This window comes from Sus scrofa, chromosome 7 (genome assembly GCF_054392235.1).
Source record: "Sus scrofa isolate SSC_HxYL_T2T_F1_AM1 chromosome 7, Sscrofa_HxYL_maternal_Yorkshire_Landrace_v2.0, whole genome shotgun sequence".
NCBI lineage: Eukaryota > Metazoa > Chordata > Mammalia > Artiodactyla > Suidae > Sus > Sus scrofa.
The window spans coordinates 58,708,264-58,852,442 of record NC_139389.1 but is presented as its reverse complement, the minus strand read 5'-3'; the positions used below and the strand labels follow the sequence as shown (position 1 = coordinate 58,852,442).

General features: G+C 44.4%; 1 protein-coding gene and 1 pseudogene across 2 annotated transcripts; both read left to right on the top strand.

Annotated features, from left to right (window-relative positions):
* Window positions 1–27,204: 27,204 nt before the first annotated feature.
* On the top strand, window positions 27,205–27,536 carry LOC100152420 (NADH dehydrogenase [ubiquinone] 1 alpha subcomplex subunit 3 pseudogene; annotated as a pseudogene).
* A 56,084-nt stretch (window positions 27,537–83,620) lies between these two features.
* TMC3 (transmembrane channel like 3) lies at window positions 83,621–143,443 on the top strand. Of its 2 annotated transcripts, none has more exons than XM_001928958.6 (23): window positions 83,621–83,884; window positions 85,295–85,441; window positions 92,466–92,541; window positions 97,394–97,475; window positions 101,080–101,186; window positions 102,290–102,388; window positions 102,492–102,634; window positions 104,640–104,787; window positions 105,751–105,794; window positions 112,888–113,035; window positions 115,452–115,561; window positions 118,621–118,699; window positions 120,279–120,515; window positions 121,550–121,678; window positions 121,975–122,042; window positions 124,392–124,520; window positions 127,229–127,339; window positions 128,951–129,076; window positions 129,728–129,806; window positions 132,177–132,219; window positions 134,734–134,983; window positions 138,638–139,270; window positions 142,793–143,443. In XM_001928958.6, exons 1-23 carry the CDS (start codon window positions 83,796–83,798, stop codon window positions 142,818–142,820), a joined length of 3,105 nt encoding a protein of 1,034 aa, XP_001928993.4. In that variant the 5' UTR covers window positions 83,621–83,795; the 3' UTR covers window positions 142,821–143,443. The 2 variants fall into 2 exon arrangements, with proteins under 2 accessions (XP_001928993.4, XP_084824525.1); XM_084968399.1 differs by having other exon boundaries at window positions 138,638–141,662; window positions 141,934–143,443.
* The last annotated feature ends 736 nt before the right edge of the window (window positions 143,444–144,179 follow it).

Here is a 144,179-nt window from a genome sequence, read left to right as displayed (position 1 = left end):
TTTGCCTTCTCTGATTTCCACATAATCCTGGGAGTCTTTTCATAAGATGTGTTATTCATTTCGTCTTCTATGTGATGATACCTGTTCAAGATTTTGCCTATTTTTCTATGAGCCATTCTCTTTTGCTAATTCATCAGTTAAAATTATTTATGTGTTCTTGGTATTATACATTGTCCTAGCCCTTTATTTATGGGCCTTTTGTTAAGCATAAATTCTTAATTTAAGGTAATGATATTTGTCAGTCTTGTTCTCGGGCGTATGCTTTAGGTGTCTCGCTTAAGAATGCCTCCAATGGAGTTCCCGTCGTGGCGCAGTGGTTAACGAATCCGACTAGGAACCATGAGGTTGCGGGTTCGGTCCCTGCCCTTGCTCAGTGGGTTAACGATCCGGCGTTGCCGTGAGCTGTGGTGTAGGTTGCAGATGCGGCTCGGATCCCGCGTTGCTGTGGCTCTGGCGTAGGCCAGTGGCTACAGCTCCGATTCAACCCCTAGCTTGGGAACCTCCATATGCCTCGGGAGTGGCCCAAGAAATAGCAACAACAACAACAACAACAAAAAAAAAAAGAATGCCTCCCATATGCCAAAGTCATAAGCATATTCTCCTACATTTTCCTCTAAAAGGTTTATAGCTTAGTCTTCTACATTTAAGACTTCATCTATTGAAGAACTTTTGATCTTGTTCATCCTCCCTGTTACTTTATTTCTACTTCATTAATCTCTCTTTCTCTCTGGTGTAAACATTAAGGATCCTAAACATATTAAAATACAAATGAACCTACACGTAGATAGAAATTTTTCAAGTTTTGTAGTAGTCGTTTGTTTAGAGGCTATAAAAGGGCTTTCTGAATATACATACATGTATAGATGATAATAATAGTTATCATGAAATCATTCAGACCTTGGAGAACTACCAGAATCTACCAAGGCTTTTAATGCCCAGAACTGCATGTTAAAAATATAACTCTGGACTTCCCGTCGTGGCTCAGCAGTTAGCGAACCTGACTAGCATCCATGAGGACATGGGTTCCATCCCTGGCCTTGCTCAGTGGGTTAAGGATCTGGTGTTGCCATGAGCTGTGGTATAGGTTGCAGGTGCAGCTCAGATCCCATGCGGCTGTGGCGTACACCAGCAGCTACAGCTGTGATTGGACCCCTGGCCTTGGAACCTCCATATGCAGTGGGTGCTGCCCTAAAAAGACTAAAAAATAAAGTTAAAAATATAACTCTGGCTGAAGTAAGTGAGATCATGGAATTCTGAACGATATCACTGACAATATTCAAGAAGAGGGTTCAGGACTTCCTGTTGTGGCTCAGCAGGTTCAGAACTCGACATAGTATCCATGAGGATGAAGGTTCCATCCCTGGGCTCGCTCAGTGGGTTAAGGATCCAGCATTGCTGGAAGCTGCAGCATAGGTCGAAGATGCAGCTCGGATCTGGTGTTGCTGAGGCTGTGGTATAGGCAGCAGCTGCAGCTCCAATGCAAGTCCTAGCCCGGCAACTTCTATATGCCCCAGATGCAGCCCTAAAAATAATAATAATAATAAAATAAAATAATAAGGAGTTTCCATTGTGGCTCAGAGGTAGCAAAACTGACTAGTATCCATGACAATGCAGGTTCAATCCCTGGCCTCGCTCAGTGGGTTAAGGATCTGGCGTCACTGTGAGCTACACTGTGGTGTAGGCTGGCAGTTGAACCTCTGATCTGACCCAAGCCTGGGAACTTCCATATGCCACAGGTGTGGCCATAAAAAGCAAAATAAATAAATAAATAAAAAAGAAGAGGGTTCAGCTAGGTTTTATTGGGTGTGAGGGATGCCAGGAAGTAGGTCAATATCAAACTTAGTAGAGTATATAATTAATGACAAGTCACTGAGACAGGGAGTGCAATAGACTGAAATTTGTGCCCCCCTTAAAATTCATGTTTTGCAAACTCAGAGCCAATGTGAAGGTATTTGGAGGTGGGGCCTTTGGGACATGATTAGGTCATAAAGGCCGGGTCCCCATGAAAAGGGTTAGTGCCCCATAAAAGAGATCCCAGAGAGCTCCCTTGCCCCTTCTGCAGAGTGAGGTCACAGTGAAAGACAGCCATCTACATCTCACCAGACACCAGATCTTCCAACACTCTGATCTTGAACGTCGCAGCCTCCAGAATGGGGAGAAATACATTTTTACTGTTTATAAACCACTCAGTATTTTTGCTAGAGCAGCGTGGAGGAACTAAGATGTGAATGTATGGGAATAAGAACAGGCTCAGAAACTGAGCACAGGGGTAGACCATTCAGATTCCCAGTAGGAAAAGGTGGCACACAAATTGGATACTTTGATGAATACAGGGAGAGTGGTATGGTGAGGGCTGACTGATAGGAGCTGCAAATTTCGTCTGTGATTTTGGCCAAGCCACTGGAACCCAACAGATGCAGCTAGGAAAATACATTTCCAACCTCTCTCTTCTCCCACCTTCCAATCTTTCACTAATGCTTCTCATTTGCCAAACCCAGTTGGAAGACAGAAGGATGCGAACCCCTAAACTAAGTTTCTTTGCACACAGAGCAAGGAGCTGAAAGATAAAGGATGCATTTGAAGGGACAAGTGGATGATATATAGCACAATAGGTGAAATGAAATAATCTTTCAGGTGTTCTTTAAAATCAGCGAAAAAAGGATAGATAGCTGAAACAATATTGGCAAACTGTTTAAGGCCATGGAATGAGTTCTTCTTGGGGGCTAGTTATTATACACACCTCTCTCTCTCTCTCTCCACTTTGCCTATTTTTAAAATTTTGAGGGAGTTCCCATTGTGGCTCAGCAGCAACGAAACTGACAAGTATCCATGAGGATGCAGGTTTGATCCCTGGCCTCGCTCAGTAAGTTACAGATCTGGTTGCTGCAAGCTGTAGTGTAGACTCCAAATGCAGCTCGGATCTGGCCTTGCTGTGGCTGTGGGGTAGACCAGCAGCTACAGCTCTGATTTGACCCCTAGCCTGAGCACATCCATATGCCACAGGTGTGGCCCTAAAGAAATAATAATAATAATAACTAAAATAAAATTTTGACAAGTAAAAGGGAGAAGCAAGAAGAGGAGAACAAGGAGAAGGAGGAGGAAGGGGAGAAGGAGGAAAAGGAGGAGCAGGAAGAGAAGGGAAGTGTAGTAATACTAGCGGTACCATTAACACTTAAGTCTGTACATACATTATACTCAATATGTGTTTTGCTTTCTCATTGTGGGAAGCTCCTGTTAGCGCATAATGAAAGCACTGTAATAGCCGTGAAGAGAATACAACCAGCCTCAGAAAAAGATGTGGGGAAGCAAAGGCGCCACACGAGCCTGAGCATTAGATTGTGGGTGAGTGGACAGGGGAAGAGATGGCTGAAAGGAAACAAGGAGGACAAAGAGCAGCCTTCTCGAGCATCACCCCACTCTCAGACCACATCAGCAGGAGGAAGAGCAACTGATAAAGCAGAGAGGCAGAGGAGAGACACACTGCCCTGCACTCCAAGGTAAGGGCTGCTCATCTTGGAAAGGAAGGTGGAGAGGAAAGAGCCAGTGGAGCTGGATAACAGCCCCTCCGGTAAGACTCACCAACATTTTCTACCTCAAAGCCCCCAAATGCCCACTCTCACAGGTGCAGTCTGGAGGATCCTGGACTATCTCATTCTTTGTGTTTGGCTTTGAACTTTCAAAAGCTTTGGTCACACTTCAGAAATAAGATGCAGAAACCAAGGCTGGTTTAACCTCAGTTAGAAGTCAGCTCTTATTAAGATGGATTTCTGAGCTATGTGGTATAGCCTACATACGTTCATTGAGATCCAGATCAGAATTACGAAATTTTCAGACTTCTTCTAAAATATATATATATACCTTGCTCATCCTGTACCTTAGCAGTTATGCACACAGAATTTGGTGTCAGAAAAAAACTGGGTTTAAGTTCTGAATACTAACTGTTGGCAAGTTATTTAATTGTATCAGAAAAGAAAGAGCATCCTAAATATGTAGAGGAAAAATGTCACCTGCCACATCAGGGAATAAAGGATGTTGCAGCCATCAAGCCAGCAGCCCCTGTTACCACCTCCCTTGGTGCAGCCCGAGGGAATCCAGGATGGAGAAAAGCAGGATTCTGGCCCTAGATAAACAAGGTGCATTTCAAAGGAGTGATTTCAATGAGCCTAGATGCTTGCATCTTCCCATACAGAGAAAAGTTTTCAATTCATTTACCTGAGATGTCTTGCTTTCTATAATTTACAGTAATTTTTGATGTTCTGACTACCTGGTGTTTGTTGCAAACCTCCTTTATATCCTGGCTCCTTCCTTACCTCTTCAGAGTGGTCCCTCAGAGCTACCTGAGAGGCTGTCTCTTTCCTGGGCTTAGTTCTCAGAAATCTGCTACATAAAACATAACTCTCAACTTTTAGATTGTGCAATTCTTTTGGCCAACAAAGGTATAGAGTTACTGGAGAGGTCAGAAAAATGTAGGAAATAGCCAGGATCTCAAGGAGTACTAGCTTTGATTAAATTTACCATTGTCTTTGAATGCCAAACACCAACCAAGTATTGAGCTAGGCATTTAACCTGCATTTTTTTCGGTCTTCACAATAACCATCGAATTGCACTAAATCACATTAACATTCAGTAAGCCCGGCTTAATTTGTTAAATAACTTCCTCAATTATTCAAGGGAAATTGAGGAGCATAGTTTCAATCTGGGTCTATTTGATTAAGAGATAACTGGGAATTGTCACTACATGAGGCTGAATTCTGTTTCAGGTGATCCAGCAAATTTATTTCAAAATGAAGCAATACCTAGATATGAATTAATTTATTAGCTACTAAGTTCATCTTCTCTCTGAATACTGTTTTCCACTTTGTTACTTTAATTAAGAAGGAAGTTTTTAACGTAAACATGGAACGTCTGGGGGCGAATGAGGTTGCGGGTTCAATCCCTGGCCTTGCTCAGTTGGTTAAGGATCTGGCATTGCCGTGAGCTGTGGTGTAGGTTGCAGATGCTGCTTGGACCTGATGTTGAGGTGGGTGTGGCATGGGCTGGCAGCTGTAACTCCTATTGGACCTCTAGCCTGGGAACCTCCATATGCCATATGCCGTGGGTGCAGCCCTAAAAAGCAAATAAACAAGTAAACAAACAAACAAACAAACAAACAAAAAACTGGGGGTGAAAGGTACAAACCTCATGAATCAATAAATAAGCCAAGTGAATCCAAACTTATTCTTTAAAGTATATTTTATTATAAAAGATTTCAAACATTCAAAAGATACAGAGGATTGCATTGTGAAATCTCGTACCTGTATCCAGATTTGACACATGTCAACAATTTTCCTTTTTTTTTTTTTTTTTTTTGTCTTTTTGCTATTTCTTGGGCTGCTTCCGTGGCATATGGAGATTCCCAGGCTAGGGGTCCAATCGGAGCTGTAGCCGCCGGCCTACGCCAGAGCCACAGCAATGCAGGATCCGAGCCGCGTCTGCAACCTACACCACAGCTCACAGCAATGCCGGATCATTAACCCACTGAGCAAGGGCAGGGACCGAACCCGCAACCTCATGGTTCCTAGTCGGATTCGTTAACCACTGCGCCACGACGGGAACTCCTCCATATTTTTTAAGAAGCAAAGCGCTACTGATAGAGTTGGAGCCCTGATCTTGTTATCCAGTCTACTTTCTTTCCCCAGTAACAATAACCCCATCTTGAAGCTGGTATATATCTTTGTTCAGCTTTTTCTTTGTAGAAATAAACAACATATTATATTGTTTCCTTGATTTTAGATTTCATATAAACTGTCGTATTATACATATTCTACAATTTCGGTTCATTTGCTCAATACATTTTGGAGTTAATATATGTTGTTTATACAATTCAAAGGTATTAATTTTTACTAAACTATTCATACCAAAATGTAGTATATTTATACATCATGCTACAAAGTAATTTTTCACTCTACTACAGTTGTGCATTGAGGTTGTTTCCAATTATTGCATCAAGAACAGTTAGAGGGTGAGGAGCTCCTGCTGTGGCACAGTGGGTTAAGAATCTGACAGCAGCAGCTCGGATCACTTTGGAGGCTCAGGTTTGATCCTTGGCCTGGGGCAGTGGGTTAAAGGATCTGGCATTGCTGCACTGTGGCATGGGTTGCAGCTGTGACTCGCAACAGTCCTTGGCCCCAGAACTTCCATGTGCCAGAGATGATGAAGCCATAAAAAATAAAACAAACAGTCAGAGTGTTCTTTGGTACTTTGGTTCATGTCTCCTTGAGTGCAGGTCTTAAATGTAGGATTCTGGAGTCCTAGAGTGCTTCCATCTTCAGGCTGAGTATTTCCTGGATATTGCAACTTTGTTCCTTTTTATCCTGATAAAGAGAATCAGGGGCATATATTTTTGTGCATTTTGTTCAAGGACTTTCTTAATATGTTTACTTCTTTTTTCCTCACCTCTTAACTCCTTCCCAACAATAGATCTGACTTATTCCTTTCATTAGCTAATAAGATCCCATGTCACAGCTGTACCACAATTTATTTGGCCATCCTCCTTTGGTTGGGCCATTAGGTTATTTCAATATTTTATTTGGCTGCTGCAATAGGCATTCTGGTTCAACAGGCATGCTCCTTCATATACCCTCATCAACTGATACTGTTGATCCCTCCAATTAGATTATCAGGTCAAAGATTAAATGCACTTTTACATTTTAATAAAATTAATTTGCAGGAAAGTGGTAGCAATTTTCTCGTTCCACTCGTTTGATACTATCTCTCTTTTTTTAATTTTTTGCTCTTTGATTTGGTAGCAACCTACTGGCAAGGTTGACAATCTGCCTTACTGACCATTAAAACTCTCTCTGATTGGAATCGCCTATTCATCTTCTTTACCCAGTTTTCCACTGGGCTTTTGAACCTACCAATTTGAGCTCTTTTTCATGCTAAGAATATTGACCCTCGATCTATTTCAGCAAACACTGTGGTTGTCCTACTTGATAGTTGTCCCCACCCTGCAAGTACCTCTCTTCCTTGATAACAGGACCCTGAAGTTCTTAGGTATCAGGTGATACATACACCTGGGCCCAGGTAAAGGTGTAATAGGGATCCATAACCCAGGATGGAAATCTCACTCCCATTTTCTAGGAACTGGAGTGGAAGTGGCCCTACAGCCCAATATGTCCCATAAGATATAAAAGAAAATTAATTTGAAGGGAAGCCTTCTGTAAAAGATATGCCACCTTCTAAAAAAAAAAAGGAAAAAAAAAAGCTGATAGAGATGGCATTAGGCCATTTCAGGGGTAGGAGAAGTATATTCCTTGCAGCTGAAATCATCCTAACAGATGCATCAATATACTTACTGCAGATATTTTCTTAGTAACCAATAAACTATCATTTTGTTCATATCTGCTGCAATGCAAAAAAAAATATGTTTTTAAATAGAGCTATTTTTTCTTTAAAGATGTTCAAGTTCCTGTACTAATTAAGTGACTTCTCAAATCCCTAGGTTGTAGAATGGTTAATGCCATTGTTTTACACTGAAGTGTTTTTATGATTTTGGGAGTTAATTTTTTATAAGATATGACATAAAGATATAATTCTTTTTTTTTCTGATGAGTAGCAAATTGCTCCATTATTGAATATTAAATAACCTATACTTTCCTACAGTATGCAAAATGAAGCCACTCCACTGAATTTTTTTTGCCATGCTACTTAATAAGAATGTAAATTTTGAGGTCTCCTATAGCCTAAAGAAGGGAAGATAGGAGTTCCCATCGTGGCTCAGTGGTTAACGAATCCAACTAGGAACCATGAGGTTGCAGGTTCGATTCCTGGCCTTGCTCAGTGGGTTAAGGATCCAGCATTGCCGTGAGCTGTGGTGTAGGTTGCCGCTTGCTCTTGCTCTGGCGTAGGCCAGCGGCTACATCTCCGATTGGACCCCTAGCCTGGGAATCTCCATATGCCCTGGGAGCCGCTCCGGAAAAGGCAAAAAAGACCCCAAAAAAAAAAATAATAATAAAAGGGAAGATGACACAACAGTGACCAGGACATCCAGAGCCCTTTAAGAGAGGCTCTCTGAGCTCTACATGGGAAAGAAAGACTCCATCTTCCTCCTGAATATGTCCCGTGCTGTGTCTTTCCTGGGAAAACTAGTCAATCTGGAAAGCTTTTTTTTTTTTCAAGCATTATTGAGGTATAGTTTATCTACAATGTTGTGATAATTTCTGCTGTAAAAACAAAGTGATTCAGTTATACATGTACACACATCCATACTTTTTTTTTTTTTTTTTTTTTTTTTGTCTTTTCTAGGGCCGCTCCTTCGGCATATGGAGGTTCCCAGGCTAGGGGTCCAATCGGAGCTGTAGCCACCGGCCTACGCCAGATCCATAGCAACTCATGATCCAAGCCACGTCTGCAACCTACACCACAGCTCACGACTATGCCAGATCCTTAACCCACTGAGCAAGGCCAGGGATCAAACCCGAAACCTCATGGTTCCTAGTCGCATTCGTTAACCACTGAGCTATGACAGGAACTCCCACATCCATTCTTTTTCAGATTCGTTTCCCATGTAGATGATCACAGAATATTGGGTAGAATTCCCTGTGCTATTCAGCAGGTCCCTGTTGGCCAATCATTCCCTGTTACCTCAGTGTGCATACGGCAATCCCAAACCCCCAGTCCATCCCTCCCCCTCCACCTGCCCCCTAAGGTGACCAAAAGTTTTTCAAAGTCTGTGAGTCCATTTCTGTTCTGCACATAAGTTCATTTGTATCCTTTCTTACAGTCCACATGTAAGTGATATCATATGATGTTTGTCTTTCACTAACTGCACTTAGTATGATAGTTTCTAAGCCCATCCAAGTTGCTGCAAATGACATTATTTCATCCTTTTCATGGCTTAGTAATATTCCACTGTATATATGTACCACATCTTCTTTATTTTTTCTTTTTTATTACAGTAGATTTACAATGTTCTGCCAATTTCTGCTGTACAGCAAAGTGACTCAGTCTGGTAGACTTTAGAAACATCACCGTGTTTCATTCCACCAACATCATGAGTCTTCAGAAAGTCACATGAAATTTCATCTGGGGGAGAATAAAAAGCTCTCCAAAGCATTTTCTCTCTGGTGTGTAAGGAAATTGGAATGTGTCCTGTGCACACTTATTTTCCTGAGACTTCACCTTCTGTGTGTTGCTGAACATAACCGAAGAGGAGAAACTGGAGCAAAGTTACATGGCTTTTCCCCAAAGTGAATTCTTCCATCACTCTCGATCTGACAGCTCTATTCCAGCCCTGTTAAATCTTCTAGTTTTTCCTGGAGCCAGCCAAGCTTTTATCCTGTTAATATGTACTTTCAACTTTATTAACAAGGGTGTCTTACCAAACAAGGCTTTTCAAAAGCAGCAAAATCAATGGCTTTCCTTTGCTCTGACTCCTGGAGGCTGACAAAAATGGACCGTGATTAATTATGTCCCTACCACATGTATTTCTTGGAAACTTAGGCAGGGGCGTGTCAGATTTATAATGGCTATTAAGAAACACTAGTGCACATTTTCATCTGCATACATAATTTATGCTAATAGCATACATTTTCCATGGGTACATACAAAAAAACTAGCAGGTTGACTTGTGTTAGGGGAATGGATATAATCAGGACATCACGTATGGGGCATTTTTCTCTCCTGCAATTTGAAGTTCGTCATCTAAAACACAGAACTATTTAACAATGACTATAAATGCGTGCTACCTCGCAGAGATAATTGCTTTTACATTTTGCCAGCATAAACTTCTTTATATGTAGACTTCTTCTGAAATACTTCCAAATGAGCATTTAGAGTCACCATTTGCAGTTAACTATGAGCTCCCATTTTGCTGCACTCAGAAGCTATTAGAAGATTTTCTGTGCTAGGGTTTCTCAAACTCTGGGTTGCAGGGGAAATAAGTTTTCCCACTCAGTGTATCACTGACCCATATAACCAAAGTGAATTGTTAGAAATATGGAATTTAAAAGGTACAAGATATAATCCTCAGGGATTTGTTTTAATGTCTAGATGAAATAGCATAAAATCCCTCACTCTGTCCCATCGCTATAAAAGTTCTAACATTTACTCTCAATTCCTATATTTAGCTCATCACAGACCAGTGACAAATAGTTCAGGAGGGGTCCTCTTCACAAACCCTATTTTGAGAAGCACTGCCCTAGATAACGGTTGGTAAAGGGACATGTGCCACTTTCAAGGTCTACTCTGCTGGGAAATGCTTAGAAAGTTAATCAAAGTGTCCCCATCTTTGTCTAACTGCATGGGTTTATGGGAGCTGATAATGTGCCCTAAACTGTATTTCAGAAGAGCTAGCTGAGTGAGATCAGAGAGCCCCTGGATTCAGGATTTTCTTCCAAATCATGTTTGGATAACCTCATGAAGATGTGAATAAATCTTTGAGAGACCCTGGTGAAGAACCAGAGTTGAGGGAAAAGCATCCTGAGAATGAGAATTCTCAGAGTGCCAGACAAACCTCTGCTGCCCACTCAGCTCCTCCCCACATGGTCTAAAGCAGCCCCAATTTGCTCTCCTCCAAACAGCTGCAAAATGTACCTGCAGTTCCACTCTGGTCCCCTCCCAAACCTGCCCTTGCTCAAGTCCCTCCTGTGGCCTCCCATCTTCCTCAAGATGATCTCAAGCTGGTTGACCATGACATAAATAAGTTTGTCTTTGTCTGACTCCAGGACATCTTCTCTGTCACTCTCTCAACACACCCAGAAGACAAGATCAGGTCAGAAAAACTCTCAGGCGACCTTGAAGTGGCTCTTGCCAGAGAGGGATGGGGAAATTCATGCAACAAAAGGAGAAATAACTGCAGTAGATCAAGCATGCCGAATTATTTAAATCCGTGTGTTCATAATAATACTTGAAAAACACGTTGATCATCTTTGAAAGATGCTAGGGAACTAACTCATTATTCTGAAAACAGATGAATAAAAGAAAGACACAAGCATTTATCCTGCCTTTGTTATACAAACCATAGCTCAGGATGGTCAAATAACTGATGAGGGAAAGTTTTTCTTTATAGAATTATTCCAAATACTAAGGGAAGAAAATATCAGCATTTTGCAGCCCCTAATGGAAGAATAGATGTAGGTGATGATCAGCAATGAGAGTATTCTTGCTAAAAACAAATTTTAACCTGCAGCCAATCAAGCCTTGATATTTAGCTACAAATTTCAGGAAACACAGGAGATAGTTAAATATACTACACATACCTTACGGATGCAACAAAGAAAATCCAGGGGATGGGAATCTTTTTTTTTTTTTTTTTTTTTTTTTTTTTTTGCCATTTCTTGGGCCACTCCTACGACATATGGAGAGTCCCAGGGCTAGGGGTCGAATCAGAGCTGTAGTCGCCGGCCTGTACCACAGCCACAGCAACTCGGAATCCGCATCTGCAACCCACACCATAGCTCACTGCAATGCCAGATCCTCAACCCACTGAGCAAGGCCAGGGACCGAACCCGCAACCCATGGTTCCTAATCAGATTCGTTAACCACTGAGCCATGACGGGAACTCCCAGAGGACAGGAATCTTACAGGATGAACATCACAGCTTCTCCAGTAAATAAATGGCAAGGGAAAAATAGAGACAGGGAGTTGGAAATTTATAGATTAAAATACACTTATACAACACATCGGCCATATGTCATTTTAGACTTTGCATTTTGATGTGAATAAACCAAATGATATATATTATTATGTATCATTATATGTATTTATCTTATATATTAATATTTTATATATAAATATATTAATGAATGAAGTGAGAAAATCTGAAGCATTAGTACTGAGACTGAGAAGTACTGACAGTTATATAAGTTTGATGGTGGTAGTGGGGCAAGTTTTTTAAGACCCCTTTATGTTTTAGATATGCATCCCAAAATGCTACAAGTGAAATTACACAGTGCCTAGGTTTGCTTCAAAGTAAACCAGTTGGATAGGTGGAAGGCTTAATATGGACATAGAAATGAAACTCAACTGACCAAGAGTTAATCACTGAAACTAGGTGTTGAGTCCATTGGGGTTCATTACTCAATTCTTTGTAATATTATGTTCGAATTCACATAATGCAATATTTTTTCATTAAATCGCCTATAATTTCAGGCTCCAAAATAATCACTACTTGGAACTTTTTAGCCAGCATTTTTCTATGCATATATATGAATATATGCATATATTACTTATATATCATTCATATCTAATTCTATTTTTAAAAGAGGCAATTTCCTCATTCAGCCATTCACATACAACAATACATCATAAGCATTTGGCATATCATTCAATTTCTACAATATTATTTTAAAAACTCCAAAGGGCTCTATTAGATATATTTTTTTTACTATGTTTATAATTTCTTTTTTTTTTTTTTTGGTCTTTTGTATTATTTCTACTATGTTACCGTTCTAAATAATGCTGCACTGAACTTGCTTGTATGTTACTCTTTTTTCAAGCTCTTTTTTCAAATGATTGTTTTCTTAGGAAGTATTTCAGACATACTGAAATAAAAGACACAAAAGTTTTAAGACTCTGCACATTTATTGTCATATCGCCTTTGTGACAAGTGTGCACATTGTAACACTCCTCCAGTAGTAGATACTATTAACTTTTAAAAAATGGATTAAAGGAGTTCCCACTGTGGTGCAACAGGATCAGCAGCCTCTTGGGAGCGCTGGGATGCAGGTTCTATCTCTCCCTCCCCCCGCACAGTGGGTTAAGGATCTGGCATTGCCCTGAGCTGCGGTGTAGGTTGCAGACTCAGCTCGGATCTGGCGTTGTTGTGGCTGTGGTTTAGGCCGGCAGCTACAGCTCAGATTGGACCCCTAGCCTGGGAACCTCCATAAGCCTCAGGTGTGGCCCTAAAAGAAAAAAAAAAAAAATGTAAGAATGGAATCTCTGCCTTCAGGAAGGCTGAGGCATAAATCTTTGTAACTAACGACAACACGCTACTTTCCAGTTCGATCAGAGGTACCTAGGAGATATTTTAGGAGCAGAGAGATTAGCACAATTCCTATTTTTCTGGGGAGATTGGAAAGCATGTGAAGACAAGGCATGCCACCTGCCCTTGAAGAGGGCGCCTGTCTCTCCAGGCAGAGGGAGGCAGGTGCACACAAGCCTCTGATCCCAGCTCCCGGAGTCGCTTCCCTTCATGAGCGTGGGCCTCAATGAGCTGGGATATGGAAGATTACATTTCAATCTTGGCTCCAAAAATCAGAGAAACAGGTTTTTAAAATGCTTCTGAGGAATTTCAAGACTACAATGGATTGCCTCTGATGCTGGGGTGGGAGAATCTAACATCAGTGGAAGAGGTTGAAAGAAAAAATGGTTAGCCAGACCTGCCCTTGGAGGAAAAAAAAAATGTCTCCTTGAGATGACTAGGAATCAGACCCTTGAAATTCAAAAGAAATGATTTTTTTTTTCCTCATTGTTCTGTACATTTAAAGTGATGCCTTTCTTTTTCTTCTGGCATTTGGGGGAAAGTCCTTGGAAAGGCAAATGAGAGGATAAAAGGATTCTGCCTCTCAGCCTCTCTCCCTTCTCTCTCAGAGTGGAATTTGCCTAAGTTAAGTACTCAAATAATGGGACTCCATTCTCATCTTTTGTAGACCATCAAGCAAGTAATTTAAAACATTTATAGAATTTAAAGCAAGTAGTCACTAGAGAAGACAAAAACAAATACCATGAACCAAAAGACAAACCAAAGGAAACCATGAAACACATTGTCGTACAAAGTTATGTAAAAGGAATACAACAGATGCAAGTATATGAACATATTTAAATATTATTATATTTGGTATGTTTTCAAAAGTATAAACAGAAAATCCAGAAGCGTATATACCGAATTGTTAACAGTGCTTACATATGGACGAGAAACAGAAAAATAAAAGAACCTTCACTTTTAACTGTATATTATAATGTCTGAGTTCAAAATCAGTGTTTACATCTTCAAGTTAAAATTTTTTTTTTTTTAATTTTTAAGGCCGCACTTGCAGCATATGGAAGTTCCAAGGCTAGGGGTTAAAAGGGAGCTGCAGCTGTAGGCCTACATCAGCATGGGATCCTTAACCCACTGAGCAAGGCCAGGGATCAAACCCACATCCTCCTGGATACTAGTCAGGTTCATTTCCACTGAGCCACAGTGGAAACTCTGAAATAATTACTTAAAATATGAACATTTAGTTTAAATTTTTAATCTCATTTTATATTGGTTTTGAGAGTATCTTTGTCCTTTTTTTTAAGAAATACTGCTTTATTTGAGAGACTTACTTCCAAATTGCTTTTTATATGTTTTAAAAATCCCAAAGAGCATCTGAGAAGAATGCTCCCTCCCCCACATTCATATAACAGGATGAGAAGAGAATCTGAAAGATTAAACATTTAACCAAAAGAAATGGGAAAATACATTAAATTTTATTAAATTCCTTGCATGCCCCCAGCTATTCAGTGAAAGTGAGGGAACCAGAAAAACTAGGTAAAAACTAAAGAAACATTTTTTTCGCTGCAAATCTGAGTATAACTGAGTAATTTTGAGACCTAAGGTACATACATACCTACCCAGGCAAAGCTGTCAAAAAAAAAAAAAAAAATCAGAATAACAAATGTAAATAAATTAAAACATTTATGTAAAAGATACAACTTCAGAGACTGGGTCAAAAATATAAACCTAAGCTTATGCTATTTAAAAAGGAATATTTAAGAGCAAGAAAAACAGGAGTTCCCTGGTGGCTCAGCAGGTTAAGGATTGGCCATTGTCATGGCTGTGGATCAGGTTCGATCTGTCGCATGGGAACCTCCACATGCCACAGGTGCAGCCAAAAAAAAAAAAAATCACGTAAAACAAATAAAGATATGTTAGACAATGTGTATTACATTTAAAAATAGATGTGAAAAACATTAAATGATATAAAATGAAGTCACATATTGGAAAGAGATCAATTGAAATGAAGAACTGTTGTCAGAAAACTCTATGCAATGAATGATACATCCTCAAAATAAATAAAGGAATTTTTTTGAATTTTATGAAAAATTCACAGCAAAATGTCATGTCTTGATATTTCTTTTCTTCCTGGGGAGCGGGGGGGTGGAATTCTCTAAGTATGTTTGTTTCTTAACAGTTGCATGCTGTTGGTATGTTTATACCCTGAATGCTTTTGTCATTTCCACATTCAGTCCTTAAATGTATTTAGCCTTAGATCCTGCCCCTACATTTTCTTCAGACTCAGGTGAATGGATTCTCGTTGGGTCACTTAAGCACCACTGGGGATCTCCCCTTAGATCCCCAGGCCCCATGCCATTTCACCAGCCCAAGGGAAAAGATGGACCTGGGACCCATGGAGACTCCCGAAATAGCCCTTCCTTTGGGCAGTTTCCCCCAGCCTTTGGCATGTGTTTTGCACTATACCCCATACAGTGGGACCTCCTTCCTGGTACAGGCATCATCCCAGTTTATCTTGGAGCTGTTTCACAAGCAGTCAAATTTTACAACAGAGGAAGAGTCTCTTTGAAAGCCCTTCTCCAGAATCATTGCTGTGTCTTTGGCTAGTCCTGTGAGAGTCTAGCAGTCAGGGGCCTCAGACTCAGCTCATAATAATAAATGTAAATGGATCAAAATAAAAGACAAAAGTTCACGGAATTTAAAAATCAGACAAGACTTAGGAGGGAGACTTTTTTTAAGTCTTTTGCTGGAGGACATGAACAATACAAAGGAAAAAAAGGGAAGATTTTTATATAGATATGGAAAGACATACCATATTCCTATGTGGGGAATCCTATTCTTAGTGATTCCTTAATCAATTCCTGCTTTTAAAAAATATATTAGTTTAAGGCAACTCTGGTCATATTCCAAGGTATTATTGGGGAGGGGGGTGGGGATGGAGGAGAGAATGTAGGAAGGTCGGATACAAAAGTTTTTTAAAAAGCAAAAGAACTATAGCATTTTAAAAAAGCAACAAAAAAGTACAGAAATTTGAAATTAAAGGAATTGGGAAAGACTTTCCAAGCAAATATAAGTAAAAATATAAAATTAAATTAATCCTTTATTTTTAAAGTATAAGGTCAAAACAAGTAAAAAATTTTGAAAAGACAAAGTGGAGTTCCCTTTGTGGCTCAGGTGTAACAAACATGACTAGTATCCTTAAGGATGTGGGTTCAATCCCTAGCCTCCCTCAGTGGGTTAAGGATCAAGCATTGCCTTGAGTTGTGATACAGGTCGCAGTTGAGGCTCAGGTCTGGTGTTGCTGTAGCTGTGGTGTGTAGGTTGGCAGCTACAGTTCCAATTCAACCCCTAGCCTGGGAACTTCCACTTGCAGTGAGTGCAGTTCTAAAAAGACCAAAAAGAAAAAAAGAAACAGAGAGAGGAAAAAGGCACTGAATGGAAAAAAAAAGTTGATTTAAATTTTCTGAGATAAACTTGGAAATAAAGATGTGCTATTTATGAATTTTTGAATTAAATAAAATCACTTTCAAGTCGACTCTCCTTAAGAGTACTCTCCAGTCATCTTGACTGGAGTAGTGGATGTCCCTCAAATTTCAATCACAGGATCACAGGTAATCTTTTGATTTGATCCCTCAGATGACTAATTTTAACCAGTGTGTGTATGTGTTGCTCTTAGCAATTTATATCCAAGTGTTGGAGAGGATCCTTATTTCCTCCTCCATATACAGACAACAGATGTCAAAGTATATGGGGATTTGGGGGGGGGGGGGGCGGGAGGGATGAATTTCCCTAGGTGGAATCAAGCAATCAATCTTTGAGTAGTGTACAATCAAGCTTCATGGATTCTATATTATTTTTCTGAATAGGAAGAAAGGAGGAAATGAGGAAGAATTGTTGGGTCTGCAATTCACTTCAGCAGCAATGAAGTGACACAGGTCAGAACACCACTGAGATGAGTCAGAAGGAGCCAAAGAAAGAAAGATACATTTATCTCGGATTCATTGGAGGGAATGCAGGCAGCTGGATCATCTGTGTAGAGGACATACACTGCCCTCAGTGATAGCCATAAACAGAGTCCTTTTTTACATTATTAAAACATGTTCAGACATTTGTTATTGCTGAAGCCTTTACAAAAAGAGGAGAAATTGCTCCAGGAAATATAACCTTGAAAAGAGAATTTTAAAAGCCATATCTAGGTTAGGTGATCATTTAGTTTTCAGCACAAGAAAAAAAATCCAGAACAGTGAAAGAAGCATGCTGGTCTTTTCATCTTTATTCTCTTGTGTTGATTCAAGCATCTCTAAGAGTTACTTCAAGAACAGTTTTCACACATTCACTGACTTTGTTTCTTTTTTTAAGCTTTCTGGAAGCAAAACCCAAGCTGTCAGTTGCAGCCATGGAGATAAACAGAGATCTGAAAGCCATCATTTTGAAGCCTTCTCCTCTTTTAACTATTCTTAACAGGATGAAGCTACCCTGACTACATGATAGGTCACCCGGGGAGCTTTTCAAAAACCCCACATGCTCAGGACACATTCAAGGCCAATTAAATCTGAACCTTGTGAGGTGTGCACCAGGCATGGTGGAAGTAGATGCCTCCTGGCAGCAATATTGTCTCAGGACCCAGATTCATGGACATTTTCTAGGGCATCATAATAAGTCCTTATGTTAGAATGGCTTCTCTCACAAATCCTCACCACAAACTGTGTGGTGGGTCATCACTCTCCAAGCTTTATTAATGAGGAAACTAAGGCTCAAATGAACTTGTAAACATCAGATCCATGTGTGTAACCCAGTGACCGAAATCCAAGGAAAAACTAAATCTTCCTGAGCTAGACCCTTTACCAGTTCCCCCAGTGACTTAACTCTCATTACCAAATTTCCACAGAAGAGAACCTCTGGGTCCATATTACCAAAATTTGGGGACTCTGCTGAAGGCTCCCCTTGGCTTCCATATTATTGCTCTTTTAATGAGAGTTCTCTGGCTTGGAGTGAGCATTGAAATATTAGCTAGAATTATTCATACACTCATACAATCCTGAGAAATCAATAGAAAATTTATTTTTGGATATTGGTTTCTGCTCCTGATTCCAGACACAGGGCTCCTAAAATACTTATAACTTCCTAGGTGATAGTAATAGCTTTGGTTCTAGTGAGGTGACTATAGGTGGGCTCCTGGAAGGCTACTGGATGAGGGATAATCGCTGGAAAGACCAAGCTATGATTAGAAGCTTAGAAGAAATTTTTTTTGGTCTTTTGTCTTTTTAGAGCCACACCCACAGCATACGGAGGTTCCCAGACTAGGGGTCTAATCAGAGCTGTTGCTGCCAGCCTACGCCACAGCTCATGGCAACACCGGATCCTTAATCCACTGTGCAACGCCAGGGATTGAACCCGCAACCTCATGGTTCCTAGCTGGATTTGTTTCTGCTTCACCATGACAGGAACTCCAAAGCTTAGACTTTTAATGATTAATCATAACTGCATGATGAAGTCTCCATCCCCAAAGTGTGAGGTTTAGAGAGCTTCCAGGTTGGTGAGCACCTGCTGGGAGAGTGGTGTGCCCAGAGAGAGCATAGGAGCACCACGTCCCTTCCCACGTACCTTGCCCTATGCATCTCTAGTTGTTTATCTGTATCCTTTATCATATCCTTTTACAAACTGGCAAAAGTGTTTCTCTGAGTTCTGTGAGCCACCTGTGAGTGAAAAAGGTCTCCTGCCATATCAGTGAACAAAGGATGTTGCAGCCATCAAGCCAGCAGCCCCTGCTAGCACCTCCCAAGGTGCAGTCTGAGGGGATTCAATGTGGAGAAAAGCAGGATACTGGCCCTAGATAGTCAAGGTACATTTTAAAGGAATGATTTCCATGAGCCTAGATGCTTGCATCTTCCCAGACAGAGAAAAGCCCTAAATTCATTTACTTGAGATGCTGTTTTCTATAATTTAATGTAATCTTTTGATGTTCAGACTACCTGGGTTTTGTCATAAACCTCCTACGTGACCTGGTTCTTCACATACCTCTTGGGAGCCATCCCTCAGAGGTCTCCAAGGGGCTGTTTTCTGGGCTTAAGTTCTCAGAAAATTGGCCATATAAAATATAATTCACAACTTTTAGGAAGTGAACTTTTTTTTCAGTAGATACACTCTAGCAAATTAATCAAACCTGGGATGGGATGGGGGTTGTGGAAACCTCCAATCTATAGCTGGCTGGTCAGAAAGAAACAGACAAAAACCTGGGCTTGCAACTGGCATCTAAAGTATGGGTGGGTGGGATGGGGGCAATCTTGTGGAACTGAACCCTTAGGCTGTGTGATCTGATGCCATCTCCAGGCAGCTAGTATCCAAATTGAGTTAAGTTGTGGGAGAGCCAGCTAGCTAGTGTTGCTGAGAATTATTTGATGGGTGGGGGTGGACCTCCACACATTTGGTGACCAGAAGGGTTGGAAATGAAGTCTTTATGTAAAAAGAGACACACAGGAGAGAAACACGTAGTAAAACTGAATAGTTTTTTTTTTTTTTAACAAATTCATAATTTGGAAAAAAAAAAAAAAAAACTGAAATGCCCTCCTCTTAGACAAAGCTATAGGCACCTGATAGTGTCTGGACTGTTTTTAGTAGCTATGAAACATAATTTGTTTTATTATGATTATAGGTGCAGAAACTGTCTAGATAGGACATCCACCCAATTGGCCAGACTGATGAAACTTTTCTTCATAATCAAATGCTTAGTTGCAAGATTTAAAAAGCGCCTCCTGGCTAGAGGAGGAGGGTTCATTGGACCAGAATGTTAATACAGATGAGTCTTAAAATTCTAATATTAAGACATGAATGAGAATGTTGCACTCTAGTAAACACCTCTGAAAACCTTCTCCATAAAAGCAATGACAGTGTAGCAAAAATTAACAAATGTAACTTTTTCAAAATTCTAGAAAGTAACAAAAGGCTTGCCACAAAGTAAACATTTATTCCAAAAAAAGAAAAGGAGGGGAATCTTGATAAAAATAATGAGTTTTGTGACATTTTAATTCTCCTTATTACCATTAGCTTCTCCTCAAGTCATGATGCATTTGAAAGCCAACAGCCCACAGTGAAACTAGGATCCTATCAGCCACTCAAGGGGCCAGACAGGGTTGAAGCCCTTTCAAAATCCCATTCTCAGAGAACTATCGCTATTGGACCTGTCTGGCAGTTCCCTGGAAAAGAACATACACAAGGATTGTCTTTATGTGACTTGACTCAGAGGTCGCCCCATGCTAATAGCTTTTTGCCCGTTGTCAATTATTTTTTTTAAAAAAAGCAATTATTTTCTTTAATTGCTTTCTTTAAATTATCTAAAAAAAACCAGCAATTGTATATTAAAAAAACAACAACAACAACAATTAGTCAACATTGCAGCTACTTGAAATGGTAATAAAAATTAAAGCAAACAACAACTTGACCAAAAGCTTGAGAGACAAAGATAGGGAGAGACATTTCCACAGGATAGGGTTGTGCACGGGCCCCAAGTATGCACAAGCTCAGGAAAGATCTAAGAAAGCGTAAGTCCTCACATCTGACTGACCTTGAAACTCTGTGCCAATAGAGAGAGAAGGTGAAGGCAGAATGTAAGTTGGGTGGCTGAGTGTTGAAAGCTTGCCCCAACATTTATAGAATTCTCAGCAAAGACAGGGAGATTTAATGATTCTGTGAATTCAAAGACATCTGTGTCCAATCACTAGCTGACCTCTAAACTAACCATGCAAATATATCAGTGGTTGCTCATGACAAAGCATGTAGAATTTATAGAATTAGTTCGGGAAAGAGATTTAAAACATTAAAACAGGCGTTCCCGTCATGGCGCAGTGGTTAACGAATCCGACTAGGAACCATGAGGTTGCGGGTTCGATCCCTGGCCTTGCTCAGTGGGTTAACGATCTGGTGTTGCCGTGAGCTGTGGTGTAGGTTGCAGACGCGACTCCGATCCCGCGTTGTTGTGGCTCTGGCTTAGGCTGGCGGCTGCAGCTCCAATTAAACCCCTAGCCTGGGAACCTCCATATGCCCAGGGTGCGGTCCTAGGAAAGGCAAAAAAAAGAAAAAGAAAAGAAAACGTTAAAACAGCTGCAGCAACAACAAACAGCAATAATAATAAACCGTAGAGACAGAGAGAATCTGATTTCAAGAGTTGCCACATTATATCATTTAAAATGTTCAGTTTTTGGAGTTCCCATCGTGACACAAGTGAAATGAATCCAACTAGGAACATGAGGTTGGGAGTTTGATCCCCAGCCTTGCTCAGTGGTTTAAGGATCTGGTGTTCTTGTGAGCTATGCTGTAGGTTGCAGACACAGCTCAGATCCCGAGTTGCTGTGGCTGTGGTGTAGGCCGGCAGCTGCAGCTCTGATTCAACCCCTAGTCTGGGAACCTCCATATGCCACAGGTGTGCTCCTAAAAGGAAAAAAAAATTAAAATTAAAAAATTAAATGTTCAAAGAAATAAGACAGCAGGATCTATACTAGGGAAACAATCAGTCAATAGATGTTGTTCCTGAGGAAATCCATATGTTGAATTTGCTAAACAAAGACTTTGAATTCATAATTTAAATATGCTCCAAAAAACTAGAGGAACCAAAAGTATGATTCATGAAAGGAAAAATTGAGAAGTTTAACATCATAAAATTTAAAAACTTCTCCTGCTTGCAATATACTATGGAGAGAATGAAAAGTCACAGGCTGGGGGGAAATATTTGCAAAATACATTATCTGAGAAAAGAGTGGTATCCAAATATAAAATACTTACTAAAACTCAACAAGAATGTATGTGTGACTGGGTCACCTTGCTGTACAGCAGAAAATTGATAGAACACTGTAAACCAGCTATAATGGAAAAAATAAAAATTATTATAAAATTAAAATTTTTAAAAATTAAAAGAAAAAATAATTAAAAAAAATAAAAACTCAACCAGAAAACAACCCAGTTAAAACATAGGCAAAAATCTGAACAGAACCCTACCAAAGAAAAGCAAGATGGCAAATAAGCATATAATAAGGTACTCGGAGTTCCCGTAGTGGCGCAGTGGTTAACGAATCCGACTAGGAACCATGAGGTTGTGGGTTCAGTCCCTGCCCTTGCTCAGTGGGTTAAGGATCCGGTGTTGCCATGAGCTGTGGTGTAGATTGCAGACGCAGCTCAGATCCCGCGTTGCTGTGACTCTGGCGTAGGCTGGTGGCTATGGCTCCGATTGAACCCCTAGCCTGGGAATCTCCATGTGCCGTGGAAGCAGCCCGAGAAATAGCAAAAAGACACACACACACACACACACACACACAAAGGTACTCAAACAGAAAGTCATCAGGGAAATGAGAATTCAGACAAGGAGATATCATTACACATCTATCAGAATGGCAATAAACCAAAACACTGACAGTATTGTCAACACCAAAAACTGGAAAAAATGTATAGCAGCAGAAACTCTGGTTGTTCGTAGAAATACAATATGCTACCCTTGGAGTTCCTATTGTGGCTCAGCAGGTTAAGAATGAAACGTAGTATCTGTGAAGATGGGGGTTCAAACCCTGGCCTCACTCAATGGGTTAAGGATCTGGCATCACCATAAGCTGCAGCAGAGGTCACAGACCTGGCTCAGATCCAGTGTTGCTGTAGCTGTGGCACAGACCTCAGCTGCTGCTCAAACTTGACCCCTAGCCCAGGAACTTCCATATGCCACAGGTTCGGTGGTAAAAAGAAAAGAAGCAAACAAAGGTACAGTCATTTTGGCAGTTTCTTACAAATCTAAACATATTCTTGCCATATGATCCAGCAATAATGCTCTTTTGGTATTTACTCAAGCTGAAAAATCTAAGTTCACCCAAAAAAGCTGCGCATCAATTTTTTTTCTTTTTTTCTTTTTTCTTTTTTTGGCAAACATTTTTATTGATGTTTTTTATAATGGTCAAAACCTGGAAGCAATTGACTTAAACAAACCGTGGTATATCCATGCAGTGAAACACTATTCAACAATAAAAAGAAATGAGTGGGAGTTCCTGTTGTGGCTCAGCAGTAACAAACCTGACTAGTATCCATGAGCATATGGGTTTGATCTCTGGCCTCACTCAGTGGGTTAAGGATTTGGCATTGCCCTGAGCTGTGGTGTAGGTTGAAGATGCTGCTTGGATCCCAAGTTGCTGTGGCTGGTAGTGTAGGCCAGCAAATGTAGCTCCATTATGACCCCTAGCCTGGGAACTTCCTTATGCTGTGAGTGTGGTCCTAAAAAGCAAGAGAAAGAGAAAGAGGAAAGGAAAGGAAAGGAAAGGAAAGGAAAGGAAAGGAAAGGAAAGGAAAGGAAAGGAAAGGAAAGGAAAGGAAAGGAAAGGGAAGGAAAGGAAAGGAAAGGAAAGGAAAGGAAAGGAAAGGAAAGGAAAGGAAAGAGCTATAAAGTCATAAAAAGACATGGAGGACATTTAAATGCATACCACTAAGAGGAAGAAAAGGCTACATACTGCATGATTCTTATTCTATGGCAATCTGGAAAACCAAAACTGTGGATTCAGTAAAAAGATCAGGAGTTTCCAGGAGTTCAGGGTGAAAAAAATAGACAAAAGACAGTAGACATTTCTCCAAGGAAGATGTACAAATGGCCAAAAAGTACATGAAAAGATGCTCAGCATTATGAAAATGCAAATCACATACCACAATGAGATGCCACTTCACAGACACCAAGATGGTTATAATCAAAAAGATGGACATAACTGGTATTGGCAAGAAATTGGAGAAATTGGAAGCACCCTGCATGGCTCATGGGAATGTGGTGTGGTGAAGCTGCTTTGAAAAACAGTTTAGGAAGTTCCTCAAATGGTTAAATACAGAGTTCCATATGATCCAACCATCTCACACTTTGGTATATCCCTGAGAGACATGTAAACATATATGTACACAAAAACTTGCACACTGATGTTTATAAGAGCCTTATATCCAACAGCCCAAATGTGAAAACAACCCAAATGCCCATCACCTCATGAATGAAGAAGTAAAATGGTAAAATGTGGTATATCCTTACCTCAGAATGTTACTCTGTCATGTAAAGAAATAAAGTTCCAATACGTGCTAAAATGTGGATTACCTTAAAAACAGGATGCTAAGTGAAAGAAGCCAGACATAAAACCCACATACTCTATGATAGCTTTCGTATCCAGATATATCCAGACTAGGCAAATCCACAGACAAAAATAGCTTAATAATTGCTGAGGGCTTGGGGGCAGGGGAAGAAACAGGAAGAGCCTGCTAATGGGTATAGGGTTTCTTTGGGGGATAATAAAAAATATTCTGGAATTAGAGATGATGGCTGCACAACTTTGTAATGATACTAAAAACCATTGAATTGTACACTTTAAATGGGTGCATTTTATGGCATCGGTACTATTCCTCAATTCTTTTTAAAAAAGGAAAAAAGGTGTTGAGCAGAAGTAGCCAAACAAATAAGCAAACAAAAATTCCCATTAAAATAAATTTCCAAAGAAAAAGCTAAATGATAGTTTTGAGGAGTACATACTTAGGTGGTAAAACTATAACCAAAAACAATTTTAAGTGATTATCATAAAATTCAGAATAACGATTATTTTAGGAGTTTAGAGGGCTTTGGTTTGGAGGCAACATGTGAAGAGAACCAGGGTGCTGGTAGTGCTTCATTTTTTTTGGTGTGAGAGGTGGTTATTTGGCTGTTCTTTTTTTTATAATTCAGTAAATTGCACATTTATGTAGCGTGCACTTTCCTATTATGTGCTATATTTCACAATAAATGTTCTTCTTAATTTGTAGGGGAAAAAAAACCATGAATTAGATGCACTACAATTTACTTAATCATTCCCATATTGTTGACATTTCGATTGCTTCCAATTCTTCATTATTCTTAACGACACTGCAATTAACATTTTTGTGCAAAAATCTCTTCCCATATTTTTTATTATTAACTGGGGATAGATTTACATGTGTGGGTCTACAGAGTCAAAGGATTCAAATATTTTTGCAATTGAGACTCTGCGCCTTCAAACGCAGCTTTCCCATGTGGTTTATTTCAACCCAATATTTCAGTTTTCCAAGGCCTTTCTGAATTCTGATTCTGCCCTTGGATGTGTGAGTTATCCCCTCTCCCCCCAAGGCACTGCCATCTTCCTGGTCTTCCTCAAAAGCAGGTTCAGGATCTCTCACAGCGAGCCCAGATGATGCCGTGATCTTGGGTCTGCCCCCTCCTGGTTACCTGCATCAATGTTCTGGACCATATCCTGAGCACTCATGATTAGCAAGGAGCTCCTGCATCTGAGATTTGCAGCCTGTGGCCTCCAGGCAACCTCTGTTGTGCAATGCACTCTTAAAACCACAATGTAGCACCACCTCCAATGTCAAATGACAGTCTCATGACTTTCATACAAATATAGAACAAACATGTGCCAAATATTTTTTTCGACTCAATGAGAGACCAGTAGGATGGTAAAGCTAGTTTAGGAAACAATTCAAGAAATGAAGATTGATAGAATTAGTTCAAGAAAGACTGAAATGAATTTGCCAATCGATATGGAACTATGTAGTCTCGAAGTGTGACTAAACAAAAGTAATCTTAAGAATCACCTTTTAAAAGAGACATAGAAATACGCTGGTGAGCATGTAAATTTACAGTGTGTGGATTCTAATCAAGGGGTAGCAAATTAAAATTTAGGTGTGTTCATTTAGATGACAAATAACCTTTAGGAGAAGGATTGTGAAATAGTGCCCCAGTCTGACATTTAAAGGATATGCAGTCATCCTTCAGCTTTATTTCCAAGTGTTAGATATTTTTCTAATCATGCTTTTCAGCAACTCTGAAAAAAAATCACTGAGCCTGTCTTTTTGCTGTTTCGAAAATGCTAACAAGACTTCGGTAGATGGTGTCGTAAAATCTAAGTCACTGCGTGGGAACTGTTTTCTTTTTTTTCTTTCCTATGGCTAACTCAGTTCTATTTTGCATTATCAGAAAGCTCACAAAAAGTCAGTTCTCTTTTGCTGAAGCCACTGATGCTCTGCAAAATGTGCAAAATCTCCCATCTTCAACTGTCCATGGGGAGAGCACACACCCATGTGTCTCCTAAAATGGTGTTCAGATGAGTGGTATAGGTGCATGTGTGCATTTTACTTAGAAAGGAAACAAATTTCCATGACCACAGAGGGTTAAACACTGTCAAGTGAGTTTTCTGCCGCTAGTTTCTCTATGGATTAGCCACCACATCACAGAAGGCGTTTGCCCTTTCTTCATGCATGTTCAACTGCCTTCTTTAGAATCACTGGTTATAATCCCTGCTTTTAGTCTCCTCCCTCCCATCCACCAGCCTGTGAGCAGCTGTATCCTTCCTATAGGGAAAAAAGATACCCACAATGCTCCACAGCACCAACACGGCCATGCACAGAGTAACACTGCCAGAAAGGTAGAGGCACACAGAAGTGCCATATTCTTGGATGTTTGCAAAACAAACAAACAAAAAAGTCCTGCTGTTAATGAGGCATTGCTTATTTGCTACTGTAATTCCTTCTGCTCTAAATTTTATTTGCAGCCTGTCTTTGTTAAGAATTCAAACACACTTTAACATATCATTTGCATTATGTGAATATATATTTAGCATAAAGCTATTTCAAGATCCCAAGAGTAATTGAGGGTAAGGTTAGATTTCCTCTGTAAGCTATGAAATAAAAGTCCAAAATCCATCTCAAGGCAGGAATAATCCATCAGTGTGTCGCAGGTGCAATAAGCCATCTTGTCCTTTGGTCATTCCAAAACAAATGCCTTGAGCAAAGCCATTAATGTCCTCTTTCAACTCACAAATTTTATTTTAATTAGAGACTAGGGTTCCTGGTTGCTGAATGAATTGTGCCTATTATAAGCTCTATATTTAAATACATTCTGAGATCATATTTTTACCAGAATTTGTTTTGTATTTAAATAAGAGGGACAGCGGAACATGATGGAGGAGAATGTGAAAAAAGAACGTATATAAATGTATAGCTGGGTCACCTTGCTGTACAGCAGAAATTGACAGAACATTGTAAATCAACTATAATAAAATATTTTAATAGAAAGAAATAAGAAGGACAGCATTGCAGAGGCCAAAAAAAAGATAGGGATAGAAAAGATAAAAGCAACAAAAAGCAAGATTTCAATCTCTCTCCAAGGTTGGATAAATAGCCCTTCACAGTGTGACAATAATAAACAGCAGTTGGCCACCACCACTGACGCAGAGACCAAGATGGCAGCGAGATTTGCTGCCTTCCTGAAGAATGCCTGGGCCAAGGAGCTGGTGCTGGTGGCACTCTTCACCATCCAGAGCCTCGCTGTAATTCTGCCCGCACTCAGCCCCTACACCAACTACACCCTCAGGATCAACCGAGCCACACCCTACAAGTACCCAGCGCCTCTCCAAGACAATGGGAACATGCCCAATATGCCCAGCCGCCCACAGGACCCCCAAAGCCCCAGCCTGGAGCGGCTTTAAAAACTGAGAGCATCTCCACTGATGGGGAGAGCGGCCACCTCCCCAGTGGACCCCAATACAAATGTGAAAACCAAAAAAATAAATAAATAAAAATTAACAGCAGGTGCCATTTACTGAACACTTAATATGTGGCAATCATTGCGCTATATACCTTACGGATTTGGTCATTCACGTAATTAACAAAGATCAATTAAAAGCTTATTATGAATCAAGCACTAAGTGCCCTAGCCCATAACATGTAAAGTTTCTACCTTCAGAGTATTTATTCGCTAAAGAGAGGAGAAATCGGAGTTCCCATCGTGGCTCAGTGGTTAGCGAATCCAACTAGGAACCATGAGGTTGCGGGTTCGTATCCCTGGCCTTACTCAGTGGGTTAAGGATCAGGCGTTGCCGTGAGCTGCAGTGTAGGTCGCAGACGTGGCTCGGATCCCGCGTTGCTGTGGCTCTGGCATAGCCAGTGGCTGCAGCTCCGACTGGACCCCTCGCCTGGGAAAACCTCCGTATGCCATGGGAGGGGCCCTAGAAAAGACCAAAAAAAGAGAGAGAGAGGAGAGATCATTAACACAGACAGAAATACAAAAACACACATCTTTTTAAACCACTTTACTGAGGTACGATTGACATACAGGATGCTCTGCCTATTTAGTATATACAATGTGACAAATCTGGAGATAAGCATGAAACCATCGCTACCATCTATTTCATAAACACATCCATCACCTTTGAAAGTTTCCTCCTGTCTTTATGATGAGGAAGATGTGTGATAAGTACACTTCACATAAGATCTACCTTCTTAATACCTTTTTCAGGAAATACTACCATATTATTAATTACAGGCACTATACTGCACAATAAATTTCTAGGATTTATTCATCTTACATACCTGGGTGTTTGTACCTTTTTTTGCATTTTTTTTTAGGCCTGCTCCTGTGGCACATGGAGGTTCCCAGCCCAGGGTTCTCTAATCAGAGCTACAGCTGCTGACCTATGTCACAGCCACAGCAATGCCAGATCTGAGCTGTGTCTGTGACCTACACCACAGTTCAGGGCAATGCCGGACCTTTAACCCACTGATCGAGGCCAGGGATCGAACCAGCAACCTCATGGTTTCTATTCGGATTTGTTTCCGCTATGGCGCGATGAGAACTCCTGTACCTTTTGACTAATACCTTCCAAATTCCCCTCTTCCCAGCCCAGCATTCTATTGTCTGCTTCTGTGAGTTTGACTATTGCAGATTCCTTCTATAAGTGAGATCATGTAATTGTTCTTCAGTATCTAGCTTGTTTCACTTAGCATAATACCCTCAAGGTCCACCTGTGTTGTTACAAAAGGCAAAATCTCCTCTTTTTAAAGGCTAGATAATATGCTATTGTATGTACAGACCACATTTCCTTTATCATTTTGTTCATTGATTAACGTTTAGGTAGTTTCTGTGTGTTTGCTCTTGTGGAAAATGTTGCAATGACCATGGCAGTGCAGATATCTCTTTAAGATCCTGATTTCAATTCCTTTATATATATGTACCCAGAAGTGGAATAGCTGGATCCTATAGCAGGTTATTTTCTTTTTGAGGGATCTCCATACTATTTTCCGTGATAGTAGCACCAATTTACTCTTCTACTAACAATGTACAAGCATTCCCTTTTCTCCACATACTTTCCAACACATGTTATCATTCAGTTTTCTGCTAATTGTCATCCTAAAAAATATGAAGTGATGTTTGATTATGGTTTTGCCTTGCATTTCCCTGGTGATGAGTGATTTTGATCATTTTTTGATATATCTGTTGGCCATTTGCATGCCTTCTTTGGAGAAATGTCTATTTTATTTCTTTTTCCATTTTTAATCATGTGATTTGTTTTTTGCTATTGAGTTGTAGTAGTTCCCTATATATTTTGAATTATCAACCCTTTGTCAGATACGGTTTACAAATATTTTCTCCCATCCCCAAATTTGTCTTTTAGTTTTGTCGATTGTCTACTTTGCTGTGCAGAAGCTTTTTTGTTTATTGTAGTCCCACTTGTCTATTTTTGATTTCATTGTCTGTTCTTTGAGTGTCATAGCCAAGAAATCACTGCCAAGACCAGTGTCAAGAAATGCTTCCCCTTTATTTTCTTCTAGAAATTTATGGTTCTAGAGCTTATGTTCACTAGTCCATTCTGAGTTAACTTTTATGCGTGGTATAAGACAGGGGTCCAACTTCATTTTTTGCATGTGAATATTTGGTTTTCTCAATGCCACTTATGGAAGAGGCTGTCCTTTCCCCGGTGTGTATTCTTGGTACCCTTGAATAGTGGCTTCCCCCTTGTCAACATACACATTTATGTATATAATTTTGGAACCTGAAACATGCCTTTAAAAAATAGACTAAGAGAATACAAAGGCAACCAGAGTGGGCTGAAGGAGGACTATTCTGGCTGGATGGTCAAAGGCCCTCGGAGGAGAGTCCACGAGATGACCTGGGAAAGAGCTTTCTCAGCAAAGGAGCCAGAACATGCTACAGCTCTGAAACTGCACCGTTTGGCATATCTGAGAGACTCAGAAAGAGGTCACAGCCATATTGGATGAAAAGGAAATGAGTGATGAAGAGGCCATTTGAGAATTTAAGTAGGAGAAACATGTCTCTGATTCATTTCTCAAAGATCCCTCCCATCGCTCTGTGCGGAATGCGTGATAAAGGAATAAGAATGGAAGCAGGGTTCAGAAGTAGCTGTGTTGTACAAATGAAAGCTGATGGTGGTTGTGACAATTGCATGGCAAGCAATGGCAGGTTCTGCAGTTCCCTGATGTCTCAGCAGGTTGAGGATCTGGCACTGTCACTGCTGTGGCTCAGCGCATTGCTGTGGCACAGGTACCTATTCCTGGCCCAGGAACTTCCTCATGCCATGGGCATGGCCAAAAGAGAAAAAAAAAAATGTCAGACTCTGTTTACATTTTTGAGGTGGAGTGCTTAGGATTTGATGATGGCTTAAATATAGGAATTGAAGACAGGGGGGAATCAGACATGAATACTGCGGCAAAATACAACCTCTGCTCTACTCACCTCCACTCTGCTCACCTCCTTTCCCATAAAAGAAAAACTGATACCAGAGATCAAAAATTCACCATAGCATCCAAACAAGGTCCCAGTTCACGCAAAATATATTTGACTCCATAAATAATCAAATAAGTGAAAATTTATAAACAAAAACCGTAATTTTGGTTTGTCTGATTATCAAAAATTTTGACATTCAGACAAATTTACATTCCAATAGTAAAATGTGAATGAATCCAGTTGCTCTAAAGGGAGATTTGAATTTTATTTTCAAGGGAACCCTCCTGCACTGCTGGTGGGAATGTAAACTGGTACAGCCACTATGGAGAACAGTTTGGAGGTACCTTAGAAATCTATACATAGAACTTCCATATGACCCAGCAATCCCACTCTTGGGCATCTATCCAGACAAAACTCTACTTAAAAGAGACACGTGCACCCGCATGTTCATTGCAGCACTGTTCACAATAGCCAGGACATGGAAACAACCCAAATGTCCATCGACAGATGATTGGATTCGGAAGATGTGGTATATATGCACAGTGGAATACTACTCAGCCATAAAAAAGAATGACATAATGCCATTTGCAGCAACATGGATGGAACTAGAGAATCTCATACTGAGTGAAACGAGCCAGAAAGACAAAGACAAATACCATATGATATCACTTATAACTGGAATCTAATATCCAGCACAAATGAACATCTCCTCGGAAAAGAAAATCACGGACTTGGAGAAGAGACTTGTGGCTGCCTGATGGGAGGGGGAGGGAGTGGGAGGGATCGGGAGCTTGGGCTTATCAGACACAACCTAGAATAGATTTACAAGGAGATCCTGCTGAATAGCATTGAGAACTTTGTCTAGATACTCATGCTGCAACAGAAGAAAGGGTGGGGGAAAAATGTAATTGTAATGTATACATGTAAGGATAACCTGACCCCCTTGCTGTACAGTGGGAAAAGAAAAAAAAAAGAAAGAAAGAAAAAAAAAAAAAGAAATTTATTTTCAGTCACCTTCATAGCACACACCCTTCAGCAATTCTACCTCTTGGATGATGAGGTCAAAAATCATTAATTGAGGGGTTCCCATCGTGGCGCAGTGGTTAAGGAATCCGACTAGGAACCATGAGGTTGCGGGTTCGCTCCCTGCCCTTGCTTAGTGGGTTAACGATCCTGCGTTGCTGTGAGCTGTGGTGTAGGTTGCAGACGCAGCTCGGATCTCACGTTGCTGTGGCTCTGGCGTAGGCCAATGGCTACAGCTCCAATTAGACCCTAGCCTGGGAACCTCCATATGCCGCGGGAGCGGCCCAAGAAATGGCAAAAAAAAAAAAAAAAAATCATTAATTGCAATAGTTATAAAGGAAAAAAAAATATAAATAGCTAATGATAACAAAATGGTTAAAATATTATAGTACAAACATTCATACTGTTATTAAAACCACTTTATACTATTTTTGTGATTATGAAATGACAGTGATGTAAATAATATTGAGTTCAAAAAGCATGATAAAAAAACTTCACATCCATAAATATGCATATGTATGGAAATAACAGGAAAGAGAATGCTGAAAGTTTAATAATAGTTTTCTCAGAGAGGTCAAATGACAGCTAATTATTTTCAAAATATCTAGAATGAATGTGTATTACTTTTCTTTCCCAGCTTTATTGAGGTGTGATTGACAAATAATAATTAGATGTATTTAAGGTGTACATTTGATGTTTTGATATACATATACATTTTGAAATGATGGAACTTCTATAATTAAGAATTGCAAAAACCAGGAGTTCATGGCTCCGTGGTTAACAAACCTGACTAGGCATGTCAGATCCCTGGTCCCACTCAGTGGGTTAAGGATTGGGCGTTGCTGTGAACTGTGGTATAAGTTGTAGATGTGGCTGGGATCCCATGTTGCTGTGGTTGTAGCATAAGCCAGCAGCTGCAGCTCCGACTGGACCCCTAGCCAGGGAACTTCCATGTGCTGCAGGTGTAGCCCTTAAAAAAAAGGAAAAGAAGAAGAATTGCAAAAACCCCAAGAAATCCAGGGAAAGTTCTAGGCTGCAAATTTGTGACCCCATGGCAACATATAACCATTGCTTTCAAACCAAACCTGGCAACTTCCATAGAACTGCAGCCTGAGTCCCTCCCTATAAGCTTGGAGATGTTTGCAGTGTTCTCCTGGGAACCTCTCATATCCACTCTTTTGTTGGATTTTCATTCTCACGTATGTTGATCTTTGTATTGATTTGACTTGTCCCTTCATCTGACCTTGGCTGCAGAAATCGTGCTGAAATGTCTTGAAGTTGGAGTCAGGCTTCCCTGAGACTGGTGCTGGTAAACTATTGCCCTCTGCTCATATTCTTTTCATGATGTGAGTGGGAATGCGTGAGAGTGGAGGCAATTCGCTGAGCCCAGGTCACGTTTGCACATGGGACTCTAGAAGCCAGGCATTCCCATGTCCCCTTTCTGGTTCCCTCATATACCAGCAGTGGGGGAACAGGGGCAAAACAGCCGAATGTCATTTTAGGGGCATCCAGTACCCTTTTTTTTGGCTACCCTCCTTATGTTATCTCACCCAATCAGCACCCCCTTTCTTCTTTTTTTCTCTTTTTCTCTTTTTCTTTTTTTTTTTTTTTTTTTTTTTTTTTTTGCTTTTTAGGGCAACACCTGTGGCATATGGAGGTTCCCAGGCTAGGGGTTGAATCGGAGCTGCAGCTGCCAGCCTCCTACACCACAGCCACAGCAATGTGGGATCTGAGCTGTGTCTGCGATCTACACCACAGCTTCATGGCAACACCAGATCCTTAACCCACTGATCGAGGCCAGGGATCGAACCTGTATTCTCACAGACATTTGTTGGGTTTGTTTCTGCTGAGGCACAATGGGAACTCCCCCCTTTTTTCTGATATGTGTTTTTGAGAAACCAGTGAAACCAAAGCCACACTAACAAATATCTTTTTGCCACTGTGGCCAAATCTAGCCATATACACATATGACAAAGTGGCATCCGAATACAAAACAGACACCAAATGTTCGGTCTGTGTTGGATGCAGAGTCTGACCTAAAAGATTGTGAATGTAAATGAGCAAGTTTGCCCAAGATTATCGCATCCAATGACTCCAGTGTTCATTGTATCAATTCTCAAATTGTGTTTAATTTCATTAAAGTCTTTTATGAAAAATTTCCTTGCCCAATTATTACATCTCTTGTGGCTTGGGGAGGAGAAGTGATACCATGAAAAGGTGGTTGCTGACGGGTAATTTAATTAGCATTCTCATAAATTACACATGTTTTCTGTCTGATTTGCATAGAGGGAAAAGTCTCCGGGCAGAAAGAGTGTCTTCCATATTTTAATTTGATCTACAGGCCTAATTACATTTGCTGAAATTTACCACACTTGTGATTCTACAAAGAGGACAATACTGTGCGGTGGTATTTCAGCTTTTTTAAAACTTCTGAAGTTGGTTTCCTCTCCTGGAAATTGAACTCCACTGTAATCTGAAGAGAGAAGCATTGAAGGGAACTTACCTTTATCACAAATGGAAGGAAAGATTTAATGTAAAGCTGCTAAATTGACAATAACCTCTTTGCAAAAAATGACAACAGAAGATAGAGCTAGAATTATCTAATAAGGGCAACAGGATAAAAACTTGCCAAATGTGTAGTTCTTTCAGGTACACAAGCTTTATACCTTCTCCTGAAATGCACCGCTTATGTCACAAAAGGTTTGTGAATCCTGTCAATTTCTTTGCACAGTTTTTCATTCCTTTTCATTACCAAATTCCATTTTTTGTAAATCAATAACTATATTTTAATAATTGTTTTTAATTTTTAAAAAGACAAAAGAAGATGTGGTACCTAAATACACAATGGAATACTACTCAGCCATAAAAAATGATGAAATAATGCCATTTACAGCAACATGGAGGGACTTTGAGATTACCATACTAAGTGATGTCAACTAAAAAAATACAACCTGAAAGTTGAGAGTTAAGTTTTATTTGCAGGTGAAATTAGGACTTCAGCCCAGGAGACGGCATCTCAGCCCTGGGAAACCTCTCCGAGGTGAGCGGGGAAGCTAGGATATATGAGTTTTTGCAGTGAAGAGAAGGTAGTGGGAACAAAAGATTTACAGATAACCAGATTTATAGAAAAAGATTTACAGAAAACCAGTTTCTATGGGAAGATGTAAAGGTCTGGGCTTCCTGGAGTCGCTCCTTTGATGTGCACCTCAGCTGTGGGCCAGTCTTCTCTGTTTCTTTCCTGAGTTCCCTCAAGGCCCACGGGAGCACCCTTGGGAGTTACTCTTCTCACAGATGACTGTAACATCTTTTGTTTTGACCATGTAATTGCAGCCCAGGAGGCAGTATTTCAGAGGGGGAATATCAAGATATAAGTCATCCTGTTGTGTAGCACTGGGAACTATGTCTATTCCCTTATGATGGGGCAGGATGGAGGATACCGTGAGAAAAAGAATGTACATATGTATGTGTGACTGGGTCATCTTGCTGAACAGCAGAAAATTGACAGAACACTGTAAATCAGCTACACTGGAAAGAATAAAAAAAACTTTTTTTCTTTGTATTTTTGCCTTTTCTAGGGCCGCTCCCACAGCATATGGAGGTTCCCAGGCTAGGGGTCAAATCGGAGCTGCAGCCACCGGCCTACGCCAGAGCCACAGCAACGGGGGATCCAAGCCGCATCTGCAACCTACATCACAGCTCACGGCAACGCTGGATCCTCAACCCACTGAGCAAGGCCAGGGATCGAACCAAACCCGCAAACCTATGGCTCCTAGAGGGATTCACCAACCACTGCACCACGACGGGAACTCCTTAAAATTATTTTTTTTAAAAAAGATATAAAGTAAAAAGGTGAAGGGGGAGGTGCCTGCAGCCAGGCACACATTTATAGGAGTTTGCTGCTGGTCTCGTGAAAGTGACTACCAGTCACAGACATCAGTCTTCATTGAAGGATTTTAGCGTTTTTCTAGATTTGAAAAAATGCAAGAACCGGGCTCATACGATCATCTCCTGAAAATATCTAACTCTCTGAACTCTGTTCTTCCAGTTTTCCCAGAGCACAGAGCGCCTCACTCCTGGTCTCCACCCTGAGCTCTGCTCAGGGGGTGCTGCATGTTGGCAGCTGCTGTGGCTCTTGTTTTACTCCATGCAGAGGCTGATGGAAAGTGCCATACTTCAGTTCACAGGGCTCCCCCATGGTCATAAGTTTGACCATAGTTTGGGGAGGCATTTCATCCCATGGTGCTAGGAATGCTCATTCCCAGGTCTGGAGAAGATTTTGGTGGGAGGTCACTCAATGTGCTATTACTGGACTGGTCTTATTATTTATTTATTTATTTATTCATTTATTCATTTATTTATTTATTTTGTTGCTTTTTAGGACCTCAGGTTCCCAGGCTAGGGGTCAAATCAGAGCTGCAGCTGCTGGCCTCCACCACAGCCCCAGCAACCCGGGATCTGGGCCACCTCTACAACCTACACCGCAGCTCACGGTAATGCCAGATCCCCCACTCACTGAGCGAGGCCAGGGATCAAACCCTCATCCTCATGAATACTAGTCAGATTCGTTTCCATGGCACCACTTTGGGAACTCCTCAGACTAGCCTGATTAACAGTAGCTAAAAGTCTCTGGACCACCCGTCTTACTAGTTTCTTATGGTCCAGGAAAAGATTCCCTCTTGTGGCATCTTCCCATATCCAGAGTTACACTATTACAACCATTGCTCTGGTAAAGAACTATATATTTGATCAACTGCTTCAAGTCTCCTAGTTATCATTACTTCCTTGGAGGCTCGGTTACACATTTGATAATACAAGAAACAAAGGTCTTATAAAACAGGGAAAATGTAAACAATACAGCAGTTACAGCAAGAGCTTCTTACACCAAACCAGTTTTGAGGATGCCATCAAGACGAGGAAGTGGGTCACTTAAAGCAGCGGAGGACCTCAGAATTTAGTAGGCGAATAGTCTGGCTACTGTCATTTAAAATCTGTTGAGTGAATTTCTTTAAGATTTTGCAATGGCTGAGTATACGTTCCAATCCTATTGAAGGTATAGAAATAGCTGCTAAATTATCATACTAGCTGAATATAAATCTCTTGACCCACTGGGCTCATGCCAATGCTAGATTGGTTGGGGTCATTTTTAGATGGTCATGTATGTGGCTTTGCGTTCAGAGGAATCCTAGAGTACATCTTCCTATCCATCCTGGTGGAAGCCAAGGCCATAAATTAGTTCTACGGATTAACCGAGTTCCCTTAGGTGCAACCCAGGGAATCTCCGGTCCTCTGACCCAATCTGTTCCATACCAGCCACTATCCTGAAAGGTAATAATTTCTAGACGTTATTTATTAAACACCCAACCTAATTTTCCAATGTCACTAGGCTGATCATCCTTAGTATGACTCATTGTTCTCAACATGGAGGAGCCACAGCCTGGTGCTAACCACATAAATCCATCCCACAAGGGTGGGAGACTCCCTTCTAAAAACAGGAGGTTACAATTTTGATGGAGACTTAGCTCCTTGTTCTGACTGGGTTTGAGTGACCCTAAAGGAAATTTCATCTTTATGGTCAGAGGCAGAGCAGGTATCATGAATTGGCCAAGTGAGGAAAATCTCATCGGGTTCATTACCAAATTCTAGATCAATTGAACCTAAAGTATTTTTTTACAAGCCTGAAATATTACAGTATCTTTTATTTCCTTTCCTTCTAATCTCTCACCTACTGATCTATTCAGCACATAATTCTCATTTTTATTATTTAAATTACCTAATTAAAATACCCATAATTATTTCCTCAATCAAATTCAAAGTCTATAGACTGAGAGGAAAGTAAAAATAAAATAACAGGAGTTCCCGTCGCGGTGCAGTGGTTAACGAATCCGACTAGGAACCATGAGGTTGCGGGTTCGGTCCCTGCCCTTGCTCAGTGGGTTAACGATCCGGCGTTGCCGTAAGCTGTGGTGTAGGTTGCAGACGCGGCTCGGATCCCGCGTTGCTGTGGCTCTGGTGTAGGCCGGTGGCTACAGCCTCCAATTCGACCCCTAGCCTGGGAACTTCCATATGCTGCGGGAGCAGCCCAAGAAATAGCAAAAAGACAAAAATAAAATAAAATAAAATAAAAAATAAAAATAAAATAAAATAACAGTAATGAGGAGCTCCCGCCGTGGCTCAGTGGTAAGAAACACAACTGGTATCCATGAGGACTTGGGTTCGATCCTTGGCCTCGCTCAGGGGGTTAAGGATCCAGCATTGCCATGAGCTGTGGTGTAGGTCACAGAGTGGCTTGGATCCTGCGTTACTATGGCTGTGGTATAGGCCAGCAGCTGTAGCTCCGATTTGACCCCTAGCCTGGAAAGTTCCATATGTCTCAGGCGTAGCCCTAAAAAGACCAAAGGGAAAAAATAAAATAAAATAAAATAATGGTAATTATATTAATTGTGGTTAATTTTCACTATTTTTGCCTTTTTTTTTTTTTTTTTTTTAAGGGCCGCACCTGTGGCATATGGAGGTTCCCAGGCTAGGGGTCGAATCAGGCCTCTGGCCTATACTACAGCCACAGCAATGCCAGGTCCGAGCCGCATCTTCAACCCACACCAGAGCTCACAGCAACACCAAAATCCGTAACCCACTGAGCAAGGCCAGGGATGGAACCTGAAACCTCATGGTTCCTAGTTGGATTCATTTCTACTGCACCACCACAGGAACTCCAATTTTCACTATCTTTGATCCATACACTTTCCTACGTTTTGCATGAATGTAATTCATTATTTCTCACAATAACCCCTACGAGGTAGGTGAGATTATGTACCAATTTGCCAGACGGGGAGGTAGAAGGCAAGCTTGAGGTGACTCTAATTTCAGACACGGCAAAGGAAAAGTGCCTGAGCCTGGGCTGAAGCTAGGGGAGGGAGAGGCCAGGGTACCAGTGGAGTGTGAGTCTGCTGGGAGACCACAGAAACCCTTAAGAAGGACTCATGATAAAAGAAGCCCTTGTGGTTCAGCGGGTTAAGAACCCAACATGGTATCCACGTTGGATCCTTGGCCTCGCTCAGTGCATTAAGATTCCAGGATCGCCACAAGCTGTGGTGTAGGTCGCAGGTGAACCTCCCGTCCACCATTGCTATGGCTGTGGCCTCAGCTGCAGCTCCAAATCGACCCCTAGCCCAGGTACTTCCATATGTCACGAGTGCAACCTTAAAAAGAAAAAGAAACGAGAGAGAGAAGCCCTTTAGTGTCCTCAGGGTACTACTGTCTAAGCAAAATGACATCCCTGGAACTACTGAAGCCAATTAAAACTGTAAGGGAAACTAGCTTTTTGATGAAGCTGATGCTAAGGATGGCAGAGCAGAGAGATGGAAGACACCCAGGTCTATGAGACTGTCTTTCAAGCCCTGAATGTACTGTGCCTTCTTCTTTCTCCTCTGAACTTTCAGTTATATGAAATAATAAATGTACATAAGACAGTTTGAGCCTGGATTTTCTGTTTGACATGGAACAACCCTTGACGTATAGAAGGTGCTCTGTTAATACCAGCAGAACAATGGAATTGATAGTTCACCACATCATTGCCTAAAGAGTTCAGATCCAACTACCATAAAGGAAGAGAAATTATCAGAGAATAGTATTTTTGAGTAGCTGCCATGGAAACTGACACTGGATTTTTAAATGTTTAACAAGAAAATGAGGGAGTTCCCGTGGTGGCGCAGTGGTTAACGAATCCGACTAGGAACCATGAGGTTTCGGGTTCGATCCCTGGCCTTGCTCAGTGGGTTAACGATCTGGCGTTGCCATGAGCTGTGGTGTTGGTGGCAGACGCGGCTCGGATCCCACGTTGCTGTGGCTCTGGCGTAGGCCGGTGGCTACAGCTCCGGTTCAACCCCTAGCCTGGGAACCTCCATATGCCGTGGGAGCGGCCCAAGAAATAGCAACAATAACAACAACCAGACAAAAGACAAAAAAAAAAAAAAAAAAGAAAATGAGACTAGTACCAAAAACGTTTTGTGCAAAGATGTAATATGGCGACATATCACGATTTTATATATTTTGGTGACACAATGGGGTTTTATACTTTGTGGTTGTGACTGTTGATTACTACCAAAATTCAACATACACCAGCTACTATGTTTTTAAAGCAAAAGACTAATTTAAACTATAGATCATGGTAGTGGATTTTTAGTAACTGCCACAATGCTACATTTCCATTTCCAAAACTCTATTACATAAACCAGTTTATTTGTTGATTATTTCATAGTCCCATGTCCAGAGCAGTTCATTGTAACAATTAGGAATTCAATGCGTCATTTATGAAAGAATAAGAGGACGAGAGTATTGATCTGTTAGTTATTTTGTGATTTAAAATGTCTTTGTTTAACACATTTATCTATCAAAAATAGGTCATACTTTTTTTTCGTCTTTTTAGGGCCACAGCCATGGCATATTGAGGTTCCCAGGCTAGCGGTCAAATTGGAGTTGTAGCTGCCGGCCTACACCACAGCCACAGCAACGCCAGAACCAAGCCGCATCTTCTACCTACACCACAACTCATGGCAATGCCGGATCCTTAACCCACTGAGTGAGGCCAGGGATCGAACCCGCAATCTTATGGTTCCTAGTCGGATTCATTCCCACTGTGCCACAATGGGAACTCCAGGTCATAACATTTTAATGAATGTCTGTGAAGACTGATCCCAAGTTTGGAAGACTTTTTTTTTTTTTTTTTTTTTTTTTTTTTTTTTGTCTTTTTGCCATTTCTTGGGCCGCTCCCACGGCATATGGAGGTTCCCAGGCTAGGGGTCCAATCGGAGCTGCGGCCACCAGCCTATACCACAGCCACAGCAACGTAGGATCCAAGCCGCGTCTGCAACCTACACCACAGCTCATGGCAATGCTGGATCGTTAACCCACTGAGCAAGGCCAGGGATCGAACCCGCAACCTCATGGTTCCTAGTCGGATTCGTTAACCACTGCGCCACGACGGGAACTCCTGGAAGATATTTTTAAGGATATGAGTCAATTTTTCCATTTTAGCTCTCTAGCATAAACTAGAATAATTAGCATAAACTAATTATTCCCCAACTAAAACTTACAATTTAGAGACAGAGATAGAAATTGAAGAATTCACAGTACTTCCTTTAGTTTTTCATAACCGTAATTCCAGCAAAGGGACATAAATTCTGTTTAACCTGGCTTCACAAGAGATCTATCATGGCTTAGTGCTAACATGTCAGATCTACTGTTGAGAAATTAATGTTATGGGTGATGGAGCAGTTGCAAAAAAACAGACTTTGGAATTCCCTGGCAGCCTAGTGGCTAAGGATTCAGCCTTGTCACTGTCATGGCGCAGGTACGATCCCTGGCCCAGGAACTTCTGCATGCCAGGGGCTTGGCCAAAAGAAAAAGAAAGAAATGAAAACAGACATGGTCTCAATTTGCTGTGACCAGACTGCCCTGTCTGAACTCTGAGCTGCATGGCATCGGGAACCAGTGTTTTATTTTCTTGGTTTTGGTCAAGTTCGGAAACATGAAAGTGAACACCAGGAACTGCCCTGCTGAGATCATTCTGAGAGTCAAAAGAGTAAGGAAAGGAGTTCCCATCGTGGGGCAGCGGGAACGAATCTGACTAGGAACCATGAGGTTGCAGGTTCCATCCATGGCCTCGATCAGCAGGCTAAGAATCCGGCGTTGCTGTGAGCTGTGGTGTAGGTCACAGACTCAGCTTGTATCCTGAGTTGCTGTGGCTGTGATGCAGACCAACAGCTGCAGCTCTGACTACACCCCTAGCCTGGGAACCTCCATATGCCGTGGGTACAGGCCCTAAAAAGCAAAAAAAAAAAAAAAAAAAAAAGAGTAAGGAGAGGTCAAGTGACTCAGCAATTTCAGAGTCTCAGGTTACAGTTTAAAGCCAAGGGCTGAGCAGAAAAAGGCAGATGAGCAAAGAAAGACCTTTTCTTGAGTCTCCCAGGTTCTGCCCAGCCGGGAAGGTGACACTATTTTTTAAATCACATTCAAGGACATAAAGATTAAAGGGGATCCATCGAAGTACTTGCTGGTGCCCTCTTCTTTCTTAGAAGTGGGCTTAAAAATATTTAATTCTTCAACGAGGTGACATGCGGACACCACCTGGAGAGCGAGGACTTGCGCTGTTACCTCCTAAGGGTCTTAGTCAGCTGGAGCCGCCCTGACCAAACACCACACACTGGTTGGCTTAAAAAGCAGAGACATCGTTGCTCAGAGATCTGGAGGCTGTGAGTCATAGCAGCCTGTCAGCAGTTTGGTTTCCTCTGAGGCTTCTCATCTTGGTTTGCAGAATGCCACCTTCACATACTTGGTGTCTGTGTGTGTGTGTGGCACGTGTGTGTGTGCATGCGTGCATGTGTGTTCGCTCGCTTGTCCTCATCTTTTCTTTTTAACGAGGATGCTAGTCAGCTTAGGTTAGGCTCCATACTCATGGCCTCGTTCTCATTTCACTTTAAGTGCCTCTTTAAAGGCCTTATCTCCAAATATCGTCACATTTTAAGGTCTTGGGGGTTAGGACTTTGAATCGGAGGAAGAGATACAATTCATGCCATAACATAAGATGATGATATTAGAGATGCTGTAATAAAATAAAAATCAGTCCAGGATGAGCATCAATTCATGATAAAATAGACTCAGCTGGAACACTCAAGACGTTAAGAATGCCCGTAAGAGTTGTCTAAACTGCCCCAAATCTGTTTTTCTTTTCTTCCTAATCTCATAGGCTAACGAATCAAAACATCATCTTGCTTTTATTAGCATTTAATGCTTTTATTAGCATTCAATACTAATGTGTTTATAGAGTTCCATCTGGGGGTATTTGATTCATGAGTTTTTAAACACCTAAAAACAGAGTGCATTGTTCATTATCATTGTGTTGCTGCTTTGGGGTTTAATTGCACTATGGTGAGACAATGTGTCATGTGTGACAATAATTATTTATTTTAAATATGTTGAAGTTTTCTTTATGGCTTTGGACTTATCCAAATCTTATCATTGTTCCATGTGTATTTGAGAAAAATTGCATTCTCTATTTATGTCCATGAAAATCCACCTTATTAATCTTGTTATCAAGTGGTGTGATGTGTGTATGTGTGTTTGCATGTGTCCAGCCTAAAATTACTGATGTAGGTGGTGAAATTTCCTAATCCAATGAGGAATTGATCACTTTTTCCTTGTAATTCGTTTTATATATTTTGATGCAATTTTAGGTGATTATGTTGAAATTAAAATCTCTCCCTTTCATCATTATTTAATAACGTTCTACACCCATTGTTGTTTTTGTCTCAAAAACTACTTTGTGTAATATTAATAGACAACAGCCTCCTTTTGGGTCACATCTGTCTAGTGAATCTCTTTTCACCTTTTACTTTTGATGTTTCTGTCCAGTCAAAGTCTTTTATGGTATTTTAGTCTCTTGCAGTCAGCAGAGAACTAAATTTGTTGTTTTTTGTTTGTTTGTTTGTTTGTTTTTTGCCTTTTCTAGGGCCGTTCCTGCGGCATATGGAGGTTCCCAGACTAGGGGTCTAATTGGAGCCGTTGCCGCCGGCCTACACCACAGCCACAGCAACACCAGATCCGAGCCGCGTCTGCAACCTACACCACAGCTCACGGCAACACCAGGTCCTTAACCCACTGAGCAAGGCCAGGGATTGAACCCGCAACCTCATGGTTCCTAGTCGGATTTGTTAACCACTGCGCCACGACGGGAACTCCAATTTGTTGTTTTTTTAATCTTATAACCCAATTTGTGCTTCTTCACTGATGTGTTTAGACCCTTCACCTTTTTGTGTTATCAATTATTTAGTTGTATTTACATCTAAAATTATTTTATCTCACTTTCTGATTTTTTTTTATTAATTGCACACATAGACATTTATTCTATCATCTTTTGTCTATTATTGGAAGATAGACAACACTATTTTTATTCTTTTAGGAGGTCTGCCAATCCCCAAATTCACAGCAGTTAGTTTAGACCTTTTTTTTTTTGTTTTTTTGTTTTTTTGTCTTTTTAGGGCTGCACACACAGCATGTGGAGGTTCCCAGGCTAGGGGTTGAATTGGAGTTGTAGCTGCCATCCTACACCACAGCCACAGCAATGCAGGATCCAAGACACATCTGTGACCTACACCATAGCTCACGGCGACGCCAGGTCCTTAACCCACTGAGTGAGGCCAGGGATCAAACCCGCAACCTCATGGTTCCTAGTCGGGTTCCTTTTCACTGCACCACAACGGTAACTCCAGTTTGGACATTTTTTGATAATGAGTTCGTATTTGGCTGAGTTTACTCTATGGGAACCTGGAGGGCTCTGGGTGGAAGACTGTTTTCCCCAGAGAGGGTTTTGAGCCAAGAACACTACCAACCTGGTACCATTTTCATGTCATGTGTTTAGCTGGGGATGGTCATGGCTCTGCAGACGGCAACCATTCGCATCCCAGGCTCAAACGAGGTCTAGAGTTGGTTTACCAAGGTTCAGGGTGAAAAAAGTTTTGTGTTGTTTTGGTTTGCTTTTTTGATTTCTTATCTGTCTGTTCTCCTCAATCTGGAACCTTGTGGAGATGGGCAGGTTTCCTTGCTGACGTCCTGCAGCAGGTATAAATGTTTTAAGCCCCTTTTGGAGGGAATGTCAAATGTCCTGGCTTGATGGGGTGTCCCAGGCTCAGCTCCCCTCCTCCTCATGCAGAGCCCTAATCTCTTGTTCTCGTCTTTGCTGTCTTCCGGGAAGCTCAAGGAAGCTGTGCATTTTCCTACCTTGGCTTCAGTCCCCACTCGGCTAGTGTAGTCCTTTACTTTCTGGAAAGTTCAGCAATGCTTTACAATATGCTCATTCTAATTTACCCAGCTACTAGTTATTTTGCATATGGCAGAAGTTCTCAGAATCCTTAGACCCCCATCCCGATGGAGGCGGAAGTCTAAGGACAAGACCAAGGACAAGGCGTCAAGTTGAACATTAAATTTGATCAAATGTATTTTTATCCTCTGTTGAGAGATGTTTTCTCCCCTTCTACTTACTATCTAATTACATAGAGAATTTACAACATGCAAGGCAATGTGCTCTGTATGTGGTTTATGTGTTTTATCCTATCTATTCCTCAAATCCTCAAAACCTTGTGAGGGTGTCACAAACTATTACTCTTTAGAGATGGGGTGTGCTTCTAGGCATTTCTTTATCACGATCTCCTTTTCCCACAATAATCCACACATCTCAGTGAAATAGCATTCAAAATAGGCAACTTGTCATAGATGTTATTGTTCAATTGTTGTTTAATTATACTGCTTAATCTTTTCAGGTCTCAGTTTTTCGTCTATACAAAGAGGGTAAAACTGACATTTAACAGATAGAGCAGTATGAGATGAAATGGGAAAAATAAAATGGGTAAGAATGTAGAGCAAGGGAGTTCCCATTGTGGCTCAGCAGTAACGAGCCTGACTAGTATCCATGAAGATGCAGGTTCAGTCCCTGGCCTCGCTCCGTGGGTTAAGGATCCAGCGTTGATGTAAGCTGGGGTGTGAGCCTCAGACGCTGCTCATATCCCACGTTGCTGTAGCTGTGGCATAGGCCAGCAGCTGTAGCTTGGGCATACTAAATACTCAATTTATCTAGTCATTCATTCAACCAATATTTAATTGATCACTTTTGATTTGCTAGGCATTGGGCTATGGGCTGGGAATATAGGATTGAACAGGAACAGACATAGGCCCTGCCTCCAAGGGGTTTATACTCTAAGAGAGGCAAAAGAGGCGAGACAAAAAATTCTGCAGCTTCCATCTTACAATCGTGACTGCCTGTGAAGGAGAAATACAGAGTGAGCAAACTGTTACATTTAGAAGGGATAAGCTATGAGGTCCTGCTGTACAGCACAGGGAACTCTATCTAGTCTCTTGAGACCGACCATGATGGAAGATAATATAAGAAAAAGAATGTATATGAGTGTCTATACACCATATAGATATATATAGATATAGATATAGATATAGATATATAATCTCCACCCTTGCTCGGTGGGTTAAGGATCCAGCATTGCCATGAGCCATGGTGTAGGTCACAGATGCAGCTCAGATCCCACATTGCTGTGGCTGTGGGGTAGGCTGGCAGCTGCAGCTCCTATTCACCCCCTAGCCTGGGAACCTCCATATGCCCTGGTGCGACCCTAAAAAAAAAAGAAGAAAAGAGAGGAAGGAAGAAAGGAAGGAAAAGGGAGATTGAGAGAGTGACTGGAAATCATTTTAGAGAGAAAGACCAGGGGAGGTCTCTCCAATGAGATGACGTGCTAACAGAGATGAGACAAAGCCAGGAAGTGAGTTCAGGGAAGAGCCTCTCATATGTCCCCTTGTCCCCTTGCCCACCGGGCTCTGGTTGTGGCATGTGTCTGGGTGTTACTGAATTCAACCACGAGTGTTAAGACCAAAGGTGCTGAGGCTGCTTGCTGGTGGGGGACTCAGCCACAACCTACGCTGAAGGCTAGAGGTGCAGTATAGCAGGGGTGGGGTGGCAGGTGGGGCTTCTCTTTGCTTTCTTTGGGTAGAACCTGTGTCTGTAGGACCAGCTAACACCGGATTTAAGAAGGTAAATTGGGTAGCAACCATTGGTTAGAACTGGCAGTTCCCCTGCCAGTGAGCCAGGTCTTTTCATTCATTCATTCATCTAGGGGACAAAGTGTGTGCAGGTCTCCAACTGCAGATCCAAACAATCGAATTCACCCTATAGTTTGCCAATCACCTCCCAGACTTTTTGAAAACAGTTGGACTGCTCCCTTTGGTGTTCTTTTTTTTTTATGATTCAAGTGTAGTTGATTTGCAATATTGTGCCAATTTCTGCTGTACAGCAAAGGGACCCTATCATACATGTATATACCTTCCCTGCCTTCAGTTTTCAATCTGGCCTTTTTTTATCATTTGGTGAGAGACCGTAATAGGACTTCCTATCTTAAAAGAGGATCAACTACCAAGTCTAAGGTCATGTAGATGTTTTACGTGCTGGCTTTTCTGGCACATATTTATATATGATATGTCCTATGTATATCTGATGACATTGCAACAAGAACTTTTCACAAACAAGTTCTGTAATGACACATCTTTGAGCACTTCCCTGAATGCATTCCAGAGAAAGCCAAGAGAACCTACCTATAGGGGTCCTGCAAGGATCCAAAGCCTGGGGAGTTTCTGTTGTGGCTCAGTGGTAATGAACCTGACTAGTGTCCATGAGGATGAGGGTTCAATCCCTGGCCTCACTCAGTGGGTTAAGGATCCAGCATTGCCGTGAGCTGTGGTGTAGGTCACAGATGCAGCTCAGATCCCACATTGCTGTGGCTGTGGTGTAGGTCGGCAGCTGCAGCTCCAATTCAACCCCTAGCCTGGGAACTTCCAAAGGCCACGGGTGCACCCCTAAAAAGAAAAAATAATAAAAAAGAATACAAAGATGATTTTGGCATCGGAGAGTTCTAGTCGTGAATCTATAACACCAACGGGCATTAGCCAAGAGCTGGGGCACCTCCCTTTCTAGGGGGTGTCAAAGATGATGATTTAGTGACAAACAGGGTGGTTTCTGTAGCCTGCCTGTCTCCTGTAAACACAAAGGCTCTTTAGAAATGGACATTCTGGTTTTCTGGTTCTCTGGTTCCATCTGGTGGTCTGATGCTAAATTCACATCCCCCTCCAATCATTTATTTCTGCCAAACAGGTCCCCATGTGTGGCAATGAGGAGTACATAATTCATAAATTAAGACTCTGTTGCATCCTTAAAGGTGAAGTGAAGCACTGTACTAATGAAATTAACTAGATCCTTCTGTCGACTTCCTATCCTTCATAATGTAAAATCAAATAGCAGGGTTTATGGTTTGCTTTAAAGAGTGAGAAAGAATGAGTTATGCAGATGGACAGTCTACACTGACAGGACTCATTAGGCAACCACTCAGCATTCGTGTACCTCCAGCTTACACTGCATTAGCCCAAGTTCAAGTGTTAGGAGGACAGTAGGAACATTTTTATTTATTTATTTATTTTTTTTTTTTTTGAGTGCAAGTTCTGAAGACAGTGTGCACTGGTTCAAATGCCACCACCATCACTTTGGAACTGTGGGATCATGATCTTAAACAAGTTATTTTCTCCAAATTGAGTTTAATAGTCTGTGCCCTATAAGGTCATTGTGGGAATTAAATGGCATAATGCGTGTAAAGTGCTTACCACAGAGCCTGTAGTAAGACTTATTAGGTGGCACCAGACTCTTCCATATCCTTTACCCAATGGCCCCTGAAGAATGAAGCTTTCTAGTATAGCCGGTAGGACCAGGCTCCGTGCCAGTGGAGATAGTGACACCTGGGTAGTGAGTACTTCCTGAAAGGGGTAAGTGTTCAGCTGACCACACTGACCACGTGTGGGGTATCATCAAGGCGTAAGTTCAGGCTGGACACAGGCAGATGGCATTGTTTCTGAAAACAGATCACTGAACCTCCTATTTGCAATTGGGAATCACATCCAGTGCGATTCTAGTAAAGTCAACCCATGGAACTTCATGTGTTGGATGCTGAATGGTGAACAAAATCTGATCCCTCCCCAGGAAAAGTATTTTCATGCTTCGCAATCTGGCTGGGGACATTAACACACACAGGCAGGATTCAGTTTTAGTAAGAAGAATTCCATCATAGATGTACAAGAAGAAAATTCTAGATGCACAGAGAAGGGGGCCAAAGCCCCCAGATATGGGTGGAATGGAAGAAAGGACCACAGGCTCCGGTGTGCTGCCCGTTGAGGAGGCAACAAGATGGGGTGTGATTTAAAAACATGCATTTAAAAAAACAGAAAAAAAAAAGGAGTTCCTGTCATGGCGCAGTGGTTAATGAATCCGACTAGGAACCATGAGGTTGCGGGTTCCATCCCTGGCTTGCTCAGTGGGTTAAGGATCTGGCATAGCCGTGAGCTGTGGTGTAGGTTGCAGACGTGGCTCGGATCCCACGTTGCTGTTGCTCTGGCGTAGGCCGGTGGCTACAGCTCCAATTCAACCCCCTAGCCTAGGAACCTCCATATGCCACGGGAGCAGCCCAAGAAATGGCAAAAAGACAAAAAAAATAAAATAAATAAAATAAAAACACACATTTTTTAGGAGTTCCCATCATGGCTCAGCAGTGACAAACTCAACTAGCATCCGTGAGAATGCAGATTTGATCCCTGGCCTCACTCAGTGGGTTAAGGATCCGTCATTGCTGTGAGCTGTGGTATAAGTCACAGATGTGGTTCGGATCCTGCATTGCTCTGCCTGTGGTGTAGGCTGGCAGCTGCAGCTCTGATTAGACCTCTGGCCTGGGAGTCTCCATGTGTCATGGGTGTGGCCCTAAAAAGAAAAAAAAAGAAAAAAAAAATTTTTTTTAAATATGTTTTTTTTCTTTTTCTTAAATTCACATTAACATAACACACAAGTTAACTTCTGAAACAAGGAAACATTCTTATTATATTAGTGATTGTTATTCTTGTAATATCAGTCTTCCCCTCTAACAATCGTGTCGCCTTTGTCATTTGCAAAGAATTTTCAAAAGTAAGATCAGAAAGTTTTTTAATACATACCGAGTTAGTAAACGCAAAGCACCTCAGACTGTACTTGGCACATTGGCAGTGCCAAGTGTGTTGTTGTTCCTTTTGTTGGTGTTATCATTGGAGGCAAATGGTTTCTAGTTACACTTGAATCTAAAAAGAATTTCTTCATAGTGTGTTGCCGCAGGTAGATGGGATTTTAAAATATATCCATGGAGTTCCCATCATGGCTCAGTGGTAAGCGAACCAGACTAACATCCATGAGGACACAGGTTCAATCCCTGGCCTGGATCAGTGGGTTAAGGATCCGGCATTGCCGTGAGCTATGTGGTGTAGGTCTCAGACATGGCTCGGATCCTGCATTGCTGTGGCTGTGGTGTAGGCCAGCAGCTACAGATCCAATTTGACCCCTGGCCTGGGAACTTCCAAATGTCGTGGGTGCGGCCCTAAAAAGACAAAAAGACCAAAAATAAAATAAAATAAAATATATCTAATATGAGTCTTTCTTCAAAAAGTAAATTATTGATTTGAAAAAAATTAAGCTCTTTAAGATAAAGTTCTTTGTCTTATCATTGAAACTGATCATCTCTGATACCAGATTCTCAACACTAAAAATTGTCATTTTTGGTCCTCGGATGATAAATTCAAGCTTCTTATGATACTGATCATTCAATGAGTGCAAGTAAATGTATTGAACAGTCTGAACTAAATAAGCACAGCATGAAATGATTTTGCTTTCAGACTCAATAGGTTGCATCTCTCCTGGCCAACATTTAAAGATGCCCTGGGCAACACTGTAAATCAACCATAAAAAAGAAAAAAAAATTTTAAAAGATGCCCTGGACAAACCTCATAGCTTTTCAGTCACTTTCCAGGGCTAACACGATATTTAACAGCCCACTCTAGCCCAGCTCATTTTGAACATCAATCACTTACTCAATCTCACGTGACTTGCCTCGCTCCCCAGGACCCTGCCAGGCATCAGACCAGAGGCTTACGCATGAGATGATACACATTATCCCCATTTCCTCCCACCTTAGGGCAGAGGAGGATGAATCAGAGAAAAGGTGCAAAGATGCTTTTTACTTCATCGGTGTTATTGTCATCCTGGCAGCAAATGTGCTCTGTGTGGGAGGCCGTTTTGTGAGGCGTGAGTGTGTTTCTTTGCGGACTCCATAGGTGGCTTCCTCATGCTCTTTTTCTTTTATGACTTGGGAGAGTCACTCCAGCTAAATCTCTCCATAACCCCCTCCCCAGCTCCTGCCCCCAGAGAGATGCTCTCATCCCTGTGTTCTGTGATGCACCTACAGCTGCTCCTGCCTGATCGACGGCCCACTTGGGTGAGGTGCCATCAAAGTGATGCAAGCCTGACATCCTCCCACGTATCCACTTGAAAAGCAGGAAACATGCCCAGTGTACCACACCAGCTATGGGTACAGAGGTGGTGGGTGCTCGCTGTAGTCCCTCTCCCTGCCATCTATCTCCTCTTTTCCTCTACTTGAATAGGTGCAATTCACTGCCTACACAGATGTCTGGCCAGGGATTGAGAAGCCCACTACCCCCTACTCACACAGACATTATTGAGCAACAAAATCTCTGTGATTCTCGGAGCACTTCTAATTTTGCCTAGAGGAAGAGAGTGAAAAGCCCCAGCCGTTGGCTATGACTCTGCAGCGTTGAGTCTCCTCTTGAGCCCTGATCTCACATACACTGAAGGATGGAGGGATGTGGTGGACAGATGGTACCCAGGCCAGTTTTCCACCTCTCAGCCATTCGTGGGCAGCCCCTTTGCATTCTGATTTCCTAACCTCTGATTTCCTTCACTAGAGATGAGTTTTATTTATCTATTTATTTATTTATTTACTTGTTTATTTATTTATTTATTTATTTATTGTCTTTTTTGTCTTTTCCAGGGCTGCAACCATGGCATCTGGAGGGTCCCAGCCTAGGGGTCTAATTGGAGCTGTAGCTGCCGGCCTACACCACAGCCACAGCAACATGGGATCCGAGCCTTGTCTGCAACCTAGACCACAGCTCACGGCAACACCAGATCCTTAACCCACTGAGAGAGGCCAGGGATCAAACCTGTAACCTCGTGGTTCCTAGTCGGATTCATTAACCACTGAGCCATGAAGGGAACTCCGAGATTAGTTTTAATGCAGTAATATAAGAATACAAATGGACTAACAACCTATCAAACAGAAATAAGATAGAGAAATACAGGGCTATTCGTTGAATTGAAGTTGAGACTAACTCATCCATGCATTTCTTTTTTCTTTTCTTTTTTTTTTTTTTTTTTGCATTTTTAGGGCCACGTCTGTGGCATGTGGAAGTTCCAGGGTAGGAGTCTTCCATATGAGCTGTAGCTTCCACCCTACACCACAACTACTGCAACGCAGGATCCAAGCCACATCTTTGAGCTACACCACCGCTCATGGCAATGCCAGATCCTTAACCCACTGAACGAGGCCGGGGATCAAACCCGAATCCTCACAGAGACTAGTCGGATTCATTTTGGCTGCACCACAACGGGAACTCCATCCATGTACTTCTTGGAGCACTCAAACAACCTTTCAAATAGAATAATTAGGAATGCAACACAATTTTAAAATTTATAAAAATATAAAAATATAGTATCACATTTTTTATTTATAAAACATGCGAATAGAATTGCTCCATCATTTTCTCTCTAAAACTGCCAAACTACAGAAGGACCCTTTGATTCACTGAGAGAAGTATGCAGATCACCATTTGAGAAGCATAACTTGAGGAAGCTCTTAGCTTTTTGAAAGTCAGTGACATACACTCCTCTAGCTAAACAAATGATAGCTGTAGGAAATGAATATTTATGTCTCCCACCCTGAATTTGTACCTTGAGACTCTAATCCCCAGTGTAATGGTCTCTGGAGAGGAGGACTTTAGACTGGTGGGATACATCATTTGCTAAAATTAGCATCTGGGGAGTTCCTGTCATGACTCAGAGGTTAACGACTCTGACTAGCATCCATGAGGATGCAGGTTCAATCTCCAGCCTTGCTCAGTGAGTTAAGGATCCAGCATTGCCATGAGCTGTGGTGTAGGTCACAGACACAACTTGGATCCCATGTTGCTGTGGCTGTGGTGTAGGCCAGCCGCTACAGCTCTAATTCATCTCCTAGCCTAGGAACCTCCATAGGCCGCGGGTGCAGCCCTAAAAAGAAAAAAAAAAAAAAAAAATTAAATAAAAAAATAAAATAAGGAGTTCAGCAGAAACAAATCCGACTAGGAACCATGAGGTTGCGGGTTCGATCCCTGGCCTTGCTTAGGGGGTTAAGGATCCAGCGTTGCCATGAGCTGTGGTGTAGATCGCAGACAAGGCTTGGATCTGGCTCCAATAGACCCCTAGCCCGGGAACCTCCATATGCCATGGGTGGGGCCCTAAAAAAGACAAAAATAAATAAATTAATTAATTTAATTTAATTAGCATCTGAAATTATCAGGGATGTGAACCAAGACCTAATGTGTCATCTCAGCGGAATCCAGGACCAGGGGTGGGATTAGGACCAGCAGACACAAGGCCGGCTGGAACTAAAAGCAACATAGAAAAGAGTGAAGGTAAGCTGTGGACAGCCCTGCTCTTCAACGCAAGGGGGAGCGCAGCCAGGAAGGCAATGCACAGGTCCCAGGGCCACCACCCTCTCAGTTCCACCCAAACTGCCAGCCTCTGCCTGGAGCGGTGGGAATGGGACATCCCAGAGCCTGAGGGCAGGGTGGCTCAGAGCCTCAGGAACATGACTTATCCAGGCAGAGCTTCAAACACGTCTCCCTCGGGGAATGGGTGTGTCTGTCCTCCATCTGGGCCATCTTTGCGTTTCCAAAGCATGGAACTTGTCTGCTTTCACTGCTGGAAGGAGATTTTTGCCTCTCTCCAAGTCTCACTGACGTCATTAACATTTTGATGAGATTTTGGACCTCAGACTCCATGATGCAGTTAAGACGTTGGGGGCTGCTCAGATAGAACGTATTTTGAGGTTAGAAGGACAGAAATTTGGTGCAGGGGCTGGGGGGCAGGGTGACACAGGAGGACAATGCTATCAACGTGATGTATTTCCCCCAAATTCGTGTTGAAGCCAAATCCCCAATGTGATGGTACTTGGGAGAACTTGAGGTGGTAATTAGGTTGAGCCGAGGTCGTGAGGGTAGAACCCTCGCTATAATCTTAGTGCTTTTATAAGAAGAGGAGAACAGCTCGTCCGCTCGCTCTCTCTTTCTCTCTCTCTCTCTCTCTTTCTCTCTCTCTTTCTCTCTCTCTTCTCTCTCTCTCTCTCTCTGCCACAGCAAGATGATGGCTGTCTGCAAGTCAGGACAGGAATCTTCCTCAGACACAGAATCTACTGGCACCTTGATATCAGACCTCCCAGCCTCTAGAAATATGAGAAATAAACTTCTGTTGTTTCAGCCATCCACTGTATGCTATTTTTTTTTCTTTGTCTTTTTGCCTTTTCTTGAGCCTCTCCTGTGTCATATGGAGGTTCCCAGGCTAGGGGTCGAATCAGAGCTGTAGCTACCGGCCTACGCCAGAGCCACAGTCACGTGGGATCCGAGCCTCGTCTGCAACCTACACCAACTTTATCCATAAGGACATTCTCAGTAGAATTTTTATAATAGCCAGAAACTTAAATGGCAGAAATAATACATGGGTGAAAAATTTCTGCTCCATCCACACCGTATCTTATTTAAGTCGTTTTTGCAAATGGCAAGACAGCATCATTTACCTCACTGTCCTTTTCCACAGATCTGTTTTACATTAGCCCTCATATCTTCGTCCTCCAACTTTTATCTTCTAGCCAATAACTTAATAAAATCCAGTATTTATATCTCCTAAGAAAGGCTAAAACCCACTGGCTCAGCCCTTTCCACCAGGCCTGCCACATTTTAGCGCTTTCTTCAGATGCTTTTTCTTGTCTTCCATCACCAGCTTTCATGATTTGCCTTCTTTCCAAGACCATAGATCACAAAGAACGTGATTTATCACTTCATGAGCGGTACGCTCCTGCCTGCTGGAAGTAAACAGCCATCCTGAAACGCAGTGGTCTGGGCTGTGCTGGCCTCACTCACGAGGTATGAAATGGGTTTCCTACATTAATGGTGCACACATAGCGTTGTACTATGCCCTTCGTCCTATGGACTAAATGCCACCTTTTCTGGTCTTGTCCACAACTCCTGTGTGCTTTTGTTTATATACATTTGCCCATCTTTTCCTTTCCACATGTCCCTTTAGGGATGCCTCCTGGAAACGGAAGAGAGCCAGGTTTTGCTTACGATCCAACAAAGTATTTTTCCCTTTGCAGGGGAGTTAAAACCCACTGGCAGCTCTTCATCCAACATACTTTGTCTTGATGCTGACCTATTAGTTTATGTTATAGTTCCTGTTTTATCATTTCAAAAGGCTTATGCTATGCGGCGCGAGTGTGTTTGGCTTTCTGATTCAGATAGATCCCTCTTCCTGAAAGTTTGCTCTACGCAGCTTGGCTTTAATAAAAGACCTTGCATGAGTACCTGTTTTTGCTGATGGAAAGAAATTCGAAGAGGATTTTTACTTTCACCAAGAAAGCCATTGCCATGTGAATGTATGTCTTTCCTAAAAGCTTATTGGCCTAAAGTGAACTTCCGGAAACAGGGGACCCTTGTCACTTTATACCACTTCAGCTTAAGAAAAGTTTCATAGAAAAGCTCTACTTGGGAGTTCCTGTCGTGGCGTAGGAACCATGAGGTTGTGGGTTTGGTCCCTGGCCTTGCTCAGTGGGTCAAGAATCCGGCGTTGCCGTGAGCTGTGGTGTAGGCCGGTGGCTACAGCCCCGATTAGACCCCTAGCCTGGGAACCTCCATATGCCGCAGGAGCGGCCCAGAGAAATAGCAAAAAGACAAAAAAAAAAAAAAAAAAGCTCTACCTAGTATTTTCAGATAGCGGGGGTGTGGGGGGTGGGGAGGGGAGACACACACCTGTATTTCTTTTCTTTTCTTTTTTTTAGGGCCACACCCACAGCACATGGAGGTTCCCAGACTAGGGGTCGAATCAGAGCTACATCTGCTGGGCTCTGCCACAGCCATGGCAACTCGGGATCCGAGCCACAGTTGCAGCCTACACCACAGCTCGTGGCAACTGAGTGAGGCCAGGGGTCAAACCCAAGTCTTCTTGGATACTAGTCATTGGATACTAGTCGAGTTCATTCAAAGCCATGATGGGTATTCCGAAAACCTATATTTCTAAAGGTGTGTATGTGAGCTCTAGTGGTTACCTACATGGCATCATTTAATACCATTGTCTCTTTATTTCTTTAGATACAACGGAAAAATGGTGATATATAAGCAAATTTCTTTTTCCTTGCCCCTTCTCCATTTCTTGCAACATCATATTACTTTATAAAATTATCTCTCTCCCTATTGCTTTTTGACTCTTAGATAATGTGATTATTTGACTTCGATGAAGCCTTAAATTAATTGCTTTGGCTCCTAATTCTTGCAGACTAGGTCATGAGTATATTTGTTTTATCTCCGCAACTTGACTCGACTCCTGGCATCCATGTCTGCTCCTTCTATCAAATATTATACATCAGCAAATACAATATGTCTATTCTGCTCCAAACCCTTACTTCTGCATCATGGTAGTCCTAGTTCTACAAGTAAATGTATTTCTTACTCTTCATGGGTTCTTCTGCCATAGGATCCTCTGTCACTTCTTATTTTCAATGAGGTCATTTATTTTTTCACGTCCTTTAGTAGTTTCCTCAAAAGAATCTGAGCTCTTGATTATTCAAAAGAATATATGAAGGCATTATACTTGCAGGAAAATTCACGTGGAAATAAAATCCTTGCATTTTTCTTTCTCATGTTGAACCTCTCCAAGTGTCTATCTTCTGGCTTTGAAGGTGGCTATGGAGAAATCCAAAGTCAGTTTGAATTTTTTTTTTCCACCTCTAAATCAATTAGTTTTTTGCTTGGACACTTGAAAGGGTCTTTCTTTATCTATAAGGGGAAGTCATTTTATTCAGACACATCCTTGTGGTATTGGCTGTAGGTCATTTTTCCCTGATACAAGATGTGTTTTTACAATGTGTACATTCAGGAATGCTTTCTTGGATTAAAGCTTTAAATATCAATTCTGTTCCACTGATTTGGTTTTTCTCATTGGAGAGATGCTGGGGTCTCTTCTCCTTCTCTCCTATTTCTCATTTTCTCGCCAATCCTTTCATGTTTACTTCTTTGTGTTCACTGTTTGCATTTCTGTCTTGTGTTTTCATTGTGTTTTTCACAATGCCGTTTTTTCCTGTGCCCCTTCCAATTTTATACACTTACCTGTGACTTTTGTCCCTCATGCTCTCTTTCCTATTGTCTCTCCATCTCTCCCCTGTGTTTCCGCATTTACGTACCTGAGTCATTTTTCATGCTCATGAAGGCTTAAAAAAAAAAATCCTTGGCAAATTCCTCCGTCACTGCTTTTATCTCTCTGAGTCAACATTTTTACAGTGCGCCCTTCATCTCTCAACAGTCTTACTTCTGTTTTCTTCCGCATTTTTCCTTAAAAAAAATCTTTTTTGGTTGTTTTTCCTTCATCATAAAATCATTTGTTTTTAAGATCAGCTCTTTTATTTATTTATTAACGACTTACTCTTTTTCTCACCTTCTCTGCTACTCGAGAAATGGGCTGCATCCTGTGTGTATGGTTCTCCTGTTTAATTCCTTGAAATTCTTCTTCCCTCTGCTTCTCCAAACCAAATCATCCCTGGAGGCGGGGGCAGGGGTGGGGGTGGGAGAGGGAATGTTCGCTCACTGTGGTCCTTGCACCTGTTGTTGCAAACAAGGTGTGTACTGTGTCCTCCGGGGCACAGGACTGACTTCCAGGAAAGAGGTCTCACTCCTTTCCGAGGTCTGCTGGCACAGGGCTGTCATTTTACTGTCTATCCTATTTCCTTAGTAAGGGTGGCTTCTATCCAGTCTCAACTGCTTTCTAGATTCACTAAAAATGGAGAGGGTAAATCTCTCCTCCTCTTCCTTATGTCATGGGGGCTTAGGGAGGGAAATTCAATTTTTTAAAGAAATTGCTAGTTAAGAGTTCCCATCTTGGCTCAGTGATTAATTAATCCAACTAGGAACCATGGGGTTGCAGGTTCAATCCCTGGCCTCACTCAGTGGGTTGAGGATCCGGCGTTGTGAGCTGTGGTGTAGAGCACCGATGCGGCTTGGATCCTGAGTTGCTGTGGCTGTGGCTGTGGTATAGGCCAGCGGCTACAGCTCTGATTCGACCCCTAGCCTGGGAACCTCCATATGCTGTGGGTGCGGCCCTAGGAAAGACAAAAAAAAAAAAAAATTGCTAGTTTGTCCAAAACAGCATTTCTTTTTTTTTTTTTTTTGTCTTTTTGTCTTTTGTCTTTTTTGTTGTTGTTGTTGTTGTTGTTGTCGCTATTTCTTGGGCCGCTCCCGCGGCATATGGAGGTTCCCAGGCTAGGGGTCTAATCGGAGCTGTAGCCACCGGCCTACACCAGAGCCACAGCAACACGGGATCCGAGCCGCATCTGCAACCTACACCACAGCTCACGGCAACGCCGGATCGTTAACCCACTGAGCAAGGGCAGGGACCGAACCCGCAACCTCATGGTTCCTAGTCGGATTCATTAACCACTGCGCCACTACGGGAACTCCCAAAACAGCATTTCTAATAGTGTATTCTAGAGATCACTGCTTTGTGGGGAAAAGGGTTATGCAAAATAATGGGTCAGAAACACTTGGAAAATATTGGATTAAACTAGTGTCAAGACTACTATTTGACTGGCTCAGATCCCCTTGCATGCTACTGGATTTGACAGTCTCCAAAACGTGCTGTAATATTTCCCCTTACCCCTCACCTCCCTCAATAAACTGTAGAGTGCTATTTAGGAAGCCCTGATTTAACACACTTATTTTGGAGTTCCTGCGGTGGGTTAAGAATCCGACTGAAGCCTCTTGGGTCTTTGTAGAGGCATGGGTTGGATGTCTGGCCCCCCACAGTGGGTTAAAGGATCCAGCATTGCCACAGCGGCAGCACAGGTCACGGCTGCAGCTAAGATTCAATCCCTGGCCCAGGAACTTCCCTATGGCATGAGTGCAGCCATTTAAAAACAAAAATTAAAAAAATAAATCACTTCTCCAGTCAGGTATCACTTGAGCCGTGTGCCCTTGACATTGATGCTGAGGATATCTGGTGGGAGAGGAGCCCACGGTGCCTGACAGCAGCTTCCTCCCCCAAGGGCACAGAAACCCCAGAGGAGTTTCTTGGGCTGCAGCCCACCCCTATCCCATCGTGGGCAGAGATTCGGGGACAAGGCTTCTCTTTAGGAGAAAGAAGCATGTGCCTAGGAGGGGAGCAGGCACAGGAGGTCTTGATGGAGATGTGATATCGCACATGGGAGGCAAGGGCTGTTTCACAGGGAACAAAGCAGGAGCTCAGTCCTTTGAATCTAACTTCGAGGCCAAAGAGTAACCAGGCTGACTCCATGATCCAGCTAAGTGTCCTAGGTCCTCACATTTCCAGATGAGACCACAGCTTCAGCTGACACTGGATTTCAGCTTTGCGATGCCCTGAGCAAGACACTCAGTTGAGCTCAGAAAGCCCAGGTGAACTGTGCCTGGACTTCTGACCCACAGAAACTGTGAAATAATAAACGCTGTTGCTTCAATCCACCAAATGTGTGGTCATTGACCACACAGAATAGGAAACGAATGCCACTTTGATACCCAGTTTAGCAGCTCAGATGCTGCCAGCCTCCACAGGAACCACCCAGCCATTGTCCTGACTTTTCACTCAGCCCACCTCAACTTCCCTAACCTTTTAAAATCTTTATTCTACTTTAGCTGCCACAATCATAATAGCACCTAGGTCTTTGTCATATCCTAGCTCTAATCCACCTCTGCCCTCTTCTCTCCATCCCTCCTGCCACTGTCTTGTTGGCACTGTTAACTTTTCACCTGCCCTCCCAATCAATTTCATAGGACACCAGAGTGTCCTTCCTAAACTCATATGACTTACATGTTGACCTCAGGACCAAATCTAAGCTCTGGATAGGAATTTCCACTGTGGTCTAAGATTGTGTTCCGTGTGTGTGTGTGTGTGTGTGTGTGTGTGTGTGTGTCTTTTGTCTTTTCAGGGCTGCACCCGTGGAATGTGAAAGTTCCCAGGCTAGGGGTCCAGTTGGAGCTATAACCGCTGGCCTACACCACAGCCACAGCAACACAGGATCCGAGTCACCTCTGTGACCTACACCACAGCTCATGGCAACGCCAGATCTTTAAACCACTGAGCGAGGCCGGGGATCGAACCCGCAACCTCATGGTTCCTAGTCGGATTCATTAACCACTAAGCCACAACAGGAACTCCTGTATTCCTTTTTAAAATTCTACCCACACTCTGGACTTGACGTCGTAGCTCAGAGAACACAACTAGTATCCATGCAGGCATGGGTTCAATCCCTGGCCTCGCTCAGCAAGTTAAGGATCTGGCGTTGCCGTGAGTGGTGGTGTAGGTCCCAGACTCAGCTTGGATTCTGCTTTTCTGTGGCTGTGGTATAGGTTAACAGCTGTAGTTCCAATTCAACCCCCAGCCTGGGAACTTCCATATGCCACAACTTGGGCCCCAAAAAGACAAAAATTAAATTAAATTAAATTAAATTAAATTAAATTAAATTAAATTAAAGAATTAGGGAGTTCCCATCGTGGCGCAGTGGTTAATGAATCCGACTAGGAACCATGAGGTTGCGGGTTCGATCCCTGCCCTTGCTCAGTGGGTTAACGATCCGGCGTTGCCGTGAGCTGTGGTGTAGGTTGCAGACGCGGCTCGGATCCCGCGTTGCTGTGGCTCTGGCGTAGGCCAGTGGCTACAGCTCCGATTCGACCCCTAGCCTGGGAACCTCCACATGCCGCGGGAGTGGCCCAAAGAAATAGCAAAAAGACAAAAAAAAAAAAAAAAAAGAATTAAATTCTACCCATTTCATCTCCTATGTAATAATCAGCCGCTCTCTCTCCTCTTCCCTAATGCACCTCCCCTTGCCATCCCCAAGTTAACTCCCACACCTCCCTCAAGTGTCAGCTCAGATGCCTCCTGTCTAGAATACCCACTGGAGGCCCCAGCTCACCCTACCTGCATAGCCTCTAACATCGCAAACTTCCCCAGGTGTTTACCTGCCCCACCAAACTGTGAACTCATTGGAGGCTGGGTCCGGTCCATGATCATCAGTGTGTCATCGCATATAGTGACCCCTCTCTTGAGTAAAAGAATGAATAGCTGTCTTTGCACAGATCACTGTACAAGTTGCAATCCTCTTCCAAGTGGCTGAAGGAAACCTTCCCTGCTGGATGAATGCTGACAAGCTGCGTTTATGTTTCTCGTGGACGACATTGACCGCTAGCTGCTCCTCCAAGTTGACTTTGAGATGGCTTGATGTTCACAGCACTCTCAAGAATGAGCGCAGAGCTAAGTTTAGCCACGAGATGGAGACTTTATCCTGGCTCTGGAAAGCATCCCAGCTCCTGGAATTTCTGTGCTTGGGATTTCAGGAGGAAATCCCTTCATTAATTTCTAGTCCAGCCTCTGGCCCCATCATAGAAGGGGGGGGGGGGCGGTCACAGAGAGGTCACAGCGTCAGTTTTCAGGGGACAGATATTCTCCTGCTGATCTGGGGGGGAAAAACAGCAGCGATGTGAACCGCCTTAGAAGAGGGCCACAGAGCAGGGGACCAGGGAGGACTGGACTTATTCAGGAGTTTATATCAGATTTGGAGGAATTCATATTGAGTAGTTTCTTTCTTTAAAATTTTTTTTTTTTTTTTTTGCTATTTTTGGCCGTACCCGTGGCATATGGAGGTTCCCAGGCTAGGGATCCAGTTGGAGTTGTAGCTGTTGGCTACACCACAGCCATAGCAATGTCAGATTCCAGCTGTGTCTACAACCTACTCCACAGCTCACGGTAACACCGGATCCCTAACCCACCGAGCGAGGCCAGGGATCGAACCTGCATCCTTATGGATGCTAGTCAGATTCATTTCTGCTGAGCCACAACAGGAACTCCAAAAAAATTTTTTTATTAAAGTATAGTTGATTTATGGTATTGTGTCAATTTCTGCTGTACAGAATACATATATATACATTCTTTTTCTCATATTATCTTCCATCATATTCTATCACAAGAGATTTGATAGAGTTCCCTGTGCTGTGCAGTAGAACAAATTGAGTACTTTCTTATGGGATGAAGGTCAGAGTACCATTCAGTCTCTTTACCAAGGTAAGTCTGCACATCCTAGACACCCCACTGAGTGGAATGGAGTAAAGGACTGAGCAGCAGCGCCAGCACAAAGGAAGCGTGGGGAGCATCCCTTTTCTTTCTGGCCTTGAAGATCATGTCCTCAGGATTGGATCCTTTAAAAACTTCAGGTATCCCTTCTACCCACACTCACTGAGTAGGACAAGGTCTGCCGTCAACTGATTATCACAGGGAAGGATCTTTCTCCAGCAGGAATTGTAAATGTGAAGCGGGAAAGTCTAGTGTCAGTATTCAGACATATGTCTCTACAGGTCCAAGGTGTCAGGAGTTGTCTTCTCAGTGTGGCCTTATCATCATTGGGCTTCAGCGTCTGGAAAGGAAAATGAGTCCATGTGCACCCCATGGGCATGCGCGCACGCACACACGCATGCACGCATGCACGCACGCACATGCGCACACACGTACGCACACATTGTGATCTCCTAATTTCATCACTTAGGCTGGAGTTTATTTCACCTTCCTGCACTTCCCTCCCCCGCCCCCCAAAGGCCAGACAATGAGACATCAGTTCTTCACAACAGAACCAGAAGACAAGGGTTGCTCGTCTGTTACATACTTGACTGTTAAATTCTTTTTTGGGCCATGCCCGTGGCATGTGGAAGTTCCCAGGCCAGGGACTGAACCTGCTCCACAGCAGCAACCCAGGCCACAGCAATGACAATGCCAGATCCTTAACCCATGCACCACAGGGGAGCTCCTGATGATTACATTCAAACGCTTACTGGCATCAAGACAGGAAACTTGTCTAAGTACATGAGAGAAAGTGTGGATGTTTCCTGCCTTTTTAGATACCAGGAGCTGGGAGCGCCAGAGAAGGCAGGGACAAGGTAGAAAAGACAGAATAAGACCCAAAGATCTTCAGCAGTGGAAGGAGTGAGCATCACACGTCCCGATCATCTCAGAGCCCAGTTGTCTTTCTTTTAGTCAACAAGGAAAGACCAGAAATAAAGAGCAGCAGCCACTGCTTTCAGTTTTCCAGGGAGAAGGACGTCTCTCTGTGTTGTAGGAACACAGCCTTCATCCAGCCCACGCCATGTGGAAAACCTGCTTTCTGTGGTACAGAGCACACTTCAGCTGTACCCCATACACAGAAAGAGGTCCTGGACTCCTGCAGAATGGTGGAGTCAAAATGGGTCATCTTCCTGGCACATCAATGTGTGACATTATGAAGAAATTAGGAAAGCTTATCTCAGCTTCAGTATCCAGAGTTTTTATTGGAGTTTCATTATGCAGGCATAATTGATTGAATCACTGGCCACATGGGTAAACTCAATCTCCAACCCTGCTGCCCTCCCCGGAGATTGGTCTGGTATCACCTGCCTCAAAGCCTCAACTCCTTAATCACATAATTGATCTTTCTGACCAGTCCAGCCCATCCTGAGTCATCTCCTTACCATAAACTATGGTATGGTCTCAGATGCCCATGAGTCACAAAAACTCCTCTATCATGCAAGAAATTCTAAAAGTTTAAAGGCTGGGATGGGGGACAAGGATCAGCCATGCTCTTTATTAGACACCGATTAAAATAATAAGGATGGTGACAAGAAGTGGTTGTGGGAGGGGTCCATTTCAAGGTCAGATCCTGGGTACAAGGAAAGTGAGGATGGCAAAGTCAGAGCGTGTGAGCATCAAAAGACACAGAGGGTGGGGTTAGGAAACAGGGGGTGATGCAGAACAAGGTCTCGGAGTATGAGGGAGCAATGGGGAGAATGCTGCTCTCTGGTTTATGGGATGGGGAACGTTGGACCCTTTCAAAGGCTGTCATCTTCCAATGTTCCTGTGGGCTCTTCTGGCATTGCTGTCTCAATAATGGTTCCCAGATTTTCTTGGAGAACCTCAGTCTTCAAATATTGATCCTGCTGTCCAAATGCACATTAAAACACTTCTTGCGTCTACATAGCCTAGGGAAATTTCCCTTGCTCCTTCCTACTGCATCAGTGCTGAAGACACTGGGCGAGAATCCTAGCATCTTATCATGGTCGGGGTCAAAGAAAGCCATCACTTTTATTCTCATAGTATCAAACAAAAACCATAAGGAAGGACAAAGGGGTTGGTTCACTCCCTCTTTATTTCCACTCTTCCCTGGAGTGAAGTTCATTTTTACAGCCCGTAAACTTAAAGAGTAGCTTGGAGGTCTCCTTCTGAAGGACCAGCACTCTGTTCCAAACCAATGAATCATTCCGTTTCTCGTGTAGATCAATCTCTGACTGGTCCACTATGCCAGGTGATGACTCTGCTATATGAAGGGACCTGGCCCCAGGCTGGAGACGAGGTCTCTGGTGACACAGAGACAAGGGAGGTCATAATCAAAAGTTGGCCATGGCCTGAAGAGTCAAAGATGATTCACTGGGAAGTCCGAATTCGAATGCGAATTTATAGAGGCTCTATTCCGAAAGGAGCTTTGCTTGTGGTGACTTGTTATGTTCATTTGAAATGCCTTTCTCCTGATCCCTGTTCTCCAGGAGTTAATGATATCATTGGAACAAGGCAGTGCTGCAAATAATAGCCTACTTCTTTCTGTTCTGAGTAACAGACACCGAGGGCTGCTTTGGGAAGACACTTGGCTAGACTCCCACCTATTTATCTGCATCAGGGCTGGCAGACACTGTAATTACATTTGCTTCATTTCCTATACAATTTATAGGAAGATCATCGAGCCAAGGAAAGAACGGAGGTCAGAATATGTGAGAATGATACTGAAAGGTGGCCACTGAGATTAGAAAGAACCAGAACGGTTTGCCTCAAGGACTTACAAAAAATGCAGGACATGAGGCTATAATGCTCTCAGGGATTGTCATTCCTTGAGCCAATATTCTTCAGGAGATTTTTATTACAAAATGATAGACCATCAATCTTACAATAAAGAGTATATAATTGCATTGTGATTCCATAAGAGATACTATTTATTGAATCTCGGGTCTTTGAGGGTCATCATGAAAGAGGTTATGTTCAACACAATCAAAATTAGTATCAGGTGGGAGTTCCCGTTGTGGCTCAGTGGCTAATGAATCCGACTAGGAACCATTAGGTTGCGGGTTCAGTCCCTGCCCTTGCTCAGTGGGTTAAGGATCCGGCGTTGCTGTGAGCTATGGTGTAGGTGGCAGACGCGGCTCAGATCCTGCATTGCTATGGCTCTGGCGTAGGCCGGCGGCTACAGCTCCAACTCAACCCCTAGCCTGGGAACCTCCATATGCTGTGCGTGTGGCCCAAGAAAATAGCAAAAATAAAAAAAAAAATTAGTATCTGCCTCCTGTCGAGACTGATGTGGTTCCAGTGATGCTCCAGAGAAGTTCTTCTCCATGTGGTGACTCAGAGCTCCAGCTCACTCCCACCTGTGGCTCTGCTGTCGCAGCCCATAACAACCACAGTCACCGCCAAAGGGGCTAAGTCATGTGGATGGGTTATGGCAGCTCTTAAAGTCTTGGTCTGTATATAACATGTTTTACTTTGCTCCACATGTCATTAAACCATACATAAGGTCCTGGACTAATTACTAACGTGCTGGGAAGTATAGTCACCCCCGTGTCCATGAAGGACAGAAGAAAAACAGATGTGAGGGAGTCCTTGTTGTTCCTCTCGCCTCATAAACTGTCCCTATTTTCAGGGTTATATTAGAGGTACTCTATTATAGTTAACAGATGGTAAGAGCACACAGGAGGTACCTAGTAAATGCTAGCTTTTGTTATTATTTATTATTTCATGTCATTTGAGTAAATGTGTAGTTTTCACAAAAGAAATGTAAAAATAAAAGGAGGATATGATATTTGGAAAGGCAGCTTATGGCTTTTTTCGGTAATGGATGCTACTTTTTTTTTTTTTTTTTTTTTTGGCTTTTTAGGGCCACACCCACAGCATATGAAAGTTCCCAGGCTAGGGGCTAAACCAGAGCTACAGCTGCTGGCCACAGCAATGCAGGATCCAAGCTGCATCTGCAACCTATACCACAGCTCATGGCAGTATCCCCAACACACCAAGAGATGCCAAGGATCAAACCTGCATCCTCATGGATCCTTGTCAGGTTCGTTAACTTCTGAGCCATGTGAAGGGAACTCCCTTTTTTTCCCATATTTTTAAATAAGCTTTAACTTTGTAATAGTTACATACTTAAAGAAAAATTGTAAAGATACTACAGAGTGTTCCTGTATAGCCCACAGCCGGTTTCCCCTGTTATAAATATCTTACATTAGGATGGTACATTTTTCACAATTAATAAACCAGTGATGATGCCTTATCATTAATTACAGTCCATATTTTATTAAGATTGTCTTAGCTATCACCCAGTGACATTTTTATGTTCAAGGATCCCATCCAGGATCCCATGTTACATTTCTTTTTAGACTCCTCCTGGCTACCATAACCTCCACTTTAGATTCTGGATTCTGGTTCCTCAGATCTGTGCCTGGTGTCTAAATGGCCACACCCCATGACCCCTGCCTTTTTTTTGGGGGGGGGTGTTTTTAGGGCTGCATCTGCGGCATATAGAAGTTCCCAGGCTAGCAGTTACATCAGAGCTGCAGTTGCTGGCCTACGCCACAGCCACAGCAACACCAGATCCAAGCCACATCTGCAACTTACTCTGTAGCTTGTGGCAATGCTGGATCTTTAACCCACTGAGCGAGGCCAGGGATCAAACCCACAGCTTCATGGATACTAGGTGGGTCATTAAGCCGTTGAGCCACAATGGGAACTCCCTGGCATATATTTTGTAACTCCCTCCTTTGTAGCCTGCAGGTGAGTGTGAAAGATCAGTGAATAGAATGTCAAAGCTATGATTCAAAGTCTGCGTGATTGGAGGAGGTGTGGCAGTGCCCATGTGTCCCCATAGGCCATTATAGCTTTTAGTCTTGAATGGCCTACCCAGTGCCCCTCACCAGGCCTCCATGGTCCTTTCAGAATAATAAATAAAATTATAATAATAAAATTATTATATAAAATAATAAAAATATTATAATAATAAAATTAATAATAAATAAATCTTTCAAGGCTCAGATTAAATGATACTCCCTACTTCTCTTTGACCCTCTGTAGCTCCAAGCAACCATCTACTGAGGGGTTCAAAACATGTCACCCCAAAATATGTCACTTCAGCATATTGATTTTTTTTTTTGTCTTTTTAGGGCCACACCCATGGCATTTGGAGGTTCCCAGGCTAGGGGTCCAATCACAGCTGCAGCTGCTGGCCTACACCACAGCCACAGCAACACAGGATCCAAGACACATCTGCGACCTACACCACAGCTCACAGCAATGCCAGATCCTTAACCCACTGAGTGAGGCCAGGGATGGAACCTGCGTCCTTATGGATACTTGTCGGATTCATTAACCTCTGAGCCACGACAGGAACTCCGAACATTGATTATTTTGAATTACTTAAGAAACAGCCATGCAAGGAGTTCCCGTCGTGGCGCAGTGGTTAATGAATCCAACTAGGAACCACGAGGTTGCGGGTTCAATCCCTGGCCTTGCTCAATGGGTTAAGGATCCAGTGTTGCCATGAGCTGTGGTGTAGGTTGCAGATGAGGCTCGGATCCTGCATTGCTGTGGCTCTGGCATGGGCTGGTGGCTACAGCTCCGATTCGACCCCTAGCCTGGGAACCTCCATATGCCAAGGGAGCAGCCCTGGAAAAGGCAAAAAGATAAAAAAAAAAAAAAGAAAAGAAACAGCCATGCAAGAAGGACACTGACCCTCCTTCATCCCTCTGAAAACAGGACACCTCCCCTGTGAAAGTTACCCTCCCTGTACTGGGACGATAGAAGGCATTCTTGTCACCAAAGAGGGAACTTAGGCCCAAGAATGCTGTATTAACAAACTTTGTTGGAGTTTCCTGGTGGCCTAGGGGTTAAGGACTCTGTTGTCACTGCTGTGGCTCGGATTTGATCCTTGGCCGGGGAATGTCCTCATGCTGCAAGGGTCAGCCAAGAAAACAAACAAACAAACAAACAAAAACAACAACAAAACTTGTTACTTCTTCACCATTTACTACCCTTAGTCCAAATCCCTTTGTCTTATCAATTCTTCACAAATGTATTGTTTCTTTGTTTACAAAGTGCAAACACTTCCTCTTCTGGTCCCTTGTCCAGGTCTTCATTCTCTTGTGAAGGCTTCCATGTATATGCAAACACTCAACAAAACTTGGGAGTTCCCTGTGGCTCAGCAGAAATACATCTGACTAGTATCCATGAGAACGCAGGTTCTATCCCTGGCCTCACTCAGTGGGTTAAGGCCCCAGTGTTGCCGTGAGCTGTGGTGTAGGTTGCAGATGCGGCTTGGATCCTGTGTTGCTGTGGCTGCGGTGTAGGCCGGCAGCTGCAGCTGTGATTGGACCCCCTTAGCCTGGGAACCTCCATGTGCCGCGGGTACTGCACTAAAAATAAAAAAGACCAAAAAAAGACAGAAAAACAAAAAAATCCAACATAATTTGAATGCTTTAGTCCTGTTAATCTGTTCCTATCAGTGCAATTCTTAAGCCCAGCCAGAGACTCAAATCAGAGAATTTTTCTTCCCTTACATCACACAGCAGCTACCTGCGTGTGTGCTGAGTCTTGCTTTGTGTGTCTATCAGCCCACGAAGCATCCAGTGGCCTTAAGAAGAAGAGCATCGGAGTTCCCGTCGTGGCTCATTGGTTAACGAATCCGACAAAGAACCATGAGGTTGTGGGTTCGATCCCTGGCCCTGCTCAGTGGGTTGGGGATCCAGTGTTGCCGTGAACTGTGGTGTAGGTTGCAGACGTGGCTAGGATCCCGCGTTGCTGTGGCTCTGGCGTAGGCCGGTGGCTGCAGCTCCAATTAGACCCCTAACCTGGGAACCTCTATATGCCGCAGGAGCAGCCCATGAAATGGCAAAAAGACAAAAAAAAAAAAAAGAAGAGGAGCATCACGTATTGTTTCCCATTTCTTCCCTGAGGAAGTGCACTGAACCAGGCCCAAACCAGTCATTCAATGCCTGACGAGCCAACACAGGAACTTCGTGCTCTTTTACTTCTTACTCTCCCAGCTCATCCTTCCCCGGCCATGTCATCTCATTCAAGAACTGGCCAAGCCTGAGAATTCTCCCTTGGCCTTGACGTTAGGATGGACTGTCGGGGGGACAGAACTGAAAGGCTATGGACAGTAGGAGGGGAGCAGACATTTTTAAAATGAGAATGCTAAAAGATTTCTGGTGGAAGAGAGAAAGGACAGGAAAGGGTCAACCAGATTTCAGGATACACCAAGTCTGTATTTTAGCAAACGAAACTTTATTTTTTTTTTCCCTCCTGCGTGTCTGTTGACTGCCCTCTCTATTTTATGGTCATTTGGAGATCATTTGAGGTCCATTCCATAATCGTTTTCTTGCTAAGCTTCCTTTATGCAGAAAAATGATAATAAAGTTAGGATGCTTTCAAAAGTCCCAGGGGAAATTAATTTGTTTACAGGATTGTATATCCTATGGTGAAACCAACAAGGAAGAACAGAAGGCTCGCTTTCTCAGCTGAGTGAAACCACTGCCCAGGGAGGTCACTGGCAGGCAATGCTCAGGGGGAGACAGCGAGCTCAACACGGGCTCATTCCACACATTTGCAAGTGTGACCATCATGGCGCCATCCTTTCCAGGGTCCATCCTGAATCATCCTGACCATTGTGCTGCACTCAGTCACACTGGCTCAGCTCTTTGCTCTGGGATCTTAGTAGTCATCCTGGGACTGATATATGCAGCATGCATTAACACCTGTCTGGGAGTTCCCGTTATGGCTCAGCAGAAATGAACCTGACTAGTATCCATGAGGATGCGGGTTCCATCCCTGGCCTTGCTCAGTGGGTTAGAGATCTGGTATTGCCGTGAGCTGGGGCGTAGGTTGCAGACGCAGCTCAGATCCTGCATTGCTGTGGCTGTGGTGTAGACTAGCAGCTGTAGCTCCAAATGGACCTCTAGCCTGGGAAATTCCACATGCCACGGGTGTGGCCCTAAAAGGGAAGAAACAAAACAAAACTCTCCTGCGTCTACCCCTGCTGCTTCCTTACCTGTGACTCTTCTCTCCATTTTGCAATCACTCACATGCTTTCCTGGCCCTGGGGCCTTATTCCCACATTCTGAGCGTTACGGCTGGAAGGGAATTGAGACAACATTCACACAGATGGCACACAGGGGTCAAAAATAAGTATGCAAAGTTGAGATACAATCAACTTAAACAAGGAGTTCCCATCGTAGTGCAGTGGTTAACGAATCCAACTAGGAACCATGAGGTTGTAGGTTCGATCCCTGCGCTTGCTCAGTGGGTTAACGATCTGGCGTTGCCGTGAGCTGTGGTGTAGGTCGCAGACGTGGCTCGGATTCCACGTTGCTGTGGCTCTGGCATAGGCCGGCGGCTACAGCTCCGATGAGACCCCTAGCCTGGGAACCTCCATATGCCGCGGGAGAGGCCCAAGAAATGGCAAAAAAAGCCAAAAAAAAAAAAAAAAAATCAACTTAAATAAATGATTGTCCAGTGTCATCTAGCAGTGCACGGTTAAGAGAAAATTTCCATGTGACAGCATTGAATCATTCATCTTTATCCTCTGTCTCATATGCCAAGTCTGCATTATCACAGTTTCCAAATCTGCAGAAATTTAATAAGACCCTATCATAATCAGGGCTAGTTCGTCTTCCTTTTTGCATCTCACGAAAGATACCACTTAACAGATTTCATCCTTCCCACAACTGGGCTGGGACCACATGTTCCATTCCATAGTACGTTCCCTCTCAGCCATCAGCCTGCTTCCCTGGAGGCTCTGGGAATTAATCCCTACGTTTCTGGGCCTTGGCAGGTGGCCATCATCTGTGGCCGACTGCAGTAAACGCAAACAACCAGAGTTATAGTCTACACTGGTAATTGGCTACTGTTTGAGCTTGTTTATTAGATTTGCAGGCTTTCCGCAGGGGAAAGGCATTTTCAAAATTTTATGTGTATTTGTAGCTGACTTAAAGAAGGCACACTGTGTATCTGTCTTGGGGTTAATAAACAGATTTGAGATAGACTTTCTTTGCAGACTCTCTACAGGAATCAGTTCGGTTCTCAAGACATCAACAATTTCAAAAAGATTCTTATCAAGCTTTAGGTTGAAGTTAAAATAATGTTAGAAACGGTGACGATAATGGTCAGAAGAGTAGTTCGTATATAATTGCTGAACTCGAAACCCTCCTAGCCACACTTTCATGGTGAGGTTTAAATAACAGTACCATTGCAGACGCAACAATAAAGTATCATTGCCAGTTTTTAGGCTTCCACTCTTCTCCAGACACTGGGCTGGGCTGAACATACACACTATCACTAATTCTTACAACAACCATGCACAGTGATTTCTATTCTACAGGTAAGAAAAGAAAGGCTCGGGGATAGTCAATGACTGCTAGTATTGAGAACTCTCTTGTAAGGCTCTAATATTTGGGGGAAAAAAAAAAAAAAAGCTCGAAGGAGGAAAGGTAGCAGGCCAAAGAATGTGTGTGGAAAGAGCTTTCCCACCAGGGTGGAAGACGTGCAAAGGTCCTGAGGTCCCAGAGTTGGTGTGTTTGGACACAGCAAGGAGCCAGTGTGACCACAGCAGAGGGACAAGAGAGTCAAATTATAGGCGACGAGCTCAGAGAGGTGTCAAAAGCTCTCACTGAGCCTGACAGGTCTTGGTAAGGATTTGACTTTGACTGAGAGGAGACGCTAGAGGTTATTAAAAGAGAAAGGACATTTTTCCCAAGGACTCTCTGGCTCCTGTGAGGGGAATGAGGTATAGTTGGGAGGGAAATAGACTTTGGAGGAAGTCAAGAGAAATAGGACAACTGACAATTAGGAGGTTATTGCAATAATTGATAATCCAGGCAAGACAGGATGGTGACTGGGGTTGGGGTGCTCGTAGCAGGGAGGGATGAAACACGCAGGCTCTGGAAAAGCTCTGAAGACTGAATTATTTTTATGAAATATTACATTTCATGAACATCTCAATCATTGATCTTTACCATGATGAAAAATTACATGGCCCAACGTTTTGAATAAATTAATGACAATCGTGTCTCACATGCATGAACCCTCACTATACCAAAAGCACTCTCATGAGATTTTTTGCAGATATTCAATCATTTTATCATCACCAAAAAAACTTGGACGTGGAAACAATTATTTATCTCATTTTAGACCTAAAGTGACTACATTCCTTTCTTAGGGCTGCTGGGACACACACAAGCCTAAGCCTGGTGGTTGAAAACACAGTGGTGGAGACCAGCATTCTGAAAGCGGTGTCACTGGGCCACAGCGTCAACAGGTCCAGTCCCTCCAGAGGCTCCAGGGGAGAATCTGTTCACTCTTCCAGCTTCCAGGGGCACAGGCAAGCCTTGGCTTCTGGTCACATGACTCCAAGACTTGGCTTCCGGTCACATGACTCCAAGCCTTGGCTTCCATGACATGATTCCAACTGGCAAGACCTGCAACTCTGAATCTACCTCCACTCTGTCTTCACAGCATCTTCTCCTCTGTGTGAAGTACGCTCTTTCTCTCCCTCCCTCTTATAAACGTACGTACGTGTAATTGCATGCAGGGCTCCCCCAGATCGTCCAGGAAAACCTTCCCATCTTAAGATCCTTAACTTAACCATACCAGCAAGGACCCCTTACCATTTTTACTTTTATTTCTTTCTCTATGAGATAACATTCCCAGCATCGAGGAATTAGGGTGTGAATCTCTTTGGGGTAGGGGCATTTCCAGCCTGCCTCAATGACACTGAGAGTGATGCAGGCACCTCATACTCCTGAGAGAAAAATTATCTTCCTTATCTTTTTGAAGTGAGTACTTTGAAATTGAACAGCTTAGAGTCCTTCCTTGTCCTTCTGCCTGATTTCGTTACATCCTAAACACCATCACCCGTAAGCTAAAGATAGGCCCCCTGAGCCCAGTTTCCTGGGGGTTAAAGATTATCAGCACATGATGTTTTTCAGGAACTTCCCTAGTTTGTTCTAATCTCTGATCAATATGCCCTTCAAGGCAAGTACTGTTATTCTAGGCAACAACCCAGAAGACCACTCTCAGGATCAGGCCGAGATCTCCCAACTCCAGCTTCGATGGCTCAGATTCCCCCAAAGAAAGAGGAATGTATGTTTGTCCCAATCCTGATTCCTATCCGAAAACCTGTTTTTCTTCTTTTTGCTATAAAACTCCATGCAATTCTTTCAAAGTGGGGGCACAGTCTTTAAGGCATTAGCCTGCTGTGGCCCTCCTTTGCCTGGCAAAGCAATAAAGCTATTTTTTTCTCCTTTCCCCAAAACTCTGTCTCTGCATCTCAATTCGGCACTGGCAGGCAGAGAGTGCATTCCGGCAACAGGAGCATAATCTGAGGCTAAACATCACCAGAGCTTTGTTTATATTGATTGTGTGCTGCGCTTGGGTAGATTCTACTAAAAGTGAATCTCCAGGTCAGACCCATCTTCTCTAAACAGTAAGTTCAAGTAAGTTCTTCCTGGGCCCCCAGGGACTTGCCTAGAATCTTCCCAACATTCACAACCCTCGTCTTAGGAGGCTATTGCGACACAGGTGTTTAGTGAGTGTTCGCCAAATAAATGAACGAAAGAATGAATGCAGAGGCCCGTTTTTATTTTTCGGGTTTTTTTTTTTTTCAAATTAGAAGGAAACCTGGGGTTTCCGTCGTGGCTCAGTGGTTAAGAAATCCGACTAGGAACCATGAGGTTGTGGGTTCGATCCCTGGCCTCACTCAGTGGGTTAAGGATCTGGCATTGCTGTGGCTGTGGTGTAGGCCGGTGGCTGTAGCTCCAATTAGACCCCTAGCCTGGGAACCTCCGTATGCTGTGGGTGCAGCCCTAGAAAGGACAAAAAAAAAAAAAAAAAAAAAAAGAAGAAGAAGAAGGAAACCTGCAGTAGCACCGGAAACTGGGAGACAGCCTTCAACATCCTAAATGCTTCAAGCAGTTTCTAGAAGACATAAAATGGAAGAGGACTAAAGAAAGCTCTGTTGACCACCTTAGAGCTCCTGTGCATAGGAAAGCGGAGGTGCATTTAACAGGAAGTTTCTAGAGCCCCAGCAAGAACACCATTGTGAAAGGGCGGGGCTAGATGTGAGGACAGGCAGTGGAAAGGATGCCTCTCCACTTATTCTTGTTCTGCCCCTTTCCTTGTTGTAGCTTAAAAACTTTCCAAATGATAAACAAAATGTGGTAAACATACAGTGGGGGAGGAGTCAGCCTGAAAAAGGAAGGAAATTCTGACACATGCCACAACATCCATAAACTCTGGGGTCATTATGCTAAGTGAAATAAACCAGTCACAAAAAGACAAATACTCCAGGGTTCCAATTCTATGAGGTACCCAAAGGTGTCAAAGGCATAGTGACAGAAAGCAGAACGATGGTTGCCAGAGGCTGGGGTGGTGGAGAGAGGGGAGTGGGGAGTTAGCGTTTAATGGATACAGAGTTGCAGTTTTGCACAATGAAGAAAGTTCTGGAGATAGAAGGTGGTGATGATTGCACAGCAACGTGAATATTCTTAATACCGCTGACCTGTATGCTTAAAAATGGTTAAAATGACAAATACTATGAATATTCAGAATTAGATTGTAGAGATAGAGGTGATCAAAATAAGATCGGGCATTCAAGGGAGTTCCCGTAGTGAACTGAGTAGTATTCATGCGGATGCTGGTTCAACCTCCGGCCTTGCTCAGTGGGTTAAGGATCCTGTGTTACCATGAGCTGCCAGGTAGGTTAAAGATGCGGCTTGGATCTAGCATTACTATGGCTGTGGTGTAGACCGGCAGCTGCAGCTCTGATTCAACCCTTAGCCTGGGAACTTCCATACGCTGCAGGTTCAGCCCTAAAAAGGAAAGAAATAAAGGCAGGGGGTGGGGGGAGAGGAAGGAAGAAAGAAAGAAAGAGAGAGAGAGAGAGGGAGAGAGGGAGGGAGGGAGGAAGGGAGAGAGGGAGGGAGGGAGGGAGGGAGGAAGCAAGGAGGAAAGAAGGGAGGGAGGGAGAGAAAGAGATAAAGAAAGAGAAGAAAGAGTGGCCATTCAAGCAGGAAGTTTCCAGCATGGGTATTTTCTGCAGGTTCTTTCTCCCATATGGTGAGATCCTCCTGCTGTAGAAAAGTCCCTAAGAGGAAGGATTAGGGCACAGAAGGATCTGAGGAAGAGGCCACGCTGAAGAAAAGAATAGAAAGAGAGAACTGCCCTCTGGTGCAAGAAGGGAGGAGTAAACAGAACAAAGACCCAATTCCCCTTTTCAGGATGCTGCCAGCCTCGCCACCCCCTCTACCACCTCACCCCACAAAGTCATCTCCCCCGTCTCCACCAGCGCCTGTCAAGCTGAGAGATGGAAGCTAACAGCATCCCTGAAACAGTGAGGAAAACCAAAGAACATTAGGGAGGAGCAAATACCGAACTGGAATAAACCACTACTTACTCAAAAAGCATGAACAGGAAAAGGATTCCCATGGAGCCTAACTAAAAATTCTGCAACATAGAAAAATGGAAACAAACGTAGAGTATGCCAGAGGTAAAGAGAATGCCTCTTTCAAACAAAGATTTGCTACAGAAAATAAAATGTAGATCTTAGACCGTATTTACTTTCCTCTGTGAAATAAAATCTAATGCTTCTTTCTGAAAAAGGATGCAAATGGAGGTAGTAAGAAAAGATAGTGAGTTACAAAGGAAACCAGAAGACTTAAGAAAATGTGAGTGGAGAAGTTCCCATTGTGGCGTAGCAGAAACGAATCCGACTAGGAACCCTGAGGTTGTGGGTTCAATCCCTGGCCTCACTCAGTGGGTTAAGGATCTGGTGTTGCCATGAGCTGTGGTGTAGGTCACAGACACAGCTTGGATCCCACATGGCTATGGCTGTAGCTGTGGTGTAGGCTGGCAGCTGTAGCTCCAATTAGACTCCTAGCCTGGGAACCTCCATATGCCGCAGGTGTGGCCCTAAAAAGACAAAAGACCCAAAAAAAAAAGGAAGAAAGAAAGAAAATGTGAGTGGAAATTGCTATGGCAAAATGAAAACTGGATTAGCAGAATCCCACTAAATAGGATAAGGGTAATCCAAGCCCCTCAGTAGCCTTGCAGGAAGGGCTAAGGTCATGGATTATAAAGATAAGGGAGGAGTTTCCGTTGCAAAAATGAATCCGACTAGTATCCATAAGGATGCAGGTTTGATTCCTGGCCTTGCTCAGTGGGTGGGGGATCCCGTGGTGCCATGAGCTGTAGTGCAGGTTGCAGACACAGCTCAGATCCCTTGTTGGGAGCAGCCCTACAAAAAAATAAAAAATAATACTTTTAAACATGGTGAAAGGAAGGATATCAGTCATATCACACATATTGCAATGAGCTTTTTAAAGGTACCACATAGAGGTGCCCAATGTGGTTCAGTGGATTAAGAACCTGACTACTGTCCATGAGGCTGTAGGTTGGATCCCTGGCCCTTCTCGATGGGTTAATAAGGATCCAGAGTTGCCACAAGCTTCGGCATAGGTCACGGACATAGCTCGGATCCCACACTGCTGTGGCTGTGGTGCAGGCCAGCAGCTGCAGCTCTAATTCAACCCCTAGCTTGGGAACTTCCATATGCTGCAGGTGTGGCCCTAAAAAGAAAAAAAAAAAAAAAAAAGATAGAACATAGAGAGACCAAACTATTAAGCCACAGTAGATAATCAAGGGTCTAATCACAATTTCCAGTTGGTTCTTTGCCCTTTATGATGAAGGATTTGGGGAGGAAGAAAGTTGAACAGTCCTGGCATAGCAGTACAACCATCTCTTTTTTTTTGTTTGTTTGTTTTTGGTCTCTTGTCTTTTTAGGGCCGCACCCGCAGCTTATGGAGGTTCCCAGGCTAGGGGTCTAATCGAAGCTACAGCTGCCAGCCTACACCAGAGACACAGCAACGCAGGATCTGAGCCGCGTCTGCGACCTACACCACAGCTCACGGCAACGCTGGATCCTCAACCCACTGAGCGAGGCCGGGGATCAAACCCAAAACCTCATGGCTCCTAATCGGATTCACCAACCACTGAGCCAAGACAGGAACTCCAACCATCTCTTAATTTAAGGGAAAAATCCAGAGGCAAGGGTAGCCAGGAAAGCTTTTCCAGCCAGGGTTCACACCTAGAATTTTCAGCAGGGATTAGAAACCCCCTAGTCACAGCAGCTGGTAAAGTCGATGGAAAGGTATGGGTTTTGCCTCTGCTCTTGGGCCGAAGTTGCTAGGTCCTAGGTCAGGACTGGGAGTCAGGACGGAGAGCTGGGTGAGAAATGGAGGAGGGTGAGGGCAAAAGGGGTTCCTCCCTTCCCCAGAATGACTGGCGCCCACACGGGCAAACTAGAACCCACTTGTGTATCCCATCAACTCCCACCTCAGCAATGCAGGTGACTTACAGGAGGGGTTGGTGCCTTCACACAGAGCTGCACACCACGTGGCCCAGGGCTCAGAGAGCTGAAAGAGGAGATCCAAGAGGAGCCCAAGGAGTTGAGGGCTGAGGAAAAAAGCCCATGCCAGCAGGGCAAGCTGGCAGTTCAGAGACAATGTGTGTGAACTGCCCCAGCACCTGCCGCCCTTCACCATCTCTCTTTGTTTATTCATTTTTGGCCACACCCAGAGCATGTGGAAGTTCCCCAGGCCAGGGATAGCACCTGCGCCACAGCAGCCACTGGAGCCACTGTGGTGACAACCCTGACCCTTAATCCACTGTGCCACCAGGGAACTCCCCACCAACCTTTAGAGCACAGAAAAGGGCAGCTCCTCCTCTTCTACCTTACAAGTGGTACACATATTTCTTGTAACCAATCACAACCCAGAACCACGTAGAAAGGGGGGACATTGGGAGACACTGTTCCAGCTTAGCTGTGTTCAAAGCCCCCTTGAGAAAGAGGAAGACCCGATATTTGGAATCTCTCTCTCTCTCTTTTTTTTTTTTTTTTGTCTTTTCTAGGGCTGCACCCATGGCATATGGAGGTTCCCAGGCTAGGGGTCCAATCGGAGCTGTAGCCACTGGCCTACATCACAGCCACAGCAACGCCAGATCCGAGCCACATCTGTGACCTACCCCACAGCTCACAGCAACACCAGATCCTTAACCCACTGAGTGAGGCCAGGAATCAAACCCACAACCTCATGGTTCCTAATCAGATTCATTACCCACTGAGCCACAATAGGAACCCCTGGAATCTCTTTTCTCACAACAGATCCACAGCACTCTTCTGTGTCTGCCCACGAGATTCAAGGCAATGTTTCCTTAGCTAATACCAAAGGATGCTGCTCGTTGGCCTTCTTGTCACTTCTACAAGGTTCCTCCTCTGCCAAGAAGCCCTCCATCTACGCCTTGGTGGAACATTGGGACTCCCCACCCCACCCCAGAAATAGAAGGAGGGGAGTTCCCGTCGTGGCGCAGTGGTTAACGAATCCGACTAGGAACCATGAGGTTGCGGGTTCGGCCCCTGCCCTTGCTCAGTGGGTTAACGATCCGGCGTTGCCGTGAGCTGTGGTGTAGGTTGCAGACGAGGCTCGGATCCCGCGTTGCTGTGGCTCTGGCGTAGGCCGGTGGCTACAGCTCCGATTCGACCCCTAGCCTGGGAACCTCCATATGCCGCGGGAGCGGCCCAAGAAATAGCAACAACAACAACAACAAAAGACAAAAAAAAAAAAAAAAAGAAACAGCAGGAGGTATCAGCAGAAAGGCAGTCAGTCAGCCACCAACACACTGCAGAGGCTGCTGGAATGAAAGTGAGGTTGGGAACAAATGGTGATGATGGATTTGGCCAAAGAAAAAGAAACACCCTAAGAAATTTTACTTTTGCCTGCTTTCCCTCCAGTTCCAGTTACCCCTGCCCTGGGCTAGCAAGTCTCTAAGCAAGTAATATAAAAATTGCGGATCTGTAAGGAAGATCCTCCTGGCAGTCATGCTTAAGATGAGAATTCGATTTGTACATGCACTATTTCTGGGCATACATCAGCCGAAATAGACCTCTCCTCATTTGAAAATCAGCAAATATGAGCAGACCTATGAAAATACACTTTAACCTAAAAGAAGGAGTTCGAGTTCCGAAAGAAAAATAAAAGAGAAGAGCATTTAACTTTTTAAAAGTCTTGCTTGGGAAAAGTAAAGTCAATTTTAGGGGAAAAAAATTGCTTTGCATTTTAAAAGAAAGGATTTTGAAAGGTCATTGTAAAGCAAGAAGTGAAAATGATATGTCAAAAACAAGATGAGTTCCCGTTGTGGTGCAGGGGAACACGAGGATGGAGGTTCGATCCCTGGCCTCACGCAGTGGGTGGGGGATCCAGAGTTGCCGTGAGCTGTGGTGTAGGTGACAGACGCGGCTCAGATCTGGCATTGTTGTGGCTGTGGGGTAGGCCAGCAGCTAAAGCTCCGATTCGACTTCTAGCCTGGGAACCTCCATATGCCGTGGATGCGGCCCTAATAAGACAAAAGAAAAAGAAAAATCACAGCCAACTACTAAACAGTTACTTGACAAAGAAGTCAACTGTTTTTTGCTTTACCCCCATTTTTTGACAATGTTCTATATTTTTCTGTTTCCTAGTGCGGTTTGTGTGTTTAGATACAGCCACCTATAAAAAAGAATTTCTTTTTGAAGGAGCACTACTGCAGAAAGGAAAGTGCTATAACATGCAGCCCAGTTGCAACTCATCTGACAACCAGTTCCTCCTTCTAAAGGATTCTGTGGGGTTGGTGACAGTCTGAATTTACTAAGGGCAGGGGCAATCGTAAGCCAAGGACAACTCCCCCACCCCGGCCTCCAGCCCTGCTGTCAATCTCACAACTGTCTCAATGAGCAACAGAGTATTGCAATTTCCCTGATGGGACCCTTAGAGTGTCTGCTCTGTTTCAAACTTACTTGCAGTCGGTGATTTCAGGAGGAATTCAACAACAATAAAATTTGCTCTCAGGTCACAATTCCGTTGTGATTTAGAAAACTGGAAACCATTCTTGAACACCTTCCCGAGATAACATTTTCTGGACCCACACTGTAGTTCTAAACTTCAAAGCTTTTAGAATCACGAAAACAATGTTAACAGGCACGTAAATATATCTTGGAAATGGAACCATCTCTCTTGTAAAACCCAGAGCTAAAACTTTGATAGCGCAGAAAAGGGCGCTTTGGCATTGCGGATGGGATCAAACAGCACGCTCGCCGCTCGCTGGGCTATAAATGTCTTAGAATAGGATTCATTTGGTGGCCGCAAGGGGAAGGGGAAGATGTTATTGTTCCTGTAAACTAAGCCATCTGATGATTTCTGTGAAAGCTTCCTGGGATTTACAACACAACTTTATTCTTTATTTTTTTTTCCTACTGAAAGGAATTCGTGTGTTATGCGAATAGACCTTCCCTTGTGCCTCTCCTTTTTCCCTCATTATCCTCTTCTCCCACCAGCCAGAACCCATAAGTGGTTGGTCTAGGAAATAATCATTTTAGCCCATTTTGACATTGGATCCTTTCTGATTTTTTAAAGTGATTCTGTTGTTAGCATTTGATGGCTTTTTAGTCGTTTTTATCTATATACACAGGCTGGCTTAATTTAAAAACCATCCAGCACATCTAAAGCCTCTAATCAAATTGTCTGAGGAAGTCAGATATGCCCAGTAATTTTTCCTTTGCCTTCAGAAAGCAAAGCGACATCTCCATCCTGTATGTGCCTTTTCTTTGTGGCCCTTGGGAGCCCAGAGGAGCAGAAGCCCAGAGGAGCAGGAGCCCAGAGGAGCAGGGGCCCGGGGGGAACCGGGGAGGTGCCTCGAGCTGGGAGTAAGGAGCAGCAATGACAGCTTCACCTTGAACTCATCACCAAGACCAATGCCAGGTGGATTTCAAAAAGGACTTTTAAAAATTAAACTGAGGGAGTTCCCGTCGTGGCGCAGTGGTTAACGAATCCGACTAGGAACCATGAGGTTTCGGGTTCGATCCCTGCCCTTGCTCAGTGGGTTGACAATCCGGCGTTGCCGTGAGCTGTGGTGTAGGTTGCAGACGCGGCTCGGATCCCGCGTTGCTGTGGCTCTGGCGAAGGCCGGTGGCTACAGCTCTGGTTGGACCCCTGGCCTGGGAACCTCCATGTGCCGAGGGAGCGGCCCAAGAAGAGGCAAAAAGACAAAAAAATAAATAAATAAATAAAATAAAAATAAAAAATAAAATAAAATAAATAAAATAAAAATAAAACTGAGGACACCATAAAAAGACCACAGGCAAATTTTAGCACATTAAAACTCATTTTACCAATGTTCACAAAAACACATCAGGAGTTCCCTTGTGGCTCAGTGGGCTAAGAACCTGACTAGTCTCTGGGGATGCAGGTTCAATTCCTGGCCTCGTTCAGTGGGTTAAGGATCCAGGTCGTAAATGCAGCTTGAATCTGGTGTTGTTGTAGGTGTGGTGTAGGCCAGAAGCTGTAGCTCCAATTTGATGACTAGCACAGGAACTTCCATATGACACAGGTACAGCTGTAAAAAGAAAAAAAATAATAATAAAATACAAAAACCCATCATATCATAATTTTTTTTTTATTTATTGTTGATTTTTTGCTTTTTAGGGCCATACCTGCGGCATATGGAAGTTCCCAGGCTAGGGGTCGAATAAGAGCTGCAGCTGCTGGCCTATGCCACAGCCACAGCAATGCCAGATCCGAGCTGGGTCTGTGAACTACACTACAGCTTATGGCAATGCCGGACCCTTAACCCACTGAGTGAGGCCAGGGAGCAAACGAACATCCTCATGGATCCTAGTCAGGTTCATAACCTGCTGAGCCACAGCAGGAACTCCCCATAATTTTCTTTTAATAAATCCCTATAGTACGCTTTAAAATTTGCTATTATCTCTTGCAATACACAAGTGTGTGTATATATATATATATATATATATATATATGCGTGTGTCTGTGTGTGTATATATGTATATATATACATACACAGTTTACATATATTTGCAAAGAAGCATCAAAAATGCTCAAAATAGTTGATTGCATAAAATTAATCTAAAATATTTCATTCTTTGAATAAATATTTCAAAATAAGGTAAAGTGGCCTTTAGAGAAAGTAAAATGAAAAAGAATTTTTGAAATGCCCAGATATAGTCCATGTAAGTAAAGATCTCTAAAAGAATGCCAAAAAAACCCAAAACCCTCAGGAGGCTAGAAATAACTCTATTATATATGCCATTTTGTCCACTTGATAAGCGCAAATTTTATCCAACATTACTAGATAGACTGTCAAGCTGAATGGCCTCGGGCAAATTGGCAGACAGATGACCTTGTCTCACAGGCTCCCACATCCATCTCTGAGCAAAGGCCAGCTCTGTCACCTGAGTTTCTGCTTCCTTCCCACGCCCTGAACCCAAGGTCAGAACACCTGTCTGTTAGGTTCAGCTCAGGGTCCCAGCCCAGGGCTCCAGCCCAGGGCTCGGGTTTCCTTTGTTAGCAGGGTTCATTGCAGAAGCAAGAGGGATCTAATGTTTTGCTAATGAACTAACTAACGGAGGAAGGAATGAGTGAGTGAATGAAGCTCCTCTCCTCCTCCCCACACCTGGGGCTGCTGATAGATTTCCTTCCTGTCCCGTGGTCGGGTGCCGCCCTTTCACTGACACAATCCTTTGTGGGGTCTCTAGTGTACTGGCTAGAAGTCTTCACCAGAAAGGCCTTTTCTATCTCAGTTCTGCACCTGCTAATTCTGTTAGTGTACAATCAACCTTATTGCAAGCAAACTGTTTCTTGTGTTAATTGGAAAGTGGAGGTTTATGTGGGGAAACTACGGGAAAGTCTTGGACTTAGGGATGAATTCTTTGACAGGCAATCCTAGTGAATGGTGCTTGTGAATGGAGAAAAGTGGGAACCGGTAGGTAACAAGAGACCTGGGTACCATTCTGCCAATGGCTGAGGCAGGGGCCAGGGAACTGGCCATGTTTACCCAGCAATTAGGATGGGCTAGGCTTCCCATTTGACAGCAGATTTCTTTTTGAATATCTATGTGATCAAGTAATCTCTCTCAAATTCTGACTTTTCTTATGAAACTCTAGGAAATCATTTAATTTCTCTTAGCCCCACACTCCTTGATGGGACCACACTTAAGTGAACATAAAATATAATAAAATGTTAATTTGATTATTATTGATACCATGTTGAAGTATGCAGAGGTGATGGGTTATTCTTCCTGAAACCTACTTTTCAATGGTGTAGGGACAACATGTGTAAATTAAAATAAAGCAAAAGTGGCGAAATGTTAACCATTGGTGATTCTAGGTTAGGCGTATACGATATTCATGGTGCGGTTCTCTCAACATTTCTGTAGGTTTGACTTTTTTCAAAGTAGAAAAAAATGGGGGGAATTGATAAATAAAAACAAATAAAATGTTACGATGGTGCTTTTCCTGAACCCTGCTATGGGAATGTTACCAGATGCAAATTCCTGTGCCTGACGCACAGTGAGGCCAAAGAATAAGTAGTGAAATGTTTGGAGCAAAGTTTATTGCAGGGCCATGCCCCCCCAAACTCAGGACTCCCAGAAGAGTTTCAGCAAAGCATTTTTTTTTTTTTTTTTTTTTTTGCCAAGCCCGCAGCATGCAGAAGTTCTGAGCTCAGGCATCAAACCTGCACCACAGACATAACCAGAGCCACAACAGTGACAATGCCAGAACTTTAACCTGCTGAGCCACCAGGGAACTCCAGCAAAGCGTTTTTTAAGGCAAGGGTGTGGTTGATTATTGCAACTCCTGGGTGCAGAAATCTGTTGTCTATGTAGGTCAGGTCACAATGTCCCTGTAAATCTCCACCAAGATAAATGTTATTCTCTGTTCTGCAACTTTTTATCTCTGTATGAATGGAAATGTGTCATACCTTTAAAGGTCAGAGCCTTGAAAATGGGCTATCCCGTATATTTCAGGCTATAGGCAACTTTCTTAAAGCAAAAGCAATAGAATATAACAAATAAAGTAAAAGAAACAAATCTAATGCCCTCCCCAAGCTTCTTTTTTGATAGGTTTTTTGTTTGTTTTGTTTTGTTTGTTTGTTTGTTTTGTTTTGCTTTTTAAGTATGCCTTGCATCCCCCTAAATATTTTGTGAACAACAGTTGTGGTAACAGATGAAAAGTGCTTTGCAAATTATGGTGCTCTTTCTAGGCTCGAGGGGTCACAGATGTGATTATTTGGGCAGCACCAAGTGATCTTAGATCACCTGGCCAAGCCTCTTGCCTTTGGCTGTCTTGCCTCCAGCCAATCTCTGCTGCCACAGCCACCTTAACATACATATGCATGACTGACTTCCTGGCTTCTCCCCTGCTCCAAGCATCGGCTACAGACGTGCAGTCCTGCTTCTGAGAACTGGAAGGCAGAGCAACTCGCAGATCCTGTTCAGAAACCTCAGTGGAAGCAGACCCCTTGCCTGCCAGCTCCCCAGCACACTGCCCATCCCTCCTGCTCACGGGCAGCGGGTCAACCCCCATGAAACCATCAAAGGCATCCCAGCGTTATAGAAGCATCGGAAGAAATGCCAGCCAGCACTACTTCTACCAAGAGTCGCTGCTGCTCAGGTGAGCCGGTCCCACCCGTCCACTGGGCAGTGAAGGCAAGGTTGGTGAGGAGGGAAAGCCTGGGTGCCCCTTGCTTGCCTCTGACCGGAGGACCAAGTTCCCACCCTGCCCCACTCCCCTTCAGAATGAATTCAGAAACTCCTTTCTCCAGGTCCGTGAACTACTGGGGCGGCAACCTCAGCGATGCTCACGGAGGGCAAAGGCTCTACCCGCTTCTGATCAGAATCCTTTTAAAAGCCTGTGCCCCGACCTGGCTTTATTGCTGGCCACATCCACAGACTTGCTTTCTGTTTTCTCTCTGTTTCCTCAATCAGCGATGTCACGAGAGAGCAGACAATACATCTGTCATAATAAATGAGGTTTCTGTTGGGAAAGGCTGGTTGGAAGTGGGGGAGGACTATTCAAATTTGTTCAGTATTCATAAAGGTATATTCAGACCTCCATTAATTTGGAGAAACTGGAGAAAATTCTCCTTTGTGTAGGTAAAACCAATCTGAATTAGAGAAAGGCAAGGGAATTATTTTCTCTTACTCTTAAGTGCATCGTATATCAAATAGCCAGAGCAGAATATTCTTATCTCCTTCTGAAACCTTGCCTTGGGATTAGTGTATTCATTTTCACTGAGAATGGATGTTGCTACATGTTGAAAAGTTGTTGTCTGAGAGAGTAATTATTCCCCTGAAATATTTGCCCGTGCAAATTTGCTTAGCTAATTTCTTGTTCATAGAAACCACTGCCTGTTTGCCTCTGTTATCTCAGATTTCAAATGAAGCAAAGCAGGAGTATAGGGGAGTTCCCTGGTGGCTCAGCGGGTTAAGGACCTGGTGTTTTCACTGCTCTGGATCTGGGTACAGCTGTGGCGTGGGTTCAGTCCCTGACCTGGAAACTTCCACATGCCACGGGTGCAGCCAAAATTTTAAAGTAAAACAAAACATCCCCACAACAACAACAACAAAAAAACAGGCGTACAGGGATGAGAGAGTTTGGTTTTTATTTATTTTACATCCAGCAATAGGTGACAGGAGGAGTCTTTTCTCTAAAATTAACTGATCATTCCAATGAGCCTGAAAAAGGAATTGTTTTGCCATCAACGATACTGCTATTCGGGAATCCTACATAAGCACATTCTTGGTTCCTTTTAGGACGTCTTCTGATAATATTTTTTATCCTGAGAAGATATCCTCTTTCACTGACCCACCAAAATAGTAGAATCACAGCAAACGTGTTCCAGTAGCTGCTAACGCTGCTGCGGAACTCCCTCTCTGCCTCCCTGGATCCGTCCCCTTCTACACACGCTCACTTCATACAGATGACCCCAGGCAGCAAGATGCTGAACTTGCCCAGGGCAAGATCTTGGCTGGAAGCAATTCTGCTAATCAGATTTCCTCCTTAATGCCCTGATCCCTGCAGCAACTTGGATGACAGCTTTACTGCTGATGAAACAGGGGACAGCAGCGATCCAGAACAAATCTTCCAGAATATACAGTTCCAGAAAGATCTCATGGCCAACATTCGCTGCCGACCCTGGACCATGGGACAGAAGCTGCGGGCACTGAGGTAAGGGCCCCAACTACAATGGGTGGTTATTGCAAGGACGCTTCCCCCTAAACCACCCTACCCCGCCCTGGGAAACGAGCATCACCACCCATCAGAGTGTGTGTCTGCGTACCCGTGTCTGGGTTGGGTGTGGATGTTGGTAGGGAGTTGGGGAGTTTCTACCTTCTTTTCCAATGCTAGATTCTAGCCCTCTGCCTAGAGGTGAACAAAATAGCTAAACTCACTAGAGGTGGGTGTACACTCCAGAATGAATACCCGTGTTCATTTTACCTGCTCGGCTGTCACCTCCTTCTAGAGAAACCGAGATTAGTGGGACACATGGAGTCATAGTGCAAAGTCAATTTCGATAATAATGAAATGCTGAAGACTGGGACACAGATTGCCTAGCCATGTGATCTCAGGCTCTTTTCATAACTCCAAAAATCCCTTCCTTGCTCCTTTAAGTTGAAGTGCTGGGGAAGGGCAGCACCGACTTCCTGAAGCAGTGTTTCCCAGTGTTCACCATTTAGCAGTCTGGGTGCTTGCTGCTAAAGACAAAAACCCCTGATTGTCCTTTATTATTTTTTTCAATTTATTTTTTATTGGGGTAACATTGATTTATAAGCTTCACGTGTACCACATTCTGTCTCTGCCCCTGTGTACCTACAGCATTGCTCACCCCAAAAAATTTAGCTGCCATCCATCCCCATCCCCGTTTTACTGTCCCCCACACTCCCGTTCTGGTAACCACTGCTCTGTTCTTTGGAGTTTTTAAATATAATTTTTACTTTTTCCATTATAGTTGGTTTACAGTGTTCTATCAACTTTCTACTGTACAGCAAACTGACCCAGTCACATGTACATATATAGATTCTTTTTTTCACATTATCCTCCATCAGGCTCCATCATAAGTGACTAGATAGAGTTCCCAGTGCCACACAGCAGGATCCCATTGCTTATCCATTCCAAAGGCAATAGTTTGCATCTATTAGCCCCAGATTCCCAGTCCATCCCATTCCCTCCCCTTCCCCCTTGGCACCCACAAGTCTGTTCTCCAAGTCCTGGTTGCCCTTTAACTTAGTTGGTCAGAAATGATGGCAGAAGGTGCTAGCATTTTTAATATGCATTCAGGTTGATTCTTAAAGCAAACTCGAGTTTGAGATCCTGTTGCCGAAATATCAGCTGCCTCTGTACGGAGATGCCAGCTAGAAACATGAAGACTTGGAGTTCCTGTCGTGGCTCATTGCTTATCCACTCCAAATGCAATAAGCGGAAACAAATCTGACTAGCATCCATGAGGACATAGGTTCGATCCCTGGCCTCACTCAGTGGGTTAAGGATCCGGCATTGCCGTGAGCTGTGGTATAGGTCGCAGACACGGCTCGGATCTGGCGTTGCTGTGGCTGTGGTGTCAGCCGGCAGCTACAGCTCCAATTAGACCCCTAGCCTGAGAACCTCCATATGCCGCGGGTACAGCCCTAAAAAGACAAAAGACAAAAAAGAAAGAAAGAAAGAAACGTGAGACAGAGTTGGAAGAAACAGAAAAAGTAGCTTTAATTGCCAGGCAAAGAGGGAACACAGCAGGCTAGTGTCTCCAGGACTGCCCCCCACCCCCACCCCCGGCGCCACCTTGGAGGGAGTAGTGAGGAGCCTTATAATGTTTGAGGAGCAGGGTGGGATCAGCTCGTGGACATTTCCTGACTGGTGGGTGCTGAGATGATTGGGAGTCAGTAACATCAGCCTTCCGGTTCCCACCAGTGCTTGTGGGCAGCACAAAGTTGACTTCTTCCACCTGGTGGGGGCTTCAGCACCTGCATAACAGCACCGAGGACATGGCTCAGAGGATTCTCTGCAGTCCTTAAGGAAGAGCTAAAGGTCCTTGACGTTGCTGAGTGGCTAAGCTATGATTATTCTGTCTTGTTGACTGTTTTCCTGTTTCTTTGTATTGTCTCAACTTCTCAGATTAAATTGATTCTTTGACTAAAGTTTTTCTATAGATAAAAAGGCAGGGGAGTTCCCGTCGTGGCGCAGTGGTTAACGAATCCGACTAGGAACCATGAGGTTGCGGGTTCGGTCCCCGCCCTTGCTCAGTGGGTTAACGATCCGGCGTTGCCGTAAGCTGTGGTGTAGGTCGCAGACGCGGCTCAGATCCTGCGTTGCTGTGCCTCTGGCGTAGGCCAGTGGCTACAGCTCCGATTCGACCCCTAGCCTGGGAACCTCCATATGCCGCGGGAGCGGCCCAAGAAATAACTAAAAAAAAGACAAAAAAAAAAAAAAAAAAAAAAGGCAGGTGGTGGAGTTCCTGTCATGGCTTAGCAGTTAGCGAACCCAACTAGTATCCATGAGGACTCGGGTTCGATCCCTGGCCTCGATCAGTGGGTTAAGGATCCGGTGTTGTCCTTGAGCTGTGGTGTAGGTCACAGACGTGGCTCGGATCCCGCGTTGCTGTGACTGTGGCATAGGCTGGCGGCTACAGTTCCCATTGGACCTCTAGCCTGGGAACCTCCATGTGCCGCAGGTGCAGCCCTAAAAAAAGATCCCCCCCCAAAAAAAAGGCAGGTGGAGGCGGTGAGTGGGGGTCCACTCTGGGAAGGCCTCACAGGGTCCCGCTCTTACAATCCCTTGATAGGTGTTCAAGGATTCAATGAGATGATGAACTTTGTGACGTGAAGCTCTTGCATCTGGGCTCTAGGAGTCACTCCCTAGTGGTTGATATTTCCGATGTCTGGGGTCACAGTAAAGGGCATGTGTAGAATGATCTTAATGACCAGGCCCATTGAGCTCCTCTGACCCATGAAGTGGACTTTCCTGGAGAAACAGACACAACCCCTGCTCCTCAGCCACCCCCTGTGTGGGCAGGATTGGAAGCGCCGCCACATCTTACTATTTAGCGCCCCTCTCCAGATGCCAAGCAGATTGCCTTTTCTCTCCAATCTGCCGTTTGGTTTGCATTTCTTTCCCATCAAATCGTGCCTTCATTAGATTTCCACTCCAGGCACTGTTCTTCCAATCTGGCCAAAGATCCAGCCTCTCCCCCAGGTGGCTGAGGTGGGCAGCTAAGGTCATCCATAGTTTCCATCCCCAGAAGTTTCTTAATTCTCCATGTCCATTATCCGCTCTAATCACCTGAATTCCTTTGAGTAAGGAGGGCATTTTTTTTTTTCAGATGAGAAAAATCAATACTCAGAGATGTTAAGGGGCTTCCCCCAGGACATACAGCTTCTGAGTGCTGGAATTGAATTTTATCTTTTATTTATTTTGTCTTTTTAGGGCCTCACCCATGGCCTATGGAAGTTCTCAGGCCAGGGGTTGAATCAGAGCTGCAGCTGGCAGCCTACACCACAGCCACAGCACCACAGGATCCGAGCCAACCTGTGTCTGTGACCTACACCACAGCTCACAGCAATGCCAGATCCTTAACCCACTGAGTGAAGCCAGGGATCGAACCCACATCCTTATGGATACTAGTTGGGTTCATTACCGCTGAGCCACAACGGGAACTCCCTGGAATTGAATTTTAATCTTGGCTTCTGGAACCCCAACTCCAATATTCTGTTCTATTCTACCAATCTATGCTTAAAAAAAAAAAAAAAAAAGTCATGCATGTTGTCAGAATTTTGATGATTTAATGATTATCTGAACTGCAGGAGTCTGAGTCTTTTTATTTTTTATTTTTTTTTTGTCTTTTCTAGGGCCGTACCCACAGCATATGGAGGTTCCCAGGCTAGGGGTCGAATCAGAGCTGTAGCCGCTGGCCTACACCAGAGCCACAGCAATGTGGGATCCAAGCTTTGTCTGCAACCTACACCACAGCTCATGGCAACGCCGGATCCTTAACCCACTGAGCGAGGTCAGGGATTGAACCTGCAACCTCACGGTTCCTAGTTGGATTTGTTAACCACTGAGCCACGACGAGAACTCTGAGTCTGAGTCTTTTTGACCCGTGGGCAGAGCCAAGCAAATGATAACTTTTCTGTCAGAATCAAGAGAACAACCCCGACCTTCCGCCTTCTGCCATGGGCGCGACCAGGGCCCTCAGCCAGGGCTCTGAGACGGCCGACACCTGCCAGGCCTTGGCCTGTGGTCAAGGTCCCAGAGAGCAGCTTGCCCTCTGAGACCTGTATCTGTCACCCCCTTGTCACCCATCTCCTCCCCGTCACCTTGAGAAGCTACTGGAGCAAGGCTTCCCTAATTGGAGCTGCCAGCATGCATCAGGTCTGTAGGATACGCAGAGAGCGCTGGACCCTGACTGCCTGGGGCTCAAGGGAGCGTTGGCAGCACAGGTGAAAGGAGGCAGCACTGGCTCTGGGTGTGGACCAGCAGCCACCTGTCTGGGAGGAGAGAGCACACATTCTTTTCTCCTGTAGCAAGACAAGGGCTTAGCACTGGTGGAGTCAGTGTTGGTCTATAAGGGTGCCTGGGTGAGATGCGATCAGGTCCTCCCTGCTGCCTCAGCCCTCCATGGTAGCACTCGCCCCCATCCTCTCGTGTTGTCACTCCAGGTCTCTCTCATCCCTATTCGCTAGAGGCTCCTCTATGGCAGCAACTCTATTTTAAGGATCTCTCTATTCCACGCTACTTGACCATTGAGGGTGCTGAAAAGGTTTGTAAGCAAAAACATATAAATAACGAAGTGAAGTGAATTATCATTTCACTTTTACAGGCCCCTGTCTTTTTCTTTTTTTTTTTTTTTTTTTTTTTTTGGCTTTTTTTGTCTTTTTGCCTTTTTCTAGGGCAGCTCCCGCGGCATATGGAGGTTCCCAGGCCAGGGGTCCAATCGGAGCTGTAGCCGCCAGCCTACACCAAAGCCACAGCAACACGGGATCCGAGCCGTGTCTATGACCTACACCACAGCTCATGGCAATGCCAGATCCTTAACCCACTGAGCAAGGGCAGGGATTGAACCCGCAACCTCATGATTCTTAGTCGGATTCGTTAACCACTGAGCCATGACGGGAACTCCTCCGTCTTTTAGATGCTGTATAAGGAAAACATTGACCTTCCCTCTGGCTTGCATTTCTGGGTCTGACCACAATGAAACCAGTGCACTGGCAGGGCCAGAAAGGGAGAAAGGGAGAAAGGGAGAAAGGGAGAAAGGGAGAAAGGGAGAAAGATCCAAAGCTTGGCCCTCTGGCGAGATCACGGTCTCAAGAAATGATGCTGTTGGTGGGAAAAGGGGGTCCAGCTAGTTCCTTGTGTTTCTCAGGGAAGCACCAGACACCAGTGGGTGTGGCTAGGACACTGCTCGGGATCTACACGCCTGAACTCCCTAACATGTAAACGGGTCAAAAGAATAAATTGAATGATCCCAAAGCAAGTGGTCAACCATGAATCACGAAGATCTCATCCGTGTAGTGACAGATGAGGCCACCTTGACAGGTGACATTCATCTCTAAGAGTCTTTGACTTCATCTGTCCCCTGGCACTAACCTTTGTTTTCTAATCCCACAAGGAAGTGTGGATTTAACCATCTATTCTAATAAATTCAGTCCATTTTTCAAGGCTAAATCATTTAGGCGAGACATCAGGCCAACTCACCAAAGTGGTCAGCTAGTGGGTCAGTAGTTGGTTTAGGCTACATCAGGTTGTGCATAGCTGCGTAGACACAACTTTCTTTTTCACATTAAATGACACCACCCTTTCCTCAAAGCTGATTCTCAGGGCTAGGTCTGACATTCACTTCCAAAGAATCAAGTGCAGGGGGAAGGGTGCTGAGATAAAGTGGAGGAGCTGAGATGCTGTAAAATCTCCAAAGCCCAGGATGCCCAGCCAACAGCCAGCATCAGGGAAGGGCATTTAGAAATTCAGTTGCAGGAGTTCCCATCGTGGCACAGTGGAAATGAATCTGACTAGGAACCATGAGGTTGCAGATTCAATCCCTGGCCTCACTCAGTGGGTTGAGGATCCTGCATTGCTATGGCTGTGGTGTAGGCTGGCAGCTATAGCTCTGATTTGACCCCTAGCCTGGGAACCTCCATATGCTGCATGTGAGGCCATAAAAAGACACATAAAAATTCACTTGCAGAGTTCTCATTGTGGCTCAGCAGTTAAGAACCCGACATAGTATCTGTGAGGATACAGGTTTGATCCCTGGCCACCCTCAGTGGGTTAAAGATCTGGTGTTGCCACAAAAGCTGCTGTTTAGGTCACAAATGCAGCTCGCATCCAATGTTGCCATGTCTGTGGCATAGGCTGGCAGCTGCAGCTCCAGTTGGACCCCTAATCTGGGAACTTCTGTAATGAGCAAGGGTGACTGTAAAAAGAAAAAAAAAGAAAAAAGAAATTCAGCTGCAATTGATTTTGGTAGTCTTTCATCATTTCTTAAGAATTCATGTATGTAAATGCTATAGAAACTATTTCAAAGGAGAAAGTTCCCTGGTGGCCTACTGGTAAGGATCCAGCATTGTCACTGCTGTGATACAGGTTCAATTCCTGGCCTGGGAACTTCTGCATGCCAAGGGCACAGTCAAAAAAAAAGAAAGAAAAAGAGAGAGAGAGGAAAGAAAGAAAGAAAGGACGGATGGAAGGAAGGAAAAAAGGAAAGAAAGAAAAATAAATTAAGAGTTCCTGGAAACTTGTGGCACAGAGGAAACAATTCCGACTAAGAACCGTGAGGTTTCAGGTTTGATCCCTGGCCTGGATCAGTGGGTTAAGGATCCGGCATTGCCGTGAGCTGGGTGTAGGTTGCAGATGTGGCTTGGATCCCGGTTGCTGGGGCTGTGGTGTAGGCCTGCAGCCACAGCTCTGATTCGATCCCTAGCCTGCTAACCTCCACATGCCACAGCTGCGGCCCCCCAAAAAAAAGCAAAAAAAAAAAAAAGAAAGAGAGGAAGGAAGAGAGGAAGGAAGGAAAGAAGGGTGAGAGGAAGGAAGGAAACATCTTGAGGGAGTTTTCTGGTTACCAAACATCAGGAGATGCAAGATTGGCAAAACCGCCTCTCATCCTGCCCCTGCTTGGCTCCCGATTCCTGCTGCATGTTCGCATACTTTGCCAGGATGATCTGTGTGATAAAACAGGCTCATCATCGTGTTTTTCTTCTCTCAGACGAGCGAAGGACATTGTGCTGAAGTTTGAAGGGAGGCTGACCCGGACCCGAGGCTACCAAGCAGCAGGTGCAGAGGTAAAGAGCGCACACTTGGAGGTGCCCCCCCTTCCCGTGGTCTCCCGGCCGGGGGCAGTGGTCCACGCCCTGCACTTGCTGTGCTACACAGGCTGTGAACATCCATCGTTAATAGCTGAAGAGCAGTATGATGAACTGGAAGGTCCGAATTTCCCAAAACTTTTGGTCCCCAGTGCCATCACTTACCAATTGTGTGACCCTGGATAAGCCCAACTCATCAAAAAAAGAATACCTTCCCTTAGATGGACAGTAATTCCTTCCCAAGGTAATCCCACCCATCCAGGTAGGTTATATTCACTGTATTGCATATAATGAGAAAACTACAGGCATATTCCAATGCTCATTTTATAATACCATGCTAAGATTTTTGTTTACTTTTCCCATGCAGTTACAGCTAAATGTTTGTATACATTAAAATTATCTGTTTATGAAGACATTTTTGATAATTTTCATAAACATTTAGAAGACAAAGGAAAAGAACCATTTCTACCATGATCCTCTACTTCCCAAGAGAGTATCATTTTTTAGACTTCACTTTTCAGTCATTGAGTATATAATTTTCACATCAGAGTAATTATAGCATACAAATATTTTTGTGTTGCTTTTTTTTTTCACTTAACACTGTAACAAGGATTTTTCTTGATGTTGGCTATACAGTTTTTACACATCATTTTCAATGGCTGTGTAATATTCCATTCGAAAAATATATAATTTAATTAGCTACTTGCCTGCTGGAGATACTTAAATAGCTTCTGATTTTTCCTTATTATTAACAGCCTTGCAAAGAATATCTTTGTACCGATGGTTCTTCCTATCTTAAATTTTTTTTTTAGGATAAATGTCAAAACTATGATCTCTAAAGAAAAGACCATGATCCATGTTTTTTGGCTCTTTATAAATATTAATCAATTATTTTTCAAAAGCCTTGATAATTTATATTGTCATCTACATTGAAAGAACTTGCTGTCTTCACAGTTCCTCCACCAATAATGAATATTGTGTATTTTAAGTTTATTAACTGACAAAAACTGACAAATTCTCTTTTCAGATTCTCTGAAACAAAAAATATTCTTAGTAACATTTAAATTGTAGCCAGTCATAAATTTTGCATAACTGAAGAATTACAAAATATCAAAAATCCACAAGTTTCTACCTTGGCTTGCTTTCTTCTTACTGCTCACAGACTCTGCCTGCTGGCTCTAATCCATTCCTATGACCAAAATTACTTAACTCCTTATGCTGTGTTATATTGTGATGGAGCTTATGGAATAAACATTTAAAACAAAATTATCTTTTTTTTTTAATGGCCACACCCTCAGCATATGAAGTTCCCAAGCCAGGGATTGAATCCACACTGCAGCTGCGACCTACCCCACAGCTGCAGCAAGCAGCAGATCCTTTAACCCATTGCACCAGGCCAGAGACAGAACCTGCATCTCACCAGTCACCCAAGCCACTGCAGTCGGATTCTTAACCCACCGTGCCACAGCGGGAACTCCCAAAATTATCTTTTTATAAGCACATGTGCTACCAAACTCTCTTGTTTTCTCTAAATAAGGTGTATGAAATGCTAGGGAAAATATCTGTGAAATAAATACAAGGTTCAGTTGGGTTCAGACAAGCTGTAATATATATAACAATGAAAAAGTACTGGGGGAGTTCCCGTTGTGGCTCATTGGGTTAAGAACCCAACATAGTGTCTGTGAGGAAGTGGGTTCCATCCATGGCCTCACTCAGTGGGTTAAGGATCCAGAAGTTGCCGCAAGCTACGGCACAGGTCAAAGATGTGGCTTAAATCTGGCATTGCTGTGGCTGTGGTGCAGGCCGGCAGCTGAAGCTCCAATTGGACCCCTAGCCTGGGAACCTCCATACGCTGCAGGTGAGACCCTAAAGAAAAAAAAAATAAAGTACTGAGGCTTCTATTAACAATGAGCTCAATATAGATTAAAGGTAAGGCGTAATTTGATAATGGCCTGAATTATTAGAATCAGGGTGTTTTAAATGAGAAAGGGAATCCAAATGTTCAGCCTTACCTAGAGATTTTCCAAACGCTGTCAGCTAGCACTTAACAGACCCAGCACTTTCCATATTACCAATGGCCCTGCAGAAGGCAGTTCCATCCAGTGCAGTGTAATCCATGTGCCATGCTTTGTGCTGGGCACTGGGGGTAAAGAGATACTGAGAACAGCTGCTTCTGCTCCCTGGAGTCACAGCAAAATGTCCAAGGAAAGTCATTCTCCCACCATGTCTTCCTAATATTTTGGTTCTTTCCCTCCTCATTCAGAACATCATTCCTCTACCTTTTTTTTTTTTTTTTCAGCTTTTTAGAGCTGCACCTGCAGCATATGGAGGTTCCCAGGCTAGGGGTAACATCAGAGCTACAGCTGCCGGCCTATGCTACAGCCACAGAAACACCAGATCTGAGCTGCGTCTGCGACCTACACCACAGTACATGGCAGCGCTGGATCCCCCCAGCCCACTGAGCGAGGCCAGGGATCAAACCTGCGTCCTCATGGATACTAGTCAGATTCGTTGCCACTGCGTCACAATGGGAACTCCTGGTTTTGGGTTTTGTTTTATTTTGTGTTCACTTTGCTCTTAAAATCAGGACTCATTCCAAGGTTTCAAGGCTTTTGCCATGGAGATTCGGTACCAATCATCAAAGAAGCGTGCTGTTTTTCTCCATGCCTTACTACTGATCCTTGGTCATCAACGCTTCCTGTTTTTCGATGACTTTTGCCTCCAGGAAGCTCCTTGCTAATATAGATTCCCCTTTACCAGAATGCGTGCTGAGGGGTCATTCAATCCAGTGCCCTTTAATGGGGCCCCAGACTTCTCAAATAAGCATCAGAGGCTGGAGAAGGAGGCTTTGCATCTCCTACGTGAGTTGCTCTGCTCTAGTTGGTTTCGTGTCTTGACATTCTCATTAAAATGTATTTGAATTCTAAATATAAAGAGCATTCTGAATCCCACTGATTGAATCCTCCTTCTTGCACAGATGAGGAAATCGAATCCCAAAGAAAGCAAATCACTTTCCCAGGGCCCATAGTAAGATAGAGGTTGAGCTGGAGCAAGAACTCAGGTCTCTGGCCTCCCACCCAGTGCTTCTTCCACTTTAGGGCTTTACAATGGACCAGCGTCTCCAATGCTTTCAATACCAAATCCTCCCCAGTGGATGTTGGGCACCCTGCCTCTGGATGCTCTAGCAGATGAAAAGTCAGAAAGCCTGGGTCTTCCTCTCCATGCTAGACGAGATAAGCCAGATGAGCAATTTAAAGGCAACGCAAGCCCAGCACATGATAGGCTTTAGCTCAGAGACCAAAAACGACTGCCGGGGGAGTTTATGGATGGAAGAATGTATTTCTGGCTACAAGGTCTTCATGGGAGTGGCTGTATTTGAGCTGGGTCTTGAATCATGAGCAGAAGATGAACCATTCCAACTTCTGATAAAATTCAGATTCTCGTTTACAAGCAGTCATTCTGGCCTTAGCAGACACATTCAGAATAACATAATGATGCGTGTCTGCATCGGGGCCACGTGCCGTCTCATCGCTCAGAAGGTTGTAATTACATTAGGAGCCCTTCTTTTCTGCAGTGATATCATTTGCTTCTAGCACAAACCCAGATTGTTTGTGCATTGAAATGAACGACTTGCTAATGTTGTGGGAGAGAAAGCCCGGTATCAGGGCACATTTTCACCCTTTGCTTTCTCCCCCTTTAGGAAAAAAAAAAAAAAAAAAAAAAAGACCTTTGAACTTTTGGTAATTGTCTCTATAAGGTACAAGGCAAATTTCCAGACTTTATCATGGCAACCCGGGCCAGGACAGAGGCTGGGAAGGAAGCTCTGGCTGTAGGATTGGGAGGCACACACTGGGGCTTATTTTCAAGATGTGTTCTAGACTTTTGGTCCTTAAATAGGGACAGGAATTGTAATCACTGCCAGTTTGTAAAGTCATATGGGTTCCCGAGCCCAAATGTGGGTTCCCCCATATCCAGACAGGGTTGAGTGTTTGGACATCATTCCTCAAGTAGTTTTGTCTGCCCTTAGTCCTCACAGCCAGAATGGTGTGAATAAGGCAGGCTGCTACCCTAGAGAATTACGGTACAGACACCACGGCTCAGAGCCCAGAACAGATGCCCTCACCTCGGCAGGAGCACAGAGAAGAGAAGCAGCTGCTTTGGTCCGAGCGCTCCCTAAGCTCCCTAAAGGCCTGTGAAGTCATAATGAGAGGTATTAGATGGTGCCTCTGGGAGTCTCGCCTCCATTCAGGACCCTGGTACTCCAAAGTCATCACTGTCTTCGTGAATGTCAGGTCTTCTTCTTTTTTTTTTTTAATTATGCAAATGAATTTATCACATCTGTAGTTGTATAATGATCATCACAATCCAATTTCACAGGATTTCCATCCCATAACCCAAGCACATCCCCCCACCCCCCGAACTGTCTCCTCCGGAGACCATAATTTTTTCAATGTCTGTGAGTCAGCATCTGTTCTGCAAAGTTCAGTCTGTCCTTTTTTCAGATTCCACGTGTCAGTGAAAGCATTTGATGTTGGTGTCTCATGGTATGGCTGACTTCACTTAGCATGATAATTTCTAGGTCCATCCACATTGCTGCAAGTGCCGTTATTTCTTTCCTTTTAATGGCTGAGTAATATTCCACTGTGTATATATGTACCACATCTTCTTGATCCACTCGTCTGTTGATGGACATTTAGGTTGTTTCCATGTCTTGGCTATTGAAAATAGTGCTGCAGTGAACATCAGAGTACATGTGTCTTTGCGAGTTGTGGTTTTCTCTGGATAGAGGCTGTGAATGTCAGGTCTTCTAATCTTATTCCCTCCTGTCCAGCTCTGGCGGAAATTTGCACGTCTGGCCTGTAACTTTGTGGTCATCTTCATCCCCTGGGAAATGAGGATAAAGAAAATTGAGAGTAAGTGTTGGCACTTGGAGGGGCAAGTTGGGGGTGTGGAACTAGTGACCAGCCAATCTCGAACTTGAGAGGGGTCTAGGATGTCCTGGTCCTTATACTGGGCATCCAGGGGCACCTGCACAGGTGATGCTGACCTGGGCTGGACATAGGACCACCGTGGAGATGGAAGATACGGTGTCTGTCCTCACCACCTCCCAGGATAAAAACAGCCCCACGTTCCACATTTCTCTGTCAGCTCACACCTTGGTCAGACACAACACAAGCCCAAAAGAATAGAGGGAAAAACTGTGTAGATGAATAAAAAGGTAATATGGACAAAACAAAAATACAAAAATTTGGGCGTTCCCTTGGTGGCTCAGTGGTTAACGAACCTGACTAGGATCCATGAGGATGTGGGTTCGATCCCTGTGGAGGTGATTGAAATCATTTAGAAAAGTATCCTACAAAATAAATCAATCACAATCACGTTTATACACACACACACACACACACACACACACACACTACAAACACACAGATGCAACACCCAAGACAAGAAATACATGTAACCAGAAGTTTGAAACAAAGAAAACTGTAAAACTGGACCAGGGGATGTTTAAAAAGTCTTGTGAAGAGACATAGGGTGATTGGATATTTGGAAGGTGTTAATTTTCTCAATATCAATCTACAGGTTTATTGCAATTCCAAAGAAATTCTCAATGCAATGGTTTTTGTATTCAACAAAATTAACTCATATCAAAGGAAGACTAATTGAAAACTTTTTTTTTGTCTTTTTAGGGCAGCACCCTTGGCATAGGGACGTTCCCAGGCTAGGGGTTGAATTGGAGCTGCAGCTCCCTGCCATAGCCACAGCAACACCAGATCCAAGCCACATTTGCAAACTACACCATAGCTCATGGCAACGCTGGATCCTTGACCCACTGAGCAAGGTCAGGGATCAAACCCACAGCCTCTTGGATACTAGTTGGGATCCTTACCACTGAGCCACAACGGGAACTCCTGAAAACTTTTTAAAAAGGAAACGTGCAGATGAACTTGCATAACCAAAATGTTAAAAATATATTATAAAAGGTATAAGAATTGAAACAGTGTAGCATAAATGACGCTGGAACAATTGACTCAACTGTTTTACAGATTAAGTTTAGCTCCTTTGCTTTAAAGTTCCATTAAATATTTAAATAGAAAATAGAAAACCATGAGAGAATTAAAAGAAATAAGAGAAATGGGATCCCAGAATGGAAGCCTGTCAAATTATAAAAGTAAAGAAGGAAATTACCCAGGAAAGTACTGTTATATTTAACTCCATATAAGAGAAATTTTGTGTGCATAAAAAATAAACACAGCTAAATGGCAGATCGAAGGGAAAAAAGAACATGTTAAATATTTAAAAGGAATTAAGCACGTTCTTACCAGCTGGTGAAAATGTCAATGGAGATGATATTTCTAGGCGAAAGTTATAATTTGTGCCAAATGTCTTCAAAATGTTTATCCTCTTTGATAGAACTCTTCCATTCCTTAACAACCAGGGAAAACAACAGCCACAACAGAATCAGAGCATGAGGCTGTGTGGACACAGATGGTGCCCTGCCCAGATCCATCTCCTTGGCTGGGCCGCCTTTTCTCAGCTGCTCTTGGCTGCTGTGACTCATCGTTGCCCCCTTCTCCAGAGGATTAGTCTCCACCCGTTTTGTTCCAGATGCTGGGCATTCATTACCTGCCCTCACAGCCCCACTGGAGAGCCTAGGGGCAATGACTAAGGGGTATTCAAGTCCAGCCTTTTGTTCATGGTGGGACCAACTCTATGATGCCACGTGCCCTCCAGAGTGCCCCATGGGATCAGGCTAAGCCAGGCTCCAGCTGAGACCACGTCTTTGCTTGGCTCTGTCCCCAGACCTTCCCTGATCCCCTCACCCCCTTCCTCCCGAGATTGATTCCTCAATATAACATGTGAGCTGAACCCTTTTCTCAGGCTCTGCTCTAGGTAATCCAATCTTAGATGAAAGTTGCTTCTTCCAGAATTATTTCCCTAGTGAATTCTTTACCTGGTGAAAAGTTAGAAACTTCCAGGAGTTCCCTGGTGGCTCAGCAGATTAAGGATCCGGCATTGTCACTGCTGTGGTGCAGGTTCTATCCCTGGCCCCGGAGCTTCTACATGCCACAGGGTGAGGCCAAAAAATAAAATACAATTTGAGCTTAAAAATACAAAGTTAGAAACTTCCTAAATGTCCAGCTGTGATAGGTTAAATAAATTATGTAAAATTTGCTTGATGAAATGGTAAAATTCTTTTTATAGGGAAATATTTTATATGAGAAAATGCTCATAGTGTATTGATAACTTGCAATGCATGTTGTAGAGATATACCAATTTTTTTAAAGTATGTGTATAGAATTATAATGAAGGGTTACACTAAAAATTTACTAGAAAGTAATTCTAGTGGTGATTTTTATTTAGTAACCTTGAATAGGCAATTTTTTTTTGGTTTTCTTTATGATGTATTTTCCTAATTCTTATGAAACCTAAGCTAGATTTGAAATAAAATTTCAAGATGTTATTTTTCCAAAGTCTGGTACACGTCCGTCTGCCACAAAATGACATCAAAGCATCACCTTCATTCTCATCCAGTTAATTCTATGTTCCCTTACTTTCTCAGAAGAAATCCTTACATACTCTTTTTTATTTTATTATATTTTATTTTACTGTCTTTTTATTTTTGCTTTTTAGGGCCGCACCCTCAGCATATGGAGGTTCCCAGGCTAGGGGTCCATTTGGAGCTGTAGCTGCCGACCTGTGCCACAGCCACAGCAATGTAAGATCCAAGATACATCTGCGACCTACATCACAGCTCACAGCAACACCGAATCCTTAACCCACTGAGCGAGGCCAAGGATCGAACCTGCATCCTCATGGATGCTAGTCAGAGCCGCAACGGGAATTCCCTCTACCCTTTATTTTAGAATAAGTTTAAATATATGGCAAAGTGGCAAAGGGAGTTCTCATAACCACTTCACCCAGCTTCCCCTGATGTTACTGTCTAGCATAGTGTTATTTCTTTTGAAATTAAGACAAAAGAGGTGTTCCCTGGTGGTGTAGCAGGTAAGGATCTGGCATTGTCACTGTTGTGGCTCAAGGCCCTGCTGTGTCAAGGGTTTTGATCCCTGGCCTGGAAACTTCCACATGCCACAAGTTCAGTCAAATAAAATAAATAAAAAATAAAAAAACAGAAAGAGATTCAGACAAAAGAATCCTTAGAAAAATCCTCTACATTTTCAAAACTATGCAAAAGAAAAAGGAAGTATATTAACTTCTCAAGAGATGCTGAAGTTACATAAAATATAAATTTGATAAAAGCATTTTAGATCAATATGACCTTAGGGAAATTATTACATTGGGGATGTTTTTCTGCATATATAACTGGCAGATATTCATGAAGATTTTAATTCCTATAAGTGATCATTTGAGGGGAACACCCTGACTGGTACAATTCTGGCCTTCTTACTCTTATGTCCTGCTGATCTAAGAAAAATTACAGTGTTGCCTTACAGAGAATGGCTTGCATGGGGGAGATTTTGTATAAACCATTCTCATTACCTTGTCTCTCTTCAGGTCATTTCGGATCGGGTGTTGCCTCTTATTTCATATTCTTGAGATGGTTATTTGGAATCAACATTGTGCTCACGATTATGACAGGTGCATTTATTGTCATTCCAGAGGTAAGAACCGTTTCAGGAGAGTAAAAACTGCCATTCGCTAGCAAGAAGAGGCATTTAGAGCAGTAGCATAAAATAACGCCCTCATTATCCTCGTGGGAAGGATCATTTGGTTGTTAAAACAGCTTGGCAAACCTTTTCCAGAAAGGGCCAGATAGTAAATATTTCAGGCTTTGGGGACCAGATGGTTTCTGTCGCAACTACTCAAATCTACCATGTAGTGCAAGGGCAGCCATAGCCAGCAGAAAACTAATCACTGTGGCTATATTCTAATAAAATTTTATTTGTAGATCCTGACGTTTGACTTTCCTGTCATTCTTTTAAACTTTTTTTTAATTCAAGTGTAGCTGATTGACAGTGTTGTGTGATTTCCCATCATTCTTATGTGTCACAAAACACTCTTCTTTTGATTTCTTTCCGACCATTTAAAAATGCCCAAGCCATTCTTAGCTTTCGGACCACACAAAAAGACATGACAAGCTGGATTTGGCTTGTGAGCCGGTTTGCAGACATTGTGTTAAGATACAACCCATTTCTCAATCAAATTTTATCCTCACCAAGGAAATGGGGCCATTTCCTGTGCCATTATAGAAACCCGGTTACTTCACATAGACCATGATGGAAAAAAATATTTTAAAAAATGTGTATATATGTTTGACTGAGTCACTTTTTTGTACAGCAGAAATTGGCACAACATGGTAAATCAAGTATAATTTAGAAAGAGAGAAAGAAGGAAGGAAGGAAAGACAGAAAGGAAGGAAGGAAGGAAGGAAGGAAGGAAGGAAGGGAGGGAGGGAGGCAGGGAGGACGGGGGGTCAGGGGAAGAAACCCAGTGGCTTAAATCATCCACCCATAGAAGCCATGTCCGGCCCAGAGAGAGCACACCAGACAGGCCCTGACCAGGCAAAAAGAAAATCTGGCTATTAATTTCTCATCAGCGGTTATCACCCACGATTAATTTGTCATCACTGGGTATCAAGCAGAACCCACCCCCTAGAGATCTTGTATGTGCAGCATCTTCACAGGTGCATGAGGACTCTTGGCCCCTTTTCTTCTGGTCCTGTCCCCCCCAGAGGACCCCATGACATCCTTTCCTTTCTCACCAGCTCATTGCAGGTCAACCCTTTGGAAGCACGGCCAGCAAGACCATCCCCAAGGAGCATATTGCCTCTGCCCAAGACCTGGACACCGTCTGGTCCCTGGGGGTGAGGTTGAGGCCTGGCCATCCTCTTATCCTGGGGGAGGGGGTGAATGGGCCTCGGTTCTTGGGCTGGGATTCAGAAGTGACACCAAGTGCTCTCTTTGCAGGGCTACCTCCAGTACTCAGTCCTCTTCTATGGCTACTATGGCAGGGAAAGAAGGATCGGGAGAGCTGGCTACCGGCTGCCCTTGGCGTATTTCCTGGTGGGGATGGCAGTGTTTGCTTACAGCTTCATCATTCTCTTAAAAAAGTATGTCTGTTCAGTTTCTCAAAAGACACGCCAAAATGGCCCCATTTCATCTTGTCAATAACCGTGTAAAGGCATAAGTGGACCCATTTGGGGAGTTCCCATCATGGTGCAGTGGAAACAAACCCGACTGATATCCACGAGGATGTGCATTTGATTCCTGGTTTTGCTCAGTGGGTTAAGGATTCAGTGTTGCCAGGAGCTGTGGTGTAGGTAGAAGACACTGCTCAGATCTGACATTGCTGTGGCTGTGGTGTAGACTGGCAGCTGCAGCTCCGATTCAGCCCCTAACCTGGGAACCTCCATATGCCGCAGTGCGGCCCAAAAAAAAAAAAAAAAACCGGGGCAGCCAAAAAAATAAATAAATAAGTGGACCCATTTTACAGATGAGAAGACCGTGAATAAAAGAGATATATGCTCACTTTAACTAACACTGATTAAAGAGTTACTACTTTGTGTCAGGTCCTGTACTGGGTCTGGAGAGACAAGAATTATATAGACTTAGCAGTTACTGTAATTTTATTTTATTTTACTTATTTTATCATTATTATTATTTTGCTTTCGTAGGGCCGCGGGTGTGGCATATGGAGGTTCTCAGGCTAGGGGTCGAATCGGAGCTGCAGCTACCAGCCTACACCACAGCCACAGCAATGCAGGATCCTTAACCCACTGAGCAAGTCCAGGGATTGAATCCACATCCTCATGGATACTAGTCAGGTTTGTTACTGCTGAGCCACGATGGGAACTCCCCAGTTACTGTAATTTTAGACAGTGTGGTTACTGTACTAACAGAGATATGAATAAGATGGTCTAGGTGGCCAGAGTTTGCAGAAAGCAAAACATCTTCCTTTGCCTGTGACCTAGTTACAAACTTTGCAAAGGCCAGCCTCAAATGTATTGTTACATAGTTCGAACATGCAGTGCATTATTGAAAGGAGGCACAGCACAAATAAAGCAAGCTGGCTGCCACGAGTCCCGCACCACTCCCATCGTGAGGCCACCGCAACTCACCTTCCTTCCCTGGGTCTCATCTGTAAAATGGGCAACCTGGCTGAGAGAACGACCAGGTTCCCTCCTGGCTGTCACATTCTGTGCTGTGCAGGAGCGAGAATAATGCAGACGGACAGAGGCTCTGAATCCAGGAGAACCTGGCCGCCACCTGCTGGCTGCGCCTGCTACTTCTCTCTGATGGCTGTGCACCATCTGGTCTGTATCACACTGCCCCTTGTGGCGTCTCAGCAAAGTGCAGGTAGAAATGATTGGGATAAAAAATAGGAAACAGTCACCACCACTGCCATCATCATCATGAAACAGAAACCTGTGAAGATGCATAGTGACTTGAGGACCTTCAATTCACAGGAAAGTTTTCCAGCTTAGCCTCTGCGTAGCCTCAAAACCCCACTCGGAACACAGGTCCTTTGCTGAGATGTTACAATGTAAGAGACAAATTGATGTAAACTTGAGAGCTGGAAATGTGGGTGGAGAGACAAGGTAAATACTTATAACAGGAGAAACAGTCTAAAGGACAGGGAGACTTTCCCCTGAGGAGGGAGCGTGATTCCTCCCTTCCAGTACATCCAGGGAATGTCATGTACAAAAGGGACATGACAGGCAGTTTGTCCTCGGTGAGGTGGGCAAGCGTTACCCTCAGTGGGCAGGGCCACCGGGAAGACTGATTCAGCCCCAAGGAGACAACTTTGTTTCACAGTCACAGCTGCACAGAGATGAAATGGGTCCACACACCTTCAGGGACCTCCTGGCCACCAGTGATGAGAGGGCTTGTGCAGTGGACTCACCCAAGAATGAGCCTTTGCCGTCTTCACACCGATCAAGGGGAAGCTGAGGATGCAAGCGAGGCCGAATCCAGCCGGTGCTCTGCTTGCCTTCACCCGGATGCAGCAGCGTGCTCTGGTTCCCACGAGGCTCTTTGTGGCTTCACAGCAGCCCCCAGAGGCTAAGCTTATTCCTAACACTGTTCTTGTGTGACTCTTTCCGGTCTGCTGTGCAGGATGGCTAAGAACTCCCGCACGAGCCTCGCCAGTGCTTCCAATGAAAACTACACCTTCTGCTGGCGGGTGTTTTGCGCTTGGGATTATCTCATTGGGAACCCGGAGGCGGCAGAGAGCAAAACGGCTGCCATCGTGAACAGCATCAGGGTGAGTAAGGGAGCCTGTCCAGGATGTGGGGAGTCAGGGTCCACAGCCCACCTCGCTTACAGCGGGAGCCGCTGGCCCTCTGCTGGGAGAGGCTTCACAGTCCCCTTCCCTCCCACCGTGCTCACAGGCAGGGCAGCCTTCTCCTCAGTGACATGACATGCCCCCCCATACCCCCCAAACAATTCGATGCTGTACAGGAGGAAAGTGATGGAACTTCTCTTTATTTTTTAAAGTCTTATTCTTCTAAAATGTCAATGCTTTTAATCTTTGATCATTTGCACAATGCTTACTATTGTATTGCATGTATATAACTGGTAAATAAGCACATATGTGGGGGGATTAAAGATTTTAGTGTTGACTTTGAAGATAACATAGTAAAAAGCATTCAGAGACTTGGGTCAACTGAACAACACAGACAGCTAAATGGTGCCCCCTTTTGAGAAAAAAATTATTGAGGTCATTTCAATTGATCTCAATAATTTTCTCCTCCGTCTCTTCTTCCCAATCCCCAATTTCCTTTCTTATCTAGTTATTTTTATATAAAGCATTGATAACAGTAGAATCTTAGAGAATATAGTCTAGACATGGAAGTTATTAAAAATACAGGATTGGAGTTTCCATTTGTGGCTCAGTGGAAACAAATCTTACTAGCATCCATGAGGATGCGGGCTCTATCCCTGCCCTTGCTCAGTGGGTTAAGATCAGGCATTGCCTTGAGCTGTGGTGTAGGTCACAGATGCAGCTCGGATCTGGCGTTGCTGTGGCTGTGGTGTAGGCCACCAGCTGTAGCTCTGATTCGACCCCTAGCCTGGGAACTTCCATATGCCATAGTGCACCCCCTCAAAAAAAGCCAAAAAAAAAAATGAAATACTGGACTAAGTCATTTCTTTCATAAACTATTTCTAAAGATTTGTGATTAATGATAATGCTAAGCTTTCAATACATATGTATCTTTCTTTAAAGGAGGCTATACTGGAAGAACAGGAAAAGAAGAAGAGAAAAAACCTGTATGTATTAAGTTTTCTTATACTAAATTCATTAAGTTCTTTTAATTTGGTACAGAAATTGCCAGACTATATCTTATTTCTACATATTGTTAGGCCATTCTTCTTTCTTCCCCAAATCTGTCCTTCAGCTAATATGATATGTGGGACACCATAATTTTTTTTCTTTTTTTTAATTATTATTATTTTTAAGTTATTTCCCCAATACAATTTTTTTTCTACTGTACAGCGTGGTGACCCAGTTACACATACATGTACACATTCTATTTTCGTACATTATCATGCTCCATCATAAATGACTAGACATAGTTCCCAGTGCTACACAGCAGGATATCATTGCTAATCCATTCCCAAGGCAATAGTTTGTATCCATTAACCCCAAGCTCCCCAAGCACCCCACTCCCTCCCCCTCCCCCTTGGCAACCACAAGTCTATTCTCCAAGTCCATGATTTTCTTTTCTGTGGAAAGCTTCATTTGTGCCTCATATTAGATTCCAGATATAAGTGATATCATATGGTATTTTTCTTTCTCTTTCTGACTTACTTCACTCAGGATGAGAGTCTCTAGTTCCATCCATGTTGCTGCAAATGGCATTATTTCATTCTTTTTTATGGATGAATAGTATTCCATTGTGTATATATACCACATCTTCCTAATCCAATTGTCGGGCAATGGACATTTGGGTTGTTTCCAGCTCTTGGCTATTGTGAATAGAGCTGCAATGAACATGTGGGTGCACATGTCTTTTTTAAGGAAAGTTTTGTCTGGATATATGCCCAAGAGTGAGATTACTGGGTCATATGGTAGTTCTATGTATAGATTTCTAAGGTACTTCCATACTGTTCTCCATAGTGGCTGTACCAGCTTACATTCCCACCAACAGTGCAGGAGGGCTCCATTTTCTTCACACCCCTCCAGCATTTGTTATTTGTGGACTTATTAATGATGGCCATTTTGACTGGTGTGAGGTGGTATCCCATGGTGGTTTTGATTTGCATTTCTCTAATAATCAGTGATTTTGAGCATTTTTTCATGTGCTTGTTGGCCATCTGTACATCTTCCTTGGAAAAATGTCTATTCAGGTCTTTTGCCCGTTTTTCAATTGGGTTGTTGGCTTTTTTGCTGTTGAGTTGTAGAAGTTGCTTGTATATTCTAGAGATTAAGCCCTTATCCGTTGCATCATTTGAAACTATTTTCTCCCATTCTGTAAGTTGTCTTTTTGTTTTCTTTTTGGTTTCCTTTGCTGTGCAAAAGCTTGTCAGTTTGATTAGGTCCCATTGGTTTATTTTTGCTTTTATTTCTGTTGCTTTGGGAGACTGACCAGAGAAAATATTCATGAGGTTGATGTCAAAGAATGTTTTGCCTATGTTCTCTTTTAGGAGTTTGATGGTGTCTTGTCTTATACATAAGTATTTAAGCCATTTTGAGTTTTTATTTTATTTGGTGTGAGGGTGTGCTCTAGTTTCATTGATTTGCATGCAGCTGTCCAGGTTTCCCAGCAATGCTTGCTGAAAAGACTGTCTTTTTCCCATTTTTATGTTCTTGCCTCCTTTGTCAAAGATTAATTGACCATAGGTGTCTGGATTTATTTCTGGGTTCTCTATTCTGTCCCATTGGTCTGTCTGTCTGTTTTGGTACCAGTACCACACTGTCTTGATGACTGTGGCTTTGTAATATTGCCTGAAGTCTGGAAGAGTTATGCCTCCTGCTTGGCTTTTGTTCTTCAGAATGTTTCAGCAATTCTGGGTTTTTTGTTGTTCCATATAAATTTTTGGGTTTTTTGTTCTAGTTCTGTGAAAAATGTCATTGGTAATTTGACAGGGGTTGCACTGAATCTGTAGATTGCTTTGGGTAGTATGGCCGTTTTTACAACATTGATTTTTCCAATCCAGGAACATGGAATATCTTTCCATTTCTTGACATCTTCTTTAATTTCCTTGATTAATGTTTTATAGTTCTCAGCATGTAAGACCTTTACCTCCTTGGTCAGGTGTATTCCCAGGTATTTAATCTTTTGTGGTGCAATTTTAAAAGGTATTCTATTTTTGTATTCCTTTTCTAATATTTCATTGTTGGTATACAGAAATGTGACTGATTTCTGAATGTTAATCTTACATCCTGCTACTTTGCTGAATTTGTTGATCAGTTCAAGTAGTTTTTGGGTTGAGTCCTTAGGGTTTCCATATGCAGTATTTTGTCATCTGCATACAGTGACAGTTTTACCTCTTCCCTCTTCTCATCCTATTTGGATGCCTTTTATTTCTTTTGTTGGTCTGATTGCTGTGGCTAGGACTTCCAATACTATGTTGAATAACAGCGGTGAGAGAGGACATCCTTGTATTATTCCAGATTTTAGTGGAAAGGCTTTCAGCTTTTATCCATTGAGTATTATATTTGCTGTGGGTTTGTCATTAATGGCTTTGATTATGTTAAGGTATGTTCCCTCTATACCCACTTTGGTAGGAGTTTTGATCATGAATGGATGTTGGACTTTGTCAAATGCTTTTTCTGCATCTATTGAGATGATCATGTGGTTTTTGACTTTTCTTTTGTTAATGTGGTGTATGACGTTGATTGATTTGCATGTGTTGAAGCATCCTTGTGCACCTGGGATGAATCTCACCTGGTCATGGTGTATGATCTTTTTTACATGTTGTTGGATTCAGGTGGCTAAAATTTTGTTGAGAATTTGTGTGTCTATATTCATCAAAGATATTGGCCTATAGTTTTCTTTTTTGGTGGTATCTTTGTCTGGTTTTGGAATTACGATGATGGTGGCATCATAGAATGTCTTTGGGAGTAGGGAACCCCATAACTTTTCTTTTTTTTTTTCTTTTTCTTTTTACAGCTGCACCTGTGGCACATGGAAGTTTCCAGGCTAGGAGCTGAATCAGAGCTTCAGCCGCTGGCCTACACCACAGCCACAGCCACACAGGATCCAAGCCACATCTGCAGCCTTATGCCACAGCTTGTGGCAACACCAGATCCTTAACCCCCTGAGCAAGGCCAGGGATGGAACCCACAACCTCATGAACACTACGTCAGGTTCTTAACCCACTGAACCACAACAGGAACTCTGGAACCCCATAATAGCAGTATTTAGGAGTTGTTCTTCCTTCCACGGATCTGGCAATAGGGTGAGAGGGCTGAGGCTGACCAGCATCCTATTATTTAACTTAGATCATAAAAGGCACTTTTTTATTTTTTTTGTCTTTTTGCCATCTCTTGGGCCACTCTCGCGGCATGTGGAGGTTCCCAGGCTAGGGGTCGAATCGGAGCTGTAGCTGCCAGCCTACACCAGAGCCACAGCAACTTGGGATCCGAGCTGTGTCTGCAACCTACACCACAGCTCACGGCAACGCCGGATCATTAACCCACTGAGCAAGGGCAGGGACCAAACCCGCAACCTCGTGGTTCCTAGTTGGATTCGTTAACCACTGCGCCATGACAGGAACTCCATAAAAGGCACTTTTTTTTTTTTTGTCTTTTTTTTTTTGCTATTTCTTGGGCCGCTCCCACGGCATATGGAGGTTCCCAGGCCAGGGGTCGAATCGGAGCTGTAGCCCCTGGCCTACACCAGAGCCACAGCAACGCAGGATCCGAGCCGAGTCTGCAACCTACACCACAGCTCATGGCAACGCCGGATTGTTAACCCACTGAGCAAGGGCAGGACCGAACCCGCAACCTCATGGTTCCTAGTCGGATTCGTTAACCACTGCGCCACGACGGGAACTCCCATAAAAGGCACTTTGAATACCAGTCTCTAGTTTGCTATATCAAGCAAAGACTGGTTTTATTTCTCAATGTATCTCTGAAGTTGTTTTTTTTTTTTTGTCTTTTTGCTATTTCTTGGGCCGCTCCCGCGGCATATGGAGGTTCCCAGGCTAGGGGTTGAATCAGAGCTGTAGCCACCGGCTTGCGGCAGAGCCACAGCAACGCGGGATCCGAGCCGAGTCTGCAACCTACACCACAGCTCATGGCAACGCCGGATCGTTAACCCACTGAGCAAGGGCAGGGACCGAACCCGCAACCTCATGGTTCCTAGTCGGATTCGTTAACCACTGCGCCACGACGGGAACTCCATCTCTGAAGTTTTAAGACCCAAAGAGTCTTCAGTTCTTGTTGACAAAGTTTCTAAGGTGACTTCTCAGGGTTGAAGTTCTTCTTAAGGTTTGGAGGGCTTCCTTGATGAGGGTGAGGCCCTTTAGCCAGAGAACCGACAGCAGGAAGGGCCATCTCCAGGAGGGAGCAGTGACCTGGCTTCTGGACCCCACACTTCTGCTCATCTGATACCCTTCCTGGTTCTTTGGGCCCCATGATTAGTTCCTACAATGCAGAAAGCCTGTCCAGAGGAACTGGGGGGTTGGGGGTTTGAAGAAACCCTCATCCCCTGGGAGGAAGCACAACGCTCCCTAGTGAGATGGCTCTCACCCTCCCTGTCTCATTAATTTCTTTTTTTTGTTGTTGTCTTTTTTTTTTTTTCTTTTTAGGGCTGCACCCACAGCATATGGAGGTTCCCAGGCTAGGGGTCAAATCGGAAATGTAGCCGCCGACCTACACTACAGCCACAGCAATGCAGGATCTGAGCCTTGTCTGCGACCTACACCACAGCTCATGGCAACACTGGATCCTTAACCCACTGAGCAATGCCAGGGATCGAACCTGTGTCCTCATGGATGCTAGTCGGGTTCGTTAACCACTGAGCCATGATGGGAACTCCCTTATTAATTTCTACGCTGTCTCCAGGCCTCCACTTCCTCGTCTATGAAATAAAAGAATGGAACTCCATCCCTGCCTCTCTGGGGACATAGAGCGCCCACCCACATCAGAATCACCTACGGTCACTACAAATGCAGACCCTGACGGACTGAATTAATATCTCTGGGAGTGAGACACAGTGACCCAGGTTCTTGGCCAGTCTTGCAAAGCAAAACTCACAGATGGTTTTTATGTCCCCTCAAATTTGAAAGCTCCGACTGTCTTAAATGCTTTCCAGTTCAAAAACACCTCATTCAGTGATTTATTGTTACAAGCAAACAGGTCATCAGGAAACCTATTTCTCTGCCACAAACAAATCCTGAATCTTCCTGATTCTGTCAAAACTCAAGGAAAATAGGCGTTCCCGCTGTGGCGCAGTGGGTTAAGAATCCAACTGCAGGAGTTCCCGTCGTGGCGCAGTGGTTAACGAATCTGACTAGGAACCATGAGGTTGTGGGTTCGGTCCCTGGCATCGCTCAGCGGGTTAACGATCCAGCATTGCCATGAGCTGTGGTGTAGGTTGCAGACGCAGCTCGGATCCCGCGTTGCTGTGGCTCTGGCGTAGGCCGGTGGCTACAGCTCCGATTCGACCCCTAGCCTGGGAACCTCCATATGCCGCGAGAGCGGCCCAAGAAATGGCAAAAACAAACAAACAAAAAAAAGAATCCAACTGCAGTGGCTTCCGTCATTTCGGAGGCAAAGATTTTCCATCCCTGGCCTGACACAGTCAGTTAAAGGATCTGGCATTGCCACAGTAGGTCACAGTTGTGGCTTGGATTCAATCCCTGGCTCAGGAACTTCCATGTGCCAAAGGTGTGGCCATAACATAAAAAATAAAAAAATAAAAAAAAAAACCCTCGAGGAAAATAAATGTGTAATAGGCGTTCTGGGATAATGTCCCTGATATTATAACAGGAGTTGGAAGGAAGAGGGTGGAGAAAGGGGAAAACTGATTGGCTGCTCCCCAGAGCCCATTGCATGCATTTTCCAGTGTAATCCCCAGGAGGACCAACAGTGTGGAAAGAGGGGGCCCATTAATACAAGCCCTGCCTTGGGGGACCATGTGGGTAGTGGGACCCTACAAATGATGACAGTATGGCCTGGGGACAGGAGGAAGTGAAGAAGCCCTAAGCTGGTATTCATGGACCTCTGTCTCACATCTTCCATCTCTGATGCTCTACAGTTCTGATCAAATCTCTCCTCCATTGGACGACAAGGTGACATTTATCATTTTATCTAAGGGTGAATTCCCTCACGGGACAGAGGAAGGGACCTACGTGGGGTCATCCAGAAGGTAGAAATGCCCTTTGGGCAGGGGGTGGTACACCTCTTCTGTGCCTCTCAAATCCTCCTGGCCACACCTCCTTCTCCAGCCCCGGCTGCCAGGCAGGCTGTGCAGGATGCCACCAGCATGTATTTATTGAGGGTCTCGCAAATGCAGGATGGTTGGCACATGATAGCTCTTCAGGCCTTACCCACACCCTATAGGTGCAAAGACCAAGGTTCAGAGAGACGAGTAACTTGCCTAGAAAGCAGAGGAGTCTGAATTTGAACCCAAGTAGGAGCTTTTTTTTTTTTTTTTTTTTTTTTTGGTCTTTTTGCCATTTCTTGGGCCGCTCCCATGGCATATGGAGGTTCCCAGGCTAGGGGTCTAATCAGAGCTGTAGCCGCTGGCCTACACCAGAGCCACAGCAACGTGGGATCCAAGCCGCGTCTGCAACCTACACCATGGCTCACGGCAACGCCGGATCCTTAACCCACTGAGCAAGGGCAGGGACCGAACCCGCAACCTCATGGTTCCCAGTTGTATTCGTTAACCACTGCGCCACAACAGGAACTCCTCAAATAGGAGTTCTTTATGCTGTGCCATATGGCTTCCTTCAATGTCAATATTTATAATAGGACAAAAGTAGACGAAAACATTTAGGACAATGCTTTTGTCTTGGCACCTATCAGCTCCACCTGCTTGCCAGAGGCATTTATTTTTAAAACGTTAAGGGCTTTCATTTCTGGCCTGAATCGGTTGTTTGCTTCTGAGATTATAAACAAAGGGTCACTTCGCAGTGTCTTACCAGCGCGAGACCGGATGTCATCTGTAAGCATTAACAGGCACGACCGGCTCTGAATTCTGGGAATTGAGCATTGATTTATTACTCATTGCTGATCTCTTAGGAAATGAGGGACTTGGGGTGGGGGCGGGCAGGAGAGCACTGCTCCTTCAGGGCAGAGAATCTCCTTGGCAGGAAGTGTCTTCGCATCCTGAGCGAGCATTGTCTGTGCGTCGGATGCTCTGTGCAGAGCCCACTGTACCATCCTCACGCCTGCCTCTCCCCACAGGGCAGTGACCATCTGCCTCAGGGTCGTTGCCAACATCCTGGTGCTTCTCTCGCTGGCCGGGAGCATCTATCTCATCTACTTCGTGGTGGACCGGTCTCAGAAGCTGGAGCAGTCCAAGAAGGAGCTGACACTCTGGGAAAAGAACGAGGTACCCACACAACAGTAGCCAACCCTCTCTTTCCTCGGGATTTCCTAAGTGGGTTACCTGGAAACATCTCCACGGGAACATGGTAGTCCTCTTGCTCTTGAGCACGGGCCTACAAGGGCCTGGAGCTAGAGTGGAAATACCCAGGCTTGGCTCAATGATGTCACTGGTCTTGATGAGGAAAGATTTCTATGCAAAACGTCTTCAAGCATTTGCATCTTCTTTACCTTCTATTTGGCTAACTTGGGTTCTGCTTCTCTCACTTGGTGTTTCTTCATATACACACGTCCCAAAACTGGCTTCACCTAGACTTGCATTCACGACTGCGTTGTACTCCATTGCATGTGTCAAAGCAGACCCTGTGGCCATTATTGGACATTGACGTGGTTTTCGTATTTTCAAAGCACAAATAATGCTTCCCGAACCAGCCCCACACCAATGGCTTGTTTTTCAGAAGATCGTTTCCCACTCCATTTATGTGACTCTTTTCATGCATAGAAAATTACCAAGACCCAAGACAAAGGGTATGAATACTTTTCTAATTCTTACTATTTATTATGACTGTTGTCCTGAGAGCTTGGTTCAGTTTATCTGTGGAGATGGGAACGCAAGAAATGGCATAAGTGCCACCTCTCAGACCACTTATGTGAAAAGGATTATCATCCTTGGGATTTATTTATTTATTTATTTATTTATTGACTGTTTAGGGCCACACTGGCCACATATGGAAGTTCCCAGGAATCCAATAGGAGCTGCAGCCCCCAGCCTGGGCCAGAGCCACAGCAGCACAGGATCTGAGCCATGTCTGTGATCTACGCCACAGCTCACAGCAACGCTGGATCCTTAACCCACTGAGCAAGGCCAGGGATCAAACCTGTGTCCTCATGGATACTAGTTGGGTTCATTACTGCTGAGCCACAACGGGAACTCCTCCTCCTTGGGACTTAAGAAACAAAGGGTGCAGGTAATATGATACTTACCAATTTATCCTCACTGTATAATAATTTTTCAAAATCCGAGACTGTATTGGGTAATCTTTTCCTATACCCCTTTCTATTTTATGTCAGTTAAGTGCATCATGTAAATGTGTGCTTGTGTATAAATAGATAAATTTTTAAAAGATATAGTTAGAAATTATTTCTTACTCACCTCGCACCTCTCGGGTACCAGCTAAACCTCCTCTTTCATTTGCCGTAAGTACAGAGAAATAAGAGCCAGGCATGATTCTCTAGATAATTAATCTTCCATGAGCAGAAAGAATATTAAATTACCTCTCAGCCTTCCCTTTTCTATTCTTTTTTTGGTCTCACCCACAGCATATGAAAGTTCCCAAGCCAGGGATCGAACCTGTACCACAGCCATGACCTGAGCCACAGCAGTGAAGCAGTGACTCAGCCATGACACCGAAGGATCCTTAGCCCAGTAGGCCACCAGGGAGCTCCCCCTTTTCTATTCTTTTTTTTATTTTCTTTTTCCACCTACCCTCAGCATATAGAGTTTCCTGGTCAGGGATCAGATCCAAGCTGCAGTTGTGACCTAAGCCAAAGCTGTGGCAATGCTAGATCCTTAGTGCCAGACCATGGATCAAACCTGCATCCCAGCACTCCCAAGATGCCCCAGATCCCATTGTGCCACAGCGGGAACTCCTCTTTTTCTCCCCCTCCCCTTTTCTATACTTAATAGCTGTAGTTATTTCCTTCCTCATCCAAGGTAAGGGAAGAATAAATAGGATGAGATGGTAATTAGAGAAGGTGGCAGAAATGTCAGCAAATCCTGAATGGCACGTGACTGTCTTCAGATTAAGGAGCGTGCCTAGAAGGAATACACCCATGACAAAGTGGCCTTTTGAAAACAGCTAATTAGCAGAGATTTGGGGGAGGGTTTCCATGTAAGAACCACCTGACCCAGGAATCCCCATCATGGCTCAGTGTTAACAAACCCAGCTAGTATCCATGAGGTTGTGGGTTCGATCACTGGCCTGGATCAGTGGGTTAAGTATCCAGCATTGCCATGAGCTGTGGTGTAGGTCACAGACGAGGCTCGGATCCTGAGTTGCTGTGGCTCTGGCGTAGACCGGCGGCTACAGCTCCGGCTGGACCCCTAGCCTGGGAACCTCCATATGCCACCAGTGCGGCCCTAAAAAGACAAAAAAAATAAAAAGAAAAACGAACTGTCTGACCCTCCGAATAACCTCTGACTAATAGCAGGCTAAGAGGAGTACCCCTATGGCTCAGCAGGTTAAGGATCTGGCATTGTAACACAGTGGCTTGGATTTGATCCCTGACCTGGGAATTTCCATATGCCACAGGCATGCTCCCCAAAAAAATATATATAGCAGGCTAAGAGACCAACTGTGAGGGGAGGGAGGCTGGGATGAGGGACCCTGAGGAGCTCAGTCTGGCACGTGCTCTCTTGGTAGGTGAGCGTGGTGGTCTCCCTCGTCACCATGTTGGCACCATCAGCCTTTGACCTCATTGCCGCCTTGGAGATGTACCACCCACGGACCACGCTGCGCTTCCAGCTAGCAAGGTACCACCGCCCTGCTGGGAACTGCCCCACAGTGTGTCACCCACCTGGCCACCCATGGTGGCAACGCAGTCCCTCGAGAGCCAGGGCTTGCCCCCCACACCTAGCACAGGTTTCCCCAATGACTGTATCTCAAGACCACGGGAGAGGAGGGCGGGAAGAGGGAGGAAGAGGAGGCAGAGAGAGAGGAGGAGGCCGGAGAGGAGGACCAGGTGGACAGGACAGAGGAACTGGAAGAAAAGGTGGTGACAAGAACAACAGGAGGAAGAGGGGGAGGGGAAGAGGGCGAAACGGGCAGAATTAGCACATACGAGAGAAAGAGAGCCAAGGAGTTCCCGCTGTAGTGCAATGGCATTAGGGGCATCTCTGAATCCCCAGGATGCGTGCTTGATCCCTGGCCGGCACAGTGGGTTAAAGGATCTGGCGTTGCTGCAGCTGTGGCATGGGTCACAGCTGGGGCGCGGATATAATCCCTGGCCCGGGAACTCCATGTGCCTTGTGGCAGCCAAAAAAGAAGAAAAAAAAAGAAAGAAAGCCCAGAAAATGATGAAAATTGTGCCGTTTTCCAGATGTTGATTCCCTCAGTGGATTGACCCTGAGGAGTGAGAGATCCATACTGTCTTTCCAGATATGAGACAAACATAATGCCTTGCTGAGAATTCCCCAAAGCGTAGACTCAAAGAGGTTCCTGTGGAGAAGTTGGGGAGCATCTGGGCTGTGCAGGGGTGGTCAGTGGGTGTGACAGCAGGTGGCAAATGCAGCTGTAAGCCACAACAGGCCAGGCCTCGGGGTGGGGCGGGCGGCGGGGGGGGGGTGCAAAGGGGCCGTTCCCATGACAACGCATTGCATCTCTAACTCTGGCTTCATCTCCGTCTTCCTGAGAAATCTCCATCTCCCCTTAGGTGAGGTCTCTTCCTCTATCAGTAAAGCAGCAGCTTTTGGGGAGTTACTGTTAGGGTGACTGCAGCAAACGGAGGCCCAGGCAGAGCCTTCCCACCCCTCCTGGGTCTACTTGTCCTGATTGCATTTCTTCTTATAACACTTGATCACATTCTATAGAATGAATTTCCCACAGACCACTTTGCAAAGAATGGGCTCTCCTTCAGGAGTCGGCCAATTTTTGTTCCATCAAGGACCAAACGGTAATTTTTTTTTTTTTTTTTGTCTTTTTGCCTTTTCTAGGGCCACTCCCGCGGCATATGGAGGTTCCCAGGCTAGGGGTCTAATCAGAGCTGTAGCCGCTGGCCTACACCACAGCTCACGGAAACGCCAGATCCTTAACCCACTGAGCAAGGCCAGGGATCGAAGCCTCAACCTCATGGTTCTTAGTTGGGTTCGTTAACCACTGAGCCATGATGGGAACTCCAGTAAATATTTTTAGTTGTGTGAGTCATACAGCTCTGTAGCATAGGCTCAACTCAGGCTGTAGCAGGAAAAGCAGCCATGGATGTTACATGACCCGAAGGCCGTGGTCGTGTTCCTTGCAATTCTATTCGCAAAAAATAGGTGAGGGTAGGAATTGGTTGGAAGGTCGTGGTTTGCCACCTCCTGGCATCCAAGAGTCATTTCAAAGGTAGAAAAACATGACACAAAAGATCCAGAGGTGTGCGGGAGCCCCTCACCCGGGGTAGCTCTGGAGGAGCTTCCTAGCTTCTGGGCTCGAACCCTGGCCTCTGTGCGAGGCTTGGCGCTTCTGTTGACCTCAGAGATGGAAATACCTTCCTCAAAACCCCCTCACAAGCAGGCATTGAGGGGAAATCAATTCTATGATTGCATTTGGTTGAGCACAGTCCTGTTGCTATAGAGTGGCCTCGTTATTCTTGGGTTCAAAACTAGGGAAACAGAGGTATCCAGAGATGTCCCCCTGATGAATTGGAGTTAATTCTAGAAATAAAAGTAAGACATAATATTTTGGTTCCATTAACTCCCCCGCAGACTGAGGTACCTTGTGTTCGCAGCCCAGTGGGAGCCAGAGGGGTAGGATACCAAGATGGCGGGAGGCTCCGCTGACTCAGTGCCTCCCTCAGCCAGCGCCTGCCCACTTGACTCTGAGGGGTCCTGCCCTGTGTTAGGTGAACACAGAGATAGAAAAGTCCCAGCCCAAGGCCCAAGGGGAGCCCTTCACAGGTGGTCAACTCTACACCTGAGATGGAGGAGGCCTGTGGGGATGGGCAACTCAAAGTTCCAATCTAGAGTCTTTTCCTCACCTCACCATTTCTCTTTTTCACCAATTGGCACTGCCTTCAAGACTCTCAAAGCGCCAACCACTGTCCTGGGAGGGATTTGTAAACCTGCCCTTTTCTTTTCTCAACTCATTTTCCCAGACAGGTTTCTGATAAGACCTAAGGCTGCTGCCTGGGAAACACCATGATATGTTTCCCCAAACCTCCAGGGAAACTGGCACCACGTCTTCCATCACGGGCTGATGGAGGCTGCTTCCAGCAGATGCCACCCGCTCACAAGGGCCCACCTGGGAGCAGGTGTGTCTGTGCCCACAGTCTCTCACCTCTCTGGCCCCTCAGTGCCTGTCTGAAGGGTTCAGCCTATATTTTGGAACCAGACCACCAAGATCTGGAAATTGCCTCCTGCCTCTTTTGAACGGCGTGACCTGAGCAGGTCGCACGGCCTGCCTCAATGTGCTCACCTCTTGAGTGGGGTTCGGTTGATGTGAACCTCACAGAGGTGTGAGTATCTAATGAAATAAAGCCTGGAAAATCACTTTATAGAGCAGAAGGTAGGACACAAGGACCCATATAATTCACACTCCACTTCAGGGCCCCGCTCTCTAAGCTCACACCCTTTCTGCTGTACTAGAAGTTTTAAAATGCGGATCCAGAGCTGGGCTACACGAGAATCTGCCAGGATGACAAAAGATCCTCAGACACCATCCAGACCTTCTGAAACACGGTGGATTCCCAGGATTCTATATTTTTAAATGCCCATGATCTGATTTTGAAGGAAACCAACCACTGTCTTAGTCTGACCATGGTAATTGTGGGCTGTCTACAGACAAACCATGGATGTTGTGTGGTGGTCACTGAAGGTGAGTTTGTGGCTTTCAGGGTTCTCGTGCTGTATCTGGGGAACCTCTACAGTCTGATCATCGCCCTCCTGGACAAAGTGAACAGCATGAGCATTGAGGTGAGTGCTCTGTCCTGGTCCCAGCCAACCAGACACACACACATACACACACACACACACACGCAGATATACATACATACACACATATATACACATATACACAAATATACACACATGTATGCACATACATACTCACATATATCACATTATATACACGCGTGTACACACATACACCTGCATATATACACATACAGACACATACACACATAGAGGCATGCATACATATACACACATGTACGCACATATACACACATGCACACGTGTACACTTATATACACACACCCGCTATACACACATATACCTGCATATACATATAGCTACATATATACGCACATACATATAACATGCATACACACACACACACACACACACACGAGTGATCATCAGTGTTGTGAACATCATTGCTTGTGCTTGCACGCTATTCAACTTGTTCGAAACTTAATTCAGTTGTGGTCTTCTCAGCATAAAGATAGGAAAATTAGTCCCATTTCTAAGATAAAGAAACTGAGGCCAGGATTTATGGCTAGTCAGTGACAGTGCTGGAATGAGCACCTGGGTCTCCTGACCCTCTTTCCTTGAATTCATTCCATGAGGAAAGTCTATCGACAGCTGTTGGAAATGATCCCAGGAGAGGGGAGTTCCCGTTGTGGCTCAGCGGAAACAAATCTGACTAGCATCCATGAGGACACAGATTCGATCCCTGGTCTCACTCAGTGGGTTAAGGATCCGGCGTTGCCCTGAGCTTGTGGTGTAGTTCGCAGATGCGGCTCGGATTCTGCATTGCTGTGGCTCTGGTGTCGGCCAGAAGCTACAGCTCCAAATCAACCACTAGCCTAGGAACCTCCATATGCTGCAAGGGCAGCCCTAAAAAGACAAAAAGAAAAAAAAATGATTCCAGGAGAGCAGCAGGCCATGAGACTCACTTAGAAAATCAGGAGAAAATAAATTTCTCATGGAGAACAGTTCAGCATAGGCCCCACCATCCCCACCCTACACGGGGATCCACTCCCAGCCCAGGGTGGATTTAGAGGTCACTTTAAAGCTACCCCACAAGGCAAGGGAAAGGAAGGCAGGGATGAGGAGGTTCTTTGGGTGGTTTACCCAAGCCACAGCATACTAGCCTCAACTTCTACAGCTTATAAGACAGAAGAGGCCACGGGGAGGAATCATTCTGCTTCCGGGCTTTGACGTGGCGTAGACTGGCTCCTTAGCTGCCACTTACTAGCAATGTGACCTTGGTGGTTCAGCTTCAATAGCTGAGCTTCAGTCACTCCTGTGCAACGCAGACTCATTCTTACCTGACCCTCTTGGGAGGATGAGAAATATAACATGCTTTCACCTAGGACAGGCTCTGACACTTACGAGGCACCAATAAATACTCCACATTGCAAATTCCTGTTCATTACTGGACCCAACTCTGGTCAAATGGCTATTAACCAAGCTAGAGATAGAAAGAGAAACAGGAAAAAGAGAGAGAGAGAGACTATCCCCACTCAATGCAATCATATCCTTGCTGTTCATGATAGCTTCTTATTTACAAATGCATTGACAAGTTTTTTTCTTCCTTCCCTTGCCGCAGGAAGCTGCTCCCTCGAATAGCACGAGGATAGATCCTACCATCTTCTTTGCCACCAGGGCAGCCCCTGAAGAGAAATGGTCCACGCCTGGGCCTAGGATAGGGCTCAGGAGAAACAGCACGTGGGCCCCAGGAGAGGCCAGTGTTCCAACTTACCCCTCGCCTCTGCCAGAGGCCAACAAGACGACTGTCTCTACCCAGAGTCCACAGGACCAGTGCTGGGAGACATACGTTGGGCAGGTGACTCCCTTTCCCCTTAGAAAGCCCTTCAGCATCCCTTTCATCTCTTAACTCTAGCAACTCTCTGAAGTGGCATTAGCCCTATTTTATAGAAAAGGAAAATAGGGAGTTCCCATCATGACTCAGCAGTAACAAACCCAACCAGGATCCATGAGGACACGGGTTCGATCCCTGGCCCCACTCAGTGGGTTAAGGATCCGGCATTGCCATGAGCTGGGGTGTAGGTCGCAGACGCTACTCAGATCAAGAGTTGCTGTGGCTGCAGTATAGGCCGACGGCTGAAGCTCTGATTCAACCCCTAGACTGGGAACTTCCATATGCCATGGGTATGGTCCTGAAAAGACAAAAAAAAAAACAAGAAAGAAGGAAGGAAGGGAGGAAAGAAAGAGAAAGAAAGAAGGGAGGAAGGAAGGAAGGAAGAAAGGAAGGAAGGAAAATAAAGTTCGGTGATGGTTTAAGATTGTCCGGGGCTCAAAATTAATACTAATCTCATCAGTGTAAAGACTCAGGCAGCATTAACAGTGTGCTTGGTCCCATTCTCAGTGTTTGGTCTTACTGTCTTATTTTATCTTATTGCGATCGTCCTTATAAGCAGAGATGTGGAAACTGAAGCACCAGAGTTTAGGTAAATTGCCCAAAACGCAGATAGTAGAGAGCAGAATGAAGCCCCAAACCCAAGCACCTGCTCCAAACCCCGTGCTCTGAACTGTGCTGCCTTGCCCCTTCGCCATGGAATCTTGCACAGAGAATCTCAACTCCCAGGTATTACCCCAGGGTCGTCCCTGAGTCATCTCCTGTGGCTCAGAACCAGAGAATTTTTTTCTGAATTTGAGCGATACTGGTCTCAGATATCAAAATTCCAATTCACAAAGGTTTATCGAGCACCTATTATGTGCCAAGAATGAGGTCGCCATTGGAGGGGGCCCCAGTGGCTCAAGCCATGGGAATGAACAGAGAAGGGAGGAGCCTGAAGGAACAGGTGGACCGTGGGAGGGGCGGGGTGCAGCAGCATCTGAGGACACCCTGTGTTTCAGGAGATGCTGAAGCTCTCCATCATTGACATGCTCTTCACCGTGGCCAGCATTCTGCTCATCGATTTCTTCCGAGGACTTTTTGTTCGGTACTTAAGTGACTACTGGTGTTGGGACCTGGAAAGCAAGTTTGTAAGTATGATGCTGCATCCATTGGGGACATTCATGTGGCTAGATCCATCCTTTCCTGATGGCCAGCCTGGGAAACTGATGTGGTTGAGAGAGAATACATGAGGGAAGAGGGAAAGGGTATACAAAGCAGAGTTTTCATGCCTTCTTACATTTGCTGTTGGCTGGGCTGGCCACATAGGATGTGATCTCTGTGTATCTATGTGAGCAAAGAATTCAATACATGTGACTACAATGAACTGGTTTATGCAAAATATTTTACCATGTTGTTTGATGCAGAAACCCATTTTCTCTTGTAGCCTGAATATGGGGAATTCAAAATAGCGGAGAATGTGTTACATTTAGTCTACAATCAAGGAATGATTTGGTAGGTATCAAAGCTTCTTCCTGGAGTTCCTGTTGTGGCGCAGCAGAAAAGAATCCAACTAGCAACCATGAGGCTGCGGGTTTGATCCCTGGCCTCGCTCAGTGGGTTAAGGATCTGGCATTGCCGTGAGCTGTCGTGTAGGTAGCAGATGCTGCTCAGATTCTGTGTTGCTGTGGCTGTGGCTGTGGCTGTGGTGTAGGCCGGCAGCTGTAGCTCTGATTAGGCCCCTAGCCTGGGAGCCTCCATATGCTGTGGGTGTGGCCCTAAAAAGCAAAAAAAAAAAAAGCTTCTTCCTGCCTGTGCTTACTTCTCATCAGGGCTAAATTTTAACCTACTCAGTCTGGAGGGAACATGACCATAATAAAAACAGTCATAAGAGCCAGGAGAGGACAAAGAGAGTTGAGCATAAAGCAATATTCCTGGAGTTCTCTGGTAGCACAACAGGTTAAGGATCTGGCAGTGTCACTGATGTGGCTTGGGTTGCTGCTGTGGCTTGGGTTCAACCCCCAGCCTGGAAATTTTCACATGCCTCGGGCACGCTAAAAAAAAAAAGTAATATTTCTTTACTCAAATTCTATATTCTTGTTGTCCACCTATTTTGAAAAATAGTTTCACAAATAGAGTAGTAAAAATACCATATAACATTTGCTAGATATTGGGCACTTTTTTTTTTAACCTGTAATGACTAGTTTAATCCTTACAAACCCCCCCCCCGAGGTAACCAGGGTAACTAGTATTATTTCCCCCATTTTATCTTTTTGTTTGTTTGTTTTTATTTTTTAGGGCCACACCCAAGGCATATGGAAGTTCCCAGGCCAGGGTCAAATCAGAGCTGAACTGCCGGCCTATGCCACAGCCACAGTCCCAAGGGATCCAAACCACATCTGTGACCTACACCACAACTGACAGCAACACCGGATCCTTAACCCACTGAGCAAGGCCGGGGAACAAACCTGCATCCTCATGGATACTAGTCAGGCTCATTACCGCTGAGCCACGATGGGACCTCCTATGTTCCCCATTTTAAATGTGAGGAAACTGAGGGAAAGAGAGGCTAAGTCTCTTGCCTAATATTCCACAGACAGTAATATTTTTACCTGATGTGAAAAACCAAAAGTTTCTTTTATTTTTTATTTTTACTTTTATTTTTATTTGTATTTTTATTACACATCCTTGTTAAACATATCCTTATATCTATATTTACTTTCCTGCTACTAAATGCAAATTCCACAAGCATTATACTGAATGCACATCTGGTATAACGATGCATCTTTTTCCCTGAGATGGTCCAGATCTCTCCCATTGTCCCAGATCTGTCACTCTCAAAAGCATCTCAATCTGGATGATGTAGGTGACCCTTTTATTAGCAGCATGCTTTTGAGCAAATCATCTAATTTTCCCAGATCCACTTTCCCTGTTTACAAACTTTATATATTTACCCATTCTTTTATGATGGCAGAAGATTAAATGAGCTAAAATATGTGAAGATACTTAGTACAAAGTCTGACAGAAGTAGCTGCTTCACATATGTTGATTAAACCTGAAAGCCCAGAGTTCCCATCGTGGCTCAGCAGAAACAAATCTGACTAAGTATCCATGAGGATGAAGGTTTGATCCCTGGCCTCGCTTAGCAGGTGGTATAGGTCACAGATTTGGCTCAGATCTGGTATTGCTGTGTCTGTGATGTAGGCAGGGAGCTGCAGCTCCAGTTCGACCCCTAGCCTGGGAACCTCCATATGCCACAGGTGTGGCCCTAAAAAAACAAAAAACAAAAAAAAACCCTGGAAGTTAATAATTTATCAACACAGCCCTCACCATGGATGAGCAAAATCTAGAGCTTGCTGAAACCATTATTATCGATTACTTGCCTCGGTACCAGAAGAGGCTACCAGTCTTTGTTAAGACTGAAGAGAGAGGAGTTCCCATTGTGGCTCAGTGGGTTAAGAATGCAACTAGTATCCATGAGGATGTGGGTTCAATCCCTGGCCTCCCTCAGTGAGTTAAAGATCCAGCCTTGCTCTGGCTGTGGTGCGGGCTAGCAGCTGCAGCTCCAATGCGACCCCTAGCCTGGGAACTTCCGTATGCCGCGGGTGCAGCCCTAAAAAGAAAAAAAAAAAAGAACGAAGAGGGAGACATTTAGCATTCCTGCACCAAGAAGATATTTTTGCAAATAAGCCCACTGGTCCTCTGCAGAAGTGACTTGTCTTACCTCCAGAAAGTGGAGGGTGGGGGTGTCAGACCTCCGGGCATGTCTTTAGTTCTCTAAGCACAGTGTATAAATCTCAAGCTCTCAGGAGCAGGATAGACCAGAGGAGAGCAGATGCTAACTGGCCTCCCATCACATTTCAGGATGGGGGCCTTCTTCTCCCCATGCCTTCCTGCCTTCAACGTCCTCAAGCTGATTGGCCTCATGTACCTGCGCAGCTGGGCTGTGCTGACCTGCAACGTGCCCCACCAGCAAGTCTTCCGAGCCTCCAGGTCAGTGAGCATCAGGTCCGCCTCGCAGAGCTCCCATCATCCCCATGCCCCCACCCAGGGCTACCTCCAGCCAGGGGCTCTCCCCATCGCTCTGCCTATCAAAATCATGTCTGTCCCCCCACCCCGATTTCATGTCCCCCATGAAGCCATTGCCAGTGCCCCACCCTTAGAGTGGGTCAGGACTCTCCTTAAGGTCATGGCGTACCTATTCCAGCTTTTCACTGATGCTGAGTAATCATCTAGATGCACACACGGATCACACATGTCTGGTTGGAGGAACATCCACCAACTGAACACAACTCTGTAGCCAGCCCCCAGACTGAGAGGCAGAACAAGAACAGCACACCCCGAAGCCCCCTTGTACGCAGCTCCAGTCACTACCAACTTGATTCTTTTTTTCTTCTTTTTAGGGCCACACCTGCGGCATATGGAGGTTCCCAGGCTAGGGGTCCAATCAGAGCTGTAGCCACCAGCCTACACCAGAGCCACAGCAATGCCAGATCCAAGCCGCGTCTGTGACCTACACCACAGCTCATGGCAACACTGAATCCTTAACCCACTGAGCGAGGCCAAGGATTGAACAACCTGATGGATACTAGTCAGAGTCTTTTCCACTGAGCCACGATGGGAACTCCATTCACTACCAGCTTTTAATGGCATCATTCGTTTCCCCCAGTTTTTTACTTTAAATAGAATTGCACTCAGGATGAGCTCTTTTGTTTCCAGCTTCTTCCCTCAATACCGTGCTTATGAGATTCACCCCATTGAGGACACCCACCCCAGGCTCTTTATCCGTCCTCCTGCTGTTAGCTTTACAGAACAATGCTGCCTTGAACTTGCTCACGAGAGCCTCTGTCAGTACCTACCTAGGGCTGCACTTGCTGACTCTGCCGCGTGGGCCATGCATGTGGTCGCTTCGAGCAGACAGCACTGACTAGTTTTCCAAGGTGATGGGGCCCTTTCCACTCCTGCCAGCATCTTAGGAGAGGTCCTGTTGTCCCACAACCTTGCCGACACTCGTTCCTCTCTGCATTTTTCATTTGAGCCATTGTGGTGAATTCTGAACACATTTTGAACACCTTGACTAGAACACATTTATTTTAATTGACATAGTAGTTATTTATGTGGGTGTGTATGTGTCAGTGGCTTTCAAACTTTTTGACACCACACAATACTCTATTTATATTTTACCCAGTGACCAGGACACACAAATGCATACATTCATAAATAAATATTTATTTATATATTTTATTGGTCTTTTTTGCCATTTCTTGGTCCACTCCCGCAGCAGATGGAGTTTCCCAGGCTAGGAGTCTAATCAGAGCTGTAGCTGCCAGCCTATGCCAGAACCACAGCAACGCGGGATCCAAGCCGCGTCTCTGACCTACACCACAGCTCATGGCAACACCGGATCTTTAACCCACTGAGCAAGGGCAGGGATCGAACCCGCAACCTCACGGTTCCTAGTCGGATTCGTTAACCACTGCACCACGATGGGAACTCCATTCATAAATATATATTTATATATAACATATATATGCATGTATATATCCATTTATATGTATGTATGCACATATATATGCACACACATAAATGGACACACATACTCACAAACACACAGACACACATTCGCAGAGACATTTCACGGACAGTCACCTACCTACTACATTCTATGTGCTCTGATGTTTTCTTTCTTTCTTTTTTTTTTTTTTTTTTTTTTGTCTTTTCGTCTTTTCTAGGGCCTCACCTGCGGCAGGCATATGGAGGTTCCCAGGCTAGGGGTCCAATCAGAGCTGTAGCCACCGGCCTACACCAGAGCCACAGCAATGCGGGATCCAAGCCTTGTCTGCGACCTACAGCACAGCTCACGGCAACGCCAGATCCTTAACCCACTGAGCAAGGCCAGGGATTGAACCCGCAACCTCATGGTTCCTAGTCGGACTCGTCAACCACTGAGCCACAATGGGAACTCCCCTCTGATGTTTTCTATTCTCTTCTAGTCCAGTCTATTTCATTAGAGAGGGAGAGACAGAGCGTGTTGGCTGAGAGGGTCTAGGGTGACGGATCACGCACTCTCTTCCCATAACTGTGTACAGGGCCTCGCACACCAAATAGATCTGCGTTGCCCTTGGGGGAGGTCTAGGCAGCCAATCTCCAAGATACCAGCTTAGAGCCCAGGGCCCAAGGCTTAATCAGACAAACGATTTACCCTGAGCAGCCAGGAGCAGAGCCCATAAGAGGTTGAGAGAGACATTCAAGTAAGAGCGTCAAGAACCATAACAAAGGAGTCAAACCATCCTCAGACGGAGGGGACAAGTTCAAGGCTGGGGATAAGAGAGGGAACCATTAGGTAGATGAAGCAAAGGTTCTAAATTTTTTCATGAATTAAGCTTATTGTGTGATGGCCCTGGGTTGAGTTCTGTCCTGGTTTGAGAAGGACAGGCGCTCAGCAGATGTTTAGCAGATGAACAGGTTGGGTTGGGTGGTCTACAAAGTACCTTTGGTGATTTTTGAGTTTGCTAAGCTGCCTGTGACCCTATGAAAGCCCCTTTCCTAGGCAGGTATAGGAAGAGGATTCTTCCGTTTGCAGAGTCGGGGCTATGGTTTCTGTATTTGCTTGTTGTTGTTTTTTTTTTGGTGGGGGGCATATCCTTCATTGGCAGCTGCCACAGAGTGAACCCAATGCCTGGCCCTCGGTTTCTTTGCAGATCCAACAACTTCTACTTGGCAATGCTCTTGTTTATGCTCTTCCTCTGCATGTTGCCAACCATTTTTGCCATTGTCCGGTACAAGCCATCTCTAAATTGTGGGCCCTTCAGGTAAGTTATTTTACTTTGGTCAGCTCTACCTGGAGCTAAGGACGGCTGTTAGGGCTAGGACCTGGCATGAAACTGAATTTCTTTCTGGCTCAAGGGAGGGCAGCCACAGAGAAGATTTACCACCTCACATCTTTTGAATCCGAGACCTTTTCCTTGCTAAGCAGGCTGCCCTGGTGTGTAATAGTCTCTCTGATCATCTTTTTTTTTTTTTTTTTTTTTTTTTTTTTGGTCTTTTTGTCTTTTCAGGGCCACACACTTGGCATATGGAGGTTCCCAGGCTAGCGGTCCAATCGGAGCTGTAGCCGCCAGCCTCCACCAGAGCCACAGCAACTCGGGATCTGAGCCGCATCTGCAACCTACACCACAGCTCCCGGCAATGCTGGATCCTTAACCCACTGAGCGAGGCCAGAGATCAAACCCAAGTCCTCATGGATGCTAGTTGGGATCACTAACTGCTGAGCCATGATGGGACCTCCTCTGTGATTATCTTTAAAAGATACAGCCCATTCCAAATCAAAAGGGAAAATGATATTGCCCCAGTGCTGAAACGAAATTCTACCTGGTCAGTCTTCCGCTTCCAGAACTCAGAAACTCAGAGAGCTTTTATTTTTATTTTTATTTATTTATTTTTTGCTTTTTAGGGCTGCACTCACGGCATGTGGAGGTTCCCAGGCTAGGGGTCTAATCAGAGCTGTTGCTGCCGGCCTATGCCACAGCCAGAGCAACGCCGGATCCTCAACCCACTGAGCGAGGCCAGAGATCGAACCTAAAACCTCATGGTTCCTAGTCAGATTCGTTTCTCCTGTACCACGACAGGAACTCCAAGAGAACTTTTACTGAACTTTTATGGAACTCCAAGAGAACTTTTATTGAAAGATAATCACTTTTTTTTTTTCTTCCTTTCTTTCCTCTTCTTTTTTTTTTTTTTTTTTTTTTTTTTTTTTTATTTTTTTTTAACAGCCTCACCTATGGCATATGGAAGTTCCCAGGCTAGGGGTCAGATGGGAGCTGCAACTACCAGTCTAGCCACAGCCACAGCAACACCAGATCTGAGCTGCCTCTTTGACCTACACTGTAGCTTGCAGCAATGCCAGATCCTTAACTCACTGAGCGAGGCCAGGGATCGAACCGGCATCTTTGCAGACTCTATATCAGGTTCTTAACCCTCTGAGCCACAACAGGAGCTCTGAATCCATGTCACTTTTGATTCTGCACTATCTGACTGCATTGAGAGAGAAGTGTCCACCCAGCTTCCACCTAGCATTTGCTTTAAGTCAGTTTTGATGACATATATGTAACATTGAGAGTCTATCCATGTGTACATTATTCATACACACACACACACACACACACACACACACACACATCATGTAATTATTGACCCTTATCTTCAAACCTGCATGTTAATAAAATGACTTCTTCAGTGGGAATGTTATGTATCTTTCACATTCATCAGATGCTCAACTCTAGCTTTGTAACTGACTTTGAGGACTGGACTTGAGCCAGCCAGCCTTTGATTTATTTTATTTATTTATTTACTTTTTTAGATGACTTGCAGGATCCCTCTGCCAAAAGCAATATAATCTGAAATTATGGTTTTCTTTCTCACAGCGGGCAAGAGAAAATTTACGACATCGTGTCAGAGACGATTGAGAAGGACTTTCCCGCGTGGTTTGGCTCTGTGGTTGGCTACGTCAGTAGCCCTGTGGTTATCCTGCCAGCTGTGCTGCTTCTTTTGTGAGTATTTTCCTGCCAGCTTTGGGGTGGGGGTGGGGGTGGGGGTGGCTCTGCCTGTTGGGCCAACAAGAAAGCACCGCTTTCCAACAAGTGTATAAAAATCAGTGAGCTCGTTCAAAAGTCCCTTGCAGAGTCTGATGGTCTAAGCAGGGACACTGAGTCACACTGGGGCCAGGGAGGTACAGCATGACTGATTCATCAAAAGCACTTATTTGGACAATCGTTGTGGCCACTATTGTGGGGTCGAATGGACTTATTTTCCTCATGATCTTATTTTCCAGAAGTTTCCAATTTTACATTGCACCTGAGTGGTGTCTATTTTACCTTAAAGGAAAAATGACAGCAAGTAATGGGTGCAGTGCTCCTAGCCTGACACAGTGTAACATGCCTCTCTCGTCTTGGCTCCTTCCTTCTTGCTGTCATTCATGCAGAATTCCGGGTCAAGGCAGGTGGCTTTGAAAAGAGGGAGAAAGACAAGGAGAGCAGCCCATTCCTAGTGCTTGCCAGCTTGAGACCTCATTATATCTTCTGTCCTCAGGGTGGGGTGGGCTTGGGGGGCTGGTGGATAGCCCTCATCGGGCAGGGAACCTGCGCGGAGAAGCCGACAAGTCGGGAGAAGACCATTCACCGCCCTGTGCTGTTCTGCCCTAGCATGCTCATCTATTACCTTCAGAGCATCGCAAGATCCTTAAAGCTCAGCAACCACCAACTCAGAATGCAGATCCAAAATGCAAGTATTATGTCATCTCTGCTGTTATGTGAGTCAACCATCTGATTGGTTTCGCTGGCCGGGGAATACAAGTGAGGTTCCATTTTCCTACTGCTGTAGGATTCTTGGCCACCTGCTAGGGTGCAAGGCTCCCTCCCCCTCCCCCAGGATCTCCCAGAGCTATTTCAAAGAATGCCCAGGGGCAGCTCCCAATTGCCAGGAACAGAAAGGAGGCTGCTATGTTTTCCTCCTCTCCAGGAGAACTTGCTAACGCCCTGAGCACTGAGCGCCCCTCTTGTGGCCACACCAAGTTTGCAATGTGCAGGGTTCTTCTGCTGGCTCGGCTGGACCAGGAAGGGAGGGAAGGTCCCTCCTCAGTCCCATGGCAACTTGGGCATCTGAGCCCCAAAACACTCTTTGGACCCAAAGATCCATCTTTTTCATAATTTTTTATTTTGTTTTATTTTTTGTTTTTACAACTGTACCTGTGGCATATGGAAGTTCCTGGGGCTAGGGGTCAAATCAGAGCTGCAGCCGAGGCCTGTGCCACAGTCCAGCCACAGCAATGCTAGATCCGAGCCGCATCTGCAGCCTACGAAGCAGCTTGCAGCAGCACCTTTACCCTTAACCCACTGATGGAGGCCAGGGATCGAACCCTCATCCTCGTGGTTACCAGTCAGGTTTGTTACTTCTGAGCCACTATGGGAACTGCAGGAACTCCTGTTTTTTTGGTTTGTTTGTTTGTTTGTTTTTGTCTTTTTGCCATTTCTAGGGCCGCTCCTGCGGCATATGGAGGTTCCTAGGCGAGGGGTCGAATTGGAGCTGTAGCCGCCAGCCTACGCCAGAGCCACAGCAACTCAGGATCCGATCTGCGTCTGCGACCTACACCACAGCTCACGGCAACTCAGGATCCTTCACCCACTGAGCAAGGCCAGGGACCGAACCTGCAACCTCATGGTTCCTAGTCAGATTCGTTAACCTTTGCGCCACGAAGGGAACTCCCAGGAACTCCTGGTTTTTAAACTTCTTTTTTGGCCATGGCATGCAGAGGCTTGATGTGGGATCTCAGTCCCCAGACCAGGGATTGAACCCAGACAGCAGCAGTGAATGCACTGAGTCCTAACCACTAGACAGACCACCAGGGAACTCCTGCCCGTCTTTTAAATTCTGATTTCTTTTACCTTCTCTCCCACCAGGGACTCAATTCAATGATCTCAGAACAGTCAGAGGGAGGCCAACACTCCCCAATCCTCCCACAGTTTCTCCTCTGCACACCGGAGGTGCTCCCCTAGGACCAGGACTAGGGTGAGGCAAGCGAGGCAGCAGGGTGCCAAATTTCGAGACACAAACTCTCAGGGTCACGGTGACCCTTCATCCTCACAGCCCCTAAAGTGAGCTTCTCCTTTGACCCCGGGATGCCTTACTTGCTTCACCCCAGCCCCAGAACCCCTTTCAAAAGACTTTCAGCTTTCTCTGGTTTTAAAAAAATGACTTTCACGGATATCAATTTGTGTAAAGAAATACCCACTTCTTTCACAAAGAGTCAAATAAGAAATGTACTTGGAGGCATTCCCACTGTGGCTCAATGGGATTGGCAGTGTCTCCGTAGTGGCAAGGATGTGGGTTTGATCCTGGGTCCGGCACAGTGGGTTAAGGATCCAGCATTGCCACAGCTGTGGCATAGGTTGCAATTCCAGCTGGGACTCAGTCCCTCATCCAGGAACTTCTATATGCCATGGGGTGGCCAAAAAAGAAAAAAAAAAAAAAAAGGAGTTAACCATTGTGGCACAGCAGAAATGAATCCAACTAGTATCCACGAGGACGTGGGTTCGATCCTTGGCCTCACTCAGTGGGTTAAGGATCTGGTGTTGCCCTGAGCTGTGGTATAGGTCGAAGTTTCGGCTCGAATCTGGCATCGGTGTGGCTGTGGTGTAGGCCAGCATCTGCAGCTCCAGTTCAACCCCTAGCCTGGGAACTTCCATATGCTGCAAGTGCAGCCCTAAAAAGCCAAAAAAAAAGGAAAAGAAAGAAAGAAATGCATTTGAAGTTGCAAAGGGCATCTTTATGGAAATACACATCTCCTGTACTTTCCCTTCTGGTCCCAAGCAAACCATTCTTAGCAGTATCTATACATAGAAACCTGGCCTATCAAAGAGCTGCCCCTAAAATTAAAACTTGCCAGGGATAAAACTTCAGCTCTCGGGTGTCAGCCTTTATTCATTCAGGTAGCAGGCCTGAGCCCAGAGCACACCGTCCCCGGGTAGCAGAAGCAGTTCAGTCGTGGCCCGTCATGTGACAGGTGATACATACATCATTTTCCCCCAAGAGTAGTATTTGTTATTCCTTCCTGCTAAATCCCAAGCAAACATATGATTGTCATTTATATTTTAGGCAAGATCTGAAGATAAGAAAAAGGTTGCTCAAATGGTAGAAGGTAAGTACAAAAATCCCTGATGTCTTTGTTGGTGGGCATTTAAAAATACAGCAGTTTAAGGTGTACCACTAATAAAAATTCCTGTGGTTTTCACAATTAATTAGGCACAATAAAATAAAATCTAGGAATCCACATGTTGGTTTAAATCTGCAATTTTTACATCAGACCCAGGCCTGTGAGTAACCCCAAAATATCAGCATTCAGGAAGAACTGTTGAAAAGGGAAAGAAAAAGGAGTTCCCGTCGTGGTGCAGTGGTTAACGAATCTGACTAGGAACCATGAGGTTGCGGGTTCAGTACCTGCCCTTGCTCAGTGGGTTAACGATCCGGTGTTGCCGTGAGCTGTGGTGTAGGTCGCAGATGCGGCTCGGATCCCGTGTTGCTGTGGCTCTGGCGTAGGCCGGCGGCTACAGCTCTGATTAGACCCCTAGCCTGGGAACCTCCATATGCCGCGAGAGCGGCCCAAGAAATAGCAAAAAGACAAAAAAAAAAAAAAAAAAAAGAAAGAAAGAAAGAAAAGAAAAGGGAAAGAAAAAGAAGACAGAAATCTGGAGAAAAGCCAAAAGAACTACTTGGCCTTGTTCACTTTTTTTTTTAATTTTTTTTTTTTCTTTTTAGGGCCATACCCCGCGGCATATGGAAGTTTCCAGGCTAAGGGTTGAATTGGAGCTGCGGCCGCCGGCCTACACCACAGCCACAGCCACAACAGATCTGAGCCATGTTTGCGACCTACACCACGACTCACAGCAACACTGGATGCCCAACCCACTGAGCAAAGCCAGAGATCGAACCCACGTCCTCATGGATGCTAGTCGGGTTCGTTAACTGCTGAGCCACGACGGGAAGTCACCTTGTTCGCTTTTGTGTACTGCCTCTCAATGGTCTGTTTCTTCCTTGCAAGACCCCCTCCCAGGGTCTCTGCCCCCTTAAGTCCCATCCTCCCAGTCCCACCCTTGCAGAGCAATGCCAGGTGGGCAGGTCCAGCCAGGCAAGCAGGTTCCAGAGTAAGAAATACAAACGCAGTGGATACACCTTCTCTTCCCATCTTCTCCAGCTCCTGGACCCACTTGTTCCCACCAAGGTTCATGGAGGGAAAAGGAAACCATCCCGTGGAAAGAACAAAACTGCAAGGAGCAAAAGTCTGGTCTAGGCTGAAAAGAGGGGAACGTGGGCAGGTGCAGCTCAAAGGAAACCCATCTGCCCCTTGGGGCCACTCACATGTCACATTATGAGCTTGAAGGATCACTGGGCAACGGCAAAATGGATGGTCCATATTCTCTCTCAAAAAATGAGAATGAGACCCAAAGGCTCTATGGGCCAACACTTTGGTGTGTTTTAAGCAGAGCTAATTGGGAGGGACATGTTCCCTTCCGGGAAAATCCCCGGGTAAGAGTCATGAGGCCTAAGGGTGATGCCTGCTCCACCCACCTCCTCAGCGAGCAACCTGCAAATAAAAATTGTCATGGGAAGAGACTGAAGCTCATGTGATAGAAAATTCCACTGTAAGAATTCCCACTGTGGTTCAATGGGCTTGGCGGTGTCTGCAGCACTGGGACGCAGGTTTGATCCCCAGGCCGGCACAATGGGTTAAGGATCCAGCATTGCCACAGCTGTGGCTTAGGTAGCAACTGAGGCTCGGATCCGATCCCTGGCCCGGCAATTCCATAAGCCACAGGATAGCTGAAAAACAAAATAAAATTCCCCTGTACTTGTTAAGTATTATATGCCAGTGGGGCATACATAAGTTTAGTCCAATTTGTGTTCAAAAACTAGGATTTTGGAGTTCCCGTCGTGGCGCAGTAGTTAACGAATCCGACTAGGAACCATGAGGTTGCGGGTTTGGTCCCTGCCCTTGCTCAGTGGGTTAAGGATCCGGCGTTGCCGTGAGCTGTGGTGTAGGTTGCAGACGCGGCTCGGATCCCGCGTTGCTGTGGCTCTGGTGTAGGCCCGCAGCTACATCTCCGATTCAACCCCTAGCCTGGGAACCTCCATATGCCGCAGGAGCGGCCCAAGAAATAGCAACAACAACAACAACAACAACAAAAGACAAAAAAAAAAAAAAAGACAAAAAAAAAAAAAAAAAAAAACTAGGATTTTCATAAACGGTCTCAGGATAGCAACCTCATTGTCCAGCGTCCCTTTTCCAACTCAGGACCACATTTTTTTTCAGACTGCTCTGTGAATTGTTTCCCAAAAAATCACAATTATAATCTAAGCTTTATTTTATCCATTCTAAAGAACCAAAGCCCCAAAGCTGGTGAATAACCCACTTCGCCTCATGGGGGCATCAGACGGTGTGTCATCATTGCATTCCTCCTACACGCCCTTCCAGCTCCAGCTCTTGGAAAGACCCGATTTGAATGATGCTGTTTGTTGCCCGTGGGTTAGGTGCATCTGTGAGCACACACAACTGTCTGTAGACCCACCTGCGGGAAGTCATGACGCTCTTGCAGCTAAACGAACCTGAGCGGGTCACCCTCGGCCTGTCTTCTCATGACCCTCCCTCTTCCCGCAGCCCGCATCCAAACCCAAGATGAGAGCACCAAGAGGCTTCCAAAGGACAGCGACCTGGGCAGCCAGATGTCTTCAGCTCACTCGGCGACACCCCAGAACAATGGCAACGTGGTCAATGTTGACTCCTCAAGCAGCAAGAGTGGCAGAATAGAGACCATCCGCCAACCCACGCCCCAGAGTCCCCAGCCAGGGCCTGGCAGTCCCAGCCCGCCTCTTCGTGGCATCTACAGATCCAGGCACCACACCACCAGGTGAGCTTAATTGCAGCTGGGCAGGAAACCCGCCTCCTTGGTGACACCAAGCCAGGACAGCCCAGAGCCATAAAGTGCAGGATGTAAAAACCATTAGAGCTTCAAAGGCTTTAACTGTTGCAGGAAGTAAGAGCCATTAAATTCCATCTCTGCCTGAAGGCCACAAGGACAAGAGACTGTGACAGTTGGTATTGAGAAGAAATGAAGGGACAAAGGTTGTCCAAAAAAAAAGTCTGTCAATTCATCCTCCTTGGCCTGCTGCCATATAACCTGTAAGCCAATTCTCGCCAGCATAGGGTATTTATTTCCATTGTCTAAGAAAAGAAAATGCTGGGGGTTCGCCTGTGGTGCATTGGGTTCAGGATCCAGTGTTGGCACTGCGGTGGCACAGGTTCGATCCCTGACCCAGGAACTTCCACATGCCGCAGGCACAGTCAAAAAAAGAAAGAAAAGAAAATGTCTTAAAATTTTTTTTCATTGGGGACCTGTTTTAATAAATCAAAGGATTAATTTTAACTAGTATATTAGCCATTTGATTATAAATGGCAACAACACTCTAACTCATAAATTCCAAATTAGCATAACCAAATACATTTTTGTTGTAAAGGAGTTGCTAGTATCTACTTCAACACACTTTGACTAAGAATGGGCTCTATACCAGTTTCTATGGTAGATACACGGTCACAAAAATTGATCAGATGTAGTCTCTGCCTTAAGGAATTGACAGTACAGTGAGAGAAGGGCCAAAGTTAATTATACAATGTAATACACGCTATGCTTCTGTGATAAATAGTATACTTTCAGAGGACAAGGAAGGGTGAGATCAAGTCTACAAAAAAACACAAAAAGGAGTTACCGTCCTGGCTCAGCGGAAACGAATCTGACTAGCATCCATGAGGACGTAGGTTCGATCCCTGGCCTTGCTCAGTGGGTTAAGGATCTGGCGTTGCCGTGAGCTGCAGTGTATGTCGCAGACATGGCTCGGATCTCATGTTGCTGTGGCTGTGGCCATGGGCCAGTGGCTGTAGCTCCAATTCGACCCCTAGCCTGAGACCCTCCATATGCTTCGGGTGAGGCCCTAAAAAGACTAAATAAATAAATAAATATGTCCTAGGAGGCAATAATAATAAACCTGGGCCTTAAAGAGTAAAAGCTCACTAAATGGAGAAGAGTCAAGAATAGTGGAGAATAAGCATGAACAAAGGTAGGATGTTTGGAAGAAGTGAGGGGTCTTCGGGAAATGACAGCCGCAGAGGGAGCCTGGGAGCGAGGCGGGAGATGAGGCTGGAAAGAAGTGTGATCCAAGACACTAATGCATGTGAATCTTTTCAAAGCTGGGACTTTATCTTTTTTTTTTTTTTTTTTTTAATTGAAGTATAGTTAGTTTACAAAACTGTGCTGGTTTCAGGCACACAGCAAAGTCATTCAGTCATGCATATATATACACACAAGAAAGGAGTAGAACCCTGCTTTTTTTTTTCTTTTTTTGGCTTTTTAGGGCCACTCTTGCAGCATGTGGAGGTTCCCAGGCTGGGGGTGGAATCGGAGCTATAGCTGCTGGCCTACACCAGAGCCACAGCAACTCAGGATCCGAACCACATCTGCAACCTACGCCACAGCTCATGGCAACGCCGGATCCTTAACCCACTGAGCAAGGCCAGGGATTGAACCCATATAGTCATGGATGCTAGTCGGATTTGTTAAATGCTGAGCCACGACGAGAACTCCGAACCCTGCATATTGTGTGTGTGTGTGTGTGTGTGTGTGTAGAGATAGGACATCTGGAAGGATGCACTGACCCTAACTCAGAATGATTTTTTTTTTGTCTTTTGTCTTTTTAGGGCCGCATCCAGGGCATATGGAGGTTCCCAGGCTAGCAGTCTATCAGAGCTACAGCTGCCAGCCTATACCACAGCCGCAGCAACACCAGATCCGCACCGCATCTGGGACCTACTCCACAGGCTCACAGCAACGCTGGATCCTTAACCCACTGAGCAAAGCCAGGGATCGAACCTGCAACCTCGTGGTTTCCAGTCAAATTTGTTTCCACTGGGCCACGATGGGAACTCCCCCGAGAATGATATTTGATTTAAATGTGACACAGTGAAAGTCATATAAATAAAATGTAGGAGGGTTGTTGGGGGAGTTGTTTTGTTTTTAAAGACAATGACTAAATTAACAAAGAAGTCAAAATCTTGCTGTATGAGAAGCTGTCTTCAGGTATCTACTGGGCTTTGGCAAAGAGGAGGGATTCCAGTGGTACTGGGTAGGTGTCAACTGAAAGAAAAAAAAAAAAAAAGCACAACCTGTTAGTTGAGAATTACGTTTTATTCGGTGAACTTCTCGAGGACTAGGGCCTGGGACATGGCCTCTCAGATAGCTCTGAAGTGGTAAGGGAGAAGCCAGGATATACAGGAGTTTTTGCTGGGAAACAAAAACCAGAAAAAAACATGAAGTGGAACACCAAAAGCTGACTGTTAATCACACACACACAAAAAAAAAAAACCAGATATCTCAAGTTAATGATTTTAATGCTTTTTTCCTGGAAGGGAAGATGCAAGAATCTAGGGTCGTTGAAATCATCCCTTTGGCTGGAGTTCCTGTCATGATTCAGTGGTTAACAAATCTGACTAAGAACCATGAGGTTGCGGGTTTGATCCCTGGCCTTGCTCAGTGGGTTAACGATCCGGCGTTGCAGTGAACTGTGGTGTAGGTTGCAGACACGGCTCGGATCCCACGTTGCTGTGGCTCTGGCGTAGGCCGGCGGCTACAGCTCTGATTCGACCCCTAGCCTGGGAACCTCCATATGCCGTGGGAGCAGCCATAAAAAAGATAAAAAAAGACGAAAAGAAAGAAAAAAGAAATCATTCCTTTGGGGGTTCCCATCATGGCTCAGTGGAAATGAATCTTACTAGTATCCATGAGGACACAAGTTCGATCCCTGGCCTTGATCAGTGGCTTAAGGATCCCATGTTGCTGTGAGCTGTGGTATAGGTCACAGATGCTGCTTGGATCCTGGGTTGCTGTGGTGTAGGCTAGCAGCTACAGATCTGATTCCACCCTTAGCCTGGGAAATTTCATATGCTGTGGGTGCAGCCCTAAAAAGACAGGAGAAAAAAAAAAAGAAGTCATTCTTTTGATATGCATCTTAACTATTTAGGGTCAGTATCTTATTTTTCTCCATCCTGAATATCCCTCAGGGTGCACCGTGGTGGGGAGGGGGCAGCTGTAGGGGCTGATGGCTTTGCATCCTTTGTTTACGGAAATGGCAGGTGACATTCTTGGTCCACAGAGGCTCTGGCAAGGAGTTGTCCGAGAAGCCGGGCACGGCAGAGATGGTGAGGGGTGGTGTTCCTCGCACATGCTCCCCAGCTTGTCCCCCTGGGTGCCTGCTCCTGGACAAAAGAAGGGCTCCAGACTGATATACACTAGCACAGAGCTCTTTGCCCTCCATGGAGATACACGTTAAGGGCGCTGAGAATCCCAGCTTAAAAAAATACAGTCAGCCCAGTTCCCCGAACACTCATTAACACTTCAGAACCAGTTCCGTGAAAATGCAGAGAGAACGGCTGCCCTGGCTCGCTTGCAGTGCTCAGCTGGCATGGGGCTCTGAGAGCACCAAGGCCCTGGTGCTTAACCGTCCCTGTCTTGCAGGTATCCACGTGGCCCGTGTGCAAGCACAGGTGACCTTCACAGGAGCAGATCCTGCACCCCTGGGATGTTTGCAAAGCACATCGAAGACGTGCACTCGGAGCCTCTTTTCCGAAAAGACTTTGAGCAAATCGACCACAGATCAGTGGTCTCGGCCTTGGGGCCACAGGGTCGCTGGTCCCATGGCCCCAGATACTATGTTGTTAATGAACATGACTCTCACCAAAAAAACCATTCGACTTTCCGGCCAGAAAGACATTTCGAGATAGATACCTTTGGGGACATAGTGGAGAGGTACCCCAGGAACATGCGACAGTGTGTGCCCGGGGTCTCCCACCAGGCTTGCTCTCCACAACGAAGTGAAGAAGAGGACGAGATGCTGAGGAGAGAGGTGATCCAACGGGCTTTCCACCCACGCTCCCTGACCGACCTCCACGGGGCTCCTCATTTTTACGTCACAGAAAGTTTAGAAAGTCACGCCCTGACTCCTGAGCCCCAGAGATGCTGGACCCATTACACGTCTTGGGATGATGGTTTTGAAGGTCAACTTGACAGGCCGATGTATGTGCTCAAAAAGCCACGCTCCCGGAATTTCCAGTACCCACAGCACCCAGGGAAGCCCAGGGGGAAGCCCAGGTTCGAGCCATCCGCCACAGAGTCGGATTCCATGTCGGCGGCGTCCAGTAGTGACCAGCAGAACAGCAGCGCTGACCAGTACCTCCAGGTCTCCCGCAGCCAAGGCAAGCTCCTGAGGTCTGCGGGGCAACGTGGCAGGAGGAAGGCCATATCAAGGCAAGAGGTGATGGAAGATCTGAATGATCTGATTTGTTCAAACGTCTAGGGCCTAGAGATCAGAGCCCTAGTGGAGTGCCTAGTATGATAGCATATGTCCCTCGCTGCTGGGAAGAGAGACAACTGCGCCCAGTAGGTGAGACCCTCAGGGCATAACCAGGGCACTGTGTGCAGCCCTGAGACTCACAGGGCCCCAACTCCCTCTTCTACAGCAACCATATACAAGTGCGCTGTTTCAAAAACCTCTGTCCTTGGAGGTCCCGTCGTGGCTCAGTGGAACTGAATCTGACCAATATCCATGAAGAAGGAGGTTTGGTCCCTGGCCTCGCTCAGTGGATCAGGGATCCGGTGTTGCCATGAGCTATGGTATAGGTTGTAGACTCGACTCAGATCCTGTGTTGCTGTGACTGTGGTGTAGGCCTGCAGCTGTAGCTCCAATTTGTCCCCTAGCCTGGGAACCTCCATATGCCATCGGTGCAGCCCTAAAGAGACAAAAACAAAAAATAAAACCTCAGTCTTTGACCTTCATCCAGGGTGACCCCTAGTCATAGGCAAGCCAGACAACTTAGCCAGTGGCAGAAGGCTGCACTTGTCCTTAATCTTAGGAGTGAACTAAGACTGTGTCTTTCAGCACCCAAAACTCAGTCCTCCCCAGTCAGCACCCCGAAATGAGACAGCTGCCCTTCAAGATTTTCCAGTGTGTAATTACATCATATCAATAATCAGTTTAGGAATGACAAGAAATTTATTGAGAGCTTGCCTTACTGTTTATCTGGCTCTAGATCTGTATGAATGAGTTAGGACACGTGGGCTGGAAGCAACAAAATCCCCAAGGTTTATTAGTCCCTTTAACTGGGAGGGATGGGACTCAAGCTGGCTTCAGGCTCAGTTGGATCTGGGCATCAGACAGCTTCAGGATTCTGTCTTTTCACCTCCCAAGTCTATTTCTGTTTCTTGACCACATTTTCTTCTACTGCCATGCAGTAGGTGGAGGAGGAATGCAGAGCCACAGAAAATTCCAGGTTGCTGGCATCCAGCCAGTGAGCTCCAGGGAAAGAACAGAGTTGTCCCTCCTCCCTTTGTGCTTTGTTCACCTTAGGGGTCAATGCCTCTTTCACGGGCAGGTGCTGGGGGTTGGGCAGCAGGGAGTGTTCAGCTGCCAGGGTTCGCCAGAAGGGCACCCCTATTCCTATGTCCATGGTAATTCTTTTCACTTTCAGTTGTGTCTTTCAAGTTTTCTGAAGTCTTCTCAATGAGTCTGTGAGTGCTTCTGGGACAGGAATTGTGTTTATTCATTTCCGCAGCCCCAGTAACTGACACCTAACAGTGATTGCACCCCTTTTCTCTTATTGCATAACAAAGTTTTGGGGCTTAACACGCATTTATCATCTCAGTTTCATGGGTCAGGAGGACAGAGGTGGCTTAGCTGGATCTTCTGCTCAGGGACTCAGTCAGCCAGAGCAGCTTCTCATCTGAGGCTGAGGCTCATCTTCCAAACTCACATGGCTATTGGCAGAATCCATTTCCTTGAGGCTATAGGACTGAGGCCCTCTGCTCCCAGAGGCTGCCCGCATTTCCCCACCCCATGGCCCTCTCTGACTGCTTGCATCTTTGAGGCCGACAAGAGAAGGCCTTTACAGCCTCTAATCTTCTTCTCCTGACAAAATGTGGACACTCTCGCTCTTTTTTTTTTTTTTCCCTTTGGGCTACACCCACAGCTTTCAAAAGCTCCAGAGCCAGGGATCAAACCTGTGCCGCAGCAGTGACCCAAGCAGCTACAGTGACAATGCTGAGTCCTTAACCCACTGCACCACAGAAGAACACCATGGACTTTTTTTTTTTTTTTTAAGGGATCCCCTGATTAGGCCCGGCCCACCTAGGGTAATCGCCTTTTGATTAATTCAAAGTTAATTGATCTGAGATCTTAATTACATTTTTAAAATCACTTTTACCATATAACAGAACCTGATCGTGGGAGTGAAATCTCATCAGAATGATAAGTGCCAGCACATTCAACAAGAAATCTTATAGGAAATGTGCACCAGGAGCATGAATCCCAGGGGCCATCTCAGAATGCAGCCTATCATAGGTACTTAATAAACATTTGGTGAATGTCAATGGACGGATGAATAATGAACTGTACTAATGAATGACATGGTAACAGGATTATCTTGCAAGATCTATTGCAAATTCTAACTGAAAAGAAAAATCCGATATAAATAATGTCATTTTAAAAGTAAACACAGGAGTTCCCGTCGTGGCGCAGTGGTTAACGAATCCAACTAGGAACCATGAGGTTGCGGGTTCGATCCCTGCCCTTGCTCAGTGGGTTAACGATCCGGCGTTGCCGTGAGCTGTGGTGTAGGTTGCAGACGCGGCTCGGATCCCGCGTTGCTGTGGCTCTGGCGTAGGCTGGTGGCTACAGCTCAGATTAGACCCCTAGCCTGGGAACCTCCATATGCCGAGGGAGTGGCCCAAAGAAATAGAAAAAAGACAAAAAAAAAAAGTAAACACAAATTGGAGTTCCCTGGTGGCCTAATAGTTAGGGATCTGTCACTCTGTGGCATGGGTTCGATCCCTGGCCTGAGGAACTTCTGCATGTCATGGGCCCAGCCAAAAAAAATAATGTTTTTAATAAATAAATAAAAGTAGACACAGATTCACACTCTTTCCCAAATTTATAAAGAAGTGTGCAATATTTTCAAATTTCTTGACAGTATTTAATTGCTTCTGGTCTTGACCTCCTGACCATGATGGATCAAAAAAGATTGTGGTTTGTTCAAAATGAAATGCCCTCTATGCCATGAGAACGTCCTTTTGTGGTCCAGGTGCCCACAGGTGTTTCACGATGTGGGTACCCCCTTTCCACATGCTTGGTCTAGGCTATGCCCTCATACTCCCAGGGACATTAAAACGTGTTTTGGAAAAGCCTGGCCCAGCCCCCAAGCACCTGTAGGAGCACCTGTGTCTGTGTGAGAGGAGGCGGCGACCTAATAGCATTAGGGCCCTTACAGCATTCCTAAGAAAACTTGAGTTTTGCTAATACACACGCAGAGTTGCAGATCTGAGCAATACAGCTCACATGTACTATTCCAGCATCTGGTATTGGGCTATGTCTTTAATTTAGAGAAATTTAAGGTGGGTTTTTTTGTGTGGTTTTTTTTTTTGTTTTTTTTTGTTTTTTTGCTTTTGCTTTTTTTAAGGCCACATCTGCTCCATATGGAGGTTCCCAGGCTAAGGGTCACATCAGAGCTCCAGCTGCCTGCTTACACCACAGCTCACAGCAACACAGCATCCAAGCCACATCTGTGACCTACACCACTGCTCACAGCAACACCAGATCCCCAACCCACCGAGTGAGGCCAGGGATCAAACCCACAATGGAAACTCCTAGAGAAATTTAAAAGATACAGAATACCACAGAGACTAGTGTGACAAGCACCCATATTCCCACTGTGTCAACAACTGTTGAAATTTTATTTCCATCTAGTCCCTTTGTTATCATTATTAAAGAAAATATTCAGATAGCATCAAAATCTACTCTAATCCCCATGCTTAGTTTACTCCCCTCATGCTACCAAGAATTCATCATATGTCTATATTCAGTCACCTCTTTATAGTTAGAGATGCTGTGTGCATGTGTGTCACTATATATGTATGAGCATCTATAAACAATGTGTAGGAGTTACCCAGTGGCTCAGCATGTTAAGGATCTGGCGGCGTCACTGTTGTGGCTAGGGTTGCAGCTGTGGCTCGGATTTAATCCCGAGCTGTGGCCTGGGAATGTCCACATGCCATAGTAGAGAGGAGCAGTTGGCCGAAAACCAGACCAAAACAAAATTTTTGAAAAAATGTAAATATGTCTTGCTTAAGTGCTATCATACCGCGTGTATTATACGTATTTATGTTTTTGATGTCTGTTGAAGATGTACACAGATCAAGGTCACTTATCATTAACTGCTGTGTTGTGTTTCATCCTATCAATAAACTGCACACTATGCATTTTTTTTACTGATGGATTTTGATGTTATTTCCACTACTTGGCAGCTAAAAATAATGTTGCAGTAAACAGCTTTTATGGCTTCTACTGCTCATGTGCTGAGGTTGACTTAGAAGGAGATACTGGTACCATGAAAGGTGAACTCCTGGGATCCTATTGGAAGAGTACGCTCAGCTTCCCTAGCTGCTCTTTTATTCATCTCCACATGCCCAGACCCCCAAGCAAATTCTACAGATGGTGGGCGCGCCATTTTTCCTACAGCTTCACCATGAACATTTTACGTGACACTTGATATTGCCATGCTCTGTCCTTTTTACCCACCTGGTGAAAATAATAGGTCCCAAGTTATCTGCATTCATTTGCATTTCTTTGTTAGCGATTACCCCTTGTGCTGATTAGGCACTTGCATTTTCTTTTCTATAAACTGGTTGCTGATTCAACATCTTTGGTCATTTTTCTTTTGACAGGAGCCATCACCTCCAGCCCTTATCTAAGTTTTAGCAACAGAAAGCTCTGTATCTACATGATCAAAATGCCTTTGCATAACTGTGGTTTCACAATATTCCTTTGACTTTTAGTAATAGTCCCTGGTGGGGGATGGGGAGGGGAGGCAGGATGATTCATGCCTGGCTTTGGTCAAACTCCTTGAGGGCTCTCATCCACAATATTATTAAAAAATCTCTCCTAAAAGTACCTATAGAACCAACTCCTCTCAGGTGTCAGAGATCAGAACAATTGTGTCCACTAAATATA

Coding starts and splice junctions, on each gene's coding strand:
- TMC3 (XM_084968399.1), top strand. CDS start 83,796: ATGAAACCATCAAAGGCATCCCAGCGTTATAGAAGCATCGGAAGAAAT. Junction 104,788..105,750: donor CCATCGTGAACAGCATCAGG/GTGAGTAAGGGA, acceptor CTTTCTTTAAAG/GAGGCTATACTGGAAGAACA. Junction 105,795..112,887: donor AAGAAGAAGAGAAAAAACCT/GTATGTATTAAG, acceptor CTCTCCCCACAG/GGCAGTGACCATCTGCCTCA.